The sequence below is a fragment of the Tubulanus polymorphus genome, chromosome 8 (genome assembly GCF_964204645.1).
Source record: "Tubulanus polymorphus chromosome 8, tnTubPoly1.2, whole genome shotgun sequence".
Taxonomy (NCBI): domain Eukaryota; kingdom Metazoa; phylum Nemertea; class Palaeonemertea; order Tubulaniformes; family Tubulanidae; genus Tubulanus; species Tubulanus polymorphus.
Window position 1 is genome coordinate 6,584,746 of NC_134032.1, and position 118,062 is coordinate 6,702,807.

At 39.8% G+C, this 118,062-nt stretch overlaps 5 protein-coding genes across 8 annotated transcripts; 2 read left to right on the top strand and 3 right to left on the bottom strand.

Moving 5' to 3' along the window:
* Positions 1 to 9,395: 9,395 nt before the first annotated feature.
* Positions 9,396 to 26,479, bottom strand: LOC141910303 (ADP-ribosylation factor-like protein 3). The gene is made up of 4 exons (XM_074801036.1): positions 26,333 to 26,479; positions 17,546 to 17,723; positions 16,125 to 16,306; positions 9,396 to 13,264 (listed from the first exon to the last, which is right to left on the bottom strand). Exons 1-4 carry the CDS (start codon positions 26,477 to 26,479, stop codon positions 13,091 to 13,093), a joined length of 681 nt encoding a protein of 226 aa, XP_074657137.1. The 3' UTR covers positions 9,396 to 13,090.
* An 8,679-nt stretch (positions 26,480 to 35,158) lies between these two features.
* LOC141910028 (large neutral amino acids transporter small subunit 2-like) lies at positions 35,159 to 49,187 on the bottom strand. Its single transcript, XM_074800717.1, has 4 exons — positions 49,121 to 49,187; positions 48,567 to 48,716; positions 47,226 to 47,412; positions 35,159 to 39,658 (listed from the first exon to the last, which is right to left on the bottom strand). Exons 1-4 carry the CDS (start codon positions 49,166 to 49,168, stop codon positions 39,591 to 39,593), a joined length of 453 nt encoding a protein of 150 aa, XP_074656818.1. The 5' UTR covers positions 49,169 to 49,187; the 3' UTR covers positions 35,159 to 39,590.
* A 2,073-nt stretch (positions 49,188 to 51,260) lies between these two features.
* LOC141910304 (Y+L amino acid transporter 2-like) lies at positions 51,261 to 63,330 on the bottom strand. Its single transcript, XM_074801037.1, has 8 exons — positions 63,317 to 63,330; positions 59,121 to 59,693; positions 58,648 to 58,773; positions 58,440 to 58,539; positions 58,054 to 58,098; positions 57,025 to 57,148; positions 51,459 to 51,562; positions 51,261 to 51,273 (listed from the first exon to the last, which is right to left on the bottom strand). Exons 2-8 carry the CDS (start codon positions 59,683 to 59,685, stop codon positions 51,261 to 51,263), a joined length of 1,077 nt encoding a protein of 358 aa, XP_074657138.1. The 5' UTR covers positions 59,686 to 59,693; positions 63,317 to 63,330.
* Positions 63,185 to 93,707, top strand: LOC141909657 (uncharacterized). 4 transcript variants are annotated; one of them, XM_074800210.1, is made up of 9 exons: positions 63,347 to 63,414; positions 64,694 to 64,805; positions 67,290 to 67,513; positions 67,925 to 68,484; positions 70,854 to 70,985; positions 71,189 to 71,311; positions 82,274 to 82,415; positions 90,860 to 90,928; positions 93,593 to 93,707. In XM_074800210.1, exons 2-8 carry the CDS (start codon positions 64,740 to 64,742, stop codon positions 90,864 to 90,866), a joined length of 1,254 nt encoding a protein of 417 aa, XP_074656311.1. In that variant the 5' UTR covers positions 63,347 to 63,414; positions 64,694 to 64,739; the 3' UTR covers positions 90,867 to 90,928; positions 93,593 to 93,707. The 4 variants fall into 4 exon arrangements, with proteins under 4 accessions (XP_074656312.1, XP_074656311.1, XP_074656309.1 ...); XM_074800208.1 differs by lacking the exons at positions 90,860 to 90,928; positions 93,593 to 93,707 and having other exon boundaries at positions 82,274 to 83,097; XM_074800209.1 differs by lacking the exons at positions 90,860 to 90,928; positions 93,593 to 93,707 and having other exon boundaries at positions 67,925 to 68,475; positions 82,274 to 83,097.
* Positions 93,708 to 94,741: 1,034 nt separating this feature from the next.
* Positions 94,742 to 100,295, top strand: LOC141909810 (uncharacterized). Its single transcript, XM_074800443.1, has 3 exons — positions 94,742 to 94,954; positions 95,743 to 95,889; positions 97,479 to 100,295. The coding sequence occupies exons 1-3, from the start codon at positions 94,829 to 94,831 to the stop codon at positions 97,563 to 97,565; spliced, it is 360 nt and encodes a 119-aa protein (XP_074656544.1). The 5' UTR covers positions 94,742 to 94,828; the 3' UTR covers positions 97,566 to 100,295.
* Positions 100,296 to 118,062: the final 17,767 nt, after the last annotated feature.

Here is a 118,062-nt window from a genome sequence, read left to right on the forward strand (position 1 = left end):
CCGGCTATCGGTCGGCCATTTTGTTTACTGCCGAAAGTAGACGTCTTCTCGCCGACGCCGACTTTATCCGAGGCAATGAACAGCCACAGTCCTATAAGCGAGGGAGTGAATACTAAAGGGTTAATGCCGGGCGGGTGCTCATCCGGACTAAGCTCGTCGGGCACGCCGTCGCCGCTATCACGTTCGGCGTCTTCGCGATCTGGTTCGGGGAACGGGTCGCCTTTGCCTCCCTTACGCGGGACTCCGAAGCTCGGACGTCGGAACTTGCTCCCGCCGCTCGGGGGACGGTCGATTTTTCCATCCGATGGGGGGTTAGCGAGCACGGGTAGTAATAATTCCAGTCCGTGTTTGTCACCGAAGATGACGTGTTTGTCACCGAAGATGACATTCGCCCAGTCGCTGCTGAAATGCCACATGGAAAGCGCCGATAAAGTCGATACGGTCACCTACCAATGTTGCAAAGAACAACAGCAACAACAACGTACGAAGACAAGCCCAGTCGATGTCGACATATACGTCGACACAATTTCCAATATACGTGTACCAGTTACAAAGTCCGAAATCACCGCCGGTTGCAAGCCACCGTCGCCGACGTCCAAACATGTCAGTTCGTCTGTTAGTCCGAAAACGAAGAAAGTCGAGAAAGTGAAAAGTCCGAGGATGAGTCCGGGAGGGACGCGACGTCACAAAGGGCAGCAAAAACGACGGGAGTCGGTCGTAGCGCATAACATCAACAAACCGTCAACATCGAAGCGACACAATTCGCGAGCAGATCCATCCGACTGGAAAAACAATAAAAAAGCGCAGAAAAAGCGTTTTTCGATCGCGTCGAAATCTTCTCTCACTAAAACAGCTTCGTTAGCCAGTACTTCGGACGGCTCGAAAGGTAAATTCTGGCGTCGGAAAACTAGTTTATGCCTGACCGGTAATCGCAATAGACCGGGAAGCGACGATTCTGCAGTTACGGGATTCGGAGCTCGGCGACGGACGACGATTACTAATTTGCCGTCGCGGAGCACGACCTGCTCGAGCAGCAGCGTTAGCGTCGAAGTGGCGCCACCGTCGCCTGGTCACGGCTGCACTGAAGATTACCGAACGTTGCCGAGGATCGTGCCGAAGCTCAATAACGATTCGGACGCGACTAAACGGCGGAACCCACATCGCGCTGCAAACCGGGACAAGGATCTGCCCGAGGAGGACATTTCAGATCTGATTGACGAGATAGAATTGAAAGCTAACACTGATGACAATAGAAGATCCACCCACGGCGCTGGTAAACCGTATCGAGATAAGTACGTTCTGGACGCGACGAGCTCCGAACGCGAGCGATCCGCTTGGAAGTTAAGACTATTTTTCGGGGAAGATCGGTGAAATAGTATCGCTTTATTGATACTATCAGCCTATCCCCCCTTAGTGCAGGCAGTGCATAATGGTCGAGAGTATTATATACCTCGGAAAGCTGCTCTATGACTCATTAAGTTGCAGAAAGTACGTAACAGTGTCGGTAAGATCTATATATACCCCACAAAGCTGCCATACGCATGTCAGTAAGATCGCCCTACCCCAGAAAGATGCTATAAGACAGTCAGTAAGATGTACCCCAGAAAGCTGCTATAATACTTTGTCAGTAAGATGTACATACACCCCAGAAAGCTGCTATAATCTATGTCAATAAGCTGTTTACGGTATATACCCCTAAAAGTTGCTTTAAGCCTGTGTCGATTAGTATGATGTATACCACAGAAGAAAGCTACAAGACTGTATCAGTAATAAATATTTACCCCAGAAAGCAGATGATAGCTGTTCGTAAAATATACACCCCAGAAAGCTGCTATGATACTGGATCGACCCCAGAAAGCTGCTAAATACTGGATCAACCTCGGAAAGCTGCTATGATACTGGGTCAACCCCGCAAAGCTGCTATGATACTGGGTCAACCCCGCAAAGCTTCTATGAGACCGTGTCAACCCCAGAAAGCTGCTACGTATATATTTCTAATCTTAAAATAGGGATCGACCCGTGTTATCTATCTAATTGGCAGATTTCGTTTGATTTGGTGCCCAATACGAATCCATCACACCTGCTGAAGGTTATACAGGGGGTTTGATCTCAAATCGGAAATCGAAATACATATGTAATCGGCGGTCAAATTTACAGCATTTTTTCGTACCGTGATAGTGAGTAGACGTATACCCCAGATAGCTGATTTAAGACTTTATCCATTAAGAGAAATGAGGCCTATGAATAGAGTGACTAGAGGATATCTTGTTTTTCGTATCATTTTGGTGTAAGTCACATTATCGGTTGGTGCTGATATCCGAGATCGTCTTTCTTTACGGATCCACGACACACAGAGGAGAGTTTCCTTTACCCCTCGCACGTCTTCGAAATCTGTTTATAACTGTTGCCTGATCCGTCATTAGTCTAGAGTACCGCATGCTTCGTTCGATTGAGAAATGACGGTGAAATTGCGGCCACACCGTGGATCGAAAAGCTCTCTTTCAAAATGTACACATGCAAACTTAGATTTGACGTCAAATTGTAGGAAAAGAGGCTAAAAAGCTCCACCCCAAAATATGCTAGAAGTTCTGAAATTACTTCTCTTGCATCTAATTTTCAAATATTTTCTGCAAAAGTATTCACAGGACCCGAGGTTAGTGTGGGCACTTTACAAAAAAAGTTCCACTTACAGGAATAGTACCAAATAGCACTAGCCCAATATAGGCTAGTGATTATACAGCTTGTTGTATATGTACACTATTATGTATAGATTTGAGTAAAACGTTTATGCTGAATAAAGTTGAAATTTCTCATATCATTCCCCCGAGTGTGGTCACTATTTTTCTTTGTACCGCGTTGTCGTTTCATTTTGGTCAGCGAACAAACAATTACCGTATCAAATATTAGATCTGTACAGGCCATTCTTTAACGCGGTCGTTTGCTTTAATTCGTCCCTAAAAGCCTTCGCCTACACAATAAAAGTTGTCGGTCCATCGCTATCACTGTTCGACCGTTCTATAGTCAGTACCTGGAACTTGCCGTATTCAAAGCGGACCAAATCGGGATCCGCGTTCACACACGCTTATTGCTGAATTAGCTACGCCCGAAAGATGTCGCCATGAGTATTTTATCCCCACACGGAACCAATGTTGTCCAGACACGCATATTTAGGGTATGTAGGTAGGTACAATTATGTTTCAAAATTTAGAGCGGACCTGAATCGGTCTTTAAGATCGGACTTATTCGTATTGTGAATGCTTGGTCCGTTCTAAATTGGAACGGGCCAAATTTAGACCGTTCTAGATAACGTAGCATGATCGTGGTTAATATCATAATCAGTTGGTAATTAGCGGTTTCGTTGTTAAGAGTGGTAAGAACCACACACGGAGATGACGTGCTCAGTGTTTGTGCCAAGAATACCAAACTATTGACAAAATAAAACTCCAAATTCGAATGTCAAATTTTCATGATAGATTAACCCGCCCGATAGAACTAAAAAATGTTATCCGGTCAAAGTGCTGTATTTTTACGCATCAAAGTTAAATATTGTACCTGTAAAAAATTTCATATCTTAATATTCTAGTCAAAATTTCATATTTTACTTCATGCGTAGTCAAAACTCCATATTTCATTCGGCAAAGTTCCATATTTTACCCGTCAAAATTTCATAACATCAAAAATTCCTATTTAAAATCGCTTTCGATAAAGAGTGCAATGGAACCACTTTCGAACGAACTTCAGGCCACCAGAAATAACGGATAGTTATATAGTATGAATATGTACACATCAAGATCCCATTCATGGTTCATGTAGTAGTAAGGCTGGGATGATAAGTTTCACTTAAGCACTTATTGATGCACTTTTAAGCACATAAGAGATTAATAACTGTATGGAAATGTTGTTGAGGAAAAGGATATTTTGAAACCATGGTAACAAATTAATGTTATACAAACTTACTCACCATGGTTTCAAAATACTTCCGCTTCGTAGGGCCCTTCTAAGTTGATACCTCATATCTCATCTTATCGCGAAACCGCCCGCGTCACTCCCGATAGCTAACATAAAAAAAATAATAAAGTCCTAAACCCACATCCGATTGATTACGGTCGTCTCCTTCTATATAAGATATAAACACCTCATGCGCGCGTGATGGAGCATCGTACAATCACCTTTTCCTGCAAGTAAAATGTGTATCAGTACTGCGTTTATTGAACATTTTAATTCTTCTCTAATGTACTGAAGCTCGGCCAAATAATCGAGTAGAACAGATTATCAGTAAGTTGTGTTCTTTTGTCCTAAAAAACCAGGCAATCACTAAAGAAAATGATGATAATTGATAGACAACATGACGTTTATCTTTTGTACAATTTCATGTACATTTTTTTTTATCTTAAAACAGTACATTTATATAATATAACTTAATTTATGTTAAAAATAATCATTATTTTCGCCAAAACCTAGTCAGAATCAGTCACGAACCAAATTAATCAACGAAAAAACACTGGTATTTAAAAACTCAACACTTAAATTTATTTTAGAAATTTTCAATAATAATACAAAGATCTTTGCTTTGAGGATTGCACTGGTTGTAAGACACAGGAAATACAGGATGCTAGGCTAGCATTTTCGCGGGTGCCTTTAGAAATCTCGAAATGGTTGCTCGTATACGGACGGATACCGTTTTCGGGACGGTTACACACGGATACGGACAGATACAGTTATTCAGCTTTTCGAAGCGGTTATCACTATAATACGGACGGAATATCGTTTGTGATTACTAAGTAGAATCGCGAATTCATCACTATGAACAGCACCGCCATTTTGATTCCGCAGACACGCGAACGAACGGAAACCACCGTCTTTGGGGGGGGGGGGGCGGTGGGTAGGTTGACGTCCAACCTGATTCGGATCTCCCAGGGGCAGCAGCAGGACACGGTCGACAGAACACAGAGCGGATATTTTCGGCTGGCAGTTGGGCTACGTCAAAAATTTATTCATCTTACTCACGCGGACATCTACCGGTGCTGGTATATGGTTAAATATTACATCATAGGTTTCTTATCCAAACTTTGGAATTTGCGGAGAAAATAACACAGTTGTAAAAATTTCAACGAAACGCCATTATTCAACTTTTTTACACAGACGAGAAAAATCTAAACCATAAATCAATGTATGAATCAAGTTATCAATTCATTGGACTTCTTGATTTCTATATAGAATTATTCCTTTTTTTAATGTTTTAATGTTTGATTATGCTTTGATTTATGAGCTCTGAAATATCTACCTCCGCAAAAACAATTAATTTTTTTCCATAAGGATTAGATTTACATTAGATTCAGCTCATTATATTATGTAATTCGCATTGAATTGCAATATCTTTAAAAAAGATTTATCAATTTCACTTTTTAATTCCCATTGACTTGTAGCAACATTAGAAGATTTATTTTTTTCTAAATAACATTGAATCGCTATTATCAACTTTTTCTTGATCTAAATCACATTGAATGAGGACTCTGTGCCACCAGCTATCCCGCCTGATGGCGAGCGTGTCAGTGCGACAACCCTGTCAGAATCTAGTTCATTTTCAATGAACTTTCATCTAGATCTTTAGCCTCCCTCATCAGAAACCCAGGATCAAGAAATTAGGCAAATAACTCCTCTTGATAAACTCCGATGATCTTTAGGTTCATATGTGAGGTGGATTTTACTGATCATCATTCACAGAATTTGAGAAATTAAGGATAGGTTTTAATCGAATGTGAGAAGAAATCCGGTAGTTGTTGTCTGAATGCACACTATCGACACCTGGTGGATCCTCGCTTGCCACAGGTGTAATTGCCACAGTTGAACGTAGAGTGCTCATTGCAATATTTGATGTATTCTCATCGTAAATAAGTTGTTTGTCAACAAAATTAATATGATTTAATAGTCGTTCTTCAGTTCTTAGACATAACAAATCATTATAGTTTGAAAGGGTAATACGAAATTTTGACACTATGAAATCCCTGTAAGCCCGTAGCCGGGGGGGGGGGGGGATTCGTCCGTTCGAGCGAATACCCCTTTTTAGAAAGTGCCCTTCAGGAATTTGGTAATTTTTAGCCTACATAAGTAACAGGTTCAGAGGCACAACTTGAAGACACTCAGTCCGTTGTTTATAATGTATACCGAAATACATGTGGCTGACACTAATGTATATTTCAGCCTGACTTGAGAGCATACAGGGTGGCCTAGCCCAGTCAGTTTTGGTGGCACATACCTGATAAAAGTCTTATTAGGACCAGAATGCATTGGCAGTCGACCTTAATCATCATTTTCTAATCCATTTGAAACTGTATTGTAGGATATCCAAAAAATCTGCATTGAGAGGGGTTCCTGATAGAAAAGAGACTCCATGATTTGAAAGTTTAACAATATGTCTCCATGCCTGCGAGCAGAAATTTGATACGTAGGCATGGAAACATATTGTTAAACTTTCAAATCATGGTATCACTTCTCTTCATTTAACCCCTTTCAGTGAAGACTTTTTGGATATCCTTCAATACAGTTTCAAATGGATTAAAAAATGATGATATAGGTCGACTGCGTGTCCTTTCTGGTCCTATTAAGACCGTTATCAGGTATGTACTACCAAAAATTAGCGAGCTAGGCCACCCGGAATGCTCTAAAGTCAGATTGAAATAGACATTAGGCCCACACACAGTAATAGAATTGAATAAAAACATATATCTTATTTTTTTCATATATCTTTGATAAAATTTTCATCGTTGTATTCTTTTTAATTACATTTCACTGATTCTATAGATGTCTTTTTAATGAAAATTGCTCCAGTATATTACGAATTTAAATTAAAAAACCATAATTTTCAAATTTACCACCAGTCACCTCGTGTGTGTGAGCGAAGCAGTGCCTAATAACGTCGGCGAAATAACTACCCGTGATGTTCATTGGGGCAGGATAGGTTAACCTGCTTGGCCCTCATGCACATACATTACATTGTATAGATACAAAAGTTATGACGAACATAGTCGAGGGAAAACACCGAAGACGAATGTAGTAAGCAAACATTTTAAATTGAACTATACATAAATTAGTGGTGATTAAATTTCATTCTTTCATTTCAAATGATTAAACTGAAATTCATTTGTTGTGTTTTTATAAGTTAAGAAAGCCCCATTCAAAATCCTGGCTTCGGGCTTGCCATGATCCTGATGGAAGCAGCCATCGTCCTGTCACGGGAGTGCTTCGTTGAATAATGCGTTTTAGTTTGCAATAGACGTAGACTGGCGCAGTGAGTTTTATTATCATGACGGTAGTGTTGTTCCTTTATTAACCTGCCTTATCCTATAAAGCTTTGTATCTCATTTTTATTAGTTCTACCACCCTCGGGATATCCAAAACCGACGAGCCGATATGGTGTTCTCTATACCAAAGAAAGTTATCATACCTAGTTTCAAGCTCACATTCAGGACAATTGGACGAATATAGCTGCAGCAGAGGATAGATATGCTCCTACGTTTTAGACACTCACCGAGACAACACGCTCCAACAACGCGGAGTTTAAAACTAGAGCGGATGCTTTCCTACATGAACAAACACTTGTTTCTGGCGGTTTGGGTGGAGGCTCTCTTACTTGTGTATCATCGATCCCTTGTATCCTTAGTGCTTTTTCCTTTTCATCCTTTGGGAGTTTTGCAGCATCATTCAAGTATTTGATTTCTGCGTTCTCTGGCTCTTGGAAGACATTCAAGTTCTTCTGGATCGTTAATTTGAACGTTACTCTTTATTTTCCTCAAATTCAACGGACAATATGAACCGTATCACCATTGATAACCGGCGAGGCCGTTTTAGATTGTTAATGAAATCGATTGTTGAAAGTTGGTAGAGTCGTTTCACCATATGTGGGGGGCATCAGTCATCTTCAGCGACATTCTAGTCTTTTATGCCATTGGCAATTTTTCACATTATATGTATTATGATTATTCATTTTCAATTCTCCAAAGGATTCTCCAAGCTTTTTGATGTTGAATTTTATTTCGTCGTGTATGTTTTCGCATGGTTTACTAATATTTACATTTGTTCAATAATGTTCAATATTTTGTGTGATTTTTCTTATTTGCCATTATCGATGTTCATATTAGTCTTGTTTCTCCTCACCTCTGGTTATTTTGTATGATATTTCATGGTCACCGTTGTATTAGTTTCCCTCTTTTGTATACGTTTAACGTTGTATTTTCTGTGATCTGTGTTACACTTTTAGCTGTATGGTATTTATTTTTTCCCCAATTTTTGTTCTTGTAATCTATTTCATTTTGCATTTATCACGCTTACTACACTGTGTGATTCTACTATATTGTGTTGTCTTCTATTGTATGATTTGCATTTTACATTTAGTTCAATTTTCTTTTCCTTTCCCCCAAAACTTAATATTTTTTCTCTTCCTAATTGATTTTTTAATTGCCAAAGTTCGGGTCGAACTCTTAGTAAGGCGGAGCTTTATGTTAGGCCTGAGCGGAGCACAGATGAACGGGTTCAGCCCGGACAAAGCCTTAACAGTGGTCATGGGTTCTAATTATATATATATATATATATATATATATATATATATATATATATATATATATATATATATATATATATATATATATATATATATATATATATATATATATATATATATATATATATATATATATATATATATATATATATATATATATATATATATATATATATATATATATATATATATATATATAATATATATAATAAACTACGCTTTTATATAAATATACCAATTACTGTCTCTCGTAGCTTCGTGTTCACGTATTAAAGTCCCTGTATGAACCTTTGTCATCGATTCCTTTTGGAGTTTTGTCAAAAAGACAGTTTTTTCTTCCTATCTTAGTTTGTGCGGCTCGTCGTTTAGAGATCCATGCCTTGTCAGCCCAACTGGGTCATATTATTTTTGCGGCGGACGGCTTGTCTGTGATCCTGTGTCCGGTCAGGTTCGTCAGTGGGAGATAGAGCGTCTGACACAAGGGTATAGCGTACCTTACCAGACAGAAATGTATGTCCAGCGCAAGCTATGAAATGCTATCTCAGCCGTTTTGAGGCCAAAATCCAAGGCCCCAAAATCAATTTTCAAGACCAAAGTTCCTGACCTGAATTCAAGGCTTTTCACGGCCTTGAATTTCCTTTTGAGAATTCAAGGCTATTCAGGGAATTCGACCCTATCCAGTTCAAAAGTTCATTGAAAATGAACTAATTTTCACTAAGTAAAACTGAGTGTATTGTAAAGCAATCTGGTGTGTGCCGATACCTCATTGAAACATTATAAGATGCTCATGAAAATATCACAAAAAAGAAACGTTTTAGAAAAAACAACCATATCGTGTGTATTAAGAGAAACAACATTTTACATCGAGTATGAAACAAATATATTATATGAATTGAGGTCGTCTTTTTGAATGATTCAAAAAATACTGAACATAACAAAAATGAAAAAAGTGAAAAAATAAACAAAAACTTTAAATAATTACTATGTATTTTACTGATCACTTGAAGGGGCGGATCTAGGATGATAAGAAAATGGGGTCAAAAAGATAAAAAGGACACTTCTAGGATAAATCAGCCACACCCAATGCCACAATCGGCATAAGCCATGTTTGAGGAAATAGATCTAACAAAGATGCGATTTGCCACTGAGAGGTTCAGTGTAAAATTTACAGCATGTTTTTATAATCATTGTCTTGATGAAAGGGCGCATAATCAATTATAACGCAGGATGCCATACCCATGAAACTATTGACCAAACCTGCCTTGAAAGGGGAGGTACTGTATACCCTTGATTATCCTATTATCGAGTTTGGCAAATAACTGCATTCAACCCAATATAAAAAAAAGACAAATAGGTACAAAAGTAAGTTTACAGATAACAGAACCACAGTGGGAGTGGCAAACACTTGTCTGCTGCATGCATGCATGGCTACCCCTTCTATTGATATGTGCAGTCGTATTTAAACAAAACAAAACATACTAAGGGTCTGAGGACACCACGCCTACTGGGGAAGTAGTTTACAACGCTCAAGAAACAGGATATCTCAATATTCAATGCCTCCTGGTGAACATATAAAGAAAGAAATGACCTTAAAACTCACCACACACATAGAAAATGCCACTGGCTACAATTCTGCAATTGATTGTGGTAACAAAATATGCCTAGGTACCAAAATAATATGAAAATACTAAATTATCCAGCTATTCAATGCCCCCTGGTAACAACATACAAAACCCAATGACCTTGAAACTCACCACAATCATAGAACATATCACAGGCTACAATTTTGCCTGGGTACCAATACAATATGAAAATACTAATTTATTCGGCTATTCAACACCCCTGATGACTTGGAATTTGCTCACAATCATAGAAGATGTGATGAGCTACAATTTTTCAATTGTTTTTGGTAGCAAAGTATGCATAGGTAACAATGAAATATGAAAATAATAAGTTATTTGGCTATTCAATGCCACCTGGCAACCATATACAAAAAACAATTACCTCAAAACTCAAATACAATCATCAACTTCGCAATTGATTGTGATTATAATATATCCATAGGTACCAATACAAATAGGCCGATTGAATATAATTCAAATTCAACTCCCCCTGGTGGCTAGAACAAAAACCGGTGTAACTCCAATTTTATACGAGGAGATGAATACTGTGACAGAGAAATTGTTTATCAAATATTAAGACTCTCGGTCCAAACTTGTCAATACTTCCCTTAAAAAACCTTTTCCTATCTACAAATTAGGACTGATGACACTAAGATGGCTGCCAATTGCGTCACGCTTGACTGATCAAAGAATCTATGGTGAAGAGCCCTTTTCAAAATATAAGCATCACAAATTACAATGAATAATGGCCAACATTTTGAAGCTACAGGTCTGGTAATTCAGGGCACAAAAGAGGTCACACAACGGCCATCTTGTGTCCAATTGACACAGTTTTCTCATGCCAATGCACCATGGGGGACACAAATATATGTCAAAGATCGAGATAATTGATAGAAGCGTTTTCAAAATTTCCCTTGGAAAATTCACAAGTGTGTAAAAAGTGCTGATTCTGGCGAACAACAATGGCTACCGGTCGGCCATCTTGATTCTGATCTGGCCAGTTTAAAGGCAGAAGATGTATCTAGGGCAGACGCATGTACAAACTAAAGATCAAGACAATGCATTGAAGTGTCTTCAAAACTTCCCAAAATAACTGCATTCTATCCACGGACAGACAAAAAGTGAATGCAATAGCTGCTGGGACTTAAGTCACGAGTGGGCTAAAAACAAATAGGGCTACATATAAACTTTTGTTTGAAAAAAAAATCATTGGCGGATAATTGTGGGAATAATCTGCCGAAAAAGCACTTTCAGAACTAAGATATCATGGTGGATGGCAGAAAGCGATTTTGGCAAATAGAACAAACAACAATAGAGAAATCCGAACACAGACATTTTAAGACGGATAGCGAGAATGGCGGTGAATTGAAGGCGGATATTGAAGGGTAGACTGTATCCATTTAAGTATTCCAAAAAACAGGGTGATTTCCCGAAAAGAGGACCGGTATCAAATGTACACCGGGTTTTAATGGTCACTGTCTCGACAAAAAGGGTGGCAACCTCACTGGAAAGTCGGGCAGGAGTCTGCCTCAGCAGTATCCTGAATTATTACCGACACCCCTAGATCTGCCCCCGGAATGAAACACTTTTAAAACATGTACCAGCACATGTTTGTATTCGATGTACATGCTAAATAAATTAATAGAACATGTGCGTGTATTTATAGCCGTGTATCAATGATGCAATACAATGTTAAATCACCCTTTTCAGCCAAGTTAGGTAGCAGGTGAGACTTTTCACTTGGGTTGTTCAATGAAAACCGAGCTGCCAACCCCTGAAAATTGTTTCGAGGGACAAAGATCCCCATTTTTCGGGCCAGCCATCAATTTTCAGGGACATCCAAAAATTTCAGCATTTCAGCTTTTTAACTCAAAAGCAAGCATTTATCGTGTGCCCAGGTGAAGAGAGCTGCTTCATGAATGAATGTTTCTTAAAATTCACAGACAGGAAATCTAACTCAATGCGTGGGAAAGTTAAGTACTGACTGCTAGCTCCACAATGATATATCATGCCTAGAGTACTGACTGCTAGCTCTACAATGTTCACTTGCCATATTAAATCATTCCTGGGTACTGTCTGCTAGCACCACATTGTTCACTTGCCATATTATATCATGCCTAGTACTGACTGCAGTGCGCCAAGAGTCAACTTTCCATTGAAAACATTGAAATTTTCCATGACAAAAGCGAATTGTTTAATAATCCCTGACATTTTGATGCTTCCTCAGGCAGCAGGACACAACATGAAATTCCGTGACCGTCCCGCAATTTTGAGGGATGGTTGGCAACTCTGTGAAAAATAATGGGGGACAGTCGCTCAAAAGTTGTTCAAGTTTACCAGCAGTTAAGTGACATAGTAAAAATCACATTCGAACCTTGATATAACGATCTATTGGTTATAACAAACCTAAAATTTCATCTCAAATAGTTATTAATTACCGCTTTAATAATTTCTTCCTGGATATAACAAACTTTTCATTGAATATAAAAGACTTTTTGGTGTCCGGAATTTCGTTGTAACGAGGTGTTTGTGTTTACAGAACTAGCAGTTATAACAAACATAACAAATAAATTTTCTGGTCTCCTGAAGTTTGTTGTAGTGAGGTTCCGCTGTATATAGAACTATCGCTTATAACAAACAAATGTTCTGGTTGACTTTGAAAAACTGGTTAAAATTAACCAGTGGATAGTTGACATTGTGACAATTAAAATCCACACTATTGTAATCCAATGACATTCTTTAACCTACCTTTGAGCAACTGCAGCCCCCTAAATTCTCAAAAGTGATTTAGATCCCGCTATCAGTCATTGACGTAATGATCATCCCAACTACGATGACCTTACTGAGTCTGTTTATTTTCAGTTCCACATTAGCATTACCCATAGAACTTATTAACGTATTGTCTTTCAGTTTATTTCTTGCACAATTGTCGAATAATACGCTGAGTTTCATCTACACCGACAGTCTGCACACCGTGTGGCGGTATCGAGGATGCGATTACGCGAATTTCGTGTTTTTTCGGCGGAATGATGTTCAGATTCAGCAGTTCACGTAGCTGTTCGGCGCTCTCAGCAGACGGGATATCCTGAAATTAGAAACAGCGTCATCACTTGTCGCAGAAGCAGGGTTGAATCTAGCCTGGGTTTCTGAGTTGTGCTCATCCGGGAAAGGGCACCTATATTATCAGCTCCTTCACAAGCACAGGCACTTGGGTTTCAACGAAATATTCAGCAGATATTGAAAGTTATTTTCCATCTGTTGTCGGAATCAGCTAGTTGAAGACAATATGGTTTTCACTAATGCAAAAGTCTTTAATAGACAGGGATTTTACTTGATATAGGCCAATCTGTTCATTTCATCCCTTCTGTTAATGAGTGGGAATGCATAACTACGCTATTGCTTAACCCCTTCTCATCTACCACATAACTTACGAGAAAAAATACCAAATACCAAAGATGTGTCTAGCGTAGATACATGTATAAACAAAATATCAAGACAATCCATCGAAGCGTCTTCAAATTTTCCCAAAATAACTGGATTTGACAAGTGGGCTAACTAGGGGGTCGGGATTCCTTGTCTTGTGACCTTTTCTACTTTTTGGACTCTTCTCTTGCTCCTTTTGAGATTGATAGGGACAACGGAATCTGCCCGTTTTACTTGGGGGATGAAAAAATGAAACAAGCAGCCTATCGGCTGATACAGCTCCGCTGTTTTATGATAGGATTTTACAAGGACCACCTAAACAGCACTCTCAAGAGTTCAAATCCAGAAAACAGCTCTATAACTTTTTAGCCCTTGGCCCATAGTATCTTCATACCAAGCTTTGTCAATATCAGATAACGATTGTAGGACAAGTAGCAATTGGAAGATTATACAAGTGTGACCTGTACAGCGCCCCCTAAAGGTGAAATTGGGAAAACGGCTATACAACATTTTGTATCTTGGCCTGTAGTATCTATATACCAAGTTTCGCCAAGATCGGATTATGATTGGAGGACAAGTAGCGATTTAAAGATTTTACAAGCGCCACCTAGAGGTCAAATTAGGAAAACGGCTCTATAACTCTTTAGCCCTTGGCCCATAGTATCTACGAAACAAGTTTCGTCAACATCGGACAATAATTCTAGGACAAGTAGCGATTTTCCAATACTGTTGTATGTTTCTGTCAAAATAAAGCTATAATTAATAAAATACTTTCATCGAAATTTAACACGCTATAAACATAGATGGTCTAAACATTCAGTCACTCTCATGGAATGAGATAACAAGAGATATACAGGCCCGTTCGTAGCCACTCTTTTGTGTGGGTTTGAAAATAGAGAACTTATTTGAATGCATCTGTGGCCAATGCGAGCGCCTATGGCGCTAAGCCCCTTCAAGAAAATTTTGAAAATAGAAACGTTCTAGATTCATTTTCGGCCAAATTTTAGTGCATATTTCATATAAAAGTGTCACTGAAAAAATGTAATTAATCCTCGAAACATATTCAGAATAAGTTTTTATCAGGTCTTAATCCAAAACATATACTGGAGTCTCATCCATTGTTTATGGAGACTGGCAAATTTTTTGATAACAGTCTATATCTATATCATAGTTATATGAATGTGAGCAAGTGCGAGAGAAGAGAGATGTGAAGTCAGGTGTAAGAAATTTTCTTTGAAAAAAAATAGTGGAACTCTAGATTTTGTTCGCACCAAACACACGCACCCCTCCCCCTGGGTACGGGCCTGATATAATCTGGCTGGTACCAAGGGGAAACCAGCCTTAAGACCTAATTTATGGTCAAAACCGCGTCAAATACCCGCCCGCCAACCTTTTCTACGATTTTACATCTACATGATTTAATCAATTTCTGACAACGTTTTCGCATTTTTTGAGCCAGTATAAGCAAGATCCTAAAAACTGTGTACAGTATCGAGTCGCGCGCAAGTTGCGATCCGGGATTTTATGATATTTTGGCGTTCCATGTAGCCGTTCACAACAGATCATGTCATGTTCTTGATAGCTTGTACCATATCCCCCCCCTATTTGAAAAAGATTGTTTTGGGGTTTTTACGATAACAATATTTTCAAATATTGGTACGACGAGGTCGGACCTGTCGCAGCCATGGCTATATCCCTGTGAGTCAGTCGGATTTTGGGGATTTTCTAAGAAAAATCCGAGTTAGCTACAGATTAAGACCCTTATCCTAACAACTGAGTGACACGGGGTCAATACTCTTTCATATAGCCGACTACTATTGTAAACATATGTGTCCGTCGAGAGAAAATCGATCTACTGGTGTATAATACGATGCGCGCTGGTTAAGAACTGAAATTAGACGACTGACTAAGAGATTGAAAAATGCATTACTTTGAAACCTTCGGAACATATATTCTAGCCGACTTAGCCGAATTTCCGCCTTCTAGAATCCGACTTTGAGACAGATTTCGATCGGAAAATGAACTGAAAACATCGGGACTTTGGGATTTCGTCCGACTTACGCCAGTTCTACTGTATAACAAGTTAAAAGTACACGTACAAATATATTTCCACTCAAAGTCAAATCAACTCATTGATAATGACTCATTTAGCCGAGATAATTTCTTCCAGGTATAACAGGATATTTCATGACGAACTTGAAAAGTAGAATGGTACTTATACAAACCAGAGTGCCGCTCAAGCCGTTGCAATGGTAGGTTGGATCCTAACAAGGATAGTTTGATTTTAAGGACCCCTTCGAATTGCTTGGCAATGTGAGACTCACATTCCTCCCTCAGCAGAGGTTTGAAGTTTTATGGCATCACAAGACTCTGCCATGTTCCTCCCTCGGCAGGGATTTGAATTTGATGGCATTGTAAGAATCTGCCAAGCAAGAAATGGCACAAAACCAACTCAGATAAACCTGAAAAAACCCAGTACACTGTGAAAAAACATCTGGTTTTTAAAGGTTCTTTAAAAGTACCTGTTTGTTGGCAAGGATCACGGTGGGAACTTCTTGTAGTCGTTCATCATTCAGTAACACGTGTAAAACGTCTTTACTTTCACCAATACGAGGTTCATCCGCCGCATCAACAACATAGATCAGTAAATCTGTGTCTTCGATGTATTTCGTCCAGTATTTTCGTTGCTCTTTTCCCCCTCCGACTGCAAAATAACATACTTTTGTCCATACACAGGTCAAGGGATAGATTTAAGGTTTTATAGGTTCAGGGCTAGATTTGAGGGTTACGTTTAAGTTTAGGGCTAGATTTAAGGTGTAATAGGTTCAGGGCTAGATTAAAGGGTTTCATATAGGTTTAGGGCTAGATTCAAGGTGTTATAGGTTCAGGACTAGATTTAAGGGTTTCGTTTAGGTTTAGGGCCAGATCTAAGGTGTTATAGGTTCAGGGCTAGATTTAAGGGTTTTGTGTAGGGCTAGATTAAGGGTTTAGGGCTAAATTACAGAGTTCATTTTTAGGGCTAGATATGATTAGGTTTATGATTAGAGTTAAGAGTTTGGTTTAGGGCTTGTTTTGAGGTTTAGGCTCAGATATAATTATTAGGTTTAGGGCTTGATTTGGTTTTTGTTTAGAACTAGATTTAAGGGTTTGGGGCAAATTAAAATGTCAATTATTAGGTTTAGGATTTACCTTGTGGTTATATTTAGGGCTAGATTTTAAGGGTTTAGGGCTAATGAAATTCGTTCCTGAAATACTCACCTGCCACAGTAACTATCGGCTAGCGTACCAAGACAAAAGACAAAGTGTGATTAGGTTGTTTATCAGGATATGTGCGGATGTTTTACTGACAAACTTTTTTGACGCGCAAAGAATATGAAACTGATGAGAAACAAGCATTTTTTCTACCTGGCCTAAATATTGAATGCAAATCTGGCGATTTATAGGAAATCCCCCTTAATCCTTTCCACGATAACATTTGCACGTCACAAATTGTTGCCGGTCATTGTGTTTTAGAACCAGATAAGATCTAGATGCTGAAAAATATCCTCTTTTCATATTTCCTTTGTGAGAGGACCCCCAAGAGTCAGCGTTAACAGCGAACTGCGCAGTTTCTAATGAACTACTTTCGGATGAATCAATGCTCGAGCTCCGCCAGGAGAGTGATGGGGCTTACTCTTCATTGCTGAATAAACCGATAAAAACCACTCGCTGACTGGTAGGCCCTTATGTTGCCCCAAACCCTTCCATAACTTTATCAGAAATTTGATTCTGACTGGGCCAGTTTGGGCCCCAATTTTCCATTCCTGAAAATGTTTTTTCTTCCTGAATCCTTGCCCTCTGAAATACTGGATCTGCCTGTGGTGCTAAGTACTAACAATGTAAATTGTTAGTACTTCAAAAAATTAAAAAGTTTAATAGAATATAATCACTGCTTAAATCTTACTCTCTTTTATATTGATTGTTCCTTTCGGAGTTTGAAGGCTGATCACGTTGAAGCCATCAGTCGGTCGGAGCTCTCTATTGGAGCTTCTGTTCGAATTTGTTAGACTGTCGATAAATGCCGTTTTGCCCGCCCCGCTCAGCCCTAGAACCAGTACATGACTTTCGATTGTATCTTCCAGCTGAAAAAATGAAATGAATTCGATTAAGATGGTTAGGTTTGGTACATAACCATCAGACACACATAACAGGCCCACTCAAACTCATAGATATAACTTTGGGCTAAAATTAACCCATTAGACGCCGCAACTTCATATTTATGTTCCAGAATCACAAACACTTAATAAGCCAATTAAATTTGCATTTTAAGATTAGTAGAGATGCACAGTGTGAAAACTTCTGAAAATGATGCATTACAACCATTGGTTTTTGAAGATAATTATACAGGCTTTCCATCGCTGTATAGCTTTGGTCAATCATAGGTCAAAAGTTTGACCTTTGATCCCCTCAAACTATAGGTTACGCTATATTACAGCAGACATTCCGCGGAAATACAAGTCGAACATCAATGGACATTCTGCGGTCTAATGGGTTAAAAAAGGATTTTTTGTTAGCAAGTTGCAGCAAGAGTAGGCCTGTACCAGCCACTACTGGAGCTAGTCAGTAACCTCTCTGTGACTAAGTTTCACGATCGGATATTTTCACAAACCTCAGTCAGGTATGGGAAGGTAAATTTTCAATGAAATTTTCAAGAGTAGATTTTACTCCAGAGTAATTGCCTGTCATTTCGTAGTTTTTAAAGATATCTGTCTAATTTGTGTTGTTATCCACGCACAAAGAATTTGTTTTTTGTTTGATACCTATAACACCTCACCAGACGATCTCATTCCATGTACAAATAGGCTGTGAAGTGAGAGTAAATTTCCATCGACACAACGATGGCCATTTTGAAAACTTGGGAAGAGTGCTGGCACCTGTGGACTGAGGCCAGGAAAACAACACAAACTAATGAAACGAAAAAAAATTGTATATTTGTAAACCGCGCTGAAATGTATATGGAGCGCGGTATATAAAAAATAAATATTATTAGGGTTTCTGCTGCTTTCGCAGAAACCCTCTTGTAATTCTGTTGATTATTATTATTATTATAAATTTTCCACTTTCCAGCCTAAAATTTTTCATAAAATGTAACATCTCTCAGATTCGACTACCAACAGCTTATAAACTTAATTTTCAATTCTGTCAGAAATATAACTCAGCGCCTGACCATTTCGAATTTGCCTATAGTAATCTATTATGAATTAATCCCGCATAATTACCGGGTCTAAACAGCGACAAGAATACATTGCAAAATACTTCCTTGTTCGTTAACGTTCGCTGAGCGGATTCTGGTCGGCTAAAGTGACGAATCCAACGACTTGTGAGGTCATTGACCTCACGAACCCCTTGACCGTCAAGAGGTTCGGGGTATGTAAAAATCAATTATGTTGCCAGATAAAATCCATAACGGTGCTAAAACAGTGTCAATGTTGTCTTCGGAACTAACTTAGGCAAGTATTTGCGGGTAGATTTTAATAATACAAAGATAGGAGCATTTCCTGCCTTTCTGTAATAATATAGTATATAGAGGAATACGATGAATATTTCACAACGAAATCGGCGTTTTCTGCCAGAAAATTGGCCAAAATAACCCAGCACAGCAAATGATTCGACGCGATTTACAGGCGAGTGCGCGCATAAAAGTGAGGAGATCTCATCCGTTTCAGGCATTAAACCCGACAAACTATATATCAAACGACGCACAACAGTCTTATCTTTCAATTTGATGATGATTCGTCGATATTTAAAGGGTTCCGTTTTACTCCTAGGGATAGGATTAGGGTAAGGTGAGGCACTAAAGATAGTTAAATCATTCGGTTGGTTTTCAGCGAGCTCGATAGTCTAGTGGTATGACGCTGTGCAAGTAATTTACTGGCCCGGGTTCGAGTCTTGCTCTATTTTCTCTAAATCTGATCTCCACACTTTCCTTGAATTTTCTAAGTCGCGCACCTGTATGCATGCGCAGCGTAAATCAACTAATAGGCGACGATGCGTAACGGTAAAATAGCGGAAATGAATACTCAGCCGTATACCACAGGGGCTTGTCAAAATTTGATACCAGTATCCCTATTTAAATGGCTGAAACGGATAAGATCTCACTTTTATGCGCGCACTCGCCTGAAAAGCGCTTCAAATCCTATGCGGTGCTGGGTTATTTTGGCCGATTTTCTGGCGGAAAACGGAGATTTCGTTGAAGTATTCATTGTAGAGCGATAGTCATAGGCTCATTAGAAAAAGTAAGTCTTCTAGTTTGTATGAGTTTATTTTGTGCAAATCGGTAAGTCGATTGAATTGGGAAGGTAATTTGCAGATAGCCGATTTAGTTAGCTCCCTTTTCTTTTTTATATAGGGATACTGGTATCATCCATCCTCCATCAAATTGTGACAAGCCCCTGTGCCGTATACGGTACAATATCCACTGCCTTTCTTTTTTTATATAGGGATACTGGTATCAGCCATCCTCCATAAAATTGTGACAAGCCCCTGTGCCATATGTTCAAGTGCCTGTGCCTCAATAGACACTGTCAATATGTAGTCTAGTACCTAGCCGTCGTTCCAAAAACAACGTCTAGGGCGAAAGTGCTCACATGAAAGGTTAATTTTCGTCCCTCATTTTGAGGGACGAGGCTTTGAACATCTATTTCACCCCTTTAGACACCATCAACTTACCTCAAAATGACTGTTCTGTAATCAGATTGAAGGTAACTATTGTTTGTGCATAAATTTGTAATCCTAAGTAATTTTTGACCATTGTAGTAAAAAAACTCTTTTGCTTAGTCGTCTAAGAAAATAGTTGAAGTGAAGCAACATAACAAATATGGCGGCTTTTCGTGTTGCATGATGGGAGTGTAAATAACTGATTCGGAATTGAACTTGGATTGACATTGATGCCAATGCAGATATTATTTTAGTTTCAAATTCTTAAGGTAAAATTGGCCAGAATTTATGGGTTTTATCAACAATAAAAGTAATTTTAGAGAGACATATCGAATTTTCACATTTTATTCATTTAGTCTGTATTGGAAATCCCGATTGTTATGTGGCAATTAATTAATTCAAATCAATAAATTCTCCAGTTCGTGATTTAAATCATCAAAAATATTACGCAGTGGATATTTTACCGTATACGCCTGAGTATTTATTTCTGCTATTTTACCGTACATCGACGCTGATTGGCTGATTTACAGCGCGCATGCGCACAGAGGTGCGCGACTTAGAAAATTCAAGGAAAGTGTGGAGAACAGAGTCAGAGAAAATAGAGCGGATAGAGCGAGACTCGAACCCAGGCCAGTAAATTACTAGCGCAGCGTCATACCACTAGACCCCCGAGCTCGCTGAAAACCAACCAAATGTTTACTATCTATATTACCTCACCTTACCCTTATCCTATGCCTAGGGGTAAAACGGAACCTTCTGGATCCTCTTCTCACCCTCTCGATAAAACCCCATTGAAACCCTAACCCTAAACCCAATATAATGATTTTATTGTTACTTTTATTAGTTAATAGACGGACGCCGGGTGCCGCAGCCGCCCGGAGGATGTCCCTTTGGTAAATGCGTATATGTGGATACTACGAAGTGTTTTCTTAACCGATTCTGACTAGCTGCAAAAACAGAAAACTAGGGGTCTAGGGACACCATGCCCACTTGGGAAGTGCTTTCAAATGCTCAACAATCTAACAATTTCAATATTCACCACCCCCCCCCCTGACCGTATACAATAACCAATGACCATGAAACTCACCACAATCATAGAATATGTCAGCAGCTATGAATTTTTCATTGATTGTGATAGCAAAATATGCCTCGTTACCAATTTAATATGGAAATACCAAGTTATTCTACTATTCAACGCCCTCTGGTGACTATATGCAAAACCCAATGACCTTGAAACTCACCACAATCATAGGATATGTCATGAACTACAACTTTGCAATTGATCATGGTAACAAAATATGCCTAGGTACCATTCTAATAAGGAAATACTAAGATATTCTACTATTCAACGCCCCCTGGTGACCACATAGAATAACTAATGTCCTTTAAACTCACCACAATCATAGACCATGTCATGAGCTACAACTTTCCAATTGATTATGGTAACAAAATATGCATAGGTACGAATATAATATAGAAATACTAAGTTATTGTATTATTCAACGCCCCCTAATGGCCATATACAAAAACCAATGACCTTGAAACTCACCAAAATCATAGAACAGGGTATGGGCTACAACTTTCTTATTGATTGTGGTATCAAATTATGCTTAGGTATCAATATAATATGGAAAAACTTTTTCCCACCTACGAATGAGTACTGATGACACCAAGATGGCCGCCAATTGCACCATAATTGGCTGATCGAAAATACCTGTCTCAGGTATAAAATTTCCCTTTCCAAAGAATACCCATCACAAATTGCAATGAGAAATGGCAAACCAGTAGGAAGCTTCAGGACTCAGAAATCAGGCCAAAATTGACATTTTTGAGCACTAAAAAGGTCATAGAGTCCGATCGACCCAATTTTTCTTATGCTGATGGGCCTTCAGGGGATTCAAATAGGCCTATATACGAAAGATCAAAGTAATTGATCAAAGCGTCTCCAAATTTCCCTCAAAACGTTAAAAAAAGTGTAAAAAGTGCTGATATTAGCGAACAACAATGGCTGCCAGTCGGCCATCTTGATTCTGACAGGACCAGTTTTTGGGCTGAAGATGTGTCTAGGTTAGATACATGTGTAACTTAAATATCAAGACATTACATTGAAGCGACTTCAAAACTTCCCAAAATAACTGGATTCCGACTACAGACGAAAAGTGAACGCAATAGCCTGCTGGGACTTAAGTCCCAAGTGGGCTGAAAATGACGTAACTTGACGTCCGGTTTGAATCTCATGGGGAAATCAGAAGTAGAATGACGTCACGCTAAAATCCAGCAGCAAAATAACTTAAATCCGGCAACTTTTGGATCGGGTGATTTCAGAATTTATTCATTTTGTGATATTTAGAACAAGATTTGGTTGTTGAATAGTTTAACAATAAACCGCGTTGATCGAATGAGTTGAAAATACCTGATATTCCTTCAGCAATGGGAGCGAATTCAAAATAACAAACAACGCCCGCCCGGTTCGGCGCCGCAGGTTCGAATCTCGGAGAATTATGCTCGTGCACGGGGCATTTAATCCCAAGCCACAGCACTAAAGGAACGTTTATTTCATAAAAATTTATGACCCTAAAACTGCGGTTAGTGATGCGTTAAGAGTCGTACGATTTACTCAAAATTACACGGCAGCGCGACGGCCAACGGATCGGCACGTCTCGCTCGCAGCAGCAGCAGCAGTAGCAGCAACATCGCGGTCTCGCCCCTTCTTCCACCTGACAAATAAGGAATTCGGTACCGCTGGCCACGTGCACTGTTTATTTTGAGCCATAGATTCCTGAAACTCGATATTCCCGGAGGATCAGAAACAAATAAATATTTTTCGAAGAGAAATCAACTTTTGTATTGACATATGAATTTTCCTGCTGTATTTAATTCGATTTTTTCTGGCAGAAAAAAAGTTTCCGATTGATGTTCAACGCGTTCAATTCTATGAGCCCAAGTTTCCGATTGATGTTCAACGCGTTCCATCTTATGAGCCCAAATTCCAGAAATGAATCAAACCTTAGAGTTTCAGTTTTATCTTCTTACCATCCACCCCTTAACTCTGTGGCATAAGTTTTCAATTTTCTGAGTTTTATCTAAAAATTGATTTAATTTCTTAATTAATGCTTTGAGACCGAATCTACATTACGATTTCAATATGAAACAAAATTGGAGTTATTTTCTTTTCAGTTTCATTGACAACAATAAATGTGTTCCTTACTTAAGTCACCGACAATATTTTGAGTGTCTTCGTTGCACCCGTACGTGAATGAGGTTGTTTTCGAATTACCATATGATCTCTTGCTATGGAAAATTTAATCAAGCAATGACCGTGGCGTCCGTCACTTAGATTTCATCTATTATATATTACTGTATATATAGTAATAATGTACGGTAAAATAGCAGAAGTAAATACTTCCGTATATAGATAAATATCCACTTCGAAAATATTATTAGGCCCTATAAAACTAGTTAGTTACCTAATCGTTGGTGGTAAGCTTTTTATAATCGGATGGGCTTATACCAACGTTAGGGATGACAAGGGCCAAAACAAGGTTGAAAAAAGTAACACTTCAAAAACATACTTTCTATTGAGTTCAGTCCACAATTAATGGCTTAAATCACAAACTAACACAGGTACCTTTTGAAATAATCCAATTTTATGTATGTTTCGAGCGATTAATCAACATTATTTTGAGAAATTAATTAATTTCTCCACAAATTTCGCCATTGACCGCCATTCCTCTGTATTGCATACATGTGGCATGATAGACTAGGTGACCTACAAGGATTTATATAAGACTTTCAAAACGAAACGACAATTTTTATTTTTGATAGTTTTCCAACTTATATTTCAAATCTTCGTGATTTCCACAATAAATGATGAAAAAATAAATTCTGGTTGAAGAAAATGTGAATAAGTGTTGATTTCTTAATTTTTTCAATTTCGTTGTTTCGTTAGTTTGTGTTGTGGTCCTGGCCTCAGTCCACAGGTGCCAGCACCCTCCACACGTTTTCAAAATGGCTGCCGTCGAATCGACGGAAATGTACTCTCACTTTACGGCCGATTTGCACATGGATTAAGGTCGTCAGGTGAGGTTTTATGAGGATCAAACAAACTACGAATCTGTTGTGCGTTGATTACAACAGAAATTAGATGGATATCTTAAGAGACGATGAAATGACAGGCAAATTACTCGTCAGTCAAATTGACTCATGAAATCCTCATTGAAAAATGACCTTCCCATTCCTGACTGTGGTTTGTGAAAATATCCGATCGTGAAACTAAACCACAGTCAGGTTACTGACTACTATAAAACATGTTTTCAAAGTCAACAAGGTAACTTAATTAATTAATTTGAGTACAAAGGGAGGATTTGACACTAAAATCAGTCGTGGCAGGGAACGGGTAAAACGACTGGGGCCAGTTGCTCAAAGGTTGGTTAGAGTTAACCAGTGGATTGTTGACATAGTGACAATTGAAAGTTCATTGTTATTATGGTATTTATCCACTGGTTATCTTTAACCAACTTTTGAGCAACTGGCCACAGGCACTTGATTATGGGCTTCGATAATGGATAAATATTTAATAATTCATCAGCGATACGTTGTTCCTACTTTAATTTTTTTTTGTTCCTCCTAATTTACCCATGATGCAACGCGCGCCCGTCGTTTAACTATACTTTACAGAAAGGCTGGAAACGATCCTATCCCCGTAATGCTTAAATCTACCCGCAATTATCGGGACAGCCGAACACTGCTGATGATAGTCTGAATACCAGTCGTTGTTACGGTTCCGTACAACGTCTGACGCTAAAGTATCATATAGAGGTTAACTCCTGTTAATTGCAATGCAATAAACTGATTTTAGTGTCAAATCAAACCTTTGTACTAAAATAAATTAATTAGTTACCTTGTTGACTTTGAAAACGTGTTTTATAATAAAATTTTTGATGATTTAAATCGCGAATCGGAGAATTTATTGATTTGATTTGAATTGATTGCCACTATCAGGATTTCCAATACGGACTAAATTAATAAAATGTGAAAATTCAATATGTCTCTCTAATATTATTCTAAATGTTACTTTTTGTTGATAAAACGCATAATTTTTGGTCAATTTTAACCTTAAAAATTTGAAACAAGAATAATATCTGCATTGGCATCAATGTCCGTCCAAGTTTAAGTGCGAATCCGTAATTTACACTCCCATCATGCACCACGAAAAGCCGCCATATTTGTTATGTTGCTTCAATTCAACTATTTTTTTAGGCGACAAGTCAAAAGTTTTGAGCCACTACGATCGTCAAAAGCTACTTAGGATTACAAATTTATGCACAAACAATAGTTAACTTCCATCTGATTACAGAACAGTCAGTTTGAGGTAAGTTGATGGTGTTTTAAGGGGTGAAATAGACGCTCAAAGCCTCGTCCCTCAAAATGAGGGACGAAAATTAACCTTATATGAGCACTTTCGCTCTAGACGTTGTTTCAGGAACAACGGCTAGGTACTAGACTATGCCGATGATTGCCGAAGTACCTCCCAAGTGTCAACTTTAATCCTGAAATATAAGGAGCGCCCATAATTTCAATTGTAGATGATTTTTTGGAAACATTGACACTGTTTCTGTTTTGGCTCCATTAAAGATTTGAACTGGCAACAAAATTGATTTTTGAAAATTCGCGATGCCTCTTCGGGATTGCTGTGACGTCATCTGTCCCGATATTTGCGGGTAGATTTAAGCATTACGGAGATAGGAGCGTTTCCAGCCTTTCTGTATAGTATAGATAGACGAGGGGCGCGCATTGGATCATTGGTAAAACAGTTGCATCATGGATAATTAAGATGACAACACCGGTGGTGTTTTTATCGTAGATTACGATAAATTTTATCATTTTTAACACACCAACAAGGTCAAAGCCCATATTCAAGTGCCTGTGATTGTGAACTGGCCCCTGGTATTCAGACTTAAGTCGATATGATGATCATTGATTGATTGTACACGACGTTAGAACGGTCGTTTCTTCATCGACTTACGTTACTTACCCGACTATTTTCCTCGTCAAATCCTTCGTCTAAATCTTGTGCATATCTGCGCAGATACCAGTAACTCAACCCGCCGACAACAGCTGCGGTAGCTGCCAAAACACCAGCACCAGCAATTACAGCAGGAAATCTACTGGAGGCCGCCATTTTGTCCAAATGTTGATCATGTGATCAATAAACAATCATTGAATTGATTTTTCAATTCAATTCAAAACTAATATATTGTGCATTTCCTGTCAGAATGTTTTCATACCTAGATTTAAAAAAAATTATTCAATTTGGTCGAGAAACTCCCCAATTGTCAGGAATTGTATCCTATATATCCCGTACTTGAACTCTGCATGACCTATACTGTAAAAAACCATCTACACAGGATCCACACAATAAATCAGTGCACTCGAAAGTCATCATACTAGACGCACGTGTTCCAGTCGTATCGTGTATCGTATCGGTTACAACCAACGGGAGGCATTAGGCCTATGCCTATTTCTAGGTTGTCTCGTTGTGTGGCTTGTTGATTGTTGGTGCTAAAAAGGTTTGAAACCAGCTGTGGAATACAGTTTTTGAGAACCTGGGACCTATTCACGAAGCACCTGTAAAAGTTACGTGTCACGTAAGATTTACTGCTACGATTCTGCTACTGTTGTCGTTGTTCGTACTGTTTGTGTTGCCCGTAGTTATCGAGTTGCGCTTGAAACTGTCAATGCTGGGTGCATTAACTATATCTTCTGTTAGGCGGTTATTTACAACACGTTGACTGAAAAAGTTCTTCCGAATTTTTTTCCTTGATCGGGATATTGCTTCAGTGAGTGCCCCCTAGTTCTACGGCTGTGGTTCTGCGGTATTAGTCGCTCGGGAGTTGATACGGTAGTGCCCGTGTAGGCAGTTGTAGACGGTGATCATGTCACCATGTGAACGCCTGTAACTCAGCGTCGGTAGTTTGAGTTATCATCCGTTGTTGATATGATGAGTCTTTTAGAGTTGGGACTAACTTTGTTGCTCGTATTTGTACTTTTTCGTAGGAATCAGCCATGTCTTTCTTCTGGTAGGGACTAAGGTTGAATCGCATACTCCAATATTAGACGAGCAAGTGCTTTATTATCGCACAGAAGGTAATCAAGGCCGACGGAAGCAATTTTTTAGTGGTACGGCCATTCATGTACCGGTATCTAAGGTCAAGAGGTTTTCCCACCGAAAAATGTTGGCTTTTTGAGGTTCTAATATGCGTTTTCCCACCAAAAATAACTTTTTAAACGTATATTTTTCTACTTCAAAATATTACTTACCAAGCATCCTACGGTGGTAAATGTATCACCACCACCACCATCACATCACGATAGGTAGAACACAATATCCGTGTTGACGCGATGAGGAGAGAATCCCACAATGATAATAAAAAGTCCGAAAATGAAACTTCGAGATAGTAGTTTATTTCAACGTTTCGACTATATCCTAATAGTCATCTTCAGGAATAATTTTTATTATCATTGTGGGATTCTCTCCTCACCATCACATGGTCTTGATTGCGTCATAGTTGACCTAAGGTATGTCTTGACTCTTCGCAAAGCATCAAATGACCTTTCACTAACTGACACTTTAAATACCCCTTGGCCAAAATGTAAGTTTTGTTTATAATGCATTAGTCGACACACATAAGTGTGCTTCTAACCCATTTCTCTGCTCTAACTCATGCCAGAATCTATTTGGAAGTATGGTGCTTTTAATTTTTGTGTAAACAACCCTCAGTGCTATGGGTCCGTGCCTGGGGCGATTGGCAGATGTTTGTTGTCAAAAGCACAAAAAGTCAATCACTCAGGGACTCCGACTTGTAGGGTTATATACGGCCAAAACTCTCAACCATCAAAGTTGTACAAGGTCAGTCAAAAAAAAAAAACAATAGTAATGTAAAAAAGTGGTACCGCTGCACCGCTTCCCTCGGCCTTGAGGTTAAACGGTTTTTTATCGAGGTGCTCAAAGGATCTCTTGATAACTCCAGTCATTCTATGTCCTCTGTTTACAACTGAGGTATGCTGTGCTTGAAATTCTAACATTTCGTCGATTTTCACGCCTAAGTCTTTTTCTTCGGTTACTGCTCTCAGCTGGTGGATGATGGTGTTGTTGACTAGGGGAGACCCGGGCATCTCAACCACCTGTTCACCTTGAGCCACCCTGGATAGATTCAATACTAGATCAGTGAAACATTTTTTCTTTAAATTTTAATACATCTGTTGCCAACTAATTTTGCTAAAAAGTTTTACATTTTGTCTTGGCAAACTCTATAATGGAAAGATCACAAATTATGACCTTTTTAGTGCCCAAAAAGACCTGAAAATTAGTGTCCTGTAGCTTCCTACTGGTTTGCCATTTCTCATTGCAATTTTTGATAGGTATTCTGTGGAAAGGGTTGTTTTATACCTGAGTCAGGTATTTTTGATCGGCCAATTGTGACGCAATTGGCGGCCATCTTGGTATCATCAGTACTCATTGGTAGGTGGGAAAAAGTTTTTCCACATTATATTGATACCTAAGCATATTTTGTTACCACAATTAATTGCAAAGTTGTAGCTCGTGACATCATCAATGATTGTGGTGAGTTTTAAGGACATTAGTTATTCTATATGGTCACCAGGGGGCGTTGAATAGTGGAATAACTTCGTATTTCCTTATTAGATTGGTACCTACGTAGGCATATTTTGTTACCATGATCAATTGCAAAGTTGTAGTTTATGACATTTTCTATGATTATGGTGAGTTTTAAGGTCATTGGGTTTTGAATATGGTCACCAGGGGGGGGGGGGGGGCGTTGAATAGTAGAATACTTAGTATTTCCATATTAAATTGGTAACGAGACATATTTTGTTATCATGATCAATTGCAAGGTTGTAGTTTATGACATGTTCTATGATTATGGTGTGTTTTAAGGTCATTGGGTTTTGAATATGGTCACCAGGGGGCATTGAATAGTAGAATACTTAGTATTTCCATATTAAATTGGTAACGAGACATATTTTGTCATCACAATCAATTACAAAATCGTAGCTGCTGACATGTTCTATGATTGTGGTGAGGTTCAAGGTCATTGGTTTTTGTATATGGTCACCAGGTGGCGTTGAACATTGAAAATGTTAGATTGTTGAGCATTGGAAACCACTTCCCAAGTGGGCATGGTGTCCCTGGACCCCTAGTTTCTCTTCTGGTTGCTCTGCCTGTCCTTCGCAGGGGCGGATCTAGGGACTGTCTTGTATAAGGCGCGAACGGAGGGTGGGGGATCTGGGGGTTATCCCGTCAGACTACATGTATTTCAAATTCGATGTGCATATTTGTGCAATTTCCTGCATTTTACAACTAATACAAGAGGAAATGAGTAGATTATTGCAACACAACTCTCAAACCGGGGCTCGACAATAAGAAATAAACGCTCGGAACTTCGAGGGGCCCTGGTCCCTCGGGTCTCGCCGTTTCTAGATCAGCCGCTGCTTCGAAAGCTCTTCGTTTCGCGGCAGATGTTACAATTCAATGTATCATTGTTACATAATATACATTACAGACTGGTGGCCGCTTAGTAGCAGCAACCTGTCCAACCTTGGGCAATAATTAGACCATTGAAGGGTTGACCATTGAAGGGTTTATGTTAGCGGTAGGGAATCAAATCCTTGTAAGGAATGGATGAAGGTCTCTGAATTCTTGCATGAATTACACCACGAACCTTAAGGCGTTTTGTGAGCCGATTCGATTAGGTCGATTAGCTATTATGCGCATTTGTGAGCCAATGTGTTTAGGCTAATCGGTACATTTGTGAGACGATTTACATAAACTGATTAGGCAAATGCTCCTAATCGTCCCAGGAGGTGTTTAGGCGATTCGATTAGACCTGTTTACAATCAAAAATTAAAATTGCGGAGTGAATTCTTCTTCGTTATATTGTTCAACAGTTTTTTCAACATAATCATTAATCCGCGGTTTTTTATAGATACTTTTTGTATGTTTCATTACTTCTGTTTCAAGAAATATACTGGAACTCGTAGGGCATAAGAGATTATTTCTGACGGCTGTAATCTTCCCATTTTTATTTTGGTCTAGGTATTTGTCAGTTTTGAGCAGCTCATTGATAATAAGAAGCGCTGAACTCTTTTTCTTGTTGTCCATGGAGGCAGCCATGTTACCTGATCGTAGTAACTAAACTGCTCATTTGTGGACCAAAGCTAATCAAATCAAAAGTGCACCTAATCGCACTAGCTAATCAAAACCTAATCTATTCAGCTCACAAAAACCTTTAGTGTCTGATAAGGTCACGTATAGAGCGAAAAGGTGAAGCCAAAATCAGTCGACCATTTTGGAAACAAAAAAGGTAACACACAGCCGACCTGTGTCCGACACACCCATTTCATAAGCTGATGGGCACTTCGTAGATACAAATATACGAATGATTGATTGATCAAAGCATGGCTTCAAAATTTCCCGTGAAAATTTAAAAAATAATGTGTAAAAATTGCTGATTTCGGCAGTCGGCCATCTTGATTCTGATCAGGTCAGTTTTTGGGTACAGGATCACCGACGGGGCATTATTCCTGTTATATATGGGCAGTATTTTGACCATAGTAATTTGCTCTGATTAGAATCCCACACTAATCCCTCGATTCAAAAAATTAGTAGAAGAAATACAACATAGAGAAAAGAACAGTATTCGAACTCAGGCCTGCAAGCGCTAACATAGTGACACTGCTGGACCACCAAGGCAGCCAAATACAGTTGGAATGTTTTACCTACACATGGCCCTCAACCTAAACCATCTGGACCATATAGATCTTTAGTACATGCATTATGAAATGAGATAAGATTTTGAATAAAGTGAATTTGACGCGTCGTCATTGCCTCCCCATTGCTCTCACAAAATTCAACCGTTAGATGTCAGTGTATATGGCCCCTTGAAGAAATACTATAACAAGGCTGTTAATGAATGGAATCTCTCCCAGGAAAGCGCAAAACCATATACGATTTACCTGGTGTTTTTGCTCGAGCATTTGTGCAAGCACTTTCGCCAACCAACATCATTGAAGGCTTCAAGAAAACAGGAATATCTCCTATAAACTCAGATGTATTTGTTGACGCTGATTTTCTACCGTCAGAGGCGTTGAGACCAATACCCCAAACGGCATGGAGGAAGACCAAACCTCATCAATCTCTGATAAACAGCCCACTTCTAGTATTTTAGATGTAAATCCTCAGCCCCAACAACTAAATGGTTCGACCATATCATCAAGTTCAGACGACACAGAGCAAAAGGGCCAGGAGAAAAGTTTCTGCAACAGTGAGATACACCTCAAAGAAATTCTTTGCTTCAAAAATTTAATGAAAGGTCAGCAACTAAACGAAAATCCACTGTATCAAGACTCCAGCAATCAAAATCTTTTGATTGTTAAGAATAGTCACGAATCTGGTGAATCTGAAGACGATGGCAATGTGCCACTGATTTCTGATACTGATCTTTCTGGAGATGAGGTAGTGGATGTGCCTTTTGAAGTTAGCCGTGATCCCGAAGTTGGAGATAATGTTTTCGTTAAGCTAACATCAGACCTTAATAGAACCAATCACTATGTTGCTGAAATTATGGAGATTGATGAGGAGGATACGGATTCATGTTGTGAACTATTTCAAACAGAGTAAGAAGACCAAAGGTCATTTCTCGAAATCAGAAGAACCATCATCTGTATGCAGAAAGGATATTCTTATTTGTCCTATGCCAAAGCCCGAGAGTGTTGGTGGAACAAAACGTACTGCTTGTATTCTTCGGTTTCCGGTGGATCTGACACAGTATAAAATTCAGTAAGCAGCATCACATGCGACTGTTCGGGACTGGAGTTGCTACTGAAAATTACATTTAGTTAGCATAATTTTTACGACGCAAGACCTGGTTGGTCTATAAAAGTTTATCCTGTGTTGGTTAAACATGTATTTTTAATTTCAAATCATATATTGATGTTTGAAGTTTATTTTTTTAAATTGGTAATAAACAACGTTGTTCATATTTTTTTTATAGATAAAATCTTGCATTTTTATTATTAGTGTTTCATCGTGCCCGACATGATTGTTCAACGTGCCCCGTGACAGGGGCACGTTGAACCGGCAAACTCCAAATTTTCTCCCACAAATTTCATAGATTATGCATGGGCGCAAGCTATACAACATCTGACCTAGGACGGACATTCAAATGAAGTTTATCATCCAACAGAAATATTGATGTGATTTCAGTAGATGTGGCATACACGATAAAAAAGTGAAAAACCTGTTCAAGGTGCCCCGGTTTCCCCTATTGTGTTACACATAATTTAACGGCAGGGTTGTGAACGTTCGGGAGAAAAACCTGATCAGGCCTCAGCCCAGTGACTAAGCCCTGAAGAGTGAACAGAGAGCAAGTGTACATCGTTATAAACAAGAGGATTCATCTTCAAAGTTTTCATTCAATTCTAAATTAAAGATTTCACATCTACCGGTATATACTTAAACGTGGACTCGTTGACTACAAAGAAAGCCGAAATCCGTGCAGTAGTTGAGATGCATCGGCCAGCTATCATAGGTATCAAATAACTGAAAGAAGGTCGAGATTTGATCTTCAAGCGTGTGAACTCTACTTCGAAGGTTACGAACAGGGGTGGCGGAAGCTTATTAATTTGGTCCGACCACAGGAAAAAGAGGAACTCTTATCCTAGTCGGTAGAGTTCTGTGGATCGTTAAAAGTAGATAATCTGTTGTTTGCTGATGCGCATTATCAGAGGTGGGCGGGGATAAAATCAAAAAGGAACAAATAAATAAATAAACAAATAAATAAATGTGCGGAACTAAATAGTAAAATATTGGTCAGGTCAATAACGCTCCAAACGCCCTAGTTCCGCCGCATATGATGAACTATTCCATACTATCGAGCAAGATGGACAGCTGGAGGATATGTCTGCTAAAAGACTTGAACCTAGTGCTCTGTGATCGTGTAGACACAAAAAAGTTTACAAGTTTGTTGATTGCACCACAGCAGGCAACTCATCTCTACTTATAGAACTCCAAGCAACAGTCATAAGAAAACAAAGGGTAAAGAAACAGCTAATCCCCCAGACATACTCCTTATTGGTGATTTTAAGTTTTAAAGCATTGATTTTGGAATGGGCAATCAGTTAAGAAGGTCTAGATCAAGCGGTAACACTCTTTTTAAAAGCCACTCAGGTTGCATTCCGTGTGCAACATCAGAAGGAACTCACAAGATGCAGAGAAGGGAAATTCTTTTCAAACTGAGAAGAGCTGGTCGAAGGGATCACAGTAGCAATTGGATTGGGGAAAAGTGATCACTTTACGCTCTTCATCAAAGTGGACCACTCCAATGTCAAGCCACCAGAACAGTAAAGAATCAACTACCCAAAGGCAGATTTAGAAAGACTCTGCTGATATGCAGGAGACGAACTGGGGCAGTGGGCTGGATCGTCTAGGCGTGAATAAAAGCAAGATTGAAAATGCTGTCCAGCGACCAGTACAGCTCAAATCAGTTGGTCGAGCTTGCACTAAGAAACTTAGTAGTGGATGTAGCCCTATGCTCTTTGTAATCTACATCAACGACCTGCCTAACTTCTGAGCAATTAGTGTAAAACTGTTAGCAGATGACACAAAACTGTTCACCCGCAGTGATGTACCAGGTGCCACAAGCCGACCTCGACAAGCTTCCACAAAAGTGCGTCGTCCTGAAGCTTGGCAGCGCTCCTGCAACTACCCACCCTTGGGCAATGTAGAAACAGATGTGACATGATAGATCTTCATAAGTTTATTCATGGAATGTACGATTATGAATGGCCAAACTTCGAGATAATCGATGACCGCACAATCAGGGGGAAGTCTCAGGTTAGCCAAACAACGATAACAATAATAACTGACATTAATACAGCACGGGTATCCAAACTAGAGTCTGTTAAAATGCGTTCAAAACTTGGTATTATTACCCCAGCAACTCTGTTCATGTATCAGTCAGCTCTACCTGGGGAGAAGTAACATCCGAGCAACTCCTAAGCGCTCAAGTGTCATCTATCAGCCCAGGTACCCATCTACTACTGGGTGGAAAGAGGCATTGAGGATACGTGTATTGCCCGAGGACACTACGGTAAAGTAAGGGATTCAACCCACGACCTGGCTTCCCAAAGCCGAATGCTCTAACTACTCGGCCACCCCAATCCCTTACACTGTAGGCTGGACCTTCACAGCAAACATTTCAGAGGATGGTAAAAATCTGATACAGCCTTCCAGAGTGTGCAATGAGAGACCCATCCTTGAACAGCATCAAGAGCAGATTCGATACACACTGGGGGATCTAACCAGTGTCTATATTCCAACTTGCCAGTCTTAAATCCATGCATTGTACAAAAGTTTTGCCACAAATATTAGAGCTACGCATGCCGCATAAATCAAATGCAGTTCAAAAATTAATCGGAATGATCAGACCAGTCAGGGCCTCATACATCTAAAACTCCAAAGATCAAGCTTATGGCACACACAAGGGCTTCCTCCAGATAAGTCTGTGAAAAGTCAACCTCCCTTAGGAATTTAGAAATTCTGATATTGAGTGCAGGAAAATGAGGACTTACACCTGGCAAATTGAATTATTCATACTAAAAAATTAAAGACTTCAGCACCATTTTGTGGTGTTTTCTCCAAATGATGACTCACGCTTAGTAAATTCAAATTGGAATACAAGAAAAGAAGGCTCGAAAAATGTCTTCATAATGTAACATAAAATCAAATGATTCAGACTTCAAATTTAGAGGACCAACCACAACTAAGTCTTTGATTGCATGCAATTTATTTCATTAAAAAACCAACAAATATGTTCATACTGGGTACAGAGTTTTAACTCCCTCCCCTAAACTGTTCAAACTAGGAACAACATACACAACCGATGCATGGTGCAATGCAATCTTGGGATTGTGATAGGCCTACATATTCAATTTCACACTGCCACTGAATGCACTTGAAAAGAGCTCCATCTTAGGTAACCGCTCATCCAAAGTAAATGCAATGCGTCATGGATATCCTGTACATGTGCTTGTTCCTAGTTTGATGAAATTGTTAGTGGTATATACTTTATATCATTAAAAACAACCATTTATAAGAAAATACTCTTTCAATTATTTAACAATGGCAAAATTTCCCAGAGGCCAGTTTTGCTAAACAAAATTCTGACTAGTTACTTATGTCAACTTTCTCATGATGACTTCAACGATGATGACTTTATTCTCAATAAAATGTACGATTCAGTACAATTCTGATGCATTACGAATGACAACCCTTAAATTTTCATTGACATCAATGATCATATAAAAATATCTAGATGAAGAATAAACTAGGGGTCCAAAGTGGGCTAAAAAATAAATCACAATACAGCAAAATGCACAATTTCCTATGAATTTTGTTTATGGTATTCACAGCAATTGCAAACATTTCCCAAATTGTTGCTAAAAAGGCATGAATTTCCAAAAACAAATACTACATTGGCACATTACAGTAAAAGATAAACATAACACCATTTTGTAAATAGTTCAACTGGAAGTTGAAAGGTCGGGCGACATCAAAAGAAAACACTGTTCTTCAGGCCCAACCGACCCAATATATAGGCCTAGCTGTTTCAAATAATTATTTTCGTAATGAAGTAAAATTGCCTATTGATCCCATTTCAGAATTTTGGGTGAAATAACTTTTTTCAAAAAATATCTATGTAGACCCTCCACAAAGCTCTCCATTGTCATAATTTTTTTTTCTTTTTAATCAAAGTGCGGTGTCGGCACTGAGTTGGACATCATCAAATTATTTCATTACATCAATTATTACATTTAACCATATGATTCTGGAAATGGTACAGCTGTGCTCAGGCAATTTTGTTTATCCGACATTAATGGCAACCTTGGAATGTATAATTCCAGGAATTTTGTAGAAAATATACTATAGGCCTATAACAGATTTTGATGTTTTCTTTTCATTCACAGTTTCCATATGGGAAATATGTTCAAAATATAGTTTTTATAGTTTCTTGCATAAAAACCTCAACTTCTTTTTATTACTGTGGTCTTCTGGCTGCTAATCATATTTTTAACTGGAAATTTGGTCCTGTAAAAAATAATTCACTATCTACCCACTTTCAGAATACCCCAAATCTTATTTCTATGAATAGAAAAAAGTAATTTCCTACACCTACCCATTTTTGTGATTGCCTAACCCGAGGGTATAGCCTAACCTTAATTAGATTAAAACAAACTACATGTCATCCTCACTTGCCAGGGTTTGATTGCCTCCCACGGAAGCTCAAGCCAAACAAACCCTGGCGGAAATTCCTTCATTGCACCACCCAAGATTTCTTGGGTGAACAGATTGCCGCTCAGCGCACAGAGTGACCACCTGCCGAGCGGAGGTGGTCAAGGGGTGGTCCTGAAAATTGGTAATTTAAAAAGGGCAGCTATTTGGCAATGCTCAGGGATAAAAACGGGTAAATCAGAAAGGTCAGAAATGTCAATTAATAAATGAAACTAATGTTCGCAACGACCAGCATTGAGTGGGGGAGTGTCCCTCTCGTGTTTAGAAAACTCTCTAAAAGGTCGGAAATCCATTTTTGGACAGAAGATGCTAGGGCTGCAAGCGCCAACATTTGTGGGGCCCTCCCACAAATTTTTGGACAAAATGGGGCTTTTCTGCTCTTTATCAGCAACTGTTTGGATACATGTTTATCTCTTTAGAATTTTCTTTGCAAAGAAAAAAAAAATCCAGACTTTTTGTGAGGTCAATTTGAATTTTGAAGAATATGCCCTTGATCCGATTGGCCCAAGAAATCTTAGGCAGTATAATAGTCCAATGAAGGGTCTGCAGTCAGAGTTTGTGTTTGTGTGAGTTTCGCCAGAAGGTTATCAAACCCTGGTAAGTGAAGATGCTACATGTATATACAAATGTAACTGCACTAAAAACACATTTGCTGCCGATGACGAGATAAATCGTCATGGTGGGTGCAACGCAGTTTGCCATGACGAGTTATATCGTCATCGATTCAATGTCATTTCATAACGTTATTAACAACCTGGCAGAGGCGAGAAACCAGCTAAGAATCGTCTGGCAGTATGGAGAGACAAAGATACTATGATATAGTGGGAAACCAAGTTTCGTGCACACCTGAAATTCTTTTAAAAACTAGGGGTCCAGGGACACCATGCCCACTCGGGAAGTGCTTTGAAATGCTCAACAATCGAACAATTTCGATATTCAACGGGCTAACATATGACCAATGACCTTGAAACTCATCACAATCATAGAACATGTCATGAGCTACACCTTGCAACTGATTGTGGTAACAAAATAGGTGCCTAGGTGCCGATATAATAAGGAAATACTTAGTAATCCTCACTATTCAATGCCCCTGGTGACCATTTACATAAACCAATAATCCTGAAACTCACCACAATTATAGAACATGTATTCGCTACAAGTTGACAATTGATTGTGGTTAGAAAATATGCATAGATACGAATATAAATAGACAAATTGTATATGATTTAATATTCAACTCCCCCTGGTGGCAAGAACTATGATAAGGGTAACCCCAATTCCACGTGAAATGTATCTTTTGACAGTGCTAATAACAATCAAATATAAAGACCATAGTTTAAAACCTTGATATTTTCCTCAAAAATCCGTTTTCCAACTTACGAATGAGGACTGATGACACTAAGATGGCCGCCAATTGCGTGATAATTGACTGATGGCACCAATCAGATATGCTACAGATCCCTCCTCATAGAATAGCTATTACAAATTTCAATGAAAAATGGTAGACCATTAGCAAGCTACAGGTCTTGGAATTTAGGCCAAAATTGTGTCTGATTGATCCAATTTTTCTCATGCCGACGGGCCCTTGGGAGGCAAAAATATATATGAAAAATCAAGATAATTGATGGAATTGTTTTCCAAATTTCCCTTTAAAACTTGAAAAATGTATGAAAAGTGCTGATTTCTGTGAACAACAAAGGCTGCCAGTCAACCGTCTTGATTCAGATCGAGCCAGTTTTTGGGCTGAAGATGTAACTAGGGTAGATACATGTCTAAAACAAATATCAGGACAATCGATTGAAGCATTTTCTAAACTTTCCAAAATAACTGGATTCCGTCTATGGACGGATGGACAGACGGACGAATAAAAAGTGAACGCAATACGGGAAATCGTCAAATTATAAATCTTATTCTTTTAGATTTCTATTTGAATTTTCACTGGCAGGAAACAAGAGAGAATCTCTTCACCATTGCCAGTGACGAGTTGTCTAGTCATCGGTTTTATTTATACTGAAATAGATCAGTTTATTGCTTATCAATAAACAAATAATGCTGGTAGGATATATATCGCACAATGTCAAAAATTAGCGCCGGAAATGGCGACCGGACCTTAACTGCTTGGTGTCAGCAAATGTGTTAAAACCATGTTTGCAAACTTTTTCACCCTTGGTCCCTCACGTTATGAATTTCCTCCAACCTGACAATGGTCTCTAGTGAGAGTCCAAAGCATCGTGTCGATTTTTGATTCCAAAATTAATTTCCTTTTTAATCTTATATAATTGTATACTTACTAAAATCAAATATTTTATAAACACACATGTTTTGGAGACTCTCTCTAATCAGAAGAAATTGCTTCTCTTGTTTAGATAAACAAATTTCGCTTTCTGGCAAAATAATTGATACCATGCTTCTCATATCTGCTGACTTTAAAAGTGGACGCGGCTGGCTTCATACCCTGTACATTACGGGCAATTAATTCTAAAATCATGTTCAAGCTGACAATAACAGATCCAGCAGCAAGAAATTAACTGATTCTATATTTTATCGCAACTTACAAAAAAACCCGGCCGATCATGAGAAACAAGGTGACATTATTTTTAGCCACACCTTTCAAATTTGTATACAGTGAGTTCTAATCTTAATCTCTAATGCTCACCATGTCTGAGTGAACACTATTCATACTCTTAGCTGACAAGTAAAATAGTAGTCAAAACCTTGCGCCTCAGTTAACATCGCTACAGTTGACTGCCAAGCACTCTTGACCATTGAATAAGGCGAAGTCTAATCTATCAAGTGTCTGTATGACAGGACGGATAGAAACAGTTTAACTAACTTTAAGCTCACCACAATACAGTCATCAAGCCCGCTTAAACTCAAGGATGTGGGCACACATTATGCTAAACCTACGTTTTCCAGGCAAGCATCAGGAACTTGATTCATTTTCTTCTGGGACGACTAACAATGACTTTTGAATCAACAAAACTATTTTATCTGTAAAGAGAGAAAATAGCCAAGATATTAAGAGTCAGTGCTGGAGACCAGGGTTCATTTTGCCACTGCTGACCCAAATTCACTGCCCATGTCATACCAAATTCACTACCAACTGCAACTTTTTAAAAAATTAGCTAATTTTCAAGCTAATTACCATATGCCATACTAATGCTATTTTCATTAGTTGGAGTCCGCCTGGGACTGGAAAAATTGGTCAGAATTGGATGAAATGTGAATTATGTGCTCTTATTTCTATAGAAATAACCCACTGGAATTTTAGTCCAAAATCCGTGAAAATCCGAATAAAACCGATCCGAATCAAGCGAGTTATACTGTACCATTAAAACTCACAAGGGCGAAGGGGAAAAATAAAAATATGAATTTTTACTATCACAGGTTTTAAAATGGGGAGAGAACATGCCAATTTCTTCGGTATTGTCATATCACGGAATTGCAGAACTTTCCAAAAACATGGAATTTCTTCACTTTCACTGTAAATAGTAGTTTTCCAGGGATAACCAGCATCGGCCAAGGCACCGAATCGATGCATAGGCTTAGCTTCGAATCCCACTTTTTGCACGCAATTTCATCCGACATTATTTCATGGTACCGTTCACTGGCTGGTAGTTACCAGCTGCAGCAGCAATCAGAATCTAGTCCGAAAAGGAGATCGGCACCGGGGCAAACATTGGTTATCAAAGTTAATTGACTTTTTGCAAATTTAGTAACCGATTATTATCAGTCTGGGGTTTGAGCACATCACTCGTCGGGCCGTAGTTTCAGTAGTACATAGTTAGTGTGGGGTCAGCAGTCAATGTTGATACATTGAAACCTCGTTCTAACAGCTGGGGAAAAAATAATAAGTTTGTAATATCCGATAGTTCATTAGATCCGTTATCATCATTTATGCATGAAAAGAGAACACCCCCTGATGTGATGAAACACAAACCAATTGGTTTTATTGAGTAGGCCTACTATTTAAGTATAAATACTGTCAGCTAATAAATCGTTCATTGACAACTGCAAACTATGAAATAAAATATAAATGCAAACCATAAATTCAGATATGACCTTAAACCATGGTGTGAACATTACAGGCTAACTGGTCGACTACTGGTGTATCACGTTTTTCATTTGTGTTTCTCCCCGAAGATGCGAGAACGAGGAGATGAATATGATAACATTATGCCGGTAAAAACGTCAGAACAATTTTAAGACTTCAGAGTTAGTCCCTTTTTCAATTTCTCCGATGATCTCAATCGTTTTGTAATGCACATTTGTTGCCATCATTAAGTGAGTGTAAATATCACTGTAAACAGATAAAAAATGAGCGACTACTACAAATTGTAGCAGCCAGCAATACCTTGCATATATCATTAATCTGTATCACTAATCTAAGATAATTCAAACAATACTGTCTCTTGGTTTAAAGCAGATAAACAAGTGTGATTGGTTATGGCTGGCGATCGTTAGAACTGATGAAAATATGTAGTAGGACTTCAAAACTTTGGTCGTTATAACCGAAAGTTCATTAGAAAAGGGGTCGTTGTTTCATGAAATTTAACCGTAAATGAGAAGGATTTGGCCGGGGATATTTTGCTATTCATAACAAGCGATGGTTTGTTAGTTCCGAGGTCATTAAAACAAGGTTCCACTGTAGATTAATTACCCACGTAGGTTCTCAATTTTTTCGTTTGGAAGTTTCATTAATTAGTTGAATGATGATAGTAATGAATTATCACAAAGGCCTACGGGGCACTGGTGTTGCCGGGCTGTTTATTCGGTGGTATAATTGATAGCCTCCGTTCGGTGCTGCCACCTTCATGGTCTGCATATAGTTTGAAGTCTTGGCGGGAGCAGTGTTAGTTTGTTGGCGGTCGCCTTCCAGGCAACCACTCTGTGAAATATATGTTGATGTGATTTACACTGTTCCCGCAGGTCTTTCGTTGTTGTTTAATGTTGGTTGGTGGAGTGAACCTCCGGACAGACGAGGCATATACAGGATTTACAAGAAAGCCCCGTCACATTTGGCACCCTCGATGGGATTGGGAAGGTCATCACTACACCGGAAGATACGTGGATCTACAATTTGCGTTTGGTAGTGGATGCTTTGTGTCATTCGGCGGTGGCTACGCCAGTGCACTTTGTTGATGACAAACTTGATCAACCCGTGAACGGCCTGGGTTTTGCTCGGCGTGATCTCATGGCGGCTCAAGAAGCTGATACTGATATCCGTCGTATTGTCAAGCAGATCAAGTCAGTTGGTCGTTACGTGCCGTCTTCTCGGTTGGATCGAAAATAGCAGAAATATAACTACGCTATGAATGATGGCTTGTTATGTCGTCGTGTTGTCGAGGACGAATCGGAAATTTTTAAAGTTGTTTTGCCGTCTGCTGAGATCTCTTTTGTTTGCAAGATGTTGCATGATGACCTAGGTCATCCGGGTCGCGATAAAACGTTGGGTATGATTCGTGAGAGATTTTTCTGGCCGGGGATGTATTCAGATATTGACCGATACGTTAAAAGTTGTTCGTGTTGTGTTACCAATAAAGCTCCTACTCCTTCACAACAGGCTACTTTAGTTCCTATCACAGCGTCTGAGCCTTTGGAGGTGGTGTGTCTCGATTTCTTAACTTTGGACAAAAGCAAAGGTGGTTTTGAGAACGTTTTAGTCATCACTGACCATTTCACTAAGTATGCTTTAGCTGTTCCGACACGGAACCAGACTGTACGAACAACCGCCCGTGTTCTATTCAATTCTTTCATTTCAAAGTTTGGAATCCCTAAGAGGATTCACTCTGATCAAGGTGCGAACTTTGAAAGCGGTCTCATAAAGGAATTATGTTCGATTTTCGGCATCAAGAAATCGCGCACTACGCCGTATCATCCCATGGGAAACGGTGCTTGTGAGCGCTTTAATTCAACTTTAATTCAACGTTTGGGTCTTTTGGAACCTGCAAAGAAAATTGCATGGAAAGATCATTTGTCTTCGGTTCTGTTTGTGTACAATTGTACGCCTCACGAGTCCACTGGTTTTTCACCTTATCGCTTAATGTTTGGCAGGACTCCGATTTTGCCTGTAGACGAGGTTTATCAATTAAGCAAGCCTTCACGGCAATATACAGCTACTCGAGTTTAATTCTTTATGGGCTCAGGCCAAAGTAAAGTTAGCGAAGTCAGCCGAGAATTCAAAGAAATACTATAATTCCAGGGTTCGTGGTATTTCGGTCGCCGTGGGTGACTTCGTTTTGGTGAAACGTGTAGGCATTAAGGGACGCGATAAACTCGGGGACAAGTGGGAAGAAAATCCATATGTGATTGTATCCCAGCCTAATACGGAAATACCAGTCTACGTGGTTAGAGACACTGTGTCTGGTAAGACGAGGACGCTTCATCGGAACTTGCTGTTGTTCCTTTCAGTTCCGCTGCATCCAAATCGCAGCTCTGAGGTTGTTGGAGTTGGGAAACATGGTTCCGGGATTAGGAGAGATAAGACTAGTTCAGTTGAGCCTGTGGAGTTGGTCAGCAGCACGAGTTGTGATGAGACCGATGAGTTTATCTTGTTCGATCGGGGAGCTTCTCAGGGGACTTTTCCTCTTAATGAGGAATTGTCTGGTATCCCTCGTTCATTAACAGTGGACACCTCCGACGACGAATCTACTTTATCTGTAGTCGCATTGGACGTGAGTCCGGAAAGTCATTCTGTCGTTGAATCACCCCCCGTTGAGAGCGTTTCTCCTAATGAGGCTTGGCCCGACGACAGTCCGCTAGGTGTTGATACGTCTCTTGTTGCGGACGTGCCTTTTGATGAGATTAGGCCGGAGGTCGATCCATCTAATGAGGTGCAATCACCAGATTTTTCCGTGCGTCCAGCCCTTGCCGATCGTCCTACAAGGGTAAGACGTATGCCTGAACGGTTTGCTGACTATCAGGTTGGCGCTTTAACGGTAGGTCCTTCGTGGCAACAGAAGCTGGATACTTTGTTATTGGCAAGCAAAGATGCTTCGATAAGCGGAAATCCGACTCTGTTGGCAGCGGTCTTGAAACTATGTGAATAAGTATTTTTAAAATGTCATCAAATGTCCGGGTTATTGAAACATGTATATCCATTATTTATCCAGTATATCCATTATTTTGCGTTGTGCGTTTTAATTCATTTTGGCTTTTTTTTTTCTTGTCTCTTCATTTTCGTGATGTCTATAAGATGAAGTCGTGTATTACGACAAATTCTTTGAAGCTACGTCGCTTCTTATGTGTTTATTTATCTCGATCTGGGGACAGATTTTCTTTGGAAGGGTGGTGTAGATATGCCGGGTCTTTCAATATATATATTAATTTATGTGTGTGATGTAAGTTACATGCCTGTATGTGAAACTGGGTGTAAAGTTTGAAGTGAAATTTTTAGAATTAGTATTGTAAATGACTGTGGGAGTGGTTTGGATTTTGTTTATGTAAATTCTATTAAGTCACTATTAATTAAGAGCTTGTAGTAGTTCTTGGTCGGTAATCTGTGCTTTGTTCTGAATGATTTCTCGCTGCGTTCCGTCCGTCTGGAAGGTAGGGAATTTTAAAAAAATATTAGATTGCTGAAACGACATCCTGTTTAAGTCACTTATTTCGGGGACGAAAGTTCTTGACGTTAAGGGAGGGTGTTGCCGGGCTGTTTATTCGGCGGTATAATTGATAGCCTCCGTTCGGTGCTGCCACCTTCATGGTCTGCATATAGTTTGAAGTCTTGGCGGGAACAGTGTTAGTTTGTTGGCGGTCCCCTTCCAGGCAACCACTCTGTGAAATATATGTTGATGTGATTTACACTGTTCCCGCAGGTAAGAAAGCTTCGTATGATTCTGACTTAATTATTTATCATGTGTAATATTTATTGGTTAGTTTGTTGGCGGTCGCCTTCCAGGCAACCACTCTGTGAAATATATGTTGATGTGATTTACACTGTTCTCGCAGGTCTTTCGTTGTTGTTTAATGTTGGTTGGTGGAGTAGACCTCCGGACAGACGAGGCATATACAGGATTTACAAGAAAGCCCCGTCACACTGGTAAGGAAAAAATACGTCCGCTGCCTTGTCTGACAAACGGTATCCCGTGGGAAAACTCGGTTACTATTCATAGTGAAAATGAAGAAATACTGTGTTTTAGGAAAATTCCGCAATTCCGTGTTACCATGATATGCAGAGATGCTAGGGCCAAAGTACCAAAATTCCGGAATTTAGAACGGGCGTTTTTGCATCGCCGGAGATGCAGTGTCACGATCGGCATCTTTCATCTGAAAATACGACGGCAGGCATTCGTTGTGCTTCACATCCCTCGCTGCCTTCTTATGCCGCGCGCTATCCGGGTGACGAAGAATATCTTTTTTCCCGCCACTACCGTATTTGACCTGGTCTTTACAAACGACGCTGTACGCCACGCCAGCTAAGTCTATCTTACGAATGTAGTTCGATAAGTAGACCCGTTACTGTCCTTACACTCTAGCCATTGCCAGTTAAATTTATTTTTTATACCGCTGTCAATTGCCTCTATATCGGCCAACTCCCAACTGACAATCTTTCCCTGCGTGCTCATTTTGCAGACCGTCCCGCAAAAAGAAAGTTACAAAGCTGCGTGCCTCAGGAAATAGCACGCGCGTGGTAATAATTAAGATGATATTTATCAAATATTATCTTAATTATTACCACGTGCATCTTCACATTGTTGGCCGTCAGCGGGACGATGTACAACGGCCGGCGCGTAAAGATAATTGACTTTTAATTGGAAATGGCGTCACAACAGTTGCGCTCCGTCTACGCACGCACAGATACCACAACAAGCACACATATATACATTGTAGCAGATCGTCCTCGGAAACAGAGACCAAGATAAAATAACACAGAAGCGACGACGAGTACAAACAAACGAACGCTTTTACTGTCCGTGCCATTACTGGTCGCCGCGAGGAATTCTCACCAAATTTCCGGAATTGACATCGGCGATCCTAAATTTCCGGAATTCCGGATATTTCCGGAAAACTAGCATCTCTGGATATGACAAAACTGCATTTTTTTTCTGAGTGTTTTTTCTACAAATCTTTTTGGAAGGGCTGCAGAAAAAATGAAATATAGTGAAAACTGTATTGGATTGAATTCAAATGATGGGAGAAAACTTTTTGTGCAGATAATTAGATCGAAAATAAGGACAGAAAATATAAAGAAAAAGGTTTATTTTTTGGAATTAAGAATGGAAACTTCAGCATGAGTTTTGGCAGAATTGCAGTAGATCCATGATCCCAGATAATAAACTAGGGGTCCAGTCACACCATGCCCACTTGGGAGGTGGTTTGAAATGCTCAACAAAAAGAGAATTTCAATATTATACGCCCCTGGTAACACATTCAGATAGCAATGGCCTTAACCCTCTTGTTACTGGATTTCAACAATGTACTACTCAGACACATATATTTCTCATAATTGCAGTATGAATAGGAGTCATTTTCAAACATGACAGCTCCATTATCAAAATAGACACAGATTTTAGAAGGGATTATAACAACCTTTCAAATGATTTAAAAACGTTCTGTATAAGCTGTAGTTGGCGCACTGGGGGTTCATTATAGTTATTTGACTCACTTTCACTTCCGGGTTTTAACTCTGAATCATCTTCGGCAATATAATGACTATCAAATGGATAAATAAAAGCTGATGCCCCCTATCAGCCCAGCAGGAGTATTTTAATCGCAATTATCAACTGAGGTCTTTGACGAGTGTATCTATTTGTGTACACACTCATGTGTGTGATAGACTGGGACTACGTCATCAATATGCCTCGCTTTGGAATTTAAATATGGTGACTCTCATCTACCATAAATTCTGCCGATATGGGTTAATCAGGGAGAATTGGAAATTTCAACTAGCACTACGCTAAACAACAAAAGTAGAAATGAATGGCTAATTATAGTTTTATCACTGCAGTTCCCCTTTGAGACCTATTAGGGTTACACAGTGCGACTTGCAGTAGGGACGTAAAATTCTTCTAAACTCTTGTTCCAAGTCATTACAAATGATTCTTAACCCATTAGCACTTAAGCCACCAGTAACCGCCCTGTCTATTACCGGTACTCCTCAAGCCGCATAATCCCCCCCCTCCATTTGTCGTATGCTGCACAAAAATGGTTTAAGTGGGATTCAAACCCAATAGCTTATGATAAACTAGACATCTAAGTCCTCAAAATGCCGTAAAGAAATCAACAACCTCCTATTTCAATTTCTTAAGTATTTAGAGTATGAACATGACAGATCTAAGCGCTCACTTCAAATCCAAGTAAGTTTCGATGTATTTCAGGGGGCCAAAAGGACACGATTTTGGTGGCCCACCTAATCAAATCTTATGTCATATGAAAGCCTTGACTATTACAGCCCCTACTACAAAATAACAAAAACTAATAGTGCACGAAAATAAACAGCAAAAGAGCTATTCGGTATCGTGATGAACTTGGATTTTCCCTTGAATTTTCTGAGGAGTAATTGACACTACATGGTGAAAGTCCTGAGAGCTAATGGGTTAATTAACTACTTGTGTACCTAGAAAATTCTGTATGCGCCCGTCTTTGCTCCACTTTTTTTCCTTCTTCATCAGCAAATAAATCGGAACGCCCGTCGTCAATATAAGCGCCATGCCGATCAGAGTTTGAAACGGTCGCGTGATCACCGGCAAAACAATCAGATATATCGACACTAAGGTGAACAATACCGGTACTATCAGCCACACCTGAAAAATATAGTACAAACACTATACAACAAACGCCATTGGTATCCTCGGCAAAACTTTTTACTGTAGAGAGGTTCAACCCTTTCAGTGATGACTCATATCCGAAAGTGCTGGTGATAATTTGAAAACTTTAAAATATTCCATCCAGTGTGTTCAATAACATGCATACCGCTATAGTGCAACTTCATCTCTGAAAACTGTTGGCGTTAAGACATTGGCAGTGGCATTAAAAAGGATGGCAGTGGCCATGGCCTGGGACTGCATATCAATTGCTTTTATTGACTGTTTTTACAATACACTATAGGAGGAATCTATATATATATATATATCTAATCCATTTTTGATATATCTTATGTATCGCAAATTCAGGTTTTTTGATATATCAAAATTTCTAAATTTGTAATGTTTTTATGAAGTTCAGTAAGTAGGATACAACAGAAAGTGTAGTTTCGTTGTAATTCTTAACTTCTGCATCTACCATCTTGTGATGTGACTTTTCTATTTGGTGCTTATTCAGCCTGCTCTTTCTGGGATTCCCGAAACATTCCTCAAGTTTAAATATCAGACTCATCACCTCTCTCTTGTTATGATCAAGGTACATTGTTTTTGTCTAAACAGCTTCATTTGTTTCTACTTCTAAACTAACTCTCGTAACCTACACTTCATTCTCTTTACTTGTTCTCACTTATTGCTTCCTCCCAAGCAAAAACCGTAGACTTATATTCCAATTTCCTACATTCCTCAAATTCCTAAGCTATGTTCTCACCCTATTCGTACCTGACTCCATTTAATGTGTTCAGGTTTGGTCTGTTTTTAGTAATGTTTAGTTTTACAATCGTTACCCCACTATACCCAACATCTAATAATATTTACCAATCACTCTTCAACTCCCTCCTGAACTAACCTTCGAGTCTTTCTATTTCAGTAATAGTAACTCCACCTGAATTCGCTTTTTTAGTAATGTTTAGTTTCACGATAGTTTCACTTACAACAATAGTTACCCCACATCTAATAATAGTTCTTATTACTTCCCCGCTAACTCCCACCTTGTAACTTGAGCCACTTTTTTCTTAGCATGCACACATCAATCGCATGCTACAGTGCACACACTACTTCGCTATTCTACTATTGGCTCAACAATGCGACCTACGTACCTTAATAGGTCTCTCCCAGTCCGGCTCTTTCCAGCGGTAAATGAGTAACCCAACAACTGGCACTACTATTCCAACGCAATCGACAAATTCTAAATAGTTCAACAGTTCATAGACATTCGAACTGACCAGCATTAAAGAACTGAACAGACCCTACAACAAAAGAATAAGAAACGAAAAATAGAACAATTTAAGCCAAGTTCTATCTACAAGTGTATAGGACTGATTGTCGAAACTAAGACAGCCACCAATTGCGTAAAAATTGGCTGATCACAATGCCAAATAGAATCTGCAGGCCTAAGTATTCAGACAATAAATGAGCTTATATTGAATTAAAAAGTTTACAGCACAGCCAGCTTTTGTCCGGTGGACACTTGTGTCCAATCATACTTCCCAAAATAACTGGATTATGTCTACCGATAGATGAACGGACAAAAAGTGAACACAATTGCTCACTGGGCTTCAAGTCCGAAGTGGGCTAAAAATTGAGGTTCTGTGTAAGGCCACAGGATGACCATCTTGACTATGAGAGTTGGTTACATTTTATACATACGTACCATGATTAACAGGGCGGGAATTGGAGTGAAATACTTCATGTTGACCATTGAAAACACTTTTGGCAGATGACTAGATCGAGCACCAACAAATAAAATTCTAGAAAAAAAATCAAAGACCTCAATTGTAAGTGGGCCTAGTAACAATTGTTTATAACACAGTATTAAATAGAAGACTATTCAACCCTATCAGTGCTGACTAAGTAATTCCTAGAAGTGCTGGAGATAATTTGAAAATTCTTTAAAAAATTCCACCCTTAACCGCGTCTTAACCGCAGTTTATTGTCAGTTACTAATGATGCACTGTTGTTTGACAAGTGCCGCCAACTTATCATCAATTTATATACCCATATGTCACTGCAGTGTAGATGCACTGAAAGGGTTAAGTAAACTAACTTGCTAAAAAGATACTTCACTTTACTCATGATAAGATTGGCAAATGACAATTTAAACGATCCCAATCACTCTATCCAGTTAATTTTGTGCTCTGAGTTAACATACATTTGGCAGACAGCTAATACTCCAAAACTAATGGTTAACAAACAAAAGGTCTACGGGCCTTATACCTTCATGACGCAGTAGCAGAAGAATGATCCAGTATTCAAAGTTTTACAAACAGTTTTACATCGTAACGATGTAACAAGTTTTAAAATAGTTAAGATGGTATAGGTTATGTGGCGATAATTTTCATTTTCTGTTAATATATCCTAACCTGAAAAGGCAAGCCCATTTTTGCTGCCCCATAGATCACACACTACATGAAAAAATTCTTACACCTATAATCATGAAAATGCATCAAGAATCCCAGGCCATTTCGTGCTAGAAATTCAAGATGGCTACCCTGGCGGCCATATTTGAAAGCTGGTGACCTCCATATACAATAGGCATGGACAGCTTACCTACCCTGATCCTCACACCAAATTTTGCAAAAAACCATCAAGATTTGCAGGCTGTATCGTGCAAACAAGAAATTCAAGATGGCCACCACAATGGCAGCCATATTTGATCACCAATGACCTTTTTTACAATAGGGGCGGACATCTCGTCAGACCCAATCTTCAAGCTTATTTTCAGAAAGATTCATCACAAATTACAGGCGAATTACTGTGTCAAATTCAATTCAATTCCAGAGGGCCTGGCTTAGGCCTAATGCAATAGGAGAAAATAAAGATTCGACTTTTTGAAAAACCAGCACAGATGCCTCTTCAAATCATATGTAATTCAGAAACTCAGTGCTTCTTAGTTTGATGTCCCTGTTTGCATAACGCACGTGGTTTATGGGATCATTCATTTATTACGTACGCAAAAAATTTGAATTTTTCAACCCCCCCTCCCCCTCTGTACGCAAAATCGGCCATTTTTTCGTATACATTAAGCATTACAGTACGCAATTGTACTGACCCCTCCCCCCTCCCCTAATGCGTACGTAATAAATGAATGACCCCTATATTATTGTTTAAATCGAAACGTCTTCAACAGCTGATATAACCGCATCCGCGCCTGTTAATCATCTTAATTGATTCATATACTAAAATGCTCACTATAAAAAAACTTTTTCCGGTGAATCAATTAGGAATTTTTCAGTAGATATCAGACACTAAGTACCGTTCTTTACAGGTTTATTTGTTGTATGTCATTAACGATCAGTTATATAATACTTTATTCATAACTTTGAAGCGGCGCGCCGGCAGCAAACGCTCAAGCAAGGTCAGTCACGTAAGCCAACGATAACACGAAACAGACCATGGTTTTTCGGGTTAAGAGCGTCTCTCCACATAAATTAGAGGGACTATAATGACAATTTGTTGACACTAACCTTTAATAAACTTCGTATGGATACAATCAAGATAATCCACCCTATAATTCCACTATTCAATGATTGACACGCAGCTTACACATGGCGCCGCCATTCATTACGCTAGTCATAATGTATCTCAACGAACATCAAAGTCACACTTGAATTACAAGTGTTGAATTATGAGAAACGATTGAAATCTAGCAATTTGATAGGGAAAATAGCAGCACTATAGTTCAAAAAGGTTGATAAACCAACTCCGACTGTCTAATCATTTAAAAGCTTTGCCTTCACATGGAACTATTTCTGATTTATCACAGGTGCACTCTGCCGCCGTGATTTGCCCATTCAACGATAAAAACTTTATTAAAAAAAATATATATTAAAAAAAAGCGAAAATTCACAGTATTTATTCGTACGACAAATCTTCATCTGAACTCCCACCATGAAGTTATGAGTAGTGACACGAAAATGACGTCATCGACTCACTACCATCTTATAACCTTCATGACTATGTCATGAAGGTAAAAATATAACTTAACGAACCTGGAAGCCATTAAGAATCCAGCATTCACGCCACCGAAAACCGATACTGCTACAAGAACTGGAATGCACCAAGTAGCTGCAGCCAGAATCTTACCACCGTAACTCTGAAATTGAGAAGACAATTATAGGTAAAGATCTACGGAAATGTTTTTCGATCAAAATAAAGACTCTTTTCGGCAAAGATCTCAATCGACACATTTCATTCTACATTTCCTAATGATATACACGAGGTTACGTTGCATCGAAAAAACCATTTTCTAAAATAAATATCAGCATTATCGAATAACAAACTGTGATTAGAATAAAAATGAAGTATTAGCAATATTAGGCTGTACCTTTGCCCATCAAGTCATAGATTCACAATTAAGAGTAGAACAGCCATGTTAACAGGGTGTAGAATGAATACGCTGGGACGAGTAGTACTTTAGGTGAACAACTTTATTTTAAGAGCTTTCACTACTAGCGTAGAGTAGCTTCTGATGAAGCAATTCCAGCACATGGCTAATCAGCATATCATCATCCATCCAATTTTAGAAAAAGTTATTTTACCTGAACCTTACATAATTGTCAATGATATTTTCTGTAGTGCAAATAGAAAATTCCTGCCAAAAACCAAATCAACTAAAGATTTCCCAAAAATCGATCTCGATATACAATTCTAAATCTTAAAACCCGGAAGTAGAACTGTAGACAATACTGCGCGATTCGCGTGAACACATTTCTGCAGCTAAGCCAATCATAGAGGAGTTATCGCTTTCTGATTAACTTTTTTGAAACTGATATTTTTGCGTTCAGTTTTTCGCGATAAAGCTCATATAAATTTTAACGAGGCACTCTTTCAAAATTCAGCTTCATAGGGGTTGGAGAATGGATAATGCTCTAATGAATGATTTGTATGAATACATGCTCAGTTGCACAGTCAAAGGGCTTTTACTCTGGAAACCATGTCATTAAAATTCGCTTCATTTGTATAGTAATAGGCTCAGCCTACGGCTGGCCTAATAATAATGTATGAAATTCCTTATTTAAAAAAAAAATTTCTTATTCTTGTAAAAATTCTTTATTTTTGAAAAAGTAAAATAAAGTGTCAGCTCAAAATGAACACCTTTAACCCTATAGAACGATAACCACACTCAAACGTGGTAAACGGATGATAAGATAAAAACCCACTATCTACAGATTAACACGTTCACTGCCACCGCTAGCGGTTGAGTCCGGTCGCCATTGCCAACGCTAATTTTTTTACATTATACAGTTTATATGCTGCCAGCACTATTGGTACATTGATAAATCATTACACTATGTATTTTAGTATAAAAAAACCGACGACGAGATAACTCGTCACTGGCAATAGTGAAGAGATTCTCTTATTTTTCCTGTCCCCGTTGCCAGTGACGAGTTATCTCGTCATGGCTTTTTTAACAGGGATCGAACAATGTAGTAAATATAAAGCCTACTATTGTTTCTAAGGTGAATGAGACCCATATAAATCCTAGACACACATGCCCATTACAAAATGGCGTGGCTGACAGCATCGTAAGTGACTAATATGCTGATGAATTCTGCGTCGGAGCATACGACAGACTCCGACGACAATGTTGGATCCGAAAGCTCGGATGCTGGTGATGATACTGGTACCGGTAATGTCACTACTGGCAATGAATCCCAACTGGGATCATCAGTCTTGGAAGACTCAGGAGAAAGTTCAGATTCTGATGAGTCAGATGGTCCCGATGAGTCAAGTGGAGATAACTACCACAACTCATCAGGATCCACTGAAAGTGAAGATAATTTGGTACCAGGACCCCGAGTTCGCGGCACAGGAGTCCGTACAAGAGATGGAGGAGTCCGTACAAGAGGAGGAACATTGCAAGCCCGTGGGCGCCCAAGAGGTCGAGTAAGAGGTGCGGTGAGAGGACTGAGAGGTGGGACAGTATCCCCACCCCCAGGAACTAGAGGCCCCAGAAAGCGTCTGAGAGATGGTGCCATAATCGCCCGAGCTGGTGTAACAGCTGGACGTATCTGTCGGGGTCGACTTGGTCGTCAGAATCCGGCCACCCAACGTGCTGCTCAGCCTGGTCGCCCAGCTGGACCACAAGCAAGAGTCCACCAGTGGACAAATGTGCCGGAAGATGCTCCCAATTTTGCCTTCAATCAAAATCCAGGACTCATAAATCCCCTACTAGATGGAAAATCAAATGACTACTTTGAGATGTTTCTCAACCAAGATCTGATAGATATGATGGTCAGAGAGACAAACAGATACGCTAGAGGTGTTATCAACGTAAATCGGCCAATGAGGAGAGAATCAAGACTGAAAGCTTGGAAGTCTACCGACGCCGAAGAGATGAAGCTATTTATCGGTCTACTCATGCATATAGGCCCAGTTACAATGCCCACATTAGAACATTATTGGAGTTAGAGTGGGCTTTACAATATTCCAATATTTGGCAAAGTTATGCCTCGTAGTCGCTTTCAATTACTTCTGCGATTCTGGCATTTTGTAGATAACAATCAGCAACACGACGATCGCTTGTATAAGATACGGCCAATTTTGGATCATTTTGCCAATATAATGGACAATATTTACTACCCCAAAAAAGAACTAAGTAATGATGAATCAATGGTTCTTTGGCGCGGTAGGCTGGTTTTCTGCCAGTATATAAATAACAAACGCCACACATATGGCATCAAGTTATATGAACTTTGTGAGTCACGTGGAGGACTCATTTTGAGAGTTCGTATATACAGCGGCATCCAGGTTCCAGATCCCGACAGTCTTGGACAGGCTGCTGCTGTAGTTCTTGACCTCATGGAAGGATTCCTTGACCACGGACATGTGGTTTTTACTGATAATTTTTACAACTCTGTCAGTTTGGCAAAAAAAATGACTGACAGATCAACCTATTTATGTGGTACACTGCGTTTTGATAGGAAGGAAAATCCCAAGGATGTTGTGAAGAAAAAGCTAAAAAAAGGCGAGCATCATTGGCTAAGATCGCAATCAGTTGTAGTTTCTAAATGGAAAGATAAACGGGACGTCCTTACTATTTCAAATATGCACCGTGTAGAAATGGTCCCAGTTACAAATCGAAACGGCAAAATTGCAAACAAGCCAAACATTGTCCGCGACTACAACAATGGAATGTCTGGAATCGATAGAGCCGATCAGATGCTCTCCTACTATACAGCCCTCAGAAAAACTGCACGGTGGTATAAAAAAATTGGCACACACATGCTTGAGATTTTCCTTCTGAATGCCTATATCTTGTATCGTGATTATTGTCAAGCTGATGACAGAATGACATTGCTGAAATTTCGTCAAGCTATCATATGTAGTCTTCTTGGTAACTTTGTTGAACCGGCACCTCATGTAGCTCATTTCCCTATGTTTATAGAACCCACAGGCAATAAACAATACCCAACTCGTAGATGTCGTGTCTGCTATAATAACAACATTCGACGAGAAACACGATACATGTGTAACGCATGTCCCACTAATCCAGCCTTGTGCGTTGACCCCTGTTTTCAGATGTACCATAACCTGTAAACTGGTAAAATTGTGAACGATCAAATGGTTAATTAAAGGAATAAAAGTTTTATTGTAAAACTAATATACAATGATCTTAGTCGTTTTATTCTCTGAAATCTGAAATTCTGAATAGAATCTGAAATTCGTGCTTCCTGGAGATTTTTCTAAAAAATTTCAAGTGTGCACCAAACTCGAGTTACCCCCATAAATTTTATATTTGTCTCTCCATACTGCCAGACTATTATTTAGCTGGTTTCTCCCCTGTGCCAGGTCGTTTATAACGCTATGAAATGACGTTGAATCGATGACGATATAACTCGTCATGGCAAGCTGCAGTGCACCCTCCATGACGATTATATCGTCATTGGCAGCGAACGTGTTAAAAGAATTTAAAAACAAGAATTTTTTTATTCAATCTAAAATATATATATGACACAACGTTTCGATCTCACCCTAGAGATCATCGTCAGGTGTCACACCTTTAACCCTTTCCGTGCTGTCTGATTAATACCCTATAGTGCTTGAGAAAATGTGAAAATTTGGGAAAATTCCACCCTAGTGTGTTGAATAACGGGAATAGCACTATAATGCATCTACACCGCGGTGCGGTGTATCATTAGTTACTAATATTTCACTATGTTTCACAGGTGCTGCCATCTTTCAAGAGAGATAATTACTAATTAAATCAATACAACGCAGCACGGTGTACTAGCAAAATCCATCACCGATTTATACACCGGACTGAAAGGGTAAACCCTCTCAAATAGGCCTAAAGATTGGAAAGACCTTTCAGCTAAAAATACCATTTTTTACTGCTATGAACCTTGAAGAATATGCCGGATTCTTAATGACTGAAGAAGGGTGGTTGAAAACAACCAAAACATTTCTTACAATTTTCAAATGAAACGATGTTGGACTTTACATCTATAGCCTAATGTACATCTGTAAATATAATTCAAATTTTAGGTGATTCATAAATTTACTTTTAGACGGTTCATAATTTGAATTTTAGATGGTTCATGAATTGACATTAAGATGGTTCATAATTTTAATCTTAGATGGCTCATGAATTTACTTTGAGATGGTTCATAATTTGAACTGTAGATGATTGATAAATCAACTTTAAGATGGTCCATAATTTGACTTTAGGATGGTCCTTAATTTGAATTTTAGATGGTTCATGAATTGACATTAAGATGGTTCATGATTTTAATCTTAGATGGTTCATGAATTTACTTTGAGATGGTTCATAATTTTTTACTGTAGATGATTGATAAATCAACTTTAAGATGGTCCATAATTTGACTTCAGGATGGTCCTTAATTTGAATTTTAGATAGTTCATAATTCACTTTAAAGAGCATATGCCATCAAAATAGAATATTGTGTAAAATTCATTTTCAAATGTGATTATTCACAAATATCAAATATGGAACTGGTTCGAATTTTAGTTCAGCCATTACTGAGAAATGTGACTTTTAAATCGGCAATTTCAGCACGTGCTCACTATTATTGTTTATCTTAGCAGGTGCGTGATTCTGACGCCATCTCTGACAAACGCTCGTGGCTTCCAGTCATTTTACTAGACATTTCATGCGATATTTTATCGTTTTGGAGTGATCTGAATTAATAAACTCTTACCATTGTATAGTGTTCCTACCGTTGTATATGACATGATAATTGTATATAAGTGAGTAGCGCTGTAGGTCAGCGATTTTATCGATTATACATACTCTACGCATACTAGCGCGCACACATACTTGTGTTGATTGTCAAAGTTAACACCATAAATAGCGCCACCCGCGGGTTGAATATGAACTATACGCATGGAGTGAAGGGTAAATAGATGACTATTCCGCTAACTATTACGGCTAATTCGTGCTCCTTTTTTCAATAAGTCACATCTCAGGTCGTTATATGTATACCAAAGTTTCTTCTGGTTAAGAAATCGCGGAAAGTACAATTTTGATGGTATTCGCCCTTTCAGATGGTTCATACGTAATTCACATTTTAGATGGTTCATAAATTCACTTACAACAGCAACTGCCGATGACAGCAGAATTTCGGTCGGCGTCAATACCGTCAGGTATGCCAGATTCGTCAATACATATATCACAGTCACTAGGCACATCGATATACCTAATGACACAGGCAACGTTCTGAAAATAAATCAAATTCATGTAATCATGTATATTCATATCGCTAATACTGGTCATAAAAATATCCCATATTTCTTTCAGTGTGACTTCACTGCAATGCTTAATGGTGTACAAAATTAATTGTTACTGATGGACTACACTAGGATACTACAAGATGGCAGCACCTGTCAAATAAAGCACAATCTTTAAAACATTCTATGTAGCTTTAGTAACAGAAGAACAATTGAACAGTGAAATATTAGCAACCAATGATACTAAGGTCATCCCAAAATATAATGGTCTATTCGCTGCAACCCGACCGACCTGACTTCAAAGGAAAACTTTTTCAGGGATTCATTGAGATTTTATTTTTGAGAAAAATGGCCGACCGACCTACCCACTGCCAATACATGCGCTACATATGATTGTAGTCAAATGTGCATCATGTGAAAACATGCCTCGCCTAGTCATGTAGCCTATTTTAAGTTTTTTGCAGGAAACTGACAGTCTTCCAATAAGTTGCCAATGATTCTAGTGACTTTAAAGCTGGTAATTTCATAACGCACATATATTCAAAGTATTTTTTCATTTTGATCACAGGGATGATGCTCCGGATGAAGCTAAACAGTAAAACTATTCTTGAAGTCTAGGCTTTTAGACAAACTTCCCGTGCACACCGCTGATTGTGACATTGTTTTGCATGTAAAAGGTGTTAGAATTTTATTTTTCAAAAAAAATTTCTTTCTTCCTACTGACTCACCCTAAAAAGTTGAGTCGGAATAACGGCAAATAGACAATGGCCTTAGATGGCATAATGATGGAATTTTTCAAAATCTCCAGCAGTTTAGGGTATTGATTTAGCACTGAAAAGCTTAATGAATTCAGCAAATGTTATGGTCAATGACTATAGATAAGGTTTTGCATACCTGTGAGGATCTTTCAGTTCTTCAGTTATACTATTCAAACTATCCCTGCCAAAGATAAACAATTCTAACAGATGTTACAATTAGGAATTGGAAAATGGAAAAACACAAGGTTCTTTTCTGATCACAGCGTGTAGAATTCGAACTTTACAAGAATCATTTCTTTGGACATATGTATATTGCTCTACTGACAGTTCCCTCTTCCTTCAAAAAGTTATTCTAAACCACTGAGGGAATTTTCTTTTTATTCTACCTCGTAAACCAAGCTATCAAAAAAGGCCTTAGGTTGAGGGAACCTGCTAATAACACTGAGTGGTGCTCAGTGGGTTGAAGGTAATAAGAAATCTCGAACCCAAGGGAGTGAAATTTAAGAAGAGAATATTACTTACCATCCAGCATATGAATATATACCAGCATAGAATCCGAGAGCTACTTGACCCGGACTAGTCGCAGAATTACGAAAGGGTTCCTGGAAGTTATCTACGTTTCCTAGAAAAATATGATCATTGCGGAAATTACAATAAAGTATATTTTGACCCAATATGTGGTAATTATCTTAAAGACATATTATGGTAAATAAGAAACAATAACAGTTACCTTTAAACAACATTACAATTCCGGATATGATGATGATGACCAGTGCCAGCACTTTACTGTATGTGCAAACTTCGATGACCCGCGTAGTCAATTTGATGCTGACGCAATTCAACAGAACAACGATTACTGAAAAAATCACAACCATACGTAGAGAAATTTACTGGCAAATATCACACAGTTCGAATAGTTCACAGTTATTAGTTTGTGAAATTTGCCCCAGCGATTATACAACAGGCAATCTAACTGGTGCAGTAGGTATTTCGTGCAGCAAACCTGCGTATTTAGGCTAATGCCGATACAGATTAGGTTGCAATACCTGTCGAGGAAGGATGCAAGAACTGCTGTAAATTTGAAATTATTGACGTTCTGATGAAAAATAAGAAATGTTATAGAAGCTGAAACGATGGATGGATCACACTTAGGTCAGTTGTTCAAGAGTAAGTTGAAGTGAAAATGCGAGAAAATTGACTCACCGATGACGAGAAACGCGACGATTCGCACGGCTGAATCCGGGGGCGAGACGCACGTGAAAACATCCTGCAGAACGTACTTTGCGAATATGAGCGCCGACAAGCAATTACCAGTCGGTATACGCACGATGAAATAACTCCACAACAACAAGAACGCCGGCATCTCTCCGAACATTGCCATCAGATATGTATACGCACCGCCTGATGCGGCGTACGTCGTACCCAGTTCGGCGTAGCACATAGCGCCAAGCAGCGCGTATACGCCGCACAGCACCCAGACAATTAGCGATAAACCGGGCGAGTGGCAGTAGAGTATGACACCCTGCGGGCTCAAGAAGATACCGCTACCAATTATAATACCGACGATACAGCTTACACTGCTACGTATGCCTAGCGTTCGTTTCAAATTCACTCTAGATTGGTCACCTGGTGAATGATTGTCATCATCATCATGACTGTCGTCGCTGTGATTTTCGTAGTCATCATCGCCTGATAGTGAGAGCAACGGTATTTCACTGGTCTTATCATCGTTTGCAGACGAGGTCAGCACCGTTCGACGCACAGGCATCTCACGTCCTAAAACAATAATATACGTATAATATATATATCAGGATCCAGATTTAACAGGGTCCCTATATTATCAGATCATTTACTCCTGGATATAAGGAGTTTTAATGGAAAGAGTTTCAAGTAGACTCCTCCTATATCAGTACTCTTGATTCAATATTTCATAATCAGATTTCTATTCTATACACTACCTAAACATGGTTTCCGGTAACTTTTTAATAGGGTAAAAAAAAATTGCCCATGGCCCAAGTGGTTTTCCATAGCTTTATGAAGTGAAAAGATGAGCTGCTACGGGATTGTTCAATTAGTTCTATAGCCAATCTTTCAAGCCCCCAACAGAGTAAGCATATTTTCAACATACTCGAGAACATACCTATTAATGGTTACTACCGCTGCAACTATGAAACCAAGTGAAATGTGGAATAGGAGTCCAACTGGACACAATCAGAATCCTCATTACATTTTTTTCTAAATTCTGCCGATGCGGCCATCACGATGATAGTTAGAATAACAACAAGAGTTTTTTTAGTTAAAGGCCTAGCAAATTTTACTATTTTATTCAATGCTGTATATAATGAACTGCCCACTATGTGTAAATGATTTACTAAACGATCTTCCATCGATGTAAAATAAGCCCAGCACATACTACGAGCATTATTATGAGCAAGCGCCCGATTTGCTCGGTGTAAACGAAATAATGGTCGTCTGTGGCAACAGGAGATTTAAATTGCTCATTGTCCAAAGGATTTGCCTCAATATCATATTATGTTTGATAATGGGTGACAGAAAATTGCTTGTCGTAATGAAATTGCTCATCGATTGCTTGGTGTTGCTGCGTGTGCACCAACTGGAGACGCCAACACACAAGCAACTAATCAACTAGCCAATGAGTGAGCGCATAATCATAATGGAATAATTCCAAATCGGCGACTTTCGGGGCAGTGGCGCGGCCATTTTGACATTTCACATGATACAGATGTTTGCAGGCTAAGATAATCGTCTCTCCATCTCCAGTGATAGCACGCGGGAGACGCTAAGCGATCGATTGCTCAACGGTTGCATGCTCAACGGTTGCCTGCTGAACTGGTCGCAGCAACTGGCGGCTAACAATCGACTCACTCGCTACTAAACAATGCTCAAACAAAGCGAAGTGAGTAATTTCCGGAACAAGTTGCAATTCAACTGCAATCATTTGTCCTGTGCAACAATTTGGCTCGGGCCTGGTCAGTTTTTTTGTTGGGCCAAATTCAGCCCAGGCCAAACAGGCCCATTTGGCAGTGAACAGGTGTTCCAGGCCAAATTTTGCATGGGCCAAAAATGCTTGTATGATCGCAGCTGATGTAAAATGACCGGACCCTAAAATGAAATGTTAGGGTATTGATAGTATGAAAAGTCTGAAATGTTACCTTTCAGAGAGAGTTCATTCAACATTTCATCTAGGCCTATATATCCTTATAGGCTAGTCATCTTCAGGAATAATGAGTATGGAATACTAAACTAATAATCATGCCCCAACGATTCGTAGGTCCATAATGAGTCTCATCTCAATATTCACAATTGTTATTGTTACAAAAACATCTTTGCAACAGTTTTAATGGGCTGAAAAATGTTTTTACTTAGGCTGAGTTGAGAATTTTTAAAATCCATAAGCATGTAACAGCATGACAGCTGCATGAAAAAAGTAAAGAGCTTTCGTTGTTTGCTTTATTCTGGGTGCAATCTGTCACATTACAAATTGTCAATACATGTACTACTAGGTAGCGTTCATTATGTACCTACACAAACTGTACCATAGCTAGAACATACTTTAATTAGACATACGTAGAGAATACCCCTCGGCCAGTGAGTGAGAGTAGTGCATAGAATGCAAAATTGTAATAGGGTACACACCTGACACTAATAAGATAAAATCCCACTATTTAAAGATTAAAAGAATTTAAAAACCAGAATTTATTTATTAAATCTAAAATATTTAAAAGACACGACGTTTCGATCTCACCCTAGAGATCATCGTCGTCACACCTGACTAATCTAAAAATAGTGGGATTTTATATTATTATCCATTCACCACGTTTGAGTGTGGTCATCGTTCTACCTGACACTAAGTTTCATCTCAAAAAAGGTTTCAATATGGCAGCCATGTTCGATAACATACATGCATCAAAAACACTAGGGTTTATCCTCCTCTTTGCCTTTAATACACAAACCAAGGCATACAAAAATCAGCAAAAGCTATAGATTTAGAGCAAGAGAACGTGGTCCATAATGCCTATTTCAGACAAAAAAATTTGGTTGCTTTCGATGACCTATATATGTCTAAAATAATAGGGCTCATCTCACAATATTAAACTAGAGTTCAAGACACCGACATAACTGTGGCGGCAATCTTGGATGACCTACACACATCAAAAACAGAAGAGTTTATCCCCCTTTTGCTTTAAATACACATACCAAGTGATAAGAAAGTCAGTATAAAACTTTAGACCATGTGGGAACAAGCTCCAAAATGGCTATTTCCCATACCAAATCGACTGTGGCGGACATCTTGGATGACATGTATGTCAAAGACAATAGAGCTCATCCTCCTTTTACCATAAACCATAGACCAAGTAACCAGAAAGTAGTTCAGACTAGGGAACCAAAGGTCCTGAGGCTCGGAATAGAAATGCTCGAATTAGGCAAATAATTAGGCAAGGTATGGATTGAGATTGGATACGATTAGGCCTAGAGGGAATTAGAAACGAAAAAGTGTCCTATTCGTCAACGTGCATGTTCAACCCGTCAATCTTGGTGCACTGTGTAGTTACTACACAGTGCAAGCATGTTCAACTTTGATGATATACACGACAATGGATTTTTCCCATGACTCACTAACCCATAGCAAAACTAAATGGTTCTTGATGACGAAGTCACTGTAGTAGAACAACAGATTAACCGTGGAAGGAATAGCCCCGACCTGTTTGAAGAAGCCATGGACATTCAATTTTCAGCGGTAGTCAGAATATGAATGCCTATAATTGACCTTACCCACCGGATTAGTACTTGTGGCATCTGTTTACTGATGGTTACTGTCGTGTCGGAGGTTCAATAATTCAATTGATTTGAATTGTATCGATTTACCCCCTCTGGCATGCGAGTTCATCCACAATTCAATTTGAATTTTATTGACATAAAATAGTTGCCTAATCAGAAAGTATATGATGAAGATATTTGATCAACCCGGTTGATGTTAAAAGTAAAATCTTAAGAAGAATATAATTATTATTATCATTATTGTTATTGTTATCGTTATTATTATCATTATCATTGCTATATTTGCTAATGTATATTGTACTATTTGCACACAATCATACAATGTTGTTTCCAACCAGTTGAGGCTGACAGTTGTTTTGAAGGAGATACTGACCGGCAACCAGTCTTCCAAGTAGGTTCAATAATGCGGGAATACGGACGGACCACGTCCACGAAAATGTTTCATAATCATAAAATAATAATTATCACAAAAATGACTGGACATTTCGAAGATCACACCAGTACGTAAAAGCGTTCATAATTAAAATTAAAAGAATTCAGACAGAGAAAAGAAGAATTTCAAAGATATACTATAATTGACTAATACGCGGGATTCGAACCTATTAGTGATAGCGTCTACTTTCAACGCCCCCAGCCGCTGTATTTAACGCCGATTTACGCTGCCATTTGCAGCTTTGAAACGATATTGCGCTACTCGGTAAGGCGTTTAACTATCTTTGATATGCGTGTCTGGGTTTTAAGAAACTTTTCGATCGGTTGTGGCCGAGCGTTTGAACTTGAATGAACTTTTCATTCCTTCGCTGTCCTGTGAGCCGACTGGTGTTTGGTGGCTGGCGCTGATGACGTCAAGTGTAAGCCGTTGATGACGTCAGCTATGACATGAGCCAGCGCGGGAAATTCAAATTAAAAAGGAAAACTTAATCCTAAATAATGCAGGCCCGTGCCGAGCTTTTTTGAGGGGCAGTTCTGTTTCAAGGAATAGGCCTAGGGCACTTTATTAACTGCGAAAAGGTCTTAGAACACACATGTGAAAAGGGACACATCTAAAATATGATTTGCCCGGGTACCTGAAATAAATCATTTAAGAATGGTTCGCTTTTCATTTTCAGTCCAAAAAAACACATGGAAAAAATATCAAAATTTAGCGAAATCTTGACCAAAATTTTTTTCACCCAAATTTTTTTTCTATTCGCACTGGGTTTTGTTAACTAGGCCTAACCCCCGGCAATTGCGTTGGAACCACAGCGAGTGCTGTGGCCTAAGCCGCGGTAATAATTTACTGAATGTTTTTTTTTCTTTGACTACCACATTTTTTAAGAAATTAAGTAAAGGCGCCTCGGCAATATTTAGAACCTGTCCAAAATCGGCATTTGGTCGCACATCAATCAAAAATTGCTTCCAACGCGCCTGCTGGGACCCCTACTTGGCTAGGGCCTTTAATGATGCTCGTAGGCCTTAGGCCTACCCCATTCATTATTTGGTAAAGGTTTTGATTGGTAGGGGAGTGTCAAGATTTGAAATCAGAATCAAAATAGATCAGAATCAAATTAGCCGACTTGCGGTCATTGTTGTTCGCCAAAATCAGCACTTTTTGAAGTTTTCAAGGGAAATTTTGAAGGCGCTTCCATCAATTTTGTTGATCTTTCACATAGGCCTGGGCTACTCTGTCTCTCTAAGCAAGGGCCTTTTTAGGATTGTTTGAGGGGTCGGACCTGAAAATTGGAATTGGCACTTAGCCTACTTTGAAAAGGGCAGATTTTCCAATGTGAGGGCAGCAAGTACAAAACATAGGTGGTTCTTGTGGTATTTCATTTCTTTAAAATCTCTTGGCAAAAAATATTTTTCCAGACTTTTTGAAGGGCTTGAATTTTGATGGGGTTGAACCAGTCTCCCCGCCCCCTAAATGTGCCCTTGTTAAGAAACCTTCGGCCCCAGTAGATCCATAAACCTTAGAATTTTACATTTTCATATTTTAGGATGGTATGATATAGTAGCCTTCCTTATAAATGCCATAGTATTTTGATGGAGATACTAAAATACGATCATGACAGTCTTTCTGTTGATATGTGCTCAACAAACATGCAAATGGTAAGATTTACTTGGCTTCCAAATCAAAACCTGTCTTACTGCAGTCAGGGTGTTCTGTCATCCTGATATAATTTGCATATTTCATAATCATATAGATCTACAATGTCATATCGAACAGTTCATAACATTTCATAGCTCTAATACATATTAATAAAAAATAATGATAATAATAATATAATATAACTTATGACTATAGTGTCAATATGTGCTTTAAGGTCGTAATCAACATGTGACATTACTCAACATGTTTTCACGATAATTAGCTATAGTCAGTGCTCATCGATAATTAATCAATGTCTCTCAAACATGTCACTAGGTGTTTGTTTGTGAGTCCTGATGTCTACAACTTGTCTGACACCTAGTTCTCACATTATACTCATGATTCTGTATATAAAGACTATGTTAAGCTATGATAATCATTCTCATTCCGGGATGCAATAAAGATTGTACATATAAGGTTTAACTGCCTTGTTGTTCCTGATGGATGGAATCCTGTACCGCTGGTGTAAATGCTAGTTCCCCAGCCAGCTCGCCAATACAACAACCAGCCGGTTACAGTTCTATATTCATTGGCATTCAAGAGATTTTGAAAGTGCTGTTTTGGATAAATTAACTCAACAGTCATTTGGAATACTGCAAAATTTATACATGACCACCAGTACACTGTTCAGTTACGTACCAACAATTGTTTTCATTTCTTTATTTTTTCCGATTTCAATTATTACCATTGTTGTTATTAAGGTTTTTTGACTTTCGTCGAAAACCCTTTTGTAATTCTGTTGATTATTATTATTATTACAGTGGAACCTCGTTCTAACGAACTAACGAACCATCGCTTGTTACGTACGAAAAACAAATCCTCATTTGCAATTAAATTTCATCGGAAACAACGACCCTTTTCTAACAAACTTTTGGTTATAACAACCTTAGTTTTGGAGTCCTATTATATATTTTCATCTGTTCTAACGATCGTTAAGCCACGATCAATCACACTTGTTTAGTTATTGTCAGTTTCAAACCGAGAGAGACAGACTTGTTATTTATCTTAGATTAGTGATACAGATTAATGATGTGTTGCTGGCTGCTACAATTTGTAGTACGGTAGTCGGTCATTGTTTCAGCCTGTTTACAGTTATGGGCACGCGCTCAATGAAAACGTACTTCGCAAAACAATTACCATCAGAGAAATTGAAAAAGGGACTAAACGCTCTGAAGTTTTAAAATTGTTCTGACGTTTTATCCGGCATAGCGTTGTTACATTAATTTCCTTGCTCTCGTTCCAAAGCATCCCCTGGGAGGGACTTATGCGTCCAACACATGTATTTGCCACTCAAAGTTAAGGAGAGCATATCTGAATTTGGTTTAAATTGATATTTTATTTCACAGCTTACAGTTGTCATTGAGCGATTTATTAGTTGACAGTATTTATACTTACATAGTAGGCCTATTACAATGAAAGCAGTTGGTTTGTGTTTCATCACACCAGGGGGTGTTCCTTTACATACATAAACAATGTGAAACAGATCTAACGAACTATCAGATTTTTATTTTTCCCCCAGCAGTTCGTTAGAACGAGGTTCCACTGTACGTATTTTCCACTTTTTTCGTCACATAAATTTCATCTATCAGATTCGACAACTAACACATTCTAAACAAAATTTTGTACTCTGATAGTAATATAACAGTCTCTCTCTCTCTCTGCATAGATTATATGTATGTACTGTCCATCCTATTTTAAACTTAATTACTTTCTGTCAGACAGCAAACACCTGCGGAAATATGGATCTAGAGATCGGCAATCAGTATGTCCCTTCAGGTGTTCCGTACAAGGCCTACTGCATACTGCTGTACCGATAATACGTCAAAAAGAGGAATGCTCAGAGAATATTTTCAATTTTGGCCGCATGGCTTGTCAGAACACCCATCATTGCTGCTTTGCAGCTCTGTTTTCATGTATCTATATGTTAATAATGTACATAACTTGACACTTTTTTGGTTAACAATTATCATTATAGTGTTGCTATTAATGGACATTGTACCTAAGCAAACCTTTGATATTATGATTCTTTGTCAAATAAAGTCATATAGGCCTATACTTTTAAAGAAATGATGAAACTTACCACAATTGGATCATGAGCATGAAACTAAGTGTATGTGTAGATATGTGAACTAAAAATGAATATGCATTCATTCATTATTTCAAATTTCAAAAGAATGCATTTTTCATTGAAATGTTAAAAATTATATCTGGGAAAAAACTGTGCTTGATCCCCTCTGCTTAAATTCCTGGATCTGCCCCTGTACATAGGCCCAGTGCAATTTTTATTTGGCCTGTATAATATGAGGAATGATGAATGGGTATTAATTAAATCTGAAGAAATCTGGCATCGTTTCCTACTGCACACGAGCAACATCAGGTTGATCCTCGCTCGCCACGGTCAATTGTGGAGATCTCATTCTCTTTAAGTGCTTTTTTTTTTTAAGGGAGCAGATAATTGCGGCAATCAATTGCGGATCAGGTGCGGTGACTTGTCGGCAACACTAATTAAGGATCAATTTATGTGTCCAGGAATCCATTCGTTATGTATTCAACTCAATGATGAAGACACCGATGCCCTTGTTACTCCTAAGAATTTCACCGACATGGCCGGCAAGTCGAGTCTGAAAGATTGGAAGACGGCAATACGTATCAATGGTAGACCGCTGCGGTAAGAATTGAAGATGTCTCCATCTATTTTGGGACTACAATTACCAGTTAATTGTAACCAAAATTGGGCAACTAACCTTAGACTGATCGAAAGTCTACTTTTGAAGATCCTCAGACAATGCATGGTTTTTTTATCGAAAGAGGGGTAAATATGTGGTATTTCGATCAAAAAAGACACAATTCGCTGTACATGGATCATAAAGGTGGCCAATGCATTGTATTTTGATGACAAAAGGTAGTATTTTGATGAAAAAGGGCACCAACACGTGTTTCGCATCTTGATGAAAAAACATGGTATTTCGAAGAAACTGAAACAAATGTGTTGTAGGCCTATTCCAATTTGAGGGCCAAATAGGCCTGTAGGCCTGAGGTAAATAAGAGAAATGGCAATAATTTGAAAGTATCTTTCCAGGAAGTATATGGAGCTAGGTTATTTGGATTTCTACGAACACAATATGCGATGTACAATGCGTTGTTTCCCGCGCTCGGTGGTGAGTCGAGATGACTTGCTCGACCCCCACTCCCCACTCGCCTTAACTGGTAATCACCATCTTGAAAATAATATGCTGGACGACGAATCAGAGGGAGAGCCACCGGTCGCAAAACGAAGCAGACGCAAGCTGAGTAACCCGATGCAGACAATTAGCTTCCGGCGATATTCGCAGGCAATTCGTGATGGCGTCAACCCGTTCAGTCAACACGTAGACGATGATATACACCAGTTCGACATGTTCAGTCGACAACGCGACGTCAATCACAACGCGTTAAAGCGTAATGCCTCTTTTTCTTTGTCAAAAAGTCACGACGAGGACGTCGAATTAGCGCGACAGAAACGAGTCATACGCTACGAGGAACTGACGAGTGTTCGTCTTGATAATGAGGATGAGCCTGTGGTGCCACCTAGCGATTGTACCAGGAAGTCAGATGGAGCTTTGAATTCACCCGGGGTGGCCGATGTATCTGGTAATGCCGGTTAGTTTTTCTTCTCAGGGAATCAAGTCTTGTTCAAAAAGGCCTACCATCTCCTAGGCTGGTTCCATAGTCCAGACTTGCGCTTAGGGCCTAGTCTAAAAGTGGTGTTAGATCTTGAACCTATTCTTAAGTTGTTGGATTGGCTAAAGAATGGTTAATGGTCTTAGACTGTTCTTGAATCTAAGACACAAATATGGAAGGTCCCCTTGGCTTGCTGATTGTTCTCTCCCCTTTTTAACCCACTTGGGACTTCAGTCCCAGCGGGCTATTGCGTTCACTTTTTGTCCTCATCCGTCCGTAGACGGAATCCAGTTATTTTGGGAAGTTTTAAAGACGCCTAGATGTAATGTCTTGATATTGGGGTTAAAAATGTATCTACCCTAGACTCATCTTCAGCCCGAAATCTGCCCCTGTCAGAATCAAGATGGCCGACTGGCAGCCATTGTTGTTGCCAAAATCAGCACTTTTTACACATTTTTTAACTTTATGAGGGAAATTTTGAAGACACTTTGATCAATTACGTTGATCTTTCGTTTATATTTGAATCCCCAAAGGGCCCATCAGCATAACAAGAATTGGGTTGATCGGACTCAAGATGGTCGTCCTATGACCTTTTTAGTGCCCAAAAATGTCAATTTCAGCCCGAATTCTGAGTCCTGTAGCTTCCTACTGTTTTGCCATTTCACAATTTTTGATTGGTATTCTTTGGAATGGGATGTTTTATACCCGAGACCGGCATTTTTCATCAGCCAATTATGACGAAATTGGTGGCCATCTTGGTGTCATCAGTACTCATTCGTAGGTGGGAAAAAGTTTGTCCTCATTATATTGATACCTAAGCATATTTTGTTACCACAATCGATTGAAAAGTTGTAGCTCATAACGTGTCCTATGATTTTGGTGAGTTTCAAGGTCATTGGTTTTTGTATATGGCCACCAGGGGGCGTTGAATAATGGAATATCTTAACATTTCTATATTATATTCGTACCTATGCATATTTTGTAACCACAATCAATTGGAAAGTTGTAGCTCATGACATCATCTACTATTGTTGCGAGTTTTAAGGACATTGTTTATTCTATATGGTCACCAGGGGGCGTTGAATAGTAGAATAACTTAATATTTCCTTATTATATTGGTACCTAGGCATATTTTGTTACCATGATCAATTGCAAAGTTGTAGTTCATGACATGTTCTATGAATGTGGTAAGTTTCGAGGTCATTGGGTTTTGAATATGGTCACCAGGGGGCGTTGAATATTGAAATTGTTAGATTGTTGAGCATTTGGAACCACTTCCCAAGTGGGCATGGTGTCCCTGGGCCCCTAGTTGTATTTGTATTTGGTCGCCAGGGGGTGTTGAATAGTCACTTAGTATTTCCATATTATATTAGTAGCTAGGCATATTTTGTTGCAACATTCAATTGCGAAATTGTTGGTCATTAGATGTTCTATGATTGTGGTGAGTTTGAGTTCATTGATTTCCGTATATGGTCACCAGGGGATGTTGAATATAAAATTGTTAGATTGTTGCAGAGTTGCCACTTCTCCGGATTTCTCCGGAATTCCGGATTTTAAAAAAATCCAATTTCATATCCGGATTTTCGGGAGAAGTCAAATAACCACAAAAGAAAACATCGCGAAAAAAATAAAATCAATTCGGGATTCGACCCTAAACATCATAACGTGACGGCTCCGTAGAGGGTTCGAAAAAGCCGTATTGTGCTGCCACGTAGTGGCAACAACCCCGCAGTACACGATTAAACCAAGATGACGCGATGATCGAAATCGACTGACGCTTCGTTTGTTTTTGGCTCTGGTTTATATATGAGGTGTATTTGACGGAACCAATCACTATTTGAAAAAATGATCTATAGGCGGTAATAAAAGTGAGGCCTATAACGCGTATTGCGCCAGAACGCATCTCCTGGCGTTCTAATTTTGAAAAAATTTCCGGGGGAGGCCCCCCAGACCCGCCGACTTATTTTCCGGATTTTTAGCTTCACATAAGTGGCAACTCTGTTGTTGAGCATTTGAAACCACATCCCAAGTGGGCATGGTTTCCCTGGACCCCTAGTTTAAGTTTTTTGGGCAGTTTTGTAGAAGTTTCAATGGATTGATATTTGATTTATATATGTATCTACCATAGACATAACTGCAGTCCAAAAACTAACCCGATCAGATTCAAGCTGGTCTTTGTATTTTTCAATTAGTCGATTTTTATGCAATCATTATTGGCCATCTTAAATGTCATTTGGTCCTCCTTGATTGGTGGAAAACGGTTCTTTATTCAAACCAAATGAAGACATTTTTGGGACTTTGAGTGGTCTTGCAAAAGACTTGATGATAATTTTTTATCTGAATTTCAGTGTCCTTGGACAGTCCGTTTTTCTGGCAGTGCATTGTAGATTATGGTTTAATCGATGAGGTCTTCAAAGACATCATCCATTCCATACGCATTTTTAAACTTCGATTGATGAATGACGCCGTCGAAAAAACAGGTACAACCTAGAACCCGGTTGCGCTGTGAAATTAAACCACTCAACTGTGGAACTGGATTCAGAGTCAAAATGAATCAAATTAGACCCACACGACTGTGGTTCAGAGTCTAAATAAACCCACACAACTGTGGAACTGGGTCCAGAATCAAACAAACCCACACAATGTGAATCTGCTAACATGCAAATTCTTCCTTTCTGCGCAGAAGCCGAACAATTGTCGAACATAGTCGGGGAGTTGAAGTTGATGGATCGACTACGATACAAACTCTCAATGAAACAGAAAAAACTACGACAAGAAGGAAAATCGCTCGAACAAGAAGTTGAAAGTATGTACTGTTCAAATCCGATTCCACAGTTGTGAGTTAGAGTTAACTCAGAGTCCGTTTATTTTAAACAGATTTTTAGCTCATTTGTGACTTTCGTCCCATCGGGCTATTGCGTTCACTTTAGGGTCCTTGTCCATCCATTCCTTCATTCGTTCATCCATCCGTAGATGGAATCCAGTTGTTTTGGAAAGTTTTGAAGACGCTTCCATGGATTGCCTTCATATGTAATTTATGCATGTATCTATCCCAGATACATCTTCAACCCAAAAATAGCCTTGATCAGAATCAAAATGGCTGACTGGGGGCCATTTTTATTCGCCAAAATTAGTACTTTTTATACATTTTTCGAAGTTTTTAAGGGAAATTTTGAAGACTCTTCTATCAATATCTGGATCTTTTACTTATATTTGTATCCCCAAGGGGTCGATCGGACGCAGTCCTGTGATCTGCCAATCTTTGTCTGAATTCTATGATTGCTTCTTAAATGGTAACTGACACTTGTTTTTTTATTTCAAAATATGATGTATTCTATTGATCTATACACTCATCTTCAACCGTTCTGTTAAAAAATGTTTAGTTTACGCGTAATTTGTGATTTTGTAATATAATTTGTGACCTCATTTCGTTGTGTATATCTCTTACTGTTCAGAGTTGGCTAAACCAGCAGGTGCGCGCTGCAAAGTCATTTACGGGACAGCTGAGAAATAGCGTCTATAGAAATGCGTTGAATTTTGAGGAAATGGTGTGTATTTTCTGTTATATCTTAATGCGGGCAAGATTGTTTTACAGTTTTGAAACTGGCCAGGGAGGTAGAAGGATCTATTGTCTATTGCATCAACCTATTTCAAAGAATCAACGAGTAATTTGAATAGGCTTAATCGATCAAATTGAAGTTGCAGATTTCAATCCGCTGCTATGAAGCTATTAAAGTACACTATGCTTAAGGCTCTCAGCACTTACTTCTGCTCCATAGTTCACCTATAGTCCAGCACCACAAACATACTATACAGTGTCTTATAAGCACTCACAGATTTTGAGCTCACTAAAGAATAGATAAATTCATATTCATTTGCTATTTACTATTTTTCATAGTCATTTAAGTAGTTTGAAAACTAACACTTCAAAACTCTACAAAAACTTTCAATAAATTTCTACAGCCTTTACAACAAATAATATTCAAAGGAATAATGTTTTTCAATTCATATTTAACTATCAATTGTCTCACGCTGCTGAAGAGTTTAGATAGATTACATCACAAATCCTATTTTTGCGCTTAGTTTGAACAGATGTGGTCCGTTCAACAGCTAATTATAATATATAATGATATGTAGACTTTCAAAATCAAGAGGCATTTTGTCTGAATTCGAATGCCAAATAAGTATAAAATTAAGTTGAATTGCTCTTGTAGCTTATTTCCTATTCATTTCTATAGACATCATTTCCGAGCCGTCTCTTTAGTGACGTAGTTCTATTAATAGACACAATACATAAAATCAATTCTAACTAGATTGAAGAGATTTGTCCAATTTTGAAATTACGTAGCCTTATTGTATACTATTATCTATCGTTTAGTGTAAAAAGTAGAAAATCTTTTAAAAAGTGTCAGTTACCCTTTATGCAGGTGTCAATGAATGACCTGAATATCCCCCCTCTCCCCTGGGTGAGGCATTCGACAGGTATACGATCAATACGATGTCCATACGATGCTACTAGCCTATCGTACATGAATCAATTCATTATCAGTTTTTAATAGACTGCCTAACGAAACGGATTTTTGAACTTCCGTATCAATGTTGTATCTCTGTTCTGACGGAATATTAATGAAATGAACAAACGTCGAATAAATGTCTCTCAATAAACCTAAATTCCATTGCTAGGATTCAATTGGATGAATGATGACGTCATATCTCAATCCTTATGTGTATTAGACTGGTTGACTGTCTCATTCAATAAGCTTATGGAAGATAGAAACCGGTGACCAGTCTTGGATACAACCGCATAGTTAAAAGTTTTATGGAATTGAATAATCGCGCCCCGTGGACATTGCCAAATCTTTATTCTTAAAATCTGTAATCTGAAATGCTTATATGAATTACCGCTTTTTGATGTGACTTGACCCTTTGACACTTGTTGTTGGTTGTTGACACTAATTAGTGTGACTCATCGATTGCGATTCTGTTCGTACTGTGACTGACTGTGAGAACATCGATTGCCTTATATCTCCATGTTGGCAGTTGACGTATAGATTTCGAATGCCTGGGAACACAAAAACTGACCAAAGTCTTATTGTGATAGTATGCCTGTCTGACCAGTAAGCCCTGTCTGTGAATCCTTATGGTATGCCTGTCGTATTGAAAATAGAAATAATCGAATGCCTCATCTGGGGGTTCAGGTCATTCATTGACACCTGCATTAATGGTTAGCTATTTTTCATTGAAATTTGTGATAGGCATTCTATGAAACGAGGTCTCCCTGGACCCCTATTCTAACTCCTGAGTCAAATCTTATCTCATTGGAAAAATCGGAGGTTTCCTGATTAATTTTTCCCAAATAAGAGAGTTTGAATTTCTTTGGCCGGTTTAACAAAACGTAATTAACCCTTGATTATGATTAAATCACAATTATCAAGTTAGGTGTTCTGCAAATGAAATTAACTTAAATTGAAATAAGGTTAATTACCAGTACCAAAATAAATTCTCCTCTAGAGCATTGGTTAATCATTTAATGGTGATTAGTTTCTTAGAATAACCAAAAAATTTCAGATATTTTTTATGAAATTTGGTGTTGATAATAACTGATGGAGGCAATTTCTATCTATATTCATTTTTTCAGATTGTCTGAATTATTTAGATTTTTTTTGCCACTTTGTAAATGATGTCAATACTGTAATCTAAATCTTATTTATTTTCAAACACCCCAAGTATTTCCATCGAGTACTGTACCCTTTCCTATGGTTTTTGCCAATATTTTCTAAATTTGGATTTATCGCCAATGGTTTTTCTATACGACCCGGCCCTGCGGTATTGCATTTAGCCACCGGCTAAATCCGCCATCTTTTTTCTTGGCGTTCTCGCAGTAGAACGCGTTGGATTTTTTCGCCGTAAAAATCTGGGAATTAGGATATTAGGGAATTTTCACTCTCGTAACGGTGAGTCCGTTCGGTTTGGGGGTTATCCCTGATTTCTTTTTTTCCGTAAGAATTTTATTTACAAATATAATTTGATTGAATTGAATTGAATTGTTTTGATTTGTAACAGGATAATTATGCCACCCCCTCCTAAGGGTCAGCATCGTGGCGGGGAGGGATGCGGGCATTTGTTTGGCGCCTGGGACAACCACGATTCATGTGCGTCGTGCAGGCGCAAATCCGGTCAAATATGTGCAAGGAGCAATCCTTGCAATATTTGCGTCGTGTGGTCCGAGGACCTTTGGCTTCGGGCCGATAAGGCTCTTAAACTAAGAGATCGTCGTCGAGTTAGCAGGGATTCGTCGGTTTCGGCCGATGTGCCAACCGACGTTTCTAATCCTGTTTCTTATCGTAAAGCGGAGCGGTCGCCGGTCGTTCAGGTACGATCGGCTTCCCAACTCCGTTCACCGGGGAGGAACGCTGGTTCACCGGCACCGGTCTCCAGTCATTCACCGGTCTCTGGTCGTTCACCGGCACCGGTCTCCGGTCATTCACCGGTCTCTGGTCGTTCACCGGTTCGGCCGGTTCGGCTGGTTCAGACTACATGTTCGGAACCGAGCGCGCGCCGCGGTAGTCGCGAACGGCCCGCACCGGTTCGGTCGGTACCGGTCCGGTCCGGGTCGGGCATCGGTCCGGTTCGGCCACCGGTCCGGTCCAGACGTCGTCTGGTTCAAAACATCCGGTACGTTCATCGTCTGATTCTGATCGTCGCTCCGGGGATAGAGCTCGCTCTCCCACTAGATTTAGACGCCGTGAGCGTAATAAACGGGCAAGATCTCCTTCTCGCAGATCAAGGTTTGATCGCGAGAGGGACTACGATCGTTATTGTCGGAAGTTTCGCCGTCGGTCTTCTCATCGTTCGTCGACGTCGGTTAGCGATGAAAGCGATTCTTCTAGTAGGTCGCGATCCCGTTCGAGGGACCGTCACCGAAGTCGGCATGATCGTCGGGATACTGGAAAATACCTGACTCAGAAGGATTTCCATGTATTTGAGGAGAAAATTTTAAACTTGTTATCTTCGTCGCAACAAGTCGCTGCAACTTCTACAACAGGTAAGCCTATTCCTGATTGTCCGGTTAGAAGTTCGCCAGCCCACTCAGTTTTTCGGAATTCTGACTCTGAATTCCTGGATGCTGCGGTAGGGTCTGATTTCAATGAGGATCCGGTCCCAGAGGCGGCAATTCCTTCTGGGGTCGTTCCTGTCGCAAGCAATTGTGGGTTGCCCCAGACGATGGGGGCTTCCCTGGCTCGCAATGTATATCCGTCCCGTTCAGTTTTATCCGAACCAGCGGGGGACATGCCATTTAGAGCGATGATAAGTGAGTTCTTTGTCAAGCACGGGGCAACTCGCGCTAAGCCCACAGCAGCTCCTCTGGTCGGTGAGTCAATGGAAGCTTATCGCCCTCCGGACTCCGATCTTAACGTTTTACGGGAATCGTCAGCGGTTTCAAGAGAATGGGCTCGATTGGATACGCAATTATGGGGTGAATGTCGGCCTGGAACTTTTTCATTTCCCCCTCCAGAACGGGGTATGAAATCTGGGAAATATTTTAGTTCAACCGATCCACCTATAGGCGCATTTCGCTCGGCGTATTACGCAACTCCAGGTGCTGTGGATCACAGTCATAACTGCCTGGATGCTGATTATACTTTGATCAGCCCGGATACTGTTACAGCACAGTCGGGTATTCGTTTGCCTAAGTCCGGTTTGGTGGCCATGACGTCAATCCTGGACAATCTTACCAGGGTTGGTTCGTTTCAAGATATGGCACTTAAGGTGTTGACGGGTGAGCTTCGCGAGACTCACGCCGCCGTTCATGCGGGCTCCGACCCAGAGTCAGTTGCCCTAAAACTGGAGGGAATGGACCGGATTATCCAATCTTTGGCTCGGTCTGTTTCGCATGTAATTCCGTTGTCGGTTCGGGGTCAGGCTAATCTGGTGTTAGCCTCCCGTCAGTCAGTGATGGACTCCAGTGCCAAAACTCGTCTACCGGATATGGTGTCCAATGCTTTGCTGAGAGCCCCATTGGGGACGTCTTCACGTCTCTTCTCCGGTTGGTGCGCTCCGGTTTCCGCAGAGCTGAGGAAGATTCGGGAGGTTCAGGCCAAGTCCAACCCCCGAACTCCGTGGAAAAAGCGTTCTGGTCCGACGCCGGCGGCGCAAGGTTCGGCACGGACGCAAACAGGACCATCTCAAACTTCAGCGCTTTCTCAGGCGGTTTCGGATGCCGGTTGGAGAACTAGCGCGCAACTTCAACAATCGTGTCAAGCCTCGTCCGGTCGTAACAGTTCCGGTTCGTATCGAGGCAAGGGAAGGCTCCAAAAAGGGGCTCTTCCTTTCGGAAAAACTCGAAATGAATTCTTGGGACCAGTGGGAGGTTGTCTGCAGCAGGCAGCAACCCACTGGTCCGACCTCTTTGGAGACGGTTGGCCCTCCCGGGTCGTCTCTCGGGGCTACCGTCTCCGTTTCCTAAGGCGACCGCGCCTGATGAGGTCACCTCCCGACATGCGGCCAAAACCAGGTCAGGAGGCCTTAATCTCTCCGGCTCTCAAGGAACTGGCAGAGAAGGGAGCGATAGAACCAGTTTGCAACGAAACTTCTCCCGGCTGGTTTTCTCGAATATTCATGGTACCAAAGGCCACAGGGGGTTAACGGACAGTGATAGATCTGTCATCCCTCAATCGGCACCTAGACATTCCAAGGTTCCGGATGACCAAGCCCAAGGACGTGATTCAAGGGCTCCGTCCGGGTCAATGGGCGGCTTCATTGGACCTGAAGGATGCTTACTTTCAGGTTCCAATTCACCCAAAATCTCGGCGATTTCTCAGGATAAAGTGGAAAGGCCGCCAGTTCCAATTCAGGTCTCTTCCATTTGGCCTCAGTACGGCCCCGTGGGTTTTCACCAAGTTGGTCAAGTCAGTTCAGAAGGTACTTCAGTCAAGGGGTGTTCGACTGTTCGTTTACCTCGACGACTGGTTAATAGTCGCGAATTCGGCTCAGGAATGTCGGGAGGCAATGACCTCAGTCTTGGACTTAGTCCATCAGCTAGGGTTCCGCGTAAACAGGGAAAAATCTCAGTTGACGCCGGCCCAACAGTTCACTTATCTCGGCATGGACTTCGATCTCCGAATCGGCAAAGTCTTTCCGTCTATGGTTCGAGTGGCCAAACTTCAAGAAGCTGTAGCGGGAGTGTCCACAACCCCGAGAACAGCTCGTTACTGGTCACGGCTTCTAGGCTCCATCAGGTCCATGGGTCTGGTGGTGCCCTTAGGCCGCCTCAGAAGCAGGCGCTTGCAACAATATTGGAAGGTCTTCTGGTCTCAGTCGAAGGGCAACTGGGAGGCCTTGATTCCCGTACCTCCAACCGATCTAAGTCCGGATCTTCAGTGGTGGGCGGCCACTACGAATCTTCGGCTCGGGGTGTCACTAGCCCCGTTAGAGGCTCAAGTTCGTGTATTCACGGATGCCAGTCACCAAGGTTGGGGGGCACATCTGGAGAACCGAGTCAAAGCCGGGAAATGGTCTCGCTACGAGGCCACCAACCACATAAATTTCCTAGAAATGCTGGCCGTGTGGAAGGCCCTGAAGTTCTTTCACAGGAGAGTGGAGGGCCACCACGTTTGGTTAGCCACGGACAATTCAACAGTGAGGGCTTACCTTCAGAACCAAGGGGGCACTCACTCAGAAACCCTCACAGGTCTGTCGGCCAAAATTCTTCTTTGGTGCCAGACAAAGGGCGTGTCCCTGACTGTGGCACATTTAGCAGGGAAAAGGAACGTGATGGCCGATGCTCTGTCTCGTCGAGGTCAGGCTATTGCGACAGAATGGGTTCTCCACCAAGAAGTAGTCGATCGGGTTCGGGGCATTTTTGGCAATCCGCTGCTGGATCTGTTTGCCACCCGGTTCAATCGGAGGTGTCCTCTGTTTGTGTCCCCGTTTCCAGACGCGGAAGCGTGGGGGGTCGATGCCTTCTCTCTGGACTGGTCGGGGATGCATGCGTATGCGTTCCCGCCCACACCAGTCCTGCCGCGCCTACTGGATCAAATAGAGAGATCAGTCAATTGCAACATAGTTCTGGTAGCACCATGTTGGCCGGCTCAGAAATGGTTCCTACCACTTCTCAACCTACTGTGCGACAACCCCAGGATTCTTCCGAATTTCCCATCGCTTCTGTCTCAGGGGATCTTTCGGCATCATCCAAACAGCCAGTGGTTAAATCTGCTCGCCTGGCCATTGTCCATCGATCCTTGTCAGCTTCAGGCTTTTCAGAACAGGCTGCCTCCTTTATCGCAGGATCTAAGCGGCCATCAACAAGTACCATTTACGATGCCAAATGGAGTCATTTTGCGGATTGGTGTGCTGCAGGGGAAATTGATCCATGCTCACCCTCTGTAGCTCAATTGGCAGATTTTTTACTGCACCTATTTGTAGCAAAAGGTTTACAGGTCATAACTATTAAAGGTTACCGCTCCGCGATTTCTCATACATTGCGTGCTTCTGGATGGCCAAATGTAGCAGGGGATCATCGGATATCCCAGCTGGTTGCTGGGTTTTCTATTTCCCGGCCTCGGGTAACAAGGACAGTTCCACCATGGGATCTGTCTGTAATTTTGAAGAAGTTAATGGAGGCTCCATTTGAACCTCTTTCGGCAGCGTCTTTTGCAAATTTGTCAAAAAAGACTGTATTTTTGCTGTTCTTGGCTTGCTCGGCCCGTCGCTCTGAGATTCATGCGCTTTCAGTCCGACAAGGTCACATTGTCTTTGGGCCAGGGAATGAATTTGTTTCGCTGCGGCCTGCTTTGGAATTTTTGGCAAAGAACCAACGACCAGGCTCGGTTGGGCGTCAATGGCGAATTGAAGCCCTAAAACATCGAGTGGAACCGGGCATCCCGGACAGGACTTTATGTCCTGTGCGGGCGTTGTGTTTCTATTTAGATCGCTCTGCTTCACGGAGGGGTTCACGGGAGCGGTTATTTATTCCGCTGCTGGATCACCTAAAGGGTGATATTTCGCGGGACACAGTAGCCCGATGGGTCTCTTCAATGATCAAGGACATTTTATTGAAGGAGAATCTTTCCTCGGAGGGAGTCGTTTCTCATCAAGTGAGGTCTATGGCTACTTCCTGCGCAGCCTTTTCGGGTGCTCCGTTGGAGGAAGTCTGTCGGGCCGCCTTTTGGAATTCACCGTCGACATTCACGTCATTTTATTTACGGGATGTTTCAGGCCAGTTAGGCTCATTAGCTTCACTTGGTCCTGTTGTCATGGCTCAAGGTGTCCGTTCTTTCCGATCGGACCCTTTAGTGTAGAATATTTATGTAGCATTATCAGGATCACAGGGGGTGTATCCTTGTACATAGTTTGGGCTCATATCTGCAAGTATTAATTTCGCAAAATTCTGGGGGGGGCTCCTGAGCTGGACGGACTCACTGTGGCCAACCGGTCTTCCCTGTGCTACAGTGCTCCTTCCGTGCTTGGGTAAGTGCTCTCTTTTTCCCTCTTACCTTGCGTTTGAGCGGTGGTTTTTCTATCTACCTTTCCCACCATCCTTGTGCTAGGCTAGTCTAGCAAAAACCATAGGAAAGGGTACAGTACTCGATGGAAATATTACAATTTTTGGAACTAAAATTTGTATTTCCGAGTAGTACTTACCCTTTCCTATGGTGGGAATCCCGCCCACCTGCCCCGCATAGCTGTTTTTTTTTTTTTGGTCTGCTATGACGAAAAAAGATGGCGGATTTCGCCGGTGGCTAAATGCAATACCGCAGGGCCGGGTCGTATAGAAAAACCATTGGCGATAAATCCAAATTTAGAAAATATTGGCAAAAACCATAGGAAAGGGTAAGTACTACTCGGAAATACAAATTTTAGTTCCAAAAATTGTAATTTTGTCAGCACAACCGCTACATACTTAGAAGTACCGGTATTGAATTAAATCATATTCTCCATTGATAGATTTTCCCTCAGTAGAGTTCATATTTATGGAGTTATAAGTGAGTTATATAGTGTTCAAAGCATCACTGCTTGGAAATAACCCCCAGTTTATGAGGATTGACTTTGCAAACTGGAGGATGTGTTTCTTTTTAAAAAATGTTGGTCACACTTTAAGAGACATCTTGCTAGGTTGGTCCAGAGACTTTATTACAATCTTCAACACCCAAAGCAGCTTTTCATGCGCGTTGGAAGCAATTTGATCGCCGCGGCTAATTGCCCATTTTGACAGGTTCTATAATAATATAATGCCGTGGCGAATTTACTTCAATTTCTTCAAAAACGTGGCATTCAAAGAAAAAAACGCCATTCAGTGAATTATTGGCAGTCGCCACTGCTTTTTAGCCCACTTGGGACTTTAGTCCCAGTGGGCTATTGCGTTCACTTTTTGTCCGTCGGTTTTTGTATGTGGCCACCAGGGGGTGTTGAATAATACAATAACTTAGTATTTCTATATTATATTTGTACCTATGTATATTTTGTTACCACAATCGATTGCAAAGTTGAAGCTCATGACATCTTCCATGATTTTGGTGAGTTTTAAGGACATTAGTTATTCTATATGGTCAACAGAGGGCGTTGAATAGTAGAATAACTAAGTATTTCCTTATTAGATTGGTACCTAGGCATATTTTGTTACCATGATCAATTGCAAAGTTGTATTTCATGACATGTACTACGATTGTGGTGAGTTTTAACGGCATTGGGTTTTGCATATGACCGGGCCGGCTGGCTAGACCACACGATATGCTTGAAGTCATGATGAAGCAGACATCAGAAGAGCTATTTCTTCAACCATGGAGGCAATGCAGTTGCATTGACAATGTTCAATAAAAAATTAAACCACTACTCAGTACAGTCGAAGACCTGTATCATCTACCCAATCGCCAAATCTCATAATTCCCCAAATTTCTTAAAACTTCGATTTCAAATTTGCAATTCCACATTTAGATTATCCCAGAAATTCTACATTAGTTTCGCAGGCGTCAAATAATTTATTAAAATTAATTTTCTTGTTTATATCCATTCTACAATGTAGCATTTATCAAATAAGTGAAAGGTTTATTAATGGTAACATTCACAGAAATCGTAGATGCGGTCTCACCCGACGCACTGCCCTGAGTACAGGCCCGATACACAAGTTACTGTCATGGGGTCAGCAGTCAATGTTGATAGATTAATTGCCTATGTAGGTTCTCCATTTTCTCATTTGGCAGTATCGTTAATTTGTTGAGTGATGGATAGTAATAGATTATCACATAGGCCTACCAGGTACCGGTAATGAAAACATGCGTCCGGTGCCTTGTCCAACAAGGGGTATCCCGTGGAAAAACACGGTTACTATGTATAGTAAAAATGAAGAAATTCTGTGTTTTTGGAAAATTCCGCGATTCCGTGATTCCGCGATATGACAACACCGGCGATTGGCTGCTGAATGCTCTGCCATTTTGGTACACTTAAATTTTTCTTGCTGGTGACAAGTGGCACATGGAACAAGTTGATGAGAAACAGCCCTCAGAATATCTCATGGTTTGATAAGGGAATTTGATTTTTTGGTGTCTCCCTTTGGTGTTCATGGGATATCGCATAATTCAATCAGGGAGTTTTTGGTCAAGGTCGGGGAAATATCAAGAAATTTAGGATTCACTGATCATGACGAACCCTCCGTACCATCGGTTAGGTTCTGAATATCTTAGAAAAACGAAAAGGCTCGCTGTGAAAAATTAACAAATGGATTTCAAATTATTTCACAAAGATTTACCTTATGATTTCCTTTGTCTTCCAGAATTGAAACGGAAAGTCGCGATTGCCGAAGGGCGAAAGCTAAAACTCCAAAACGACACACAACGATTTTCGCAGCTGCTTCGCATGTCCTCGAACAAGGACGTCATCGGTCAACATTCAACTTCGACAGCCGTTAGAAACTGGTCAGTGGATGAGACTGGCGGTGAATCCCGGAATCGTAAGGGAGGGTCGTCTATGCCATCTCTGTATTCGGGCTTCCTTAAAAATGAACCGGTGACTCCATAAAATCGTTTCTTTCAATTGATAAGTGGATATGCAATCGACATCGGTGAAGTTGTCACCGGATAAGTCATCATGTTTGTTGAGTTGTCTCTATATATTGTTTTGAGTGCTAATTTGTTTTTTCCGATTGAGTAGTAGGCTAAATACAACTCAGTGTAAATTCTCATTTGGATGATCAGTCATTTTTGAGCCGCATTTCATATTTGTAATTTCACTTTCTTATGTGTAAGTGGTCTTTTGAATTATTCATCACATTGCTGAAATTTTCTTTTTTTTAGACCAAATTTATGTTTTCATTCAATTTACTACGGTAAGGGAAAGTCTTCGTTCGGATAAATCGTCACATAACTGAAGTCGTCCCAATTCGTCTACTTGTTCCTATTCTTTATCCATTCCATATTCTATAATTCAAATGCTTTTCTTTTGATTGACTCCACGAAAAACTATCATTCCTTCGAATCGCCGATATGCAATATTTGAGTTGAAAGACTCAAGCTTTAGAGTAATAATTTTAATAACCTCTTTAGCGCCAGAGGCGGCTGTAGTTGTCACTAGATTCCTACTGCTGACCACAATAGTAGTGTATGATATGCATGTAATGTCTATTTCATCTTTGTTTGAGAGGACGTTGGATCAGCTCAGTCAGTTTTCGTATTACTTGTTCATAACCTCATGAAGTTCCAGCAAAGATGGGCAGTTGAACTAAAACATTTATTTTTAATCCATTTCTCACTTTATTAAAGGATTGCCAAAAAGAGTTCATTGAATGGGGTTGCATCATAGAAGAAACACCATTTTAATTGAATCAAGATTTAACAGTCTACCTCACTTTTATTGTCAGTGTGTAATTCATCATTCTAGCTTAATCGTCATTTTTCTTTGAAAACTGATAAATGCTTTTTTATTTCCTTCTGTGGTTTATTTGTCATTCGTAAGTCATTATTTAGCTATAATCATCACTATTTTGCTGGTCCCGTAGTTCCGCTTATATGTAAAATAGCATCGGAAAAACCGACACTGGATAAATGAATATAAAAACAGGTGCAGGGCTTTATATATTAATCAGACCAAACTTTCTTGACACACAGTCAACTATACACTATACAACTATACTATATATTAGCAACTATACACAAAAAATTGCTAAATCACACGTGTTCATTCATTCATAGTAGAAAATTGTTGACAGTGAAAAGTTGACAGTCTTTGTCTGTGTAGCTTAAGTTCAATGAATAGCCAAACCTTGTTACAAACTCAAAACGGAGTCGTTATTACCCGGTACGTAGCAATTTTTATTTTCACCTCATTATGGGTAAACATGGGGCATTCCTAGCCCATCAGATACATCCCATGATTAAGTGGGTTCTTTGAATGAACAAAGACTGGTGATACGAGTCAGAGAGTCAAAATGCACTTAATTCGTCAATCGGATCAATCGTTATATTTCGGTTGGTCCTTAAAGTGGTGGTTAAAGCCAGGTCGATGTTACTATGAGAACTGACTGAGCTAGGACTCCTCAAGCAAAGATAAAATAGACATAAGTATATATAGTGATAGGAAAGTGAGTGGTTGTATAACTTTCGACTTATGATCATCAACCATCTGCTACTTGCTAGATCAAACTATTCCATGTAGATGGTGGCACCACCATTAAAAGTGATCCCAATCATAGAAAACTAAAAGTAGTGTTATATATGTATTGAAACCTGTCTACAGTGAATGCCTGTGGAACTGAGCAAGAAGTATTCATTAACTGAGGTGCTCCATGGCCAGATCTATGAAAATTGGAAGGCAGGGGTTCAGAAAAAAGAAAAGATACAATTTTCAGATAAGCAGAGACGTCAAAGGTCACTAGTGGGGTTCCAGTGGGGTGATATGGGGCAGCGCCCAGTTTCCTCCTGCGAAAGCACAACTACAAATCAAGCCAACACCTTGAATATGTATTTCAGTAGGGAGATAAATTGAACCTTTCGATGCAGAAAAAGTGTTTGCTGTCCGTTAAAGAGAGGGCTTCACTGTGGGGAAGTACTGATGTATGTATCTTAGATAGGAATGTTTAGTACTAGGCTGTGGGGAAGTAATAATTTATGTATCTTAGACAAGAATATTTTTCGAATCCTTGAGGATTTACTCTAGTTCCTTGTACTGTCTAATTATACATAGAGCTGTGGAAGTCAAGAGAATTAACAAATTGTCACTATGAGATATCTTGTAGTTCCGGTGCTAAAGGCCGACGGGTGGCCGCTGATTGCGAAGATAATCTTTCTATGTTTTGAAAAGTTTGCATTTAAATTTGCCATTTTTTTCTTCATATTTTAAGAGGTACTTGAATTAAGAGTCATGTATTGGCTGTTTAGCCTACTTGGGACTTTAGTCCCAGCGGGCTATTGCGTTCAATTTTCGTCCGTCGTCCGTCCGTCTGTCCGTAGACGGAATCCAGTTATCTTGGGAAGTTTTGAAGACGCTTCAATGTAATGTCTTGATATTTGAGTTACACGTGTATCTACCCTAGACACAAATCAGCACTTTTAACACGTTTTTGAACTTTTGGAGGGAAATTTTGAAGACGCCCCTGTGATCAATTACCTGGATCATTGGTATTTATGTGAATCTCCCCAGGGCCCATCAGCATAACAAAAATTGGGTCGATTAGGCTCAAGATGGCCGTCCTATGACCCTATTAGTGCCAAAAAATGTCAATTTTGGCCCGAATTCTGAGTCCTGTAGCTTCCTACTTGTTTGCGCTTTTTCATTGCAATTGCTGATGGGTATCCTTTGGAAAGGGATGTTTTATGACAGAGACATGTATTTTTGATCGGCCAATTATGACGCAATTGGCGGCATCTTGACATCTTGGTATCATCGGTACTCATTCGTTGGTGGGAAAAAGTTTTTCAACATTATGTTGATACCTAAGCATATTTTGTTACCACAATGAATTAGAAAAGTGTAGCGTATAATGGGTTCTATGATTGTGATAAATTTCAAGGTTATTGGTTTTTGTATATGGCCACCAGTTTTGTATATACAATATCTTAGTATTTCTATATTATATTTGTACCAATGCATAATTTGTTACCACAATCAATTGCAGTTGTAGCTCATGACATCGTCTATGATTGTGGTGAGTTTTAAGGACATAAGTTATTCTATATGGTCACCAGGGGGTGCTGAATAGTGTAATAACTAAGTATTTCCTTATTATATTGGTACCTAGGCATATCTTGTTACCATGATCAATTGCAAAACTGTAGTTCATGACATGTTCTATGATTGTGGTGAATTTCAAGGTCATTTGGTTTTGAATATGGTCACCAGGGTGTGCTGAATAGTAGAATAAATTTGTATTTCCGTAGTAAATTGGTAACAAGGCATATTTTGTTATCACAATCAATTACAAAATGGTAGCTGCTGACATATTCTATGATTGTGGTGAGTTTCAAGGTCATTGGTTTTTGTATATGGTCACCAGGGGGCGTTGAATATTGAAATTGTTAGACTATTGAGCATTTGAAACCACTTCCACGGTGTCCCTGGACCCCTAGTTGTGGAAAGAATTTAATTGATGTTTTAACTAATTAATATATGCATACGATAAATGTTAAGAGATTTCTGCTTTTTTAGGCAAAACCTGTTATCGTTGCTTTGCAGCTATATTCTAGAATTAGATTTTTAGCCCATGCTGGGCAAGATCAACCTTATTGGCGCTTTTGAAGATTTTTTGAAAGTTTCAAGAGAATTTTAAGATGCTTTAACCCATAAGCACTGTAGTGTCAATTACTCCTCAGAAAATTCATGGGAAAATCTTAAGTTTATTACGATACCGAATAGCTCATTTGTTGTTTATTTTCATGCACTACAAGTTAGTGTTATTTTGTAGTAAATAGCCAAGGCCTTTCTATGATATAAGATTTGATGAGGTAGGCCACCAAAATCGTGTCCTTTCCCCCCCCCCCCCCTGAAATTCATCCAAACTTACTTGGATTTGAAGTGAGCGCTCAGGTCTGTTGTCATGTTTATACTCCTTATACTTGAGAATTTGAAATGGGAAGATGTTGATTCCTGTTTGGTATTTTGAGGACTCGGGTGTCTAATTTATCATTAGGTATTAGGTTCAAATCCCACTATAACCGTTTTTGTGCAGCAAACGATAAAACTGTCAGGACGGATTCAGGCGAGTTAAGGAGTAATAATGGCAGGGTGGATATGGGCGGCTTGAGTGGTAATGGGTTAAAGTTGTGTTCTGTACGCAATAGGTTGTTGTGTGTGTACAGTCTTAATTGGTTCAATCTTGGAGTAATCATTTGTCAAATGATTACTTCAAGGTTCAATCATCATCGGTTAGGTGGTCACATTACAGAATTATTTTTGAGTCCCAATTTCTATTTCTAATTCAAATTACTGAATGTACGTTATCATTTGGAAGTCATCACATGTGGCCTCTATTTTGAGTCCCAAATTGTTTTTGCAATTCAATTTAACATGTGTAAGTCATCATTTTGATAAATATCTTCGGATGACTTATCAGCAAGCACGACTGTATGACAAGTTTTATTGGTGCAATAAGATTATGCTTTGTGATAAGTTGATGTCAATATACAGTCTTCTTTTCTCAGTTGAATGCTCTTTGAGGCAGAAAATATTTTACAAAGGCTTGGTATGAAATCGAATTTTCTTGGGATCGTCCTGAGTTGCTCAAAACTTGTTTTGGAGTTAACCAGTAGATTACTGCCATAGTGAAAATGCAACTCGTCAGTGTGGTATTTATCTGCCTGGATCCAATTTCACAGTTGTGAGTTCGAGTTAACGCTAAACTCAAGATTCAGTTCCACAGTTGTGAGCTCGAACTAACTCTGAACTCAGTACCCAGATCCACAATTGCGAGTTAAACATGTGCTATTAAACCATGGACTCTTAAACGAATGAAATTATATTTATATAGCTAATCCGGTCCACGATGGCATTAAATATGATTCATTCTAAATTTGTCTGATTATGACCGGTTTGTTTCCTTTGTATTATGTACGAGTCAGATTTTAACCTTGAATTGTGGAACTGGACCGCGTTTGTTGACTAAACCATTGTTTCAACCAACTTTTGGACAACTGACCAGTTGTGTAGTTCATTGTTATCGCAACAAATTCAATATATATGTATAACTGTTATCGCAATATTAACTGTTAATGCATGCATAAATTCTATAGTAAAATCTAAAGATGAGTAGAAGTCTTTTATGATGCCACTTTATTGGGACGAATGAAAAACAGCGTTAAAACGAATTTGGCAGCGTTATAAAGAATGGTACATGTATTTCCATTGAATAATTTAAGTTAGATTGAGCACATTTGTTTTCTGAGCAATTTTGGCGTTAAGTAAGCAGTGACATTGTGAAGGATGGCGTTATAAAGGACTTTGAATATAATTTTGTATACATTTTATATACTTTGATAGTTAATGTTATTATGCAAACTTTATCAGAAAAATACTGTAAACGTCGCCTAACTCGGACAAACTGGGACCAGCAAATCGTTCTGAGGTAAACTTAGTCTGAGTTAGAGGATTAGAAAATATATTAGGAAGTCAGAAAATCATATCGTTTTTGTTGACGTTAGTCTAGAGTCCGATGAGTTGGTCAGGCTCAGGTTAGGCGAGGTTTCTGTCTAGCGAATTGTTAATGGGGAAATTTTGATATTCAAATATTTTTATATTAACTGATTCATGCGATGGTTTTCTGATTATTATATTCTTTGATTAAATTTATCATTATTATTATTATTATTATTATATCATATATATTTTGTTGTGTTTGTGTTGTTTGGTTATCGATGAAATCGTGCCCGAGCCAGCTTTTAGCGCGGGACAAATGATTGTGTTTGAATTGCAACTGCTTCCGGAAATGACTCGCTTCGTTTGTTTAAGCATTGTTCAGTATCAAGTGAGTGATTTACGCGTGAATGCGCTCTCTAATTAGGCACGGGCCAAATTTAACTCGGGCCTGATCCGGGCCGGGGCTAAACCGTCTCCGTGTGATCGTGGCTCGTTCGTCGGACGTATTACGGAGGAGTTCGTCCCTGAACATTTAATGATAGTTAATTGTTCTCGGACAATACGATTCAAATGTCAGCGACGTGCTCTAGACCGGTTTCAACCAGTTTCTATATCGCTGAGATATGCAGATTTCGTACCATTCAGCCAATCACCGACGAGTATGACAAATTCCGCGTCCAATCACTGAAAGTATTCTCGGTAGGTGGACCTGGTGTTGGCAACGCCGACGCGTCATGAAATATAGTTCAATTCATTAACGAATCACCTATCTTATCTCTGATATACTTTATGCTGTGGATAATGGATTGGTTTCAAAAAGACCCGCAGTTTATTCCCCGAAAGCACGAGGGAGCGAGGGATTTTCGTCAAGATGTCTGTTGAGATGATTGTCGGTTCAATTATCATTTAAAAGTCTTTGAAATTGATGCACATTGGTCTGTCGATCTTTTTATGAACTATGACCAGCCACATCCTCACTCTAAAGTTTAAGGTAAAACAAATCGATCTGATGTATTTGTTCCTGCCTACCACTGTCTGAGGCTCCAGTCTCACCGTGGCCGGGGCACTAGGTGAATAGATTTGCATTTATCAAAAGAGTAGTATGAACAATGTAATATTGGACCTCGAGAGCACAGGACCTTTGGTCCTCTAGTTTTATTTTCATTGGTTTCCACGCGCTGCGACGGATCATTCTTTGTTATCCAGGCTTTATTCCCATTATTGCAACGATAAATCGTACCGTTTCATCCTAGACGCTCCGCTCATTTTGAGACGAAAATTCCAACTTTTTTTAAGCGAGCTAGGTCTGTACATAGGTGTTAATATATACAATCTTTGCGCCTTTTTGCAGTAGTAGGAATCCAGCTGACTTAAGCGCCCGTAGGCATATGACTGATTGATTTTATCCGGTTCTGGCGCTACCCAGCATTTCGATAATTATTCAGCATTCGATCAAACCCGAAGAGATAAGATGCTTAAGAACTTTGACTTTTTGACGTCTAGCGACGCAGTACTTTGACAGATTGGCCGACGGATGCTGCCCCACGGCGACTGAAATGTCGAAACAAAGCAAAATCGTTTCAACTATCAGTATGGATTTCGACGGAGTTATCAATAGGGCATACATATCCGTTTCCCTTTCATCCGCAAGGAGAATCGCCTCTGACGGGGTTCCCTTATCGTTTAGATCTAAGCTGCCAACGTAGCTATAAATACACGCCACGTCGCTGAAACATTATCAACTAACCAACACTAACAAACACTTGTTCATTTGCTTGCTTCGGATTCATGCTTATACGTCCAAACAAAGTAAGTTTTAATATTTAGCTGCAGTGTATTATTTAAATGAACAGCGTATCTGGAGTACGCGTAGTTTTTGTGTTAACAATATTTTTACAAGAACGGGCATACTTAATATGACGTTTAGAAAGGGCAACCATATACGGCGTATGCGGGCGCCCGGGAATTTCCTATCAAAATGCTGCAACAAACCGCAATCTGTCGCTGATTCTTCATGCCAGCTTCTAACAGACAGCAGTGCCGGCCGCGAACCAGCCGCTTTTAAAATGGTAGACTAGAGTAGGGGCCGATAAAATGATTATATATCTAATCTAGCTTATGTAATATTTTAGATGCATCACCGGCCATTCGTTATATTCATCGCGTTTATCGTCGCAATGGTGACGATCGTCAAATGCGACGGACAAGCTACGGGTAATTATGTATAGACAGGTTACACGCGTGGCGTCACAGTGCGTCATTGACTCTCAAACGCAACGATGTATAAAAAAACTATGAGTTAAGGCAAGTGGCGAACACAAGTTAAAAGAGTAAGACGGCCATTTGATTTCCTTCATGACGCATGTGTGAACAATACGAGTGAGATCCGTGAACACCTTTAAGAAACGTGTGGTTCGAATTATAGCCACAAAGGGGAAAAAGTCTAAAGGTGACATCTGTTGACCAATTTCTTAAACTTCTATTCTGATATCTTTCTTCTAGATATAATTGCGGCCGCGATATTTCAAACGCATTCACCACAAACCCTAACTTCACATGCAGCGTTGAATTTCAGGCAAGGGTCATTCGATGCGTTTGGTTCATTCTAGTTTGAACTAAAATCTCGCAAACCGTCAAAGTTTCATTCTCTTCACGCGTTTTCTTTTTTTCATGATAAAAGCCGTCGCTTTCGTGAAAGAGACCCACAATATTGAAGATTTAACGCTCTTCGTTTTTTACCGAATCCTAACTCAAACGGACCGAAATCGTTAATACACGAAAATTATCATTTCTCTAGGAAATGAAGCCTTTGCTCGCACCGGGAGACATTCTAGCACAGACGGGGATAAGAGACCGAAGTCAATTCGTAAGAAACATTTTTTCATCCACATTAACATTTTGCATTTCTACTACTTTTGCTTATTGAGTAATATCTAAAGACAAACAATCATTCCACGTGTTCGACTTTATCCTACTCTAGCCATCTTCAAGAATACTGATGTTGTCCTCATTATAATCGTTGATGAAAAATGTATAGATCAGTAGTTAACTCGACATTCTCATAGCAATTTAAATGTACATGTAGTTCTCACTATTAATGGTAGTGAACGCTACTCAGTTGTCTGCAAGATACACCACCATCAAAAGCTCGTACTATCGATAAAATCTATGTAAAGGCGAAACAAATTGGTACCTTTTTTAGCCCATTTGGGACTTAATTAAGTCCCAGTGGGCTATTGCGTTCACCTTTCGTCCGTCGTCCGTCCATTCGTCCGTCCGTAGACGGAATCCAGTTATTTTGGGAAGTTTTGAACACGCTTCAAGGTAATGTCTTGATATTTGGTTTATACATCTACCCTAGACACATCGTCAGCCCAAAAACTTGCCCTCTCAGATTTAAGATGGCCGACTGGCAGCCATTGTTGCAGCATTGGCAGCCAAAAATTCAACACTTTTTACACATTTTTGAAGTTTTCGAGGGAAGTTTTGAAGACGCTTTTATCAATTACCTTGTCTTTCGGATATATTTGTATCCCTCAAGGGCCCATCATTGGGTCGATCGGATTCAAGATGGCCATCCTTTGACCTTTTTGTGCCCAAAAATGTCGATTTTGGCCTGAGTTCCTATAATTTCCTAATGGTTTGCCATTTTTCATTGCATAAAATCGGTATTCTTTGAAAAAAATATTTTATACCTGAGACAGGTATTTTTGATCAGCCAATTATGACGCAATTGGAGGCCATCTTGGTGTCATCAGTACTCATTCGTAGTAGGAAAAAAGTATTTCCAAATAATATTGATACTTTAGCGTATTTTGTTACCAGAATCAATTGGAAAGTTGTAGCTCATAACGTGTTCTATGATTGTGGTGAGTTTCAAGGTCATGAGATTTTGTATATGGCCACCAGGGGGCATTGAAAAATGCAATAACTTAGTATTTCTATATTATATTGGTGCCTATGCATATTTTGTTACCACAATCGATTAAAAAGTTGTAGCTCATGACATGCTCAATGATTATGGTGAGTTTCAACGTCACTAGTTATTCTATATAGCCACCAGGGGCGTTTAATAGTAGAATAGCTTAGTATTTCCTTATTATATTGGTACCTAGACATGTTTTGTTACCATGATCAATTGCAAAGTTGTAGCTCATAACATGTTCTATGAATCAAGTGATTTAAAAGGTCATTGGGCTTTGCATATGGTCACCAGGGCCGTTGAATACTAGAATAATATTTCCATATTATATTGGTAACTAGGCATAGTCTGTTACCGTAATCAATTACAAAATCGTAGCTGCTGACATGTTCTATGATTGTGGTGAGTTTCAAGGTCATTGGTTTTATATATGGCCACCATGGGGCGTTGAACTATTCAATAACCTAGTATTTCCATATATTCGTACCTATCAATTAGAAACCACTATCAATTGGAAAGTTCTAGCTCATGACACGGTCTATAATTGTGGTGAGATTCAAGGTCATTGGTTTTTGTATATGGCCACCAGGGGGCGTTGAACAATACAATAACAAGGTATTCCCTTATTATATTGGCACCTAGTTATATTTTGTTACCATGATCAATTGAAACGCTGTAGCTCATGACATGTTCTATGATTATGGTTAGTTTCAAAGTCATTGGGCTTTGCATATGGTCACCAGGGGGCGTTGTACAGTAGAATAACTTAGTATTTCCATATTATAGTGGTAACTTGGCATATTTTGTTACCAAAATCAATTTCAAAATCGTAGCTGCTGACATGTTCTATAATTGTGGTGAGTTTCAAGGTCATTGAATTTTTTCAAGTTCATTGGATGGGGGTGTTGAATATAGAAATTGTTAGATTGTTGAGCATTTGAAACCACTTCCAAGTGGGCATGGTGTCCCTGGACCCCTAGTTCTATTTTCTGCTGACCTTAAAAGTTGACGCATCTGCCTCTCTACCCTAGTGCAACTTCAAAAATCATGTTTAACGTAACAGACTCGGCATTTAGGAGCCATAAAAGACATCCACTCTGTAGGGGAGGGGGTTTAAGTTTTTTCGACTTTTGTTGACAAGGAGAGTTCCTGTGATATAGATGTCCATGTTGAAAGGGGGTCACTAGTTTAGGGACATCTTTTGTGGATAAAAGTTTAAAAGTAAAATCACTCAATCCTCATATGACTAGTTCCTGGAACTTACCAGAAAAAGTTATAATTATGATACCAGATTTAGGAATAATTGTAAAAACGTTTCTAAAAGTAAAGTTTTTTTAATGCTGCATCAAATCTTTATCAAGTGTGAAAATTAAGGTCCACTGTCCGTCGGACAAGGGGCAAGCTGGTATGGATTTTATGTGGACTGACATAGGAGGGGGTCAGATATTCCATATTTTGTGTGGACGTCTTTTAATGGACAGCCCCTTGTAGAAATGAACTGATTAGAAATTTACAAAAGTGACCCGATCGATTAGGGGAAATAAGGTATCATGTTTTAGGCTAACCTTCAAAGTACTATTTGCTTTCATTTTTCTGTTTTAATTGCAGAACGCCGAAATCCAGATAACAACTGCTACCGCTTCCGCTGCACTGGGAAGAAATAGTCTCTTATGGGTCTCCTTATTGCGCATATATAGATGCATGTACATCCCAATACAAACCTCAATAAATATTTCATCGTCTACTGATTTTTCGATTTTGTTTTGAGATGTAAAAGACCGAGTAAAATTACGAGTCTGAAATTTTTGAGTTAATGATATATTTCAACTATATCCAGTAATACGCTATAGTCTCCGCTTGCGGGAGCAATAGATTTTCTCCGAAGTACGCAAATTCTGGGCAGTCCGAATAGGGATAGGTCACGTGATGAATTGTAGCAAGAAAATTTGTTACATTTGTCAAGCGGGGCACGTCGCGTAATAATAATTCGAGGCAATCACGACTCCGTGGCAAAGCAGATTCCGGGAACGTGATAACCAGAGGTGATCGACCTCGGGTAAACACAGTCTTCTCTATTCATCTTCGGAAATTCTGCCAAAATATCCCGAGACAAAAGGCCAGTAACAGCTGTATAAATTAAGAAAACCGCGGATTCTATCAACATTCGTCCCTGCTTGTGTCAAACGTTCATTCAATAGATAATGTGCAAAAATAGACAAGTTAGATTTGTTATAGAACCAAATGAGCTTAATCTGATCTGAAGGTTGTTAGATTGGCATTAATACTAAAATGAGCTTGCACTGGTCTTGAATTGTCGTTCCGCTTTAGAATTAAGATGGAAACCGGTTTTAAATCTAAGCTATGAGACAATGTCCCAGATGCCGGAGGCTACCTGCCTGATCTGTGCACGCGTACCATTTGCACCTAATCTTGGATATCTTTCGACGACTATGTACCAAAGACAAGGAACACTTATCGCAACACGACCAGATCGCAACATCATTTACTTAATTTACAGCTTATATACTTGCAAACATTCGCGGACATATATACATCTATATTCTTTTCGATGGCAACATTTCGAATCATTAAATCATTTGACCTGCCCATGCCACCCGTCGATGCAAGCGCTGCGCGACTCATGCAGGGAAAGAAAAGGAACGAAAACAAAACCAGCTACAAATGTATAAAGAAGAACATATGGCGCGATGAATGAATTGTTCGATCTAACAGTCTTTCGGTGACGAAGTTCACCAGATGCCTTAAAAGTAGCTTATTCGCATTGGTTCCTTCATTCGACGAGGCCCGCTTCGCAATAAGAGGAATTTGGAGTATTCAACGAAAATGAAGATGAAGTGGTTTTATTTAGCTGTCGTTGTTGTCGCTTGTTTGGTTTCAGTAGACGAAGTTCATTCTTTAGGATGCGAAACGAGAGAAGAGACCCTCGACGGTGTTCCGGTGAAATATAGGGTTCGTATGTTTTATTTATCACATATATATATCTATAAATGTATCATGTTTTTGTCAAATTATATTTTTCGAGCTACATACTTCAATAACGGGAGAGCGAGAGCGATACATTGAATTCGGTAGCCCAATTTAAAGAAACCCAAGAGTCGCTTGATGGAAATTGTTTACACGAACTAGAACCGAAATTTCCAATTATATGTACTTCGATTTTTAAAAAAATCTCTAAATTCGACCGACCACATCCAACTCTATTTCTACTTCAATTACTGATTTCAATGCTAAACCCCTCTCTGCTCCTGGCATGTGTGACTGATGGATTCGTCAAAATAAGTACAGGCATATGTATAAATCAAATTGAGGGATATCATCTGTAACTCCTGTCGATCGAAACTAACGAAAAGAACGAAAACGATAAATGTCGCAAATACGACTTTTTATTCTGAGACTGAGACTTGGCACGACGTCGATCCGACACGATCGAGTAACAACGTAGAACTGACGATTAACTACAGAAAAACCAATACAACACTTTACATCTCTTTACATACATACAAGAACTATAACAATAAAAAAACAATAGATCGGTTTAATTGACCGAAACATTAGGGCCCTCGAACTTTAGACAGAGTTACACAACAAGGCAAAATAAGAGGAAAATGGCGCATAAAGCGTACCAGCAATTTCCGGTACAAAAATATAAAATTAACTACCAAATAAACCAGCTAGCCCCAACTTCTGTCCTTGCAAAACTGCTTCATCGATTCTCCATACGTATGTCTTTATTGTAGGTATGCGGAGAGAATTGCCCGGTGTTTTCAAGTGAAAACGAACTTTGTACCCCTCATCATTACGAGGAAGACGGTAAAGAGTATTTCAAAGTAAACGAAGGTGCCGGCGAGCGAGTTTGTCAATGCCCTCAGAACTATATCTGTACGGTAGGTAGAAAGTATTAGTTCGTTAGATCATACACTATTGAAAGGACTGACGATGATCGCATCCTCCCCCAGCGCAGAGTTTCGAACCTGATGTGAAATTTGCCTCAGTGATTATACAACGCGCAATCTGATCGGTGCCGCAAGTTATCATAAAGGCTGGCTTGTGTCGACAAGCAACGCGACGCCTACCGACGCAACTGGGTTTATCGCCGATAAGCGGCAACTAGCGGCCTACGAGAGGCCGCCAGTTGCTGCTCTTTCGGTTCGACATAAGCCGGCTTGCGGCGGCAACTCGACGCCCACCGACTCGTCGCAAGCCGTATCCGGCTAGTTGCCCAATTTCTACTCCGGCCTACGGTAGGCGGACAGTTGCTTTCGATCGCAACCGACATAAGCTCATCTACGTACGACGCTACGGAACTGAGCGCAGGAGTTCCAGCTGATAAGAGACCGCATATACATAGTACAAAAGTCAGGTAAAGCTACCTGCATGCGTACCCGGTCTAGTGTCCCGTGACTAAGTCTAGCGATACATCAGGTTCGAATCCCTACCGAGGGAGGATGCGATGAACCTCCTGAAGACTGATTCCTGATTTGAAATTTCGATCTGATAGTGACAATATTGACAAATTTGACTATGTATCTTAAGAAACATTCCTTTGTTTCCATTTCATCCTTTTTTCTCATACCGTAATCTATGAGGGCTAGATAAAAGATGCCTTGTTTCTCCCCTTCCCACTGAGGTTATCAGGCAGACAGGCTGGGCTGGTGTTCTATTATCATTATTTGTCATCAAAATTTGTTGGGATTCTGCCCCAGGCAGGCAGGATTTCATTTAGAATTTTATCAAAAACAAATCAATAAGATTTTTGCTAAATAAAAAGAGATTGAAACTTCCAAATATGGATATAAAAAAGCATATAAACACCTACTGGCAGCATATTAATCTTTTCAAGTGATATATATCACCATATTGCCGGTAGCAAATACAAGCGAGGACAGGGAGTTGGAGTCGGCGTCCCCGTTTGTTGATACACTGATATACTCTGTGCATAAATAACAGGTAAAATGGTTCGACCTGTCAAAAGAACAACCAAACACTTAACTCCTTCCGTGACCCTAAGTGTGAGAATGAACTTCGTAATACACATGAAATATGTTACAGAAAACCATGGACTCTAAAACGATACTCTAAAACGTTGAGTCCTTGGGAAAACCAAGACAACAATTTTGATTTTTGAGGAATCCTAAACCATCAACGGCATTGAACCTTCAGCAGTAAGTTTCTCCTTACCGAGGATTCATTAGACTGCTTTGAAGGCGCGTGTCACTCCGTTGAATTTCCCTCAAATTAAGTTCTATTTACGCCCGGCGGGCCGGAATTTAAAAGAGTCAATGAGCCTGAAACGGTTCTTTTTCAATGTGTGACTGTAATGGACAACGTTTCAACATTCACATTCTCCCGCGGCGAGGATTCGAACCCGATTGCTTAGCGAGACTCTACCACAGGCCACTTTATATACAAGACCGTACTTCATTACTTATATGAAATTTTTGAAAGTGCGCAAAATACATTTTCTATTTTACAGAGGCGGATTATAGAACTACAGGAGAAGTTCGTGTGTCATCCAGAGGCAGCAGCAGTTTACGAAGATAGAATGGCACTAGATGATTAAAAAGAGTTCTTACATGTAGCAGGGGTGGATCTAGGGGTTATTTTGGGGGTACCGACATCGCATTCCGCATTAAGAATGCCGCTTTTGTTACAAGATAGAGTTCTATAAAACCTGCTACAAATATGACGCTGATCCTCACAGAGATTGCGTCTTTTCGGATTTCAAATATAACATACAATGCGTGGTAGCTCCGTCATGGCTGCTTTGTCCGAATAAAACCCTCCTTTTTCTCGAGGGTTTCTTCGTGAAAAAGCATTAACCCAAAACGGTTAAGTTTGAATTGTTGTCCTTATTGAAAAGAGAAGTAAAATCTACATTCCAACCGGGTTAAAATCCGACAGTGGCGGATTTAAGGGTATATTCAAAGGTTAATTCCCCTATCTTTTTGTTCAGGTTACCCTTTTTCAAGGTAGAAATAGTTGAAACCAACAAATTTGACACTCATTCTCTCAGAAATTGTATTTTTCGGATGTATATCTTCAAGAATATTTCTAATCCCGATATTGAAACCTCCCTTGGGCGTGACTGCTCTATCCGATGTATGCCCTTTTTTTCTTTGTCACCCCCTGCTTTTCGATAATCTCCTTTGATTTTATGTTTAACTTTCTAATGGGACTCAGGACCTCGAATTCCAAAATTCCTAGACGTATCGGCCCCACTCCGCGTGGCTGCGCCACCGCGCGGGATTTACGCGAAGCAGCAAACACAAACATGGCCACTCTCTCAATTTTCAATGATAGAAATCGTGTGTGCATTTCAATTATTTTGGCTGTTAGGGTTTTAAGGCACAATATAAGTTGATGATGTGATATGGCGATGTTAATTAATGATAATTCCGCAGTGAAGCTAGTTACGAACGGTGCCGATTGAGTGTACAGCTGCCAAAAACACTGAAATGTGCGTAGTTGCGTAACTATTTGCAGTGAATTGCAGACGAAACATGAAGCCTTAACGGCCGTTTTAAAAAAAATTATACCAATCGCAATTGTAAAATAAAAATGAGATAGAACCTAAGTTAAAATTCTGGCCATTTCTAAAATGTTATTACTAATTTTTAGTCAGTGCCGAACGTTTAGTTTTCCAACAATAATGAGGGGTGGTAGGTAGTCATGCAATTCAAGTCATCATTTATTACACGTTACTTCCGTGTTGTTGAAAATCTTGCGAGTCCTGGACCAAATCCCATTGAGCAATGTGATCTGTGTGATGGCCACAAATGCACACAGATCACACTACACTACCCATTACACACTCCAGTACCCACAGCTTTCATATATCCATCCAAATATTTAGCGTGTCTTTCTTCCTGGATCCGCCATTGATGCAATAGGTGGCAGATCCAATTACTAATAACACGCAACACATACATGTATTTCACTATTTTCTCCGTACCGTATTTTGCGATAACTTATCTTGTTACCACTAGTCTTAATTATCTCTGCTCGACATCTACGATGAAATAAAGGTTTTTTCCATCATTTCTGGTGTACTATTCTGCATGGAAATGTTCATAATTCTAGTCAAAACCGTGTTTTCTAGATTTAAAAAGAAACAATTTTTGGCAATATTCTTTTCAATTTAAGAGTCAGAAATGAACCCAACTACGGTCGAGTTATCGGTCGTTATATCCAGTATAAGATTAATCACATCCTTCTCGAGATGAAACTCAACAAGGGCGGATTTAGACCGTGTCGACCGTGTCGCCCGACACGGGCGGAATTATAAAGTGCCTTTTTATTTATTCTCTGTATCAAAATTTGCCGTTGTAACCACCCGAGATACACAATAGATATTTTTCCTAAATAACCTATGTTTCTTGACTAAATACCTCTCAGAGATGCTCAGAAAGCTCTAAAATGGTAGTAAAATTTCAAAAATTTTGCTGATATGCCTTTCCGCCCTGAATTAAGAATATGCCCTTTCTATTGGTCGACATGGCCACGACATGCCCTGGATCCGCCCCTGCTCAATATTTGTTACGTATATCCGATGAATCGTTGTCCCGAGTTCGTTCTAACGAGGTTCCATCGTATATATTGTATTTAATTTATGCGTTGGTCTATTTTTTTCCAGAAACCTGTCGCTCAAGTAATGCGCGGCCCCATTGTCTTGTCTTTAGTTCATGTACCAGCCTAAGCCACTTTTATGATACACGGAATGCAATTTTTTTTCTCGTAAATTCTGCGAAAATCAGATATCGTGCGCAAGCTGTTTTCATTCGAACGAAATCACAGGAGAGAAGTGTTATTGTTCAGTAATGAACAATAGCCTGAACAAAAGCTCGCAGCCTTATGCGGCGCGGTGGCTGTGATCACGAAGAGGCGTCAGAATAATCTTCGTTTATCTCGTGCCCTCACAGGGTTCTTACATCAGGGGAAATCAGGGAATTCCTGGATTTATGTTGATAAGCGAAACCCACTTTTGATGATGAAAAAGTTTGTTCTAACAGTTTGGCGGTTTTAACTAACCCCATCATCAGAGAAACGAAAACAAAATACCATTTGGGAATACTGACATTTTTCTTGTGAATCAGAGGAAAATATCTGCCTCTGTCTTTACCCTTTCATCTCCCTCTCCGTGACGTTCCACCTCTCCCTTCATTACCGTCTCCCTCTCTACTTTTTCCTCTCCGTTCTCTGGGTGCTCACTTCAGCGGACTTTTAAAGGATTTGCTTAGCCCTCATTGAAATGCAATGTATACACCACATTCATTTTTAACGAAAATCGAAATGCGATGAATAAATTCGTTTTCCAATTGAATGTTACGATTTTTTCGAGATCGTGTAGTTTCGAGTTCTGTCGTAAATCCAACCTGAAAATAAACGAATCGATGGGTTTATAATCGGCCTTAATGTGAACCTTTAACGCTCCTGAGGCAAGTAAGGATCCGCCGGATGTTGCTCGTAGATACTCGGCCTTCCGCATCTTTCCTACATTTCTTTCAAATGAAGTAGTTATTGATGAAAACTATACCAATCACTGAGTAGTAATATGAATTGAATAATACATCTAATAAGTTTACTAAGTCTGGCCCCATCATTGATTGACTAAATAAGGCCCACAATTAATTGCTCTTTATTGCAAAACCACGAATGGCTACATAGAAAAGGGCCATGCTAATAAAGTGAATAATGAAGAGTTGCAATCCCTTGGTAAAAGAGTATGGTTTCTTCCCCACCATGGTGTAGTTAACCCCAATAAACCCGACACTGTCGGGGTAGTGTTTGTCGCTGCAACTCTATTACCTCGGTGTGTCATTAAATCAGTATTGCAATTGATTCGGGAGCCTGAATATCCAGTTCGAAATTCATTGATGATGAATCTGAAAACGAAAGACTGAGTACTTGGTGACGCCATATGGCCGGATACCTGGTGTTGCAGCTCCCTAGACAAGCATTCGTTAATCAGACCCACCTGCAACAGGAGCACCGAGGCAAATATCCAAATCCTCCAAAACATATACTATATGCAAATGACATGTATATATATTCGCTTCCAAATTGTTCGAAAAGAACGAGTACGAGTTAACAACCGTAGCCTGACAATAAAATGCCGATAGAAGTGCTGACTGCAAGGGCTGCTATATAACCCTTCAAAATGGTATAACACCCACTTGAATCGCCAGTAATGTGTTCAGAACTATGTATGATGTGAATGTATCTATCCCGGGATGTTTGATCACCAATGAAACGATTATGCGTGCAAAAAGTTTTGATAAACCCATCGCTGTTAAAGTAAATCCCGCCTGTTCCGGATATATCTCTAATAAAGCTCTAGTTCCAGATACGATGTGCACATATAGAATAGATAATCCTACATGTAACAGAAATGTATGTGTGACAGAGCTTTTCCTCACGAACCCAGGTTACGGAGCTTTTTCTTACAATTGCTCTTAACCTGCCCTGTCGGATCTATTATAAATCGCTCGAGCCCCTGACGGCGGATCTGCATGCAGGACAAAAGAGGTTCGCACGAAGCGACGGTTGTCTCCTCAGTGATTCCTCTCCGACGAGGCGCGGAAATACGATCCTTACAGCTTCCTCCGTCCGACGACGCCGACTCTAAATAAACATAACATAAGATCGAAATTAAATACGATCGAGTTTATTTACATACAGCAGGAAGAAATCAAACCATGTCGTTTGATTTCCTATACCAGAGTGGAGACTATACAACACACTAAATAACTATTTATATAATATTCACATACCTGACACAGTCTAATAATTTAATTAATTCAATATTCAAACACACTTAATAAAATCACTTGTCTAAGACTTGATAAATTATTAACATGAATTAGTACCATTTAACTTCCAAACTTACCTCCAAACCTTCCAAGACTTCCCACAAATATGGCGGTCAAGGTCATACAAAAACCCGGGAAATTTCCTTCCAGGATAAAACCCATCAAAAACCTCTTACTCCAATAAAACATGGCCTAACACGACTATATTATGACAAATAATGAGTACCGTATTATATTAGTTATATCAACTTACCTAAATAAACATAACATAAGATCGAAATTAAATACGATCGAGTTTATTTACATACAGCAGGCAGAAATCAAACCATGTCGTTTGATTTCCTATACCAGAGTGGAGACTATACGACACACTATAAAGAGGGCACACTAAGTGGAGGCGCCACTATACAGTGCTATTAAAGAGTCCTCATACATCACCCGAATCACTCTCTCACACTCTCCCGCTGCTAAAATGATATAGTCCCTATATTTAACAACTATGATGAAAGCCAGCACGAATTTTCCAGTTAACTCCTATAACTAAAACTCATTTCACAGTCACTTGAACAGAAACAGGTCCTTGATGACCCCTTAACCTCTTAACATACTTAGATCGAGAATATAACCCTGATTATAAAAGGGAAATCTTGATTGATACAAATAAGCCCTAATATTAAACTCCTGACAGCTAATTTGGAATTCCAGATTCGGTAAATAGAGGGAATGCCCGCAATCAATAGATTCACTTTCACACCCTAATTACGCGTGTTTTACAATTTTTTTTTCAAACAACCCCATACAGAACTGTCTGAACCATTAAAAATATCTCATCACAACCTGACAAGCAATTTAAAAGAAAAAAAAAAAAACAACAACAACAACGACGCATGTCTTTTTCCCATTTACTCGTCATAATACCAATAACAGTTACACTAATAATATTTCGCAATTACCTTCTACCCCTTCCCCTCTTTCAAAAATGACGGCCACACCGTAATAACACCTCCAGTCAAAACGAAATCTCCTAATCGAACTGGTAATCGCCGTACACGAGTAGACCTACGGGGTACAACCTCTTCAGCTTCGTCATCCCCAACGACGTTTTGATCCATAACGTCGATTTCAACACGATTGCTTCCAGGCTCACCGACACCCAAATCATCCTGACTTATATCTAACATAGGATCTGGACTCACTAGTACCGAAACTGGAGAATCAATTTCCTCATATGACCTGGGTATACCAGATTCATTTCCGGGTTCAGTCCCAGCGGGTACTGTAGTCCTTACGCAGTTTTCCAACGCTTCGGCTTCACCCTGACTTGTCGTAGGAACCACTTTTGGCGTATCATCAAATTTCCTCTGCTGGTGGCTAACCCGAAGCAATAATTCCTCCCCTCGTTCATCCTCTTCGGATTCTTCGGAGAGCGTAGATTCCCCCAGAACAACTGCTGACTTTGGACTTTTCAATTCCTTGGACAGATTGCTGGCACTAGAAGTTGATTCCCTCAAAGGGAAGGGCAAAGCATACAACATATTTCGGTGTAAGGTTCGGTGCTTTCCTGTTCTCAAACTCTCAACCACATATACTGGGAAGTCTTCATTAGGCTTATGTACTACTACATAATCCTCATCTATCCATCGATCCGACAATTTATTTTGAGCATTTGGGCCCACGTTTTTCACCAGCACTCGATCGCCGCTCTGTAGCACTCGGCCTTTCGCCTTAAAGTCATAATACTTACCGGACTTAACTGCGGCCTTCTCTATCCTGTCACGAGCCAATTTCCATACCCTTTCGATATCCTGTTGGAGCTCTTCACCAAATTTCGTTCGACAATTCAATTTATCCAATCCGAAAACTCGATCCAACGCCAAGACAGGTTCCCGTCCGAACAACAAGTAGTATGGACTAACTCCTACAGTACTATGGGGGGTGCAGTTGTATTGCCACACCACCTTTTGCAAGAACTCTTTCCATTTGCCTTTCTGATTGGGTTCTAAAAGGGACAAGCGTTGAATCAGTGTCCCATTCATCCTCTCAACACACCCATTTCCTTGAGGATGGTAAGGAGTAGTACGGCTTTTGTCCATTCCTAACAACTGACAAAGTTCCTTTATGACTTCACTCTCGAAATTCCTTCCCTGATCACTGTGCAATCTCCGAGGAATTCCATATTTCACGATGAAGTTGTCGAATATGGCTTTAGCAGTGGTTCTCGCTAGCTGGTTCTTAGTCGGAATCACGACGGCAAACTTCGAAAAATGATCCGTTAATACTAACAAGTTCTCAAATCCTTGCGACGGTTCCAGCTTGAGGAAATCCATACACAACAATTCCAAGGGTTCCGAAGTTAGAATGGACTCTAATGGTGCCTGTTGAGTTGGAGACTTATTGAGAACACACCTGCGACAGGACTTCGCATACCGGTCTATATCCGAAAACATTCTAGGCCACAGAAATCGGGACTGGATCACGGACCACATTTTATCCTTACCTGTGTGACCTAATGCTTCATGCGCGTAATACAAAATTACATCTTTCTTGTCCTCAGGAACCAGAGCCTGCACGTATTCCTTTCCATCTACCATCTTCTTTCGAACAACCATGTCCTCCACAATCGCTAGAGAAGGAAAATATTTCACGAAACGTTGTTCCTCCCGACTATCTGGCCGAAACTTCTTCTTAAGGATTATACATTGTTTTAATTTCCTGATTACCTCATCCGATTCCTGAAGTTTCACCAGGTCCTCTTTCGGTAACTGAGTCGTCCAATGATCGATGTCGTCCAGGACGCAGGTAGGAACCGCTGATGTAAACGCTGCCAAACATACCGCTCTCACCACCTGTGATGACACCCGCCGGCTGAGAGTATCCGCATCAATCATTCCTTTCCCCGGGGTATACACCATATCCAGATCATACACTGAAAGAGACTGAAGCCACCTGTGACTAGCCGCGTCTAATTTAGCACTATGCAGCACATAGGTTAATGGATTATTATCCGTTTCAACAGTACAAGTGTGCCCGTACAAATTATCGTGAAAAACATCCGTCACAGCCCACTTTAACGCCAGAAATTCTAACTTGTGAATTGCGTACCGAGCTTCAGAATCTTTAACTGCGCGACTTGCATAACCAATTACTCTTCTGCAACCGTTCTGTTGCTGATACAAGACGGCTCCTAATCCTTGAATCGATGCATCCGTCCTGAGAATAAATGGAAGCTTGTAATTCGCGAACCCCAGAATCGGAGGGTTAATTAAACATTCCTTCAATCGTTGGAACGATTCTTCAGCCTTCTCATTCCAATCCAGCTGACTCTTTTTAACTCTCCCTTTCGAATCTTTCGGAACACCCTTCAACTTGTCCGTTAACGGCTTTGCGATACGTGCAAAGTTTTCAATAAAGCGTCGGTAGAAACTGGCAAATCCGAGAAATGAACGTAACTCGCTGATTGTTGTCGGTCTTTCCCATTTCCGAATTGTCTCCGTTTTCGCTGGGTCCGTCCGAATACCCTTTTCGGAAATAACATGCCCTAGATAATGAACTTCTGGTTTCATGAAAACACATTTCGATGGTTTGACCTTTAACCCCGCCTTCTCCAGCCGACGAAATACTTCATTCAGTCTTTCTATATGTTGCTTCGCCCCTTTTGAAAAAACAATTATATCGTCAATATAAACGATACATGTACGTAAGTTCAAGTCCCCTAGCGCTCGCTCCATCAGCCTCTGAAAAGATGCGGGTGCACCGGTCAGACCAAATGGCATCTTATTAAATTCATAAAAACCGAAGCCCGGTCCCACGTTAAAGGCCGTCTTCTCCCGATCTCGACGTGACATCTTGAGCTGCCAGTACCCGGATTTCAGATCTAGCACAGTAAACCGATCGCACTCGGCTAGATTATTAAGGACCTCATCAATTCGAGGAAGACTATATCGATCCGGTATTGTTTTCTTGTTCAACTCCCTATAATCTATGCAGAACCTGAGCTCGCCATTCTTCTTTCGAACCAATACCACCGGACTGGAGTAAGGACTACAGGAATGTCGAATGACTCCCGCATCCAACATCATCCGCAAATGTTGCCTCACTTCTTCGACCATCCCGGGAGGTATCCTTCGATATCGAAGATTGACGGGTTCTTCATCAGTCAAACGAATCGTATGTTCGAATAAATCAGTGGAGCCTAGCTCTAAGTCATTGAGCGCAAAAACATGCTTCCATTTCACCAACAACTCCTTAAGCATGGTCTTCTCAACTTCTGTCGTAACCCCTGTGAGATCCACACTTTTAAAGAACTCTTCATCCGAAACTTCGGTCTTCGACTCAACTCGCCCATCCGTCTTTTCTGACTTATCGTCAACTGTAACTTCATCCACTCGAACCAGACTACAAACCGGTTTCTGGGTAGGTATACTTACATCTTGTTCGCTACTGTTACGGATCCGGACTGAAACGCGACAGCATTTCACATCGGGGAGTGAACTTACCGTGGGAATCACGATTAACTTCCCAGAAGCTCCTTTGAGGTGATTATCAGTCATCACTACACCCCCAACACCATCGGTTCTCACCATTCCGTGTACCGTGACTTCTGTCCCTGCTTGAATAATCCGTATGTTTCGTGTCGATCTAACCGTACCTATTTTACAATCCCTTTTCTCAGAAAACGGCAACCCAGACATCCGTTGTATGACATTGGTTCCAATTAGAAATGGTACTTGTTGATGGTATTCCGTGGACTCTACAACCAATGCTAACACATCCAGCTCTTGTTCCCTGTATTTTATAGAAATTGATACGTAACCATCAAAAGGTAGTCTATCTCCACTTACAGTGTGGACCTCCAATTCTTCAACTATATCTGAAAGCGGATAAATGTTCACATTCGGAAGTGATTCCCTCACAAACGATCGAGAAACAGTTGTTACCATCGATCCAGAGTCAACCAAAGCTCTACAAGGTACTTCATTTACTGCAATTTCAATCTCATTGGGAGCTCCAACTAATTGGGAAAGGTTGAGGCCTATATTCCCGGCCGAACGTCGCCTCCCTTTGGTATCGACCGGTTGTCGTTTCCCTCCTTAGGACAATTACGTCTCAAGTGCCCTTTCTCCTTACAACCATAGCATCTCCTCTCTCCCAACGGTACAAATGTTGGACGGTCTCTTGGCCCACTCTGCCAACGACTGCCCCGCCAATTCCTATACTCGAGTTTCTCTTCCTTCAAGGAAGCTATCTCCTTCTCCATTTTGTTGAGATGTTCCAATACTTGCTGCATTTGTTGCGCCAAAGATGCAGTGCCGACTTCGGTTTGGCTGACCCGAGCCTGTTGATTATAAGACCTCCGGGGAGAATTTTTCTTTCTCCCGTTTTCGATTTCACATTCACTATCTGCCTTTCTGGCTTCAATGACTAATTTTCTAAAAGAGTAACCAGGTTCCTTGTAGTGTCGGATAGCCATTTTCAAGGGAACAGATCTCAATCCCCGCCAGAACTGAACCTTGAGAGTCTCATCGTTTATATAAACTGACCCGTGTCCAGCTGCTTTAACTTTACTGGCTATTTCCTCGACTCGAGCCGACCAATCAGCAACAGATTCCATTTCCTCCTGTTTCGCGGAATGGAATTTGACCATGATCTCCTCTGCAGACAAAACCTCTCCGTAGACCAATTCCATCTTATCCACCACCTGTTGCGTAGTAGGCTCATTATCCCCATCATACAGATTGGTAAGTATCCTGAGCGCAGAACCTCTCAACGACCCGCGAATTAACCGCATGCACATTGCTTCATTCAATGATTCATCACGGATGAGTCCTTTGACTTCCTGACGCCACTGTATATATGATACTTCCCCTTTATGTTCAGATCCACTAAAAACGAATAGACGAGGTGACTGCACGGAAACATTCACCTGAGGGGCGTCCCTAACGTCTACGTTTTGCTGAACCAGAGGTGCAGGTTGATTAATAAAAGAAGCACCCAAGTCCTCGATTTTAGGGGAATAGAGACTAGGCTTTTCCTCCCAACACCCGGCGGCGGATACTAATTTGTCCACCAACCTACTTTGTGTGGTTCTGGGAAGACTAGAAAAAGTTTTCACCATCGCGTCTAAATCGCTTTCAGCCTTAACAGCATCATGCAATATCTTATTTTGAGACATGTCAACGCCCCGTACTGACAATTTAATTACCTTACTGCCAACAGTTACGGAATGAAAGTGAGCCTCATGACTACGTCGAGCACTCTCAACTAATTCAAAGATAATATAAACACCCTCAGGAGTTGAATATGTAGCCACAATAACACCACAGGTTTTGAAATACTCTTTGCAAAATTCCACAGGGTCAGCGAGAGATCCAATTCCACCCACAAAAACGGACCTTTCGTGCAGTGACATCCCTGGTTAATATTTTGATCCCACTATTAATGCGTATCCCAAGGTTCGGTATGACCCTGACTACAACCAAAGCACAAATTAATTATCAATGACATGCAAATATGCAATACAGAAGCTTTTAGACATGCGACATACAAAACAACACATTTAGTTATCAAACCAACTAATAATAGATGCCTCAAACAATATGCAATCAAATGATGTAAGCACCAATCTATGGCACACAAACAAAAAAAAAAAAAACAAAAAATGAAAAATATTTAAATAATAGCAATAATGGTAGAATAAAATAATAATGAAAGCTTGGCAGCGCCAAAGATTATACAAACTGAATGGAGATCTAATACAAAATAAACACACAAAAAAAATGAAAAGAAAATGTCCAAGACCGAACAATCTGCAGCAGTCTTAACACCAACTAAACATAAATGTATCTCAATCTGAGCAAAGTAACATAAACACCAACATAAACACAGGACAACACATGCGCACACAACACAGCTATAGCAAGTTAACACAAGAATCTGCTCTACTCTCCAGCCACCTAGCGACGTATATTTTCGTACTCACTATTTGCTGAAGACAAACATCGAATTCGAATTTACACCGGTTTTTTTTGTAGCAGTCGTCCAAATCAACCACTTAATAACAACCAGACGTCCGGTCGACCGATTAACGGCGGCAGGCGGTTATACGTTTCCTTCACGGTAACTTCGCCTTCCGTGTACCGAGCAATTTCCAATGATATCCGGGCGGTGCCTCCAAATGTGACAGAGCTTTTCCTCACGAACCCAGGTTACGGAGCTTTTTCTTACAATTGCTCTTAACCTGCCCTGTCGGATCTATTATAAATCGCTCGAGCCCCTGACGGCGGATCTGCATGCAGGACAAAAGAGGTTCGCACGAAGCGACGGTTGTCTCCTCAGTGATTCCTCTCCGACGAGGCGCGGAAATACGATCCTTACAGCTTCCTCCGTCCGACGACGCCGACTCTAAATAAACATAACATAAGATCGAAATTAAATACGATCGAGTTTATTTACATACAGCAGGAAGAAATCAAACCATGTCGTTTGATTTCCTATACCAGAGTGGAGACTATACAACACACTAAATAACTATTTATATAATATTCACATACCTGACACAGTCTAATAATTTAATTAATTCAATATTCAAACACACTTAATAAAATCACTTGTCTAAGACTTGATAAATTATTAACATGAATTAGTACCATTTAACTTCCAAACTTACCTCCAAACCTTCCAAGACTTCCCACAAATATGGCGGTCAAGGTCATACAAAAACCCGGGAAATTTCCTTCCAGGATAAAACCCATCAAAAACCTCTTACTCCAATAAAACATGGCCTAACACGACTATATTATGACAAATAATGAGTACCGTATTATATTAGTTATATCAACTTACCTAAATAAACATAACATAAGATCGAAATTAAATACGATCGAGTTTATTTACATACAGCAGGCAGAAATCAAACCATGTCGTTTGATTTCCTATACCAGAGTGGAGACTATACGACACACTATAAAGAGGGCACACTAAGTGGAGGCGCCACTATACAGTGCTATTAAAGAGTCCTCATACATCACCCGAATCACTCTCTCACATATGTAAAACTAATGTCATGAATATTTTCCGCTTAAAAAGATCCAATTGATGAAGAACGCGAAATGCGTTTGAGTTATCACCATTGTACTGCTCCAATAGCGAGTCTTGGTTTTTCCCCTGTTGTATAAGTAGTTTAATTATTTGACAAGTGACGGAACAGAAGTCCTAGAGAACTTGTTGAGATGCGATACCACTGATTATCAAACAGCATCCGCGTCAACCGTACTGTTTCAAACAGTAAAGATAGAATACCGGGCGAACTGCCGGCTGTCCTTAAAGCCTGTAAAAGTGCCGCTTGATTTGGAAATCTCGTTACCAAATACGGCCCCAAACTACAAAAGCGGAAAGTCAAGCCACATCCTGAAATATGGAAAGGTATGGATTTTAAGTTGATCTGAATATGAATCCTGAAGAACGATATTGAGTTAAGTGTGAGCTGAGGTGAGCTCGATCAATCTTATAAAACCCATAATAACAATCGTTCGGAGTTCAGCCGCAATGACACGATCATTTTTGGTCCCCGTCAGATAAGGCCCTGGCCAACCGTTTTACGGATACCAGACTGTTTGACCCGCCCTAAACATGGTCCCGACAAATTTGGCCCGACCATAAACGTCGGACCCTGCCCGTGCCTTTGAGCACGGGTCATATTATTGTGTCATGGCCGTAGGAACGTGTTGGGGATGAGCACATGAGCACAGAGGTTTTTTCAGATAATCGATACAAAATATATAACATTTTAGTTACGAGCGATAGATTTTCGCATTGGCGTATTAGACACGGGCAAACTCCACTCCAATCGGCCAATTCAACCCGGGCCAAGTCGTCCCATTGTGACCGCGGCATATACCTCGTGACACATCAGTTGATAATATATTGTAGACTCTAAATTAGTAACATTAGTAACAAGTACGTACGTACATACATATCCATCATTGATTCATTGCGCATTTTGCATCATGTACGGACGTACATTGAGAAAACCTGGCGGTAGACGGGGTTGGCGGTAAATGGGAGGGCGGTATATCGGTGGTTCACTGTATATTTGATTCAATCGTGCCCACGTGGAATGGGGAACGGGGAATTCTGCGTTAACTATGACGAATGAGTTTCCCTTTTATCATGGAATAATGCAATACGTACGTCTTTTTCGTTCTTTTTACTGCGGTTGAAATATGAAATGATACGGTTGTTTTGATATGTTGAAACACGCTCATTAACTCTCAGCCGTACCATCAGTCATCGTTACTGCTGGTGACGTGATCATTTCCGTTATTGGATACTAAAATTGCCATTGGAGCAGAGAACATTATTGCATGTTTCTGCGTCCGTTTCCCATATTTCAAACACGTGGGTACAGCTTCATGAAAAAATTTAGCTTTCTAAAATACATTCAAAACAAAGGGGCTATAGCAATAAACCATTTTTACAGTGCAAGCCGCCATTCTGTTAGGTTACTTCTACTCCGCAAGTTGGGTGTTTTTTCGAGTTTATTTGTTTTTTTTTTGTTTTTTTGAAAACTCGCATTTTTTCATATTTCACCGGTCATTAGACGGATCTAAACAACTTCAGCAACGTGTGGTTTTCAATTGTAAACTCAATATCACAAATTTCAAACAATACGACATGGCAGCGATATGAAAATAAAGACGCACGTTTGTTAATTACGAAAATCATTTAAAGATTTAGATTTTTTGTCGATAACATCTCGTCAGTAAATGGGAAAAAATCATTTAGGCCTAAATCCCTATCGATTTTCTGACGAGTTATATGAAAAAATATCCGAATTCTTTTCTTCATTCATAAATCAAAACAATTTTTTCTCATGTTCCCAGGACGCTTCCGTATAGTAAAGAACATTTGGATGTAGATTTGGCGGTTTGATTCAGCTTATCAATTAAGACTGTATAAAAAGGGGTTCCGGAATTTGAAATGAACATTCTCTTGGTTTGCTCCAAGTGTAACCTATTAAAATAATCTATTGGACGTATAAACTACATTAGGCCCAAGGGTAGGATACGGAGTAATAGTGCAAGGGTGTAGTGAATGGATTCGGTTCTTCATTTTGACGTGATTCGAAGACCCACCGACTGTACACGGGTTACATGGTATCCTGGATGACTGGATGACTGGTCGACTGCTTGAATGGAAGACTGGATCACTGGATGACCGAGTGACTGGATATAGTTCGACTTGCCGACTGGTTGACTGAATGGCTTGATGACTGGATCAATATGTCTGGATCCCTGGATGACTGGTCGACTGAATGACATTTTATATCCCCATGTCAACCATTTCCATCATCTTTACAATCAACTTGTTCAGCATCACCATCACCTCCAGCATCAATACCACAATCATCGTCATCTCCTTCACCAGCGCCATCACCTCAAGCATCACCAACACAATCACCACCTTCTCCAGCATCACAATCTCCACCATCACCATCACCACCATCTTCATAATCACCAGTATTTACCATCTCCAGCATCACCACATAGCAATCTCCAGCATCACTGTCTTAATCACCACCGTCTCCACCATCTGCTCCATCACCTTCTCCAGGGGCAGAACCACCATCTCCACCATCACTTCAATTTCCACCATCATCAACATCTCGACTATCACTGACTTCACCAACATCGTCATCCCCACCATCACCATCATCACTAACACACCGTTACCTCCAAAACAATAATCACCTTCTTCAGCATCACTTTCACCATCTTCACCATCACCTCAAGTGTCATCATCACCCTCTCTATCACATCATCACCACCACCACCACCACCACCACCACCACCACCACCATCTTCATCACTTTCTCCAGCATGACCATCATCGCCATCTCTACTTCACATAACGCACCATTCATTCGGTCGGTTGGTCATCCAGTCGACCGTAATTCGGATCAATATAAATATGTCTTCGTTCAGTTAACCTGAGTAATTGCAAAATCAGGGTAACCTTATTCTAACGAATCATTAATATTTTGCCTCCTCGTTTTGTCCTCGTTTTTAATTTGAAAAAAAACATTGATATTTTACTCCTCGTTTTGTCCTCATTTTTGATTTCGAAATTATCATTGATATTTTTACCCTTCGTTTTGTCCTCATTTTTAATCTAAAAAAAAATCATTACTATTTTAACTCCTCATTTTGTCCTCATTTCTGATTAAAATCTAAAATATCTTTTATCCTCGTTTTGTCATTTTTTAACTGTGTAAAATAAGACAATTTTCAAAAAATTTAAATTTTCAAACTTATTTTTTATTTCATTATGATTTTTATGGTTTTTCAAACTATTTATTCAACAATTTCTAAATGATCAAAGCCATCTTCATTTTTTTCCATGAAAAATTATTTCATTACCTTCAAAATCTTTTAATTTCATCATCATTCAATGTAGCCCATTTATCGGGCAGAAATACCCTAAATTCAAGGGCTGTGTTCACACTACAATAACTTAAATTTGCTGTTATATTTTCACCACATTAAGTTTTTATTTTTTTCTAACTTTGATATTTTATGATCGATTTCTTGTGAAATATCAACTAATTTTTGTATTAGCATTGGTTGACGTCTATGACGTCATGCCAATGCTAGTAAAATGGATCGAATATAGTACGTAGTACGATAGCGTCGACTCATTTTCATAGTAACTTCGAATTGTCACTCCGTTCACGTACAACATTTGAAACAGCTGAAAATGACTCAAAATAATGTTTCAATTATTCCCCACTAGCGTCGCCAGATTTCCTCTTTTAAATACAAAACATAAATTGATGTAACCCCGGATACATAAATATCGTGTTTAGATATCACTGCTTTTCCTCCTATCAGAATCAATTAATTGGGATTTATTCTCAACGGCAGAATACGTATTTCTAGAGCAGTGGAACGGTAGGCCTACTCATGACTGAAGAGCTCAGATCACTATTCCAAAATCTTCTATATCCTATAGTAAAAACAAGAAATTCGAGAGTTTAGTTAATATATAAGCGCGTAAATTCAGGGGAAATCCTGCTTATGGCTCACAGGCCAGCATCTTAGCTACGCATTGAAGTGGTTTTCGCCCCACATACCCAACCTAACATTTGAAATAATCAAACCTTTAGAAAGGAGGGGTATCCCAGTACAGGGTATGCCAGTACATCCAAGCTTAATACAGAAGGGAATGCCCCACCGTGTTTGGTACCCTTACGCCAAGCAAAAAAGGCCCAGGAAATCCATTATTTCATCATCAATCTGTCTCTCAGGACTAATGGATTTCATACATATAACCGCCGAAATTCGTTACCTATCCCATTTGCCGAAATTATGGCAAGATTTATGGAGGACCTCTTCTTCACTCTGGGTACTATTTTTGGGTCCGGTCCGGCCCTACACATTTTCGGGCTACTTACCTAATTGTGGTCTGATGCCTGAAACCCAGGTAAGTTATGTGATCGTGTGGGAACGCTTTTACTAATGTTTAAACCATTTCATGATGACACGAAAGATCACACGGTAACCGGGTAGGCTACCATGATACCTATCACCATTAAAGATAGATAATTTTTTTTGTTCAATTTAACCAGAGTTGTTTATTGGAGGAAAATATCATTGTTAAGTACGCTGAGAACAACCATGTTGTATCATCAATCAGTTGACTGACAGTCTATTGTAAAATTCCATCGGTTCGGCAATATTCTAAGGTAAGTTTTCACTTTAAAGTGCCCTGCCCGCCTCCTTCCACTCACGAGGCGGTAGCAGTCCGTTATGCACTCGGCAGATGGATTCGCTTTGTAATGCGCGCCGGAAAAAAACAACTCTTATTATCTTTTCCATGCGTTGAACACAACAGTGATTGAATTTACACGTTGTCCGTCGTAAATTGCAATTGGAATTGAATCGAGCGGCCTCGGTAGCTCAGTCAGTGAGATAAGGCGCGATGCTGTTGAATCCACTATCAAATCAGTGCTGAGTGACACCAGGACACGTGGGTTCGAGTCCTGCTGCTGGCTGCTTACACTACAGTGTGCGAGCAACACTTCAAAGGCCGTCGCGTCGTGAGGTTGATGAAAAACCAATAGGGTTAGTCTTGGGAAACCAAACGACGCAAAGCCAAACAATCATCAGCCTCCCTCTCAGTGACACCAACGCCGGCATCGCTCCCTGTGCGACGTTTTGCATGCGTACATTTGACCGGTTCATCTACATGATGCATCATCAGAGGATCTTGCATTCAGAAATCGTTCTGTTTTTATTTTCATTATTCAGTAGGGCCTAACAGTTCATGCAAAAAACCACAGACAGTCGAGATTACCCTTACAGTTGTACACCGTTGATACGAATCTCGTGTAGGGGAAAGTGCCGAAATTGTTGTATCAAATGGCCATTTATAGGGCCTATCCAAATCCTGATTAATATAGATATCTTTGCTAGGATATGATGGAAAAAATCTCACTGAGAACCTTAGAGTCAGTGGTATATCGCTATCGCACTTTAACCACTCAGTACTCGGCAACTACTCATCCGATTTCACTAACGCGACCCCTGGCACTAAGGCGTTAGCGATATACCACTGACACTAAGGTTTTCAGTGAATTTTTTAGTAAAACAAAAGCGGTATCAAAATATTTCTAGAGGCAATTTCCAGCCACTTGAACTTCAAATATATTCTTTGGAGTATAAACAATGAAAAAATGACAACATAAGGTCAGTGTAGGTAGTTTATTTATTGAAATCGGATGAGTAGTTGCTGAGTACTGAGTGGTTAAAGTGCCGACTGAGCGCCAGTCGGCAATTTCGACGTAAAATAACGACTACGTGACTGGGTGGGTGGTTCACGCGAGCTCTTTAGTATAGGCAGTATACGGAGCTCCGCGAACCGACCATTCTCAGGACTGGGTGAAGAAAAAATCAGAATAAACTAGTTTCGTCTTTTAACAGAATCGCATTAACGATAAAAATTGCCTAGATGCTAGATCGTTCGGCAGAAAAATGAAATTTATTTTCATCATAAATGAAAATTGTACTAACACAGATGACCTTAAGTCCGTGGTCTTCCCTATCAACACCTTACATTAACCACTTAACACAACACAGTATAATCTACCAATGCTTCAAGGACCATGGGACTCTTGTTTCATATTGTCCGTCTTTTGATGGTTTAATTCTGTTATTTATTGATGCTAAGAATGTCTCTCTGTCTCCCATTTATAAGGAAAACAATTATTTGCGCGGGCGAGTCGTACTCTCGACCCCTAGCCTGAAACCCTGATTTTACAATTAATAATCGGATTTTGCAGTGTTAGCTGACGTGTTACAAAATGTAGTGTGCTTGGTCAGTGGTTATACGCGGCTTGTCGGCATAGTACGCGGTTACGCGAATGCTGCAATAACGTTGCGACTACTTTTCCACAAAACCTACACCATATGTGAGTCGAGTGCATTTTCAAGAAACTTCTACTGTCAACTCAACCGCGATATTTTGAAAGCTGGACATGAGTGAACAGCCTGAAGAATTGACGTTTTGGAATTAGCGGCACATAAGTCATTCTCGGAAAAATGAAGTGAAACTGTAGAAAGATTTATTGATAAGTCGATGAAATAATTGTGTTTTTTCGCGGATCCGAGCTTGTCAAAAGTCCGAGTGGACTATGTGCGAGTTAAACTGCGTGGCAAGCTCGCATTCAATGTGTTGACTTTGAAATACCACTTTTATGAATGATCTTCGATAATTCTATTCTCTGTGTGGCGTCATAATGGAGACCAATCTTCTTGGTTTGTTTATATTGGCCACGTTGCGGATAGCGCCCGACCGTGGTTCGGTCGTGGCTCTGTTACCGAATATCAATCTCAAAGATGAAGGTAGGGACACGCTTGAATTCTCACTCTTTAAGACCCTTTGGAAGAAAGTCTTCGTACCGTCGAGTTGATTTCCGGCCACAATTTCTTTCAGGACACGGCCAGTTGCACAGTAATAGGTTAGATATAAGATAACTTAGGCCTGCCTCAATGTTTAAGGCCACATTCAGACGTAGGATGACTCTGAGCAACTGGACCCATTTGCTTAGGAGTTGGTTTAAGTTCACATGTAACTACGCCCGTGGCTACATTCAAGCTTTAATGGCCACTATTTCGACTAGCAACATGTCAACTCTACCAACTATTGAGCAAGTAGGACCAGTTGCACAATGAGCTCAGACTGGTCTTAAATTGGTGGATTGGTTTTATAGGCCTAACAAAAATTAGTTTTGAATGGACTTAAATTGTTAGATTAGTTACAGATCCAAAAAATAAGCTAAGTCTGGACTCAAGTCGTTATATTGGCTATATAACCCAATTAATGAGCTTAGCTAAAATGACCTTGGAATAATCTCAAGTTGTCAGATTGGTAATATGACCAAAATTACCTTAGACTAGTCCTAGGTTGGTTGATTGGTCATAAAACCAAATTGAGTTAAACTGGTCTTAAATTGTTAAAAATTGTTAAATTTATTATCGAACTCACAACAGTGGAACTGGATTCAGGGGATTTAACAAGTAATTTCGTCATTTTATCTCAAGGAGAATCGATGTACGGATATTTAGTTAACTTGACGACCACGATAGACCGGACAAACAAGCCCGTGTACATTACTATATACGGAGACAGCGATGACAGATGCGCTGAAACGCTACTGCAGAAACAGATATTTTCCGCCAATATGTACAGGTAATTAATAACAATTAATATATCTGCTTTTCGTACCCCGTCAGTAGCCGCAGCGAGTGCAAATAAAGGTGAAGGCGATTGAGTGACTAAACAGTATAAAATGCAGGCGTTGTTCCGCTCAAATACCGGCTTAGAGAAAATTTGAGCATCGATTTCAAAAGATTTTCCAATTGATTTCCACTTTTTCATTCAATTTCGTTCAAGATATGCACATGTTTTCAAACTTACTTGATTTGAGGCCAAATTGTAAGAAAAAGAAGCAAAATTTTCACCCCAAATTTGCTACGTGAGAGTACTCCCGGGACCCGACATTAGTGGTACAAAAAGTTCCAATGTTATGAAAATCGAATCCCCCAAATACCATGACTGGCTACGGGACTTGCGATATTGTATACAAAGTGTTTGAAAAAACAAGACCCTCATAAAATGGCCCATAACTTCAGTTGCAGTCATTACATGAAGCCAAATATTGTTAAGATTGTAGAAGATCCACAACAAATT

What these genes read in the sequence shown, in the direction of transcription:
- LOC141910304 (XM_074801037.1), bottom strand. Translation starts at nt 59,685, where the DNA reads ATGCCTGTGCGTCGAACGGTGCTGACCTCGTCTGCAAACGATGATAAG. An exon ending in CGTCGCGTTTCTCGTCATCG is followed by an intron (nt 58,774 to 59,120) that starts GTGAGTCAATTT and finishes TGATTTTTTCAG; the next exon opens with TAATCGTTGTTCTGTTGAAT. An exon ending in GAACTGAAAGATCCTCACAG is followed by an intron (nt 57,149 to 58,053) that starts GTATGCAAAACC and finishes ATTTATTTTCAG; the next exon opens with AACGTTGCCTGTGTCATTAG.
- LOC141909810 (XM_074800443.1), top strand. Translation starts at nt 94,829, where the DNA reads ATGAAGATGAAGTGGTTTTATTTAGCTGTCGTTGTTGTCGCTTGTTTG. An exon ending in GTGTTCCGGTGAAATATAGG is followed by an intron (nt 94,955 to 95,742) that starts GTTCGTATGTTT and finishes TCTTTATTGTAG; the next exon opens with GTATGCGGAGAGAATTGCCC. An exon ending in CTCAGAACTATATCTGTACG is followed by an intron (nt 95,890 to 97,478) that starts GTAGGTAGAAAG and finishes TCTATTTTACAG; the next exon opens with AGGCGGATTATAGAACTACA.
- LOC141910303 (XM_074801036.1), bottom strand. Translation starts at nt 26,479, where the DNA reads ATGGCGGCCTCCAGTAGATTTCCTGCTGTAATTGCTGGTGCTGGTGTT. An exon ending in AACAATCAATATAAAAGAGA is followed by an intron (nt 16,307 to 17,545) that starts GTAAGATTTAAG and finishes GTTATTTTGCAG; the next exon opens with TCGGAGGGGGAAAAGAGCAA. An exon ending in TGATCCTTGCCAACAAACAG is followed by an intron (nt 13,265 to 16,124) that starts GTACTTTTAAAG and finishes TTCTAATTTCAG; the next exon opens with GATATCCCGTCTGCTGAGAG.
- LOC141910028 (XM_074800717.1), bottom strand. Translation starts at nt 49,168, where the DNA reads ATGGTCAACATGAAGTATTTCACTCCAATTCCCGCCCTGTTAATCATG. An exon ending in TTCCCGCCCTGTTAATCATG is followed by an intron (nt 48,717 to 49,120) that starts GTACGTATGTAT and finishes CTTTTGTTGTAG; the next exon opens with GGTCTGTTCAGTTCTTTAAT. An exon ending in GCGCATACAGAATTTTCTAG is followed by an intron (nt 39,659 to 47,225) that starts GTACACAAGTAG and finishes CTCTCTTTACAG; the next exon opens with ATAAAATAGTTTTGTTGATT.
- LOC141909657 (XM_074800208.1), top strand. Translation starts at nt 64,740, where the DNA reads ATGGAGATACTAAAATACGATCATGACAGTCTTTCTGTTGATATGTGC. An exon ending in ATCAATGGTAGACCGCTGCG is followed by an intron (nt 67,514 to 67,924) that starts GTAAGAATTGAA and finishes GTATCTTTCCAG; the next exon opens with GAAGTATATGGAGCTAGGTT. An exon ending in TGACGCCGTCGAAAAAACAG is followed by an intron (nt 70,986 to 71,188) that starts GTACAACCTAGA and finishes CTTTCTGCGCAG; the next exon opens with AAGCCGAACAATTGTCGAAC.